The sequence below is a fragment of the Muscardinus avellanarius genome (assembly GCF_963383645.1).
Source record: "Muscardinus avellanarius genome assembly, chromosome: 10".
Lineage (NCBI taxonomy): Eukaryota > Metazoa > Chordata > Mammalia > Rodentia > Gliridae > Muscardinus > Muscardinus avellanarius.
Genome location: NC_137796.1, coordinates 89,635,261 through 89,776,661, shown reverse-complemented (window position 1 = coordinate 89,776,661; position 141,401 = coordinate 89,635,261). Strand labels below are relative to the sequence as shown.

The window sequence follows — 141,401 nt, the reverse complement described above, 5'->3', positions numbered from 1 at the left end:
TAGGGCGCACCCACGCGGGCCGCCCAGCAAAATTGCAGTCTGGCGCGGGCCAAGATGGCGACTGTGACATCACCAGGCAGCGACTATGCGCCATCACAAAATGGCAGCTGGCGGGAAAATAAATGGCAGCTGATAGGGGAGAGCATTTGGAGGGATACCAGACTGCTTATAAAAGTTCCTAACTATTCCTGGGCCACCACAACCCATTTCCCAACTCGTATCAAGGCAGACAGGCGGAGCATGGAGATGTAGGCATCTGCTAGTATAAAGGTTCGACTCCCCATAATTGGTTTGCGGGCGGAAACGAAGAACAGGAAATGGGCGTCCCCGATTTCCCTGCTCAATCGTTCGGAAACGGAGGTTAAGAGATAGGGAAGAACGTCTTCATCCCTTCTCAAAACCGGAGGATGACCTGGTCATCCGCAGGGTGGTCCCAGTGGACCGGGGGACAATGGGTCACCAAGCGCTTGGATTTTTGGGTCCCAGTGGACCGGAAGACCCAAGTCCGGAACCCGCTAACCAAGGGAAGGAGGCAGTTTACCGGAGTGAAGTGTTGCCAGCCAGCGCTGGCTGCGACAGAAGCGCTGAGAAGCTGCTGAGAGCGTGGTGGAGCTGGGGCGCGTGGATGCCGGTGGCTGGTGTGGACGGCACTGGCGGCTGGCGGGATCAGTGGGGGCGCGCAGGCGGCGTGGCTTGCCGGGCCCGCGGCGTGGAGACAAAATGGCTTCCAGGCACGCGCCAGACGCTGAGGCTGGGCCCCGAGGAGCACCGCCAGTGAGCCTGGCTCGGGGCGGGTGGGGCAAACAGGCCAGAGGTCCCGGCGGTGACCGGAGAACCAAGCTGGAACGGTGCTTTAGGAGGTCCAAGCGGCAGGCAGAGGTCCTGGCCCGCGCAGGCGGTTGGCAGGCAGAGCAAGTGCCAAGCTGCCTGGCTCGGGCCGGAAAGATGGCCGCCGACTCCTAGGATTGGTTAGGAGTGGAAAGTGGGAGGGATTAAAGATTGTGAGGCCTCCAGTGAGGCCATGAGGTGGGAGGGGTTAAGGATGGCGAGGCCTCCAGTGAGGCCATGAGGTGGGAGGGGTTAAGTATGGCGAGGCCAAGATGGCGGCCCCCCAGTGATTCCACGTGTCCAAGATGGCGGGCCAAAGCTGGCGACCCCCCCCCCAGTAATTCCATGTGGCTGCTTACCGGAATGGCCAGGCCCAGGCAGCAGGGGTGGGCAGGCACAGGGTGAAGGGCGCCAGGGCGCGAGTCCGAGTGGAGGAACCAGCTGGAGCGCGGGCTGGACTTGGCGGGCTGGGGGCTGTTTAGCAGAGTGGCGGCCACCTAGATGGAGGAGGCAGGCGGCCCCGGCAGGCGGGTCTAAGCAACGCCAGGCGCGGAGAAGACATAGGCGCGCGGTGTGGCACAGTCCGCGGGCGGCGCGGTCCCATTCCAGCGGCGGGCAGCGTGGGCAGGCGGGAACGGCGGTTTTAGGAGGTCCAAGCGGCAGGCAGGAGCAGAGCAGGTGCCAGCATCACCCAAGGAGCCTGGCTCCGGGCGAGTGGAACTGGCAGCCTGGCGGCCGGCGGAGCCTGCACGCCCCGGCAGTGGTGGCTGCGGCCGCAGTGGCAGTGGAAGATTGCCATCGGCACTCCAGAAGAGAGCACGTGGGCAGGAAAAGATGGCCACTGGCTCTCAGCAGAGCACAGGGCTGGAATGATGGCCGCAGACTCTCAGCAGAGTGCGGGGCCGAAAAGATGGCCGCGAGCTCTCAGCAGAGCTCGGGGCTGGAAAGATGGCCACCGGCTCTCAGCGGAGCTCGGGGCTGGAAAGATGGCCGCGGACTCTCAGCAGAGCCCGGGGCGGGAAGAAGGCCGCCAGCTCTCCCGGAGAGCGCGGGGCTGGGGAAGAAGGCTTACGGTCCGGGCAGGCACGGGGCGGCAGCGGCGGCAGTGGTGGGAGCAATGCCTGCAAGCGGAGCGCTGGTGTGGGACCTCACAGTCGAGCTGCTGGCGGGTCGGAGAGTCCGGGGCTCAAAAAGAGAGTAAAAATAAAAAGAGAAAACAAAAAAAAAAAAAAGGAAAAAAATGGGGAGGGACCCAAGAGTTCTCCCGGTTCGGCACCAAATGATAAGTAAAATAAAAAATTAAATGCGAGTAAAATAAAAATAATGTGCATACGGCGGAGTGTGAAAAACACGAGAGAGGTCCGGTACACATGGCATGTAAAGTTTTAATGGCACAGCTCTCCCGGGGATCAGGGCGAGGCACCGTGGGGCCCGCGCGCCTGTCCGAAGCTTGAGGACGCGGGCTCTCCTTTTCAAGGTATGCATCTCGCGAGATGAGGGTTTACTCGTGGGAATGCCCAATTCTCGCGGGGGTTTCAGCCCCTCCCTTGCCCTGCAGAGGTCATGTGACACAAAGTCACAGGAGTGCAGGACCCAACTTAACAAAAAGACTCTCAAAAAAAAAAAAAAAAAAGCTAAAAAATGAGTCCAGAAGCCAGGCATGGTGGCACACAACTATAATCCCAGTGCTTGGAGGCTGAGACAGGAGGATCATAGGTTTGAGGATAACCTCACCAAGTAGTGAGACTCTCATCAACCCAGTGAGACCCTTTTTTCAAATAAATAGGGCTAGGGGTGCAACTCAGAAGTAGAATGCTCCTAGGTTCAATTCTCGTACAAATAAAGAAATAAGAAATGAGTCCAGAGCTCAGGGTGAGGTCAAGGCCGGAGAAGTGGATTTTGAAGTCAGTGGTATAGATACAGTCTGATGTCAGGAGGCTGACTGAGAACACAGGTGAGTAAAGGACCTAAGGGAACCCACCAATCAGATGCTGAGCAGAGCAGGAGCCATCCAGGGAGACAGGAGGAGCATCCGCCAGGCACAAGAGTCTAGCGTGTAAGTGATGTCCTGTGAGCCCAGCATGGAAGAAGAGGCAGCCATCTGTGTCAAGGGCCAGGCGAGGCTGAACAAGAAGAGACCTAACTCCTGAATTTGGCAACGCGACATCGCTGGTGCCACTCATTAGAGCAGTTTCTATAAAGGAAAGAGAGAAGACAGGAACTAATTGAGAGGTTTGAAGAGACAATGAGAGGTGTGTTGTGTTCGTCAGCTTTTCGTCACCGGGACTAAAATATCTGACACAAACAACTTAAAAGAGGAAAGGTTTATTTTGGCTCCTGGATGCAGAGGATTCTGTCGGTGGTTGGCCAGCTCCATTGCTCTGGCCTGAGGGGAGGCAGAACATCTTGGTGGAAGGGCGTGGTGGAGGAGAGTCTTCTGCTCCAGACCGCAGGAAGCAGGGAGAGAGATGGGGAAAGGGGAAGAGGTAGGAGAAGATAAACCCTTCCAGCCACACCCCAGGGACCTGCTTCCTCCAGCTGAGTCCTGCCGCCCAGTCCTTTGCTCCCAGTAACCAATGGGTTAGCCCACGGATGAGGTCAGAGTCCTGATGATCCAATCACTGCCTAAAAGCCCCACCTCTGAGGGATATTCCAGATCAAAACCATGATAAGAGGTGAGGAATGTAAACAGACCACGGAGAACTCTGGAGAAAGGAGGCTGCGAAGGAAAAAGAAAGGCGAGGCAGAGCCAGGCATGGTGGTGCGTGTGCCCATAACCCCAGGACTGAGGAAGCTGAGACAGGAGGATCACAGGTTCCAGGCTCGAGGCCAGCCTCGGCAATATAGCAAGACCCTGTTTCAAAAAATAAAAAGGAAGCCGGGCATGGTGGCACATGCTTGTAATCCCAGCATTTGGGAGGCTGAGACCTGGAGGATCGCAGTTCGCGGACAACCTCAGCTACTTAGTGAGGCCCTCTGCAACTCAGCGAGACCCGGTTTCAAAATAAAGAATAAAAAATAGGGCAGGGGGTGTAGCTCCGAGGTAGAATGCCCCTGGGTTCCATCCCCAGACCCGCAAAAAAAAAAAAATAAATAAATAAATAAATAAATAAATAAAATAAAAATGAAAAACAAAAAGGAGCCGATGTGGTGGCGCACGATTATAATCTCAGCTTTTGGGAGGCTGAGATCGGAGGGTCACGGTTCGCAGACAGACTCAGCTACTGAGTGAGGCCTCCGCAACTCAGTGAGACCCTGTTTCAAAATAAACACAAAATGGAGCCGGGCATGGTGGCACACGCTTGTAATCCCAGCATTTGGGAGGCTGAGACAGGAGGATCTGGGTTCTCAGCCAGCTTCATTTACTTAGTGAGGCCCTCTGCAATTTAGTGAGACTCTTTCCAAATAAAGAATAAAAAATCAGGCTGGGGATGTAGCTCAAAGGTAGAATGCCTATGGGTTCCATCCCCAGTACTTTAAAAAAACAAAAAACAAAACAAAACAAACAACAACAACAAAAAGAATACAAAATAGGGCAGGGGGTATAGATCAGAGGTCAAATGTCCCTGGGTTCAATCCCTAGTGCCAGCAAAATAAATACATAAATGACTGAATAAGTAAAGAAGTAAGTGGGCTGGAGGTGTGTAGCTTGGGAGTAGACTGTCCCTAGGTTCAATCTCTAGTGCAGAAAGTGAGATAGAGACAGATACACAGACAGAGAAAGAAGAAAGAGAAGAGAGTTGAGGGGAATGCAGAGGCACGGGAGCCCTTCCCTGCTTGAGCAGTGTGTGTTTATGTCCTGGACGGTGGCCCAGGATGTCCATGGTACAGGCGAGAAGGGCGCAGGCGTGAGTTCCGCTCTTGAGGACATGCCGGCGGGACCTAAGGCCCAAGGGGAGGAGTTCTTGGTGGGGACAGAGCGTCCAGATGCCCACAGTGTGTTGATTCACTGCTGGGAAGGGGAGTGCTTCCCTGCTCAATTTGCTTCTATTTTTCTCAAAGAGGTGAGAAGAAGTGGGCAGGGTGTAGGAGGCTGAGAAGGGAGGAGGTATGAATAGTTGTTTTGAAGGGCACCTCACACAAGATAGAGACACAGCCACAGGAGGTAGGCCTCCCTTGATGTTGGGGCCCTGAGTTTAAAATGAGACCAGTAGGCTCTGTGGGGTGTCCCTCCTCCCGGCACAGAGCAGCTGGTCCAGGCGGGTGGAGGGGCAGGTGGATTAAGGGATGGGGCGTTTTCAGCTGAGCATCGCTGGAGAGGGGAAGATGAGGGAGTAAGGAAGTTTTTGATTTTTTGTTATTTTGGTACCAGAGGCATTCTACCTTGGAGTTATACCCCCAGCCCTATTTTTATTTTATTGATCTATTTACTTATTTATTTGTGGTGCTGGGGATGGAACCCAGAGGCTTTCTACGTCCGGGCTATACTCCCAGACCTATTTTCTATTTTATTTGGAAACAGGGTCTCACTAAGTTGCTGAGATCCTCACTAAGTAACTGAGGCTGGCTGCGAACTTGAGCAATCCTCCTGTCTCAGCCTCCCAAGTGCTGGGATTACAAGCGTGTGCCACCACGCCCAGCCTTATTTTTATTTTTTAATTTAAACCAGGTCTCACTAAATCCTGAGGCTGTCCTTGAACTGCAACCCTCCTATCTCAGACTCACAAGTACTGGGACTGTGTGTGTGTGTGTGTGTGTGTGTGTGTGTGTAGTACTGGGGATGAAGCTCAGGGGCCTTCTGTTTCTGGGCTATACTCCCAGCCTTATTTTATTTTTTATTTGAAAACAGGGTCTCTCTAAGTTGCTGAGAGCCTCACTAAGTTGCGGAGGCTGGCTTAGAACCTGTGATCCTCTGTCTCAGCCTCCTGCGTACTGGGATTACAAACACGTGCCACCACGGCTGGCTTGTAAAAGAGCTTTTGAGTAAGTGAATTACATCACAGACCATAGAATCAGAGCTGGGTAAGACGGAGAAGGGATGGGACTTTGATACTGAAAAGGCAGTCGGGGTCCGGGGTCAGTGGGGCGTGGTGATACACACCTGTAATCCTAGTACTTGGGAGGCTGAGACCTGAGGATCCCAGGTTTGCAGCCAACCTCAGCTACTTATTGAGGCCCTCTGCAACTTAGTGAGATACTGTTTCAAAACAAAAAATAAAATAGGGCTGGGGGTGTGACTCAGAGATAGAATGCCTCTGGGCTCAATCCCCAGTAAAACACACACACACACACACACACACACACACACACACACACACGTACACACACACACACGTGGTGTGCTTGTTAGCAATGGCAAGCAAGGTTGAGGGGTGGTCATGGTCAAGAATGGCCAATACAGAGGCAGGAGTGGTGGCACATATCTGTAATCCCAGTACTTGGGAGGCTGAGATAGGCGGATTGCGGGTTTGAGGCCAGCCCCAGCAATTTACTGAGACTCTCAGCTACCTAGTGAGATTCTGTTTGAAAACAAAAGATAAGAAAGGATGGACTGTAGCCTGGAGGTAGAATACTCCTTCCTGGGTTCAAACCCTAGCACCCCTCTCCCCTGAAAAAAAAAAAATCCCCGAAAAAAAAAAGACACGCAGTCTTACCTGCCTCTGTCACGTGTCCCCAGAGGCCCTTGGCCATACCCAGCACTAACACAGCAGCACTTAATATGTGTCAGGTACGAGGTGAAGATCTTTAAATTAATTAGCTCTCCTGAGAGAAGATCTGAGGGAGTTGAGAAGGAGGGGCTGACTCACCAGCTAGTCCACAAATACTGAGCCAGCCCTTAACAGTGCTGTGCGCCAAAGGCAGTCACTGGGGCCTGGGGTGTAGCTCAGTGGCAAAGCGCTTGCCTGGTAAGTGCACCGCCCTGGGCTCGATCCCCAGCCCAAAAAGACAAAAAAAAAAAAAAAAAAAAAAGACCCTCTTAGCCAGGTGTGGTGGCACACGCTTGTAACCCCCACGCTTGGGAGGCTGAGACAGGAGGATCGCACAGGTTCAAAGCCAGCCTCAGCTACTTAGTGAGGCTCTCAGCAACTTAGTGAGACCCTGTTTCCAAATAAAATAGAAAATGGATCTGGGAGTATAGCCTGGAGGTAGAAAGCCTCTGGGTTCCACCCCCAGTACCACCAAAAAAAAAAAAAAAGACCCCCTTAAAAAAAGTAAGCTAAATACAGTCGCTGGTCAGGCGTGGTGGCACATGCTTGTTATCCCAGCATCTGGGAGGTGTGATCCCGGACAGCCTCAGCTACTTAGGGAGGTCCTTTGCAACTCCATGAGACACTGTTTCAAAATAAAGAATAAAAAATAGGACTGGATGTATAGCTCAGAGGTAGAATGTCCCTGAGTTCCATCCCCAGTACCACAATAAATAAATAAATAAATAAATAAATAAATAAATAAATAATAAATGCAAGCCAGGCGTGGTGGTGCACACTTGTAATCCCAGCAAACTGGAGGATCGCGGTTCGGGGACAGCCTCAGCTACTTAGTGAGGCCCTCCGCAACTCAGGAAGACCCAGTTTCCAAATAAAGAATAGAAAATAGGGCTGGGGGTGTAGTTAGGAGGTTGAATGCCCCTGGGTTCCATCCCCCATACCGCAAAAATAAATAAATAAAATAATAAATAAGTAAATAAATATAGTCGCTAGCTCCATGCACTCAGACCTGAGTATTGCCACTAGCCACACAAATTCAATTCCATTGAAAAGAAACAAAGCTCAGGTCAGCCCATAATGCGGAAAGAGGAGTAAGACCCTAAAACAATTCATCATTGGCCAGGTGTGGTGGTGTGTACCGACAATCCCTGTACTTTGGAGGCTGAGACAGGAGGACTCCAGGTTCAAGGACAGCCTCAGAATTTAGATTCTCAGGAACTGAGGGTGATCCTGTTACAAAATAAGAAATAAACTAAAAATAGGGCTGGGGATGTGGCTCAGAGGTAGAATGCCTCTGTAGAATGCTTCTGGGTTCAAACCCCAGACACACACACACACACACACACACACAACTTCACATTTTCATATTGCACCATGACCAGTATAGAAATTGCTGGTCCATTTCCCAGATAGGGACAAAGATGGATGGAGAGGTTTCGTGCTCTTCTCTAGCTGCACAGCATAAGCCCAAACTTTTCTCTCCACCCTCTTCTGCCTCCGGGCTACACTCCCAGACCTATTTTTACACTTTTTTTTTTTTTTTTTTTAAACAGGGTCTCTTAAGCCAGCGCGGCTGGCTTCGAACCTGCGCGATCCTCCTGTCCCCACCTCCCAAGCGCGGGGATTACAAGCGTGCGCCACCACGCCTGGCTATTCTTTATTTTGAAACAAGGTCTCACTAAGTTGCAGAGGATCTCAGTAAGTAGCTGAGGCTGTCCTTGAACCGCGATCCTCCCGTTTCAGCCTCCCAAGTACTGGGATTACAAGCATGCACCGCCACGCCCAGCCGGCACCTACATCTCTACTGACCCAAAGGGCAGCTTCCACTGAAGCCTCCAGACTGACTGCGCCTGGATCCTTCTCCCAAATGAGGGCCTTGCTAGTTATGAGGGCAGGTGGGAAGAAGGCACTCCTTCCTCAACGCTCCCGAAAAACCCTAACCAAAACCCCAGCGAGGTGCTCCAGGTACTTCTGCCCAGGTTAGGGTCCTCCTAGCCTGGCACCCCTTTCATCACAGCCCCCACCCACTGGGGGAAAAAAAGGACAGATGCGCAGGCGCAGGCCGCAAGCCTGCCGTACTGACTGGTGCGCCGGGATGCTGAGAGGCCAGCAGGTGGCGCCAGAGAGAGCCTCCCAAGTGGGAGCCTGAGCCGGCTGTAGGGCAGCAGGATGTGGTCGTGGGGGTGAGATTGCAGAACTGCCCGGCCCAGCTGCGTGCTGGGGAACCCACAGTGAGATGGAGCTGGAGCCACCCCAGAGTGCAGGGGCGGCGGGCACGCCTTCCCTCCAAGAGCATCAGCTGCGCGTCCTGGGCCCGAGGAAAGCTGACTCCCTAAGGGATGACCCGCTCCTAGGGTTTGGGGATCACATTCCTCTCAGTGTGATTTCAGGTTCAGCTTCTTCTTGCCTCAGTTTTCCCCCACATTATAGAGATTAGTCTCTACTAACTATCTTGAGGTTTCAGGGGTACCTTCCTTTCACTGTCAGGCTCCCTGTGACCCACACTTGAGACAAAGGAAAGGACATTTTAAAATTGTTTTCGCGTGCACGTGTGTGTGTGTGTGTGTGTGTGTGTGTGTGTGTGTACACGCACATATGTTATACTGGGGATGTTCTACCTTTGAGCTATTTTAAATTTTATTTTGAAACAGGGTCTTGCCAAATTGCCAAGGGCCTCACCAAGTGCTGAGTTTATAGGCATGAACCACCATACACCTACGAAAGGATTTGAATACCCAGGAGTGTCAATTTTATTGGCCACTGAGGGTGCAGGACAGAGTTAAACTATGACATGGTTGCCTTTAAGAGCTGGAGGGGAAGGAGAGGCCTCAAGGAAAGCTGGAGGGGCCAGGCCCACTGGACACCTTTTTGGCTGGGGGCTGACCCTCAGAGTCCAGTCCCAGGAGGCCAAAGGCTGTGTTGAAGAGGTTGATGGGAGAGTTTCCATTGGTGATCAGAGTTGACTTCAGGCCCAGAGACTGGAGCAATTTCACCTAGAGACGGAGGAGAAGGAAGGCAGGAAGACAGGGTCAGATGCTGGTCACGTTCTCATCTTCTCAACTAGCTCTCTAGGGAGCCAGACTTCAGGCTGACCCTCTTTAAACCAGCTGATTCCAAGTGGCACCTCCCCCTTCACTGTACCACCCTGCTTGATTTCCTTCCAAGCACTAGCCACAGACTCATTCCCCTTGTGCTTACCGTCTCCTCCAGGAGCTCCCTGCCAAGTCTAGCATAGAGCCTGATGTTGACACAGGTGACGCTGCGCTCCAGACACAGGGACAGCTCACCGCCCCCTCCCCCAAATCTTACTACAGGTGTTTCTCCTCTTCCCAGGGGACTTCTACCTCTGAGCAACACCCTCAGCCCTATTCTATTTATTTATTTATTTATTTATTTATTTATTTAGTGTGTGTGTGTGTGTGTGTGTGTGTGTGTGTGTGTGTGTGTGTGGCACCAGGGATGGAACCCAGGAGCATTCTACCTCTGAGCAACACCCCCAGCCCTATTTTTTTTTATTCTATTTTCGATACAGGGTCTCACTCAGTTGCGAAGGGCCTCACTTGGTAGCTGAGGCTGTCCCTGAACTGAGATCCTCCAGTCTCAGCCTCTCAAATGCTGGGATTGCAAGTGTGTGCCACCATGCCCAGCTAGCCCTATTCTGTTTCGAAACAGGGTCTCTTTAAGTTGCTAAAGCCCTAGCTGAGTTCCTGAGGTTGGCGTCAAACCTGTGATTCTCCTGTCTCCTTCCCAAATACTGGGATTATAGGTGTGTGCCACCGCTCCTGGCTCCCTTGGCTGCTCTTGAGGTAAACATGAGCCTCCCTTCCTGCCTCCCCCTCCCCTCACCTGCATCTCCGGCCCAGCCACAGCCAGGTCCCTGATGGTGCCGGGGCCCAGAGCCTCTATCATCTGCTTGAACTTCTTGGCCTCCACCTCAGCCAGCTGCTGGGCTTTGCTCACTTCCAGCTCCAGCTGGGCCCGGGCGTAGACCAGCTCTAGCTCTCGTACTTTCTGTACCCTCTGGAGCTCAGCCTCCTAGAAGGGGAGAAACCCGGCTGGCTTTAGATCAGGTGGCTCCTGGAAACTGTCCAGCAAGTCAGCCTCGCCAGCAAGCCTGAGGAAACTGAGGCAGGAGGTGTGGAGTCGCAAGTGTCCCGTCAGTAGGGTATGAATCCCACCAAGGCCACCATTTAGCTAGTGACACCCAGGAGCTCCTTAGGCAGAATCCCAGCCGCTCATCTGTAGGACAGAGATGAGACCTTTCTCCTTGGGATTTCAAACACAAAGTGAGAGCAGCAGCTGGCACAACGGTGTGCGGTGCTTGAGCACCCATCTGTTAAGTGGGAATAAAATCCTCACCTTCAAGGGGTAGAGTAAATGTACTGCTACAGGGCAAAGACACAAAGAGCCGGAACGGGGCTGTGTGTTAGGGCACCCAGTATCCCACATGGCTTCCGGGACTGCAGTGAATGGGCCTCTTGCAGGCCCCAGGGCCATACTCTTCCCTGGCCGCACCCCAACTCACCATCTCAATGGCCAAAGCCTGGGCCTTCAGCTTGGCCTGCAGCACGGAGCCTTCACCCTCAATCCGTGCTGCCTCTGCACGGGACTCGGCCTCCGCTTTGGCGGTCCCCGTTCTCTCCACAGCCATGCTGGGGGGAGGCAGAGTGGGTTAAGATCCAGGAGAAAGCCCTGCCCCGCCGAGCCAGGCAGCACCCCTGCTCTCTCTCTCCTGTACACGCCCCCTCCCTGCTGCCCCCAGCTGCCATCCCAAGACCCTCAGCCCTCGCCGGTCTCCACCCACCTCATAGCCTCCAGTTCCAAGAGTTCCTTGCGAGCTTTTTCAGCTTCTGACTGGTCCAAGATCTTCTGCCTCTCAAGCCGGCCGCGGGCTTCTTGTTCCAGTCTCTGAGCCTCATGCCTGGATGTGAGCAAGGGCAGTGCGAAGCTGGTGTGGGGCTGGACAGGGCACCACGGGCAGAGACCCAAGCTCCAGGGGGTAAGGACAGACACTGGCCCCTGCCACTAGGCTCAGAACAGCGCGACTCCGCAAGTCACCGCAGTGTGGTTCTAGACATGGGGCCTCGGCATGCTCCTCGGCATGCTCAGCGCCCCTGTTTTCACACCGTGTACTCCCCAGCGGGAAGAACCAAGCAAGCAAGGATGATTTCAGGGAGCAGCAAGCACATTAGAGGAAAAAGGAAAATGAGTGGCTGGGCCGGGCGTGGTGGTGCACGCTTGCAATCCCAGTATTTGGGAGGTGGAGACCACCGTGGGATCGCGGTGCGTGGACAGCTTCAGTTACTCGGCGAGGCCCATCACAATTCAGTGAGACCATGTTTCAAAAAATTAAAAAGTCTAAAAAAAAAAATAGACTGGGCAAAGCTGGGCGTGGTGGCGCAGGCTTGTAATCCCAGCATTCCGGAGGCTGAGACCGTAGGATCACGGTTCGCGGACAGCCTCAGCTACTTAGCGAGGCCCTCTGCAACTCAATGAGACCCGGTTTCAAAATAAAGAATAAAAATAGGGCAGGGGTGTAGCTTGGAGGTCGAATGCCCCTGGGTTCCATCCCCAGACCCGCAAAAACAAAAACAAAAAATAGACTGGGCAAAAATGGGCCTTACTGCCATTGTAGAAGAAAGAACAGGGCTCTCCAAGGAGACGCTTCAAGGAGCAAAGAAGGGGACGCAAGCCTGGCTGTGCACACCTGTGATCCCAGTTCTTAGGGGGCTGAGACAGGAGGAGCACAGGTTTGTGGCCAGCCTCAGCAACTTCGTGAGGTCCTTAGCAACCTAGTGAGATCCTGTTTCCAAAAAAAAAAAGGGCTGGGGGATAGATTGGAGGTAGAATGTCACTGGGTTCAATCCCTAGTACAAAGAAAAGAAGGAAGGGAGGGAGAGAGGAAGAGAAGGAGAGAAAGAAGGGGATGGGAGAGAAAGAAAGAAAGAGAAGAAGAAAGAGGAAGAGCCGGGTGTGGTGGCGCACGCTTGTAATCCCAACACTTGGGAGGCTGAGACAGGAGGATCACACAGGTTCGAAGCCAGAACAGCTACTCAGTGAGGCTCTCAGCAACTTAGTGAGACCCTGTTTCCAAATAAAGTGTAAAATAGGTCTGGGAGTGTAACCTGGAGGTAGAAAGCCCATGGGTTCCATCCACAGTAATGAGAGAGGGGGAGGGAGGAAGGGGAAGGGGGAGGGGGGGAGGGAGAGAGAGAGAGGGGGGGGGGGAGAGGGAGAGAGAGAGAGAGAATATGAAAGGCAGGCAGGGGATACCAGCAGTACTGGGGCAGGGGTTGCACTTTTAGGCAGAGTAGCCAGCGGAGACCGCATGAAAGGAGATGTCTGAGGGCAGGAGCATCGGTTCGCCTAGGCCTGGTCCCCAAGGCAGGAGTGTGTCTGCCCCATCAGGAAAGCGGCAGGCAGGGGTGTGGGAAGCCCATGGACACCAGCCTGCTGACTCCCTTGCCCTTGGGGGTGGGATCTTGAGAAGAGCACTTGGCCCCATTCATGCCTTCCAGACTGTGGCAGCCATGGGGACAGGACAGGTCAGGCGATCACCTGGTTGGTTACAGGGGGTGGTAGCAGTTGGGGGCAAGGGTTGCTGGGATTCTGGATGTCTTCACAGCGAAGGCAGCAGGCCCTGCTGAGCCAGACTTGAACGTGCTCTAGGGGAAGTGCTTTGGGGGCAGTGGAATGGCCAGTGCAAAAGGCCACAGGTGGGAACTGGCTGTACACATGGGGCTGGAGTCTAGAAGGGAAACAGGCTAGAAGGTGGAGTTTGGGGAGGCCAGGCTGGACCCCAGAGCTCTTGGGAGGCCACCAAAAGGAGTTAATTTGTAGTGCTAGAGATCAAACCTAGGCCTGGTGCATGCCAGGCAGGTGTCTACCCCTGAGCTCCACTCCCAGCCGCAGGAGTCTGGGTTTTATTGCCAGCAAGGTGGGAAGCTGCAAGTGGGTCACACTGTCTGGAGGGTAGAGAATAGATCTTCGTGGGCAAGCATGGCAGCTGGTAGACCATTAGCAGATGCCGTGTTGTTCGGGTCCTGGCAGAAGCAGGGATGGAGACCCTGAGAGATGTCTGGGTAGCCAGGCCCCAGGCCACTCACTTGGCCGCTGCTTCCTGGGAGTTGGTGGTGATCTCTATGGCCAGCTGCACGCTGCGCTGCAGGGCATCCCGAGTCCTCTGGTCCACGGGCTCCACTGACTGTACGTCCACGCTGCTGATTACCAGCCCGTTTTGGGGGAACATGGCCCGGTCCCGGGGCCTTGGCAGGCCCACACCATCAGGGCCCTTGCCATCAGAGATCTCAAAGCCAAAGACAGCGGTGCGGATGATGCGAGCTGAGTTCTTATGGAAATCATCGAAAGAGACAGAGGCCACGGCTCCCCGCACCCGAGACGCGATGGCCTTACAGGCATCGCCCACGAAGTCGGGCACTGAGAAGAGCTTGGCCATCTCTTGAGGGTCCTTCCAGTCACTCAGCTCAAAGTGCCTGTGAACAAAGAGGCCCAGAATAGGGATGCTTCTCCCCGACCCCAGGAAAGAACAACACTCGCTTTGAGTAGGATTTCAATACCCATCCTCCGCGGCTGAGCAGGGTCTCTTACGATAAGAGGAATGCTCGCCCAGTAGGTCCCCAAAACCTAACCTACATTCCCATTCAGTCTTCTCAGACACACTAGGAGGTGGAGATGCGCATTCACTGCATTTTACACACGAGGGACTAGAGGTCCGAGGAGGTTAACAGACAGGCCCCAGTTTGCACAACACATGGAACTCTGAACCCAGGTAATCTGGCTGTAGGATCTATGCTCTTAACGATGGTGCTATGGCACCCTGGAATAATTCTGGCACCCCATCTGCCTTCCTAATGGTACTGGCCACTCTCAACCAAGAGGTGAGGACACGTGCGTGGGAGCTGGTGAGCCTTACTTCTGCACGCAAGTTTCCTCACCTGGTTTGAGCCCTCACCATATATGGGGCACTGTTCTAATTCTCCTTCCATCCTCTCCACAGCCCTGTGAAGGAGGTGGTGCTATCGTCCCCATTTCACAGAGAGGGGAACTGAAGGAAGCACCTCGCCCTTGCACAGCTAACAGCAGGGCTGGGACATGGACCTGTGGGGACCTACCGGTCAGCTCCAGAGCGCCTGCTCTGGCCTCCCGCTCCTGCCGCAGGCTCCGCTGGTGGTGGCCCACTGACCTTCTGAGGAGCTTGCAGTTACAGGTTTGGTAGATGCAGGCCAGGAGACTGGCTGGGGTAGTGTCCAGCACCGGGTCCTGGAAGTCCTGGTCCTACATGAGCTTGCACCCTTCCTGGATTCACTAACCTCCTGGCTTCCCTCTTCACCAGCCACCAAGTGGGCCCTGTGACCTCACTAGGAGGCATCCCTCTTCCTGGACTCCCTGGGGCTGCTCTGCGAGAGCCCTCACCCAGGGCTCTCCAGTGGCATGGATGGGCGAGAGCCCTCACCCAGGACTCTCCGGGCCTCACCAGTTGTAGGCAAGCTGCAGCTGGAGCCGGGCATGATCCGAAGTCTCGATGGTAATGACGTCCGTAAAGAAGTCAGGCCCCAGCAGCAGGCACAGTGCACGGCGCGCGTGGGGACACTTGGGCCGCCCAGCCGAGAGGGACAACACGGTGAACTGCTCCTCAGGACCCAGGGACACCAGCTCTGGCCCAAACACCACGCTGCAGAGAGTGCGGGAGGTCAGGCCTGTGGAGGGCCTTTCCGCCCTCCGCGCTGCTGGCCCGCCGCGGCTCACCGGGCCCTCTTTTCTTTGTAGTCGTACACCTGCACCGCCGCGTTGTGAGGCACGCGGTAGCTGACCACGCGGGTCTTGTCCCGGGGCGCGGAGGGACAAAGGGTCTTGGCCATGCCTATCTCGCCCCTGTCTGCCACGGGATCGTGCCCCTTGTTCAGCAGGTTCTCCACCCCTGGAGGCAGCTCCTTCTCCCACAGGACTTCATCCTGGGTCAGCATGTAGGTGCTTCCAATCACCGCACGCACCTTGAGAGACAGGACCAGGACGGGGAGGCGTTAACGGTGAGGGGAAGAGGGACAGGCACCCGGCAGTCCTGAGCCGCCATCTAGAGGGCGGAACAACATGAGGCCAAGCCTGGCCTCCATCTGGATCTCCACCTTGGGCGAGCCACACCTCTGTCACCTTGGGTGAGCCGCCTCACCCCTGTACATTTATACCGGGATCAGATCTGTCCTCTGTAAAATGGACAACACAGTAGCCACCTCATGGGGTTGAGGGATATGAGCTCCTTCACTCGTCTAGTTCAAAGAACAGCTCCTGGCAGATAGTGCTTCATAGTCTGTCTCTATCTCTGTCTCTCTCTGTCTCTGTCTCTGTCTCTGTCTCTGTCTCTCTGTGGTTCTGTGGTACTGGGGATGGAACCCGGGGGCATTCTACCTTCAAGCAACACCCTCAGCCCTATTTTTTATTCTTTATTTTGAAACAGGGTCTCACTGAGTTGCAAAGGGCCTCACTAAGTAGCTGAGGCTGTCCACGAACTATGATCCTCCTGTCTCAGCCTCCTGAATGCTGGGATTACAAGCGTGCCCCACCACGCCCGGCTTTATTTTTACTTTTTTGAAACAAGGTCTTGCTGGGTTGAGAGCCTTACAACTTGCTGAGGCTCTCTTCTCAAACCCGCGCTCCTCCTGTCTCAGCCTCCCAAGTACTGGGATTACAGGCTGTGCCGTCACGCCTGGCTTGCTTGATATAATTTCTAGACTCATCCTTCCTGGAGCAACTTGGAAGGCATCACAGGAACAGATGCGATCCTAGGAAGTACCTATATACTAACATCTCCTTGCATTCTAAAATGTATTAGTAGGTTGGATTCTTAGAGAAAGAGTTTGGAGATGCGGTCCTCAAACCAAGGCCAAGGTTTTAGGTGCAAAAGTCCACTGGGACGTGGGATGTGCAGGAGGATCCTATGTGTCTAGCTCACACTCCAGTGAGACATTTATGCTGGGATCAGATCCGCAGTGGGGCAGAACCCCATCCTCAAACCTGGACATCCTCTCAGTTGGAATTTCTACAGTCTAAATTAGATATTTAAGACAAAGGGATGGCAAATATCCATGGAATCCTTGATTCTGCCAGGCAGCCCCCTGAGAGGCTCGGGAAGCTGACGTCACCTCGCATCACCTATTTGCCTAGAGAAGACGGTAGCCACCACCCTCGTCACATAGCAGTGATCCCGCCCGTCCCTCCGCTGTTACCCTTCCGGTCTTGATGTCTTGCACGTAGATGCCCTCGTTCTCATCCAGAGGGATGGCGTGACGCTCTTCCACCACCTCCACCTTGGCGGACGGCACGTACTCCATAGGCCCTCGGATGAGCCAGCGGTCCCCAGGCTGGTGAGAGACCTTCTCCTCCTCCTCTCCCTCCTCCAGGGGCTGCAGGGCCCTCAGCAGCAGCCCCTGCTGCTCCGACAGCACATACACATCTTGGATGCCACGTTCCAGCCTCTCCCCTGGCTGGAGGAAAAAAGACTTCTCTCCCTAGTGGAGACATGGGGTAGAGAGGGGGTTAGGAGCAGCCGCCACCCAGGGTCACGGGTGGCTCCAAGGGCTTGTATTGAGGACAAGAGTCCCAAAGCACGACCCCCCAACCCCACATTACAACACCGGGAAGTGTTATCTGGACTGTGAGGCTCTATACAAATAGCTACAGAATCTCATCTGGTCAAACGCATGCTGGAAAGATTCTGTACACTGTCAGCACCTGGATCTTCACAAGCTAAATTGTTAAGACTTAACTTACTCACAGCTGGGCACTATAGCACACACCTGTAGTCACAATATTTATGGGAGGCTGAGACAGGAGGGTCACAGGTTCAAGACCAGCCTGGGCAGCTTAGTGAGACCCTGTCTCAAAATAAAAATAAAGAGCTGGAGTCCAGCTCAGGGGTAGAGCGCCCTGGGTGCGATCCCCAGTGTCTGGCTCTGGGAAGGGGAGACGCTCACCTTGATGACCCGCTTTTGTCCCAGTTGGTTCTTGCCATCTGGTCCCACCGGGTCAAGGACCACGCAGTAGTGTCGGGGACCCAGCGTGGTGATGGGCACAACCCCCAGCACCTCCTCGTGGACGTCTGGCACGTGGGCTGCTGCGTCTCGCACTGTCACCAGCCATTCCTCCCCAGTGTGGCGGACCACTCCTCGAAGGTCCTGGAAGTTCTGCAGAGCCCGGAGGTGCAGGGCGGTCTGCAGGAGAAAAGCTGGGTGTGTGAAGGAGCCCCCTCCAACTTCCCCACACTTCCTCGGGGGTCTCACACCACTGGCCACTGGACGCACCCAGATCTGAGCAACAATGTCTACTGTCTACCAGCCCAGGACGACTTTTAAACCTTTCCGATACCCCCGAATACCAGGATACTCCCCAGTTGATCTGACCTCAGAATTTTTTTTTTTCTTTTTTGCAGTACTGGGGATGGAACCCAGGAGCCTTCTACCTCTGAGCTACACTCCCAGCCCCATTTCTCCCCCCTTTGGAAACAGGGTCTTCTGAGTTGCTGAGAGCCTAAGTTGCCAAGGCTGACTCTGAACCTGCGATCCTCCTGTCTCAGCCTCGCAAGCACTGGGATTACAGACATGAGCCATCACACCTAGCTTACTGTTCATTGCTTATCGTGACTCTTACACCATGCTCTGCCACTCAGCATTCCCAAGCCCAGGGTCCCCTAACCCATGCCCAGAGTACAAACCTTCTCTGTAAGAATCACAGCATCCACCAAATCCAGCACTTCCTCAAACACTGCTGGGAGATAGGCTCCCACCGAGCGGACCAGCCATTCTTCTCCTGAGCCAAGAGTGAGAGGTAAGGGTCAAAGGTCACCCAGTACCCCCCAACTACTTTACAGGCAAAGAGAAGCAGCTGCCCCCAATCTTGAGGCCTGACAGAAGTACTTAGTCCTCGGATTCATTCCTTTGTTGTGTGTATGTGGTAAACCATATTAATTAATTAATTTATTTTGCGTGGTACTGTGGATTGAACCTACAGCATTCTACCTCTGAGCCAAGCCCTATTTTATATTTTATATTTTTATTTTTTGTGCTATTGGGGATTGAATCCAGAGGCATTCTACCTCTGAGCTACACCCCCAGCTTGATTTTATTTTATTTCTTGTTTGGAAACAGGTCTCACTAAGTTGCAGAGGGCCTAAGTAGCTGAGGCTGGCTGCAAATCTGCGATCCTTCTGTCTCAGCCTCTGAAGTACTGGAATTACAAATATGCGTCACCACATCTGGCTTATTTTATTTTATTTTACTTATTTATTTTTTGCGGTGCTGGGGATGGAATCCAGGGGCATTTTACCTCCAAGTTACACCCCGGTCCTATTTTCTAGTCTTTTTATTTTTTGAAACAGGGTCTCACTGAGTTGCGAAGGGCCTTGCTAAGTAGCTAAAGCTGTCCATGAACTGTGATCCTTCCATCTCTGCCTCCCGAATACTGGGATTACAAGTGTGCATCACCACGCCCAGCTTATTTTTATTTTTTATGGTTTTTTTTTTTTTTTTTTTTTTTTAGTGGTACTGGGGATGGAACCCAGGGGCCTTCTACATCCGGGCGACACTCCCAGACCTATTTTATATTTTATTTGGAAACAGGGTCTCTTAAGCCAGCAAGGCTGGCTTCGAACCTGTGCGATCCTCCTGTCTCCACCTCCCAAGCACGGGGATTACAAGAGTGTGCAACCACACCCAGCTATTTTTTACTTAGAAACAGGGTCTGGCTAGTTGCTGAGAGCCTCACTAAATTGCTGAGGCTGGTCTTAAATCTGCAATCCTCCTGGCTCAGCCTTCCCAAGTACTGGGATTAAGAGCATATGCCACCACATGCGGCTCTATTTATTTAATTAATTTATTTCTTCTTTTTTTGTGTGTGGTACTGGGGTTCCTGGGAGCCCTTCTACCTCTGGGCTACACTCCCAGACCTATTTTTTTTATATTTTTATTTGGAAACAGGGTCTCTTAAGCCAGCGCGGCTGGCTTCGAACCTGCGCAATCCTCCTGTCTCCGCCTCCCAAGCGCGGGGATTACAATCGTGCGCCACCACGCCCGGCTATTTATTCATTTTTGTGGTACTGGGATTAAATCCAGGGCCATTCTATCCCCAAGCTCCACCCTCAGCCTTATTTATTTGTTTTGGGGGTACTAGGGATTTAACCCATAGGCATTCTACCTATGAGTTCCATCCCTAGCCTTATTTTATTTTTTATTTGGAAACAGGATCTCATTAGGTAACTGAGGCTGGCCTCAAACTGCAATCCTCCTGTCTCAGACTCCCAAGTACTGGAATTACAGGCATGAACCACTATGTCCAGACTATTTTATTTTTATTTCTAAGTTGTGGAAGTCCTCCTTACCAAATTGCTGAGGCCGGCCACAAACCTGCAATCCTCCGGTCTCAGACTTGCAAGAGCTATGATTATAGGCATGGGCCACCATGCCTGGTTATAATTTTATTTTGAAACAGTCTCACCGTTGTCTAGGATCTTGCTAAATTGCTGAGACTAGCCTTGAATATGTTCTTCCTGTCTCAGCCTCCCAAGTCCTGGGATCGCGCTACCCCACTCCCAGACATTCACTCCTTTCTTTGAGGCCAGAGGAAAACGTACTTCTACCTCAGGAGAATTTTAAAAGCCCTTCTAAGCTGGGCATGGTGGCACACACCTGTGATTCCAGTATTTTGGAGGCTGAGACAAGAGGATCACAGGTTGTAGGTCAGCTGCAGCAATTTGATGAGACCCTCAGCAACCTAGCAAGACCCTGTTTCAAAATAAAAACAAAATAGGCCGAGCGCGGTGGCGCACGCTTGTCATCCCAGCATCCGGGAGGCTGAGACAGGAGGATCGCGGTTCACGGACAGCCTCAGCTACTTAGTGAGGCCCTCCGCAACTCAGTGAGTTTCAAAAATAAAGAATAAAAACTAGGGCTGGGGGTGTAGCTCGGAGGTAGAATGCCCCTGGGTTAATTCCTAGTACCACACACACAAAAAAAAGTAAAAGTAAAACAAAGCTGAGGGTATAGCTCAAAGGTAAAACTTTCTGAGTTCAATCTCCATTAACACACACACACACACACACACACACACACACACACACTTCTAGACTAACTAAGTTGCTGCTAAGTCAGTACCCTGCTATGTCGTCTTTCCGAAGAACAAGTTTTTTCTTTCCTCTAAAATGGGCAGCAGAAGAGCTTCTATTAGACTCGTGCCTGCCCTTTGGTTTACTGGAGCAACGAGAGTGCCCAGGTGTAAGGTGCATCCTCGCCCTGTCTCCACGCACCCCCAGCAAAAACCTTGACTTCAGTGCGTCAGCCCTGCCATGTGGGAGATGGGCACAACACCTAAGGTCGCCAGAGTCTGAAGTGACCATTTGTGAACGTTTGGGCCCACACCTGCAATGCACCTGGCTACATTTGCCCACTGTATTTGAACCTCCCTTTGTGGGTCTAGGACAGATAAGACATGGCTACTGCCCACAGCTCACAGTGAGAGTCCAGATCGCTGTGCCTGTGATGGAAGACCAGGGCAGGGCAGGGCTGGCCCGGAGGCGGCAGGGAGGGAAGCCAGGCAGCCCTCAGAAACTAGAGGAAATACTAGAACGCGCTGCCCTGGCTACAAGGGGCCTCCCTTCTCCCGTCCCGCCATGCTCCTGGGGCCGCACCTGTCACCCGCTCCGTGCCGTCACGGTCCCGGCACTCCTTGCGGGCCCTCAGCCGCAGGGCCTGGTTCGGCCTGATGACAGTGGCCTGGATGATCTCCACCACCTCCACCTCCTTCCGGGGGATGTATGTGCCTGGGGAGGGAAGAGGAATCAGGGCTGATGGTCAGAAGATGCCAGGGCCACCATGGGAAGACAGGACAGCCCCGGCCGAGCTGATGGAGAGAGAGGTCACTCACCGGGCCCCTCAAACAGCCACTCGTCTCCTGCCACGACCTTATCCCCATTCATGTCCTCAAAGTCTAGCAGCGCCTTAAGATGCAGGGCAGTGTTGGGCAGAACCACCTGCAGCGGGGTGATGTCCTGGTGGGGGAAGAAGGGGTCACCGGGCATTCAGTGCTGTGACCCCAGAGGGCAAGCCTGATACCCTGGAATCAGGTTGTTTTTTTCTTTTTCTTTTTTTTTTTTCTGTTTGTGTGTGTGTGTGTGTTGTTTTTGTTTTTGTTTTTGGTACTAGCAATTGAAACCAGGGTATTCTACCTCTGACCTCGACCCCCAGTCCCTTTTTATTTTATTTTATTGATTGATTGATTTAGTTATTTTTATGGCACTGGGGATGGAACTCAGGGGCATTCTACCTCTGACCTACATCCTCAGCCCCATTTTTTTATTCTTTATTTTGAAACAGGGCCTCACTGAGTTGCAAAGGGCCTCACTAAGTAGCTGAGGCTGTCCCTGAACTGTGATCCTCCAGGTCTCAGCCTCCCAAGTACTGGAATTGCAGGTGAGCCATGCCCAGCCTTAGAGGGCTTTTAAATTCTGGTACCCCTGCCAGGCATGGTGGTACCTGGGAAGCTGAAGCAGGAAGAGTGCCGGTTCAGGCAGCCTCAGCAAGTAGTAAGACTCAGCTGTGGGCAATGCAACTGTGGAAACAGGTTAACCTTTGCCTTGGACAGGTCTAAGGGTCATGGACTGATGGACTCACTGAGAGCAGCCTGTGCCTCTAAGGTGAATGTTCTGCGTCTCCTGTGGCCGTTTCCGCCTGTCAAACATTGTCTCGAGGACTCTCTGCACATCCTCAGCAGTTTTATTGCTGTTATCTCAGACTCTGCCATTGTTCTGGCAGCCCAGTTAGACTTAGCCCTTGCTGCACGTTTACTAGTTAAACTTTACCTCCGAGCTCTGCCTGCAATGGCATCCAGTGCCTCAGCGTCTCCCCTCCAGAATGCATAAGCGCTGCGGGCCTTCACCTAAGAGCGAGGCCCCGCCGGCCCCTCTCACTCTGCTCTGTGTCTGCCTCATGTTTCTCCCTCAGGTATGCAGCAGGATGGGAACTAACAATTAGCCTAGCCAGACCCTGTTTCAACATAAAAGTTAAAAAATAGAGATGGGGATGTAGCTGGGATGCCCCAGAGTTCCACCCCTAGTACCCCCCCACACACACACAAACACAAATTCTGGAGCCCCTAGTCAGGTGTGGTGGCTTCTGCCTGTAGTCATCGTACTTGGGAGCTTAAGTCAAGATTATCACAAGCTTGAGGCTAGCCTCAGCAACTTAGACCCTGTTTCAAAACAAAACAATTTTTTTTTGCAGTACTGGGGATGGAACCCAGGGGCATTCTACCTCTGAGCCATACCCCCAGCCCTATATTTTTATTATTCTTTATTTTGAAACAGGGTCTTTTTCACTAGGTTGATTAGAATCTCACTACTTGTTGAGGCTGCTTTCAAAACTGCAATCGGCTGGGTGTGGTGGCATACACGCTTGTAATCCCAGCATTTAAAGCCGGGCGTGGTGGTCCATACTTATAATCCCAGTATTTGGGAGGCTGAGACTGGAGGATCGCAGTTCACAGACCTCAGCTGCTGAACGAGGCCTTTCACAATTCAGTGAGACCCTGTTTCAAAAATAAAAAGACTAAGCCGGGTGTGGTGGTACACACTTGTAATCCCAGCATTTGGGAGGCTAAAATAGGAGGATTGTGGTTTATGGACAGCCTCAGCTACAACTTGGTGAGGCCCTTTGCAACTCAGTGAGACACTGTTTCAAAATAAAGAATAAAAAATAGGCCTGGAGGTATAGCTCGGAGGTAAAATACCCCTGGGTTCCATCCTTAGTACCACAAATAAATAAATATAAAAAATTAAAAAAATAAAAGGGCTGCAGGTTTAGGTTGGAGGTAGAACGCCCCTGGGTTCAACTGCCAATAACAGCAAAAAAAAAAAAAAAGCAAAAACAAACTTTTTTCTTTTCTTTCTTTCTTTCTTTCTTTTTTTTTTTTTTTTTTTTTTTGGTGGTACTGGGGCTCCTGGAAGCCCTTCTACCTCCGGGCTACACTCCCAGACCTATTTTTACATTTTTCTTTGGAAACAGGGTCTCCTAAACCAGCGCGTGCGCGGCTGGCTTCGAACCTGCGCGATCCTCCTGTCTCTGCCTCCCAAGCTCAGGGATTACAAGCGTGCGCCACCACGCCCGGCAACAAACTTTCATTTTGACAGTTTCAGACTAACAGGATTCCTAAATGCTCTTGCTCAGATTTCTTCGCGTTTTCATCATTTTTTGTCTACACTCGCTGCTCCCCAGCTGTTGGACACCAATGTCTCAAAAGCTTCCTGGGTCATGATTACATACTCGGTAGCAACAGAAGCAGGCAGGGGGCTCTGGTTGGGAGGACTCCAGTTTACAAGGTGCATCAGCCAGGGGCAGAGGCAGGTGGGTTAGGACAGGCAGGGGCGCACACTGCCCCAGCCCCAGCTGCAGGCTGGACATGCCGCGGTGCTCTGTGGGGCAGCCCCAGGCGGCGGGCCTGGACCTTGCCTGCCCACTGCTGCGTCACTGCCCACCGTGGCACCGTTGGAGTGGATGATGCACTTAGCGTGGCACGGCCACCGTGCCGTCATTGCGGCAGGAGCGTCTGGCAGGCTCTGGGGCCTGGTAGATAATGCCGCGAGGTGGGCCGGCAGGCTTCAGAGGCGGGTGAGTTTGTCTGGGGCGTGTGTGGTGGAAGGGGGTCATTGGGAAAGAAGGTGGAGGGGCACTGAGTCAGTTCTGCCTCTGGTGGCAGACAGCAAATGTCCCTCCCCAGCCCTGGCTGGTTTTCCCCTCAGAAAGCAAGGCAGAGTCCTAGGCAGAGTCCTAGGACAAGGTAGCAAGGCAGACACAGCGGGGTGCAGGGGAGAACAGGCAGATACCTTTTCTAGCACCTCCCCTGGGTACAGGGGGAAGGGGTCCTGGGCTAGCCGGATCTCTTGGTCAGCATGGCGAAGCCGTACTTGACCTGTGACATCGAACAGCACTGCGTCCTGGGCATCCCGGGATACGGGGTTGGCCACTATGCAGTAGTGGCGTGGGGGGACAGTCACCATGCGCAGGGGGGCAAACAGTATTCTGTGGGAAGGTGAGAAGGGGTGTGAGGACCCGGTCCCCACTGCCGGGGGAGGCAGCTGATGCAGGAGCGACCTCCCTGCCACCCAGGTGAGGGCCGCTCTTGCCTGGGAACAGGGAGGAAAAGGACGATACGCCAGCCAGACCAGCCCGCCCTCCTGATGCCCAGGGCCACACTGACCTCTCATTATCCTGCCGGATGTAGGTCTTGGGCCCAACCTCCACGCGGGATACATTGCTGTTCTGGTCCAGGACGTGGATGTAGTGGTATGGGGGAATGCGGATGATGGACTCTTCGGTTGCCATGGTAACTCCTAAGCCCAGGGCTCACCTGAGTTCTGAACTGAGAGTGACAGGTGGGCAAGAGGACACACAATGAGCACGGGGGAGTTGGGGTGAGGCAGGCCCCAGTCTGCAGATGGGCTGTGGGTGGCATACAGGCCTTCCTTGTCCAGTTCTGATTATTCTTCCTTCCCTGTCCTCACCCCCACCTCTCCCTTTCTCCTTACCCAGGACAACAGAGTCTATCTAAGAACTGCCTGGGCAGTAAACCAGAGGCATCCAGGGATCAGTGCAATTCCTTTCTCTCACTCCCAGTAGCACCAAAAGGGAATTTAGGTCAAAAGGGACAGCACCAAGCAGGGAGGGCAGGTCAGAGTGCTATGCAGGCAGGGGTGGCCGGCCGGGGGCCGGGAAGCCTGGCTCCGCAGCAGCTCTCTGGCTCCTCCAGAGGCAGTCGGCTTTTATTCCAGGGGATCCCATGAGGGCCCCTGCTGTGGTCAACTGTCAGCCCCACAGCTGAAGAATATTTGCAGGGTCTTTGTCTGGTGCCCTCCGCTTTCCTTTCCACTTTAAGCAGCCCGGGGGGTGAATAGGTAAGATGTGGTCCACCGTGGAAGGGATCCTTGACACTCCCATAGAAACAGCCGGGTTCGTAGCCTAGCACAGTAAATCTCATCTTTTCTTCCCCAGCCCTCACTGGTCTATTGTCATCCTTAGCACCCTGCTCTTGTCGGCTGGGTAGGGGTACAGGCAGGGTGGGGTGATAAAGAGGAAAGGGGGTAAATGATTTTTTATATTCCACCCCCCCAGCTATCTGCCTCCACATCTGGGTGGTTTCAACCAGTGCTTAGCCTGTTCTGGAATGTCACACGCAACCCTGGTGCCCAGCTCTATATCTAGCAGCCCTTGGTTAGATGTGTCTCCAAGTCAGACTGAGGGAATCAAGTCACTAGGCAACTCAAAGCCTTCTCCTCACTGGGCGTGGTGGCACACACCTGCTGTCCCTGTCAGTGGGGAGCTGAGACAAGAGGATTGCAAGTTCAAGGCCAGCCTCAGCAATTTAGTGAGATTCTTAGCAACTTAGTAAGACTTTGTTTCAAAATTAATAAATAAACTGGGCTTGGTGGTGCACTCTTGTAATCCCAGTACTTGGGAAGCTGAGACAAGAATCTCTGGTTTGAGGCCAGCCTCAGCAACTTAGCGAGGCTCTCAGCAACTCAGCAGGACGTCAAGACTTCAATTGAGACCTAGGTAGGCACGGTGAGTCATTCTGGATCACACAGCAAGGTAGGGGTCCCACCAGGACCGGAACCTTAAGGGAATGCCTGGTTCTTTCTCAAGAGGCAGCATGGCACAGTGGCTAAGAACACGGATCCAGGCCGCCTGGGCTGGCAGGCGCTGTTTCTGTGACTTCCTCCTTATTTTACCTTCTTTTGAAAGGTTAGTTTTGATGTTTTCCTGGTAGCTTTCTTTCCACATCAGAGGGATGTTATGGGCGCCTCCTCCTTTTATCTTGCAACTAAGTATGGGATTTGACCTTGATACTTTCTGTAGCTTTTTTTTTTTTTTTTTTCCCCTCCTGTGGTACTAGGGATTGAACTCAGGGGTATTTTACCTCTGAGCTACCCCCAGCCTGTTTTGTTTTTTTATTTGGAAACAGGGTTTTGCTAAATTGCTAAGAGCCTAAATTGCTGAGGCTTACTTTGAATCTGCAGTCCTCCTGTTACAGCCTCCCAAGTACTGGGATTATAAGCATGTGCTACCATGCCTTTATTTTGAAACATGGTCTCACTAAGTGGTGGAGGGCCTAAGTACCTGGCCAGAAACCTGCGATCCTCCGATCTCAGCCTCCCAACTGCTGGGATTACAAGCGTGTGTCACCATGTCTAGTTCATTTTAACTTGAGGTTAGATCTTAACTTGAAACAGGGTAGGTAGCTTTCCGGCTTGGGAGTTCCTTGTCCTTTGGTTGGAGAACAGAGGCTGCCTTCCTAACCGCCTGGCTCTGCTGTCCTCCCCCCTCTCATCTGGGGCCTCTCTTTCCTTTCTCTGTTTGCTCCGTAATATGAAATGAAGCCCTGTTGGGGGGGCTACTTTCAGGAGTCCACAGGTTGGTGCTGCCTGGATGGGTGAACCCTTATTCAATGAGTGGCCTTAGATGAGGCCCTTGAGCTGGACACAGTAGTGCATGCTTGTAATCCCAGCAATTTGGGAGGCTGAGGCAGGAGGAGGATTGCAAATTTGAGGTCAGACTGAGCAATTTAGTGAGACTTTGTTTTAAAATAAAAAATAAAAAGGAGCTGGGCATGGAGACACACAACTGTAATCCCAGTACTTGGGAGGCTAAAACAGGAGGATCACAGGTTTGAGAACAGCCTCAATGAGACTCTCAACTTAAGCCACGGTTTCAAAAATAATAATAAAAAGGAGCTGGGTGTGATGGTGCATACCTGTAATTCCAGTATTTGAGAGTCTGAAATAGGATCACAGGTTTAAGACTAGTTTCAGCAATTTAGTAAAGCCCTCAGCAACTTGGTGAGACCCTGTTTCAAAATTTAAAAAATTAAAATAGGCCAGGCATGGTGGCACATGCTTGTAATCTCAGTACTTGGAAGGCTGAGACAGGAGGATCCTGGGTTCATGGCAAGCCTTAGCTACTTAGTGAGGCCCTATGCAACGTAGTGAGGCCCTGTTTCAAAATAAAGAATAAAATGCCGGTGGTGGCGCACGCTTGTAATCCCCGCGCTTGGGAGGCAGAGACAGGAGGATCATGCAGGTTCGAAGCCAGCCGCGCGCGCTGGCTTAGGAGACCCTGTTTCCAAATAAAAATGTAAAAATAGGTCTGGGAGTGTAGCCCAGAAGTAGAAGGGCTTCCAGGAACCCCAGTACCACCAAATAAATAAATAAATAAATAAGGAATAAAAAATAGGGATGGGGGCGTAGCTTGGAGGTAGAATGCCCCTGGGTTCACTCCCTAGTACCATAAAAAATAAAATAAAATAGAGCTGGTGGTGTAAGTAGAATGCTCCTGGGTTCAATCCTCAGTACACCAAAAAGCAAAAAATAAGCCAGGCGTGGTGATGCACACCTGTAACACCAGTACTTGAGAGGCTGAGACAGGATGATTGCAGATTCCAGGGCAGCATGAGTGAGGAACGAGACTCATCAGCCTAGAGAGATCCTGTTTCAGAATAAAAATAATAGAATAAAAATAAACAGAATAAAAATAATAGGGCTGGGGGTATAGCTAGGAGGTAGAATGCCTCTGGGTTCAATCTCTAGGAACACACACACACACAGTAATTATAAAAAGGGCTGGAGATATACCTCAGAGATAGAATGTTCTGAGTTAGATCCCCCATACCACAGTAAATAATAAATAAATAAGACTCAGGGTGTAGCTCAGAGGTAGAGCACCTCTGGGTTCAATCCTCAGTACAACAACAGAAAGAGACAGAGACAGAGACAGAGACAGAGACAGAGACAGAGAGAGAGAGAGAGAGAGAGAGAGAGAGAGAACGCCTCTCCCTCTGTCCTGAGGTCAGAGTTTGCACACAGAGTGCCTGGCCCGGAGCACACGCAGAGAGGGACAGTGCCCAAGGCCTAACCTTCCTGCCCAGTGGGGGTCCTGCCCGGCCCCACGGGTCAGGAAGGTGGCAAATCTCGCGCAGGCCAGCTGTGGGCGGGGGCACAGCTAAATGGGGTTTCGACAGCAGGTGAAGCTTCCCCCAGCACCTCCTTTGCCAGGTTCTCTGCAGGGTGGAAGCCTGCCCAGGAAACCAGGTGGGGCAAGTGGAAGGGGTGCAGGCAGAGGCCCCGCGGGGAAGAGCTGAACTCTAGAAGGCTGGCAGGGCCGGGAGCAGCCTCCATAGGCTCCTTGTTGGACAGCCCCTCCTCCCCCACGGCTGCGGCCTCTCCACCATCTGCCACCCCAGCTGGGCCCAGTCAGGGGCTCCGAGAGCCTCGCCCAGCTCAGTGACTCAGCGAGTTGTGTCCTGGAGCCTGCGCCTGCCTCAGTCTTCAGCACCCGGACCCTCCCTGACCTGCTGACGCCTCCCACCCCTGGGGTTTTGCCTTCCACCTGAACTGCTTGCAAATTCTCTCTGAACAGGTCTCCCCTTCTATTCCATCTTGCTCTCCGGCTGAGATGACATGTACAGTGAGAGCTTTTTGCTTCACATAGGTCAGGGCCATCATAAGGCAACGGTCAAGGACCACGCTCGCCTCTGGAGGGTGCTGCTGCTCAGCCCTCGGGTCTGGCCCCAGCTCCCCAGATCCCACCCATCTCCCTTCAGCCCTTGCCTCTGACATCTGCCCCCCAGTCAGCTCTTGGGGTACTGCCCAGCCTGGCTGGATCACAAGTGCCTCAGATGTCATGAGCCCGTTTTCACTCAGCCTCATAGACTGCTCCCCCTGCCCCGTCCCCACACTCAATGGGCTGTGGATAGCGGAGATGGATGGGCAGAGAACCCAGTCTGACAGCAGCAAAGCCGGTTCACCCTCTAGCTCAAAATGGGGCTCCTGACTGGGATGTAGTTCAGTGGTAGAGGACTAGCCTTGTATGCACCAAGCCCTGGTTGGGGCCTGTCTTGGGAGGCTGAGATAGGAGGATCTCAGGTTCAAGGCTAGGGCACAGTTAAACGCTGTTTTAAAATAAAAATAAGCCGGGCGTGGTGGCACACGCTTGTAATCCCCACGCTTGGGAGGCTGAGACAGGAGGATTGCACGGGTTCGAAGCCAGCCTCAGCTATTTGGTGAGGCTCTCAGCAACTTAGTGAGACCCTGTTTCCAAATAAAATATAAAAAAAGGTCTGGGAGTATAGCCGGGAGGTAGAAAGCCTCTGGGTTCCACCTCCAGTACCACCACCAAAAATAATAATAATAATAATAAAATAATAATAATATTAATAAATAAATAAAATAAAATAAAAATAAAATAGAGGTAGGGGTATCCAGAAGTAGAATGCCCCCATGTTCAATCCTCAGTTTCACAAAAAAAAGCAACAACAAGAAAACAAAGCCAAGCATGGTGGCACACACCTGTAATTCCACTACTTGGAAGTCTGAGACAGGAGGTTTGCAGGTTCTAGGACAGCCTCAGCAATATAGCAAGACTCCCAGCAACCTAGTGAGACCCTGTTTCAAATAAAAAAATAAGTCAGGTGTGGTGGTGTACACTTATAATCCCAGTTTTTGGGAGACTGAGACAGGAGGATCGAACAGGTTTGAAGCTAGCCTCGGCTACTTAGTGAGGCTCTCAGCAAATCAGTGAAACCCTGCTTCAAAATAAAATATAAAATAGGTCAGGAGCGTAGCCCAGAGGTAGAGGCCCCTGGGTTCCATCTCCAGGACCACAAAAGAAGAAGAAGGAGGCGGAGGAGGAGGCGGAGGAGGAGGAGGAGAAGGAGGAGGAGGAGGAGGAGGAGGAGGAGGAGGAGGAGGAGGAGGAGGAGGAGAAAATAAAATAAGGCTGGGAGTATAGCCTGGAGCTGAACTCTAGAAGGCAGTACAAGGCCAGAAGGCCCCTGGGTTCTATTCCCAATGCCATTAATTAATTAGCTAATTAATTAATGGGCTGAGGGTGTACCTCAGAGACAGAATGCCCCTGGGTTCAATCCCCAATACCACAGGAAAAAGAAAGAAAGAAAGAAAGAAAGAAAGAGCCCTAGTTTAGTACCACAAAGACAAAACTAAGAAGGGATCCTGATCCCAGTCTTTTAACTCAAAAGTAAAACTTAGCCGGGCGTTCATGCTTGTAATCCCAGCATTGGGGAGGCTGAGACGGGAGGATCACAGTTTGAGGACAGCCTCAGCTACTACTTAGTGAGGTCCTTTACAACTCAGTGAGACCCTGTTTCAAAATAAAGAATAAAAAATAGGGCTGGGGTTGCAGCTCGGAGGTAGAATGCCCCTGGGTCAATCCCAGTACCACACACACACACACACAAAAGTAAAATACTTACACTTCAGCCAAAGTTAATGGATGAATGAATCCCGAATCATTACTTATCAGGACTTCAGGGTCACCTGTTAAGTGGCTGACAGTGACTCTGAAATGGCCAGTGGCAAAATGCTCCAGCACTGAGCAGCAGGTGCGCCACCAGGAAGCCACTTAGGGATGTGGGATCTCAGCCCGGCCCAGAGCTACTGAATCAATCAGCATCTTCACCAGCTTCCCTGGGCCTGGACACATGGCAAAGCATGGAACAGCAGGTCCACGGCAGCTACGCTTCACCCAAGCTGCACATGAGGGGCACCTGGAGGTTTGTGAAAGCCACTCATCTCTGGGCAGTCTAATTTAATCTGTCTGGGGTGGAGTCCACGCACTGCTATTTTTAAAAGCTCTCAAACTGGCTCTAATGTATCTTCAGGATCGAGAAACAGTGAGCAAAGGAACTGCCAGCACGATCTTGGCCCGCAGATGAGCCCTGCGCGCTCCAAGGTGAAGTGGCAATAAAAGTGACCACTTCCTGCCGGGTGTGGTGGAGCACACTTGGAATCCCCACACCTGGGAAGCGGAGCCAGGAGGATCCCAGGTTCCTAGCCAGTCCCAGCGGAGTGAGGCCCTCGGCCACTAGCAACCTGGTGACACGCTCAGCAGCTGAGCCAGTCCCTGCTTCAAAATCAAAAATAAAATAGGGCTGGGGAGCTGGGCGTGGTGGCACACGCTTGTAATCCCAGCATTCGGGAGGCTGAGACAGGAGGATCGCGGTTCGCAGACAGCCTCAGCTACTGAGTGAGGCCCTCTGCAACTCAGTGAGACCTGGTTTCAAAATAAAGAATAAAAAATAGGGCTGGGGGTATAGCTCGGAGGTCAAATGCCCCTGGGTTCCATCCCCAAAACCCGCAAAAAAAAAAAAAAAAAAAAAAAAAAAAGGGCTGGGGAGCATAGCTCAGAGGTAGAATGCCCCTGGGCTCAATCTCCAATACTCCAAAATAAAGTAAAAATTTTCTGAAGTTGCAGGTATTAATTAGAGGAGGGAGGGTGTCTCTAATACCAGGAGTTCAACAAACTCAGCTAGGAGGAAGAATAAAGAGGAGCTCAAGTCACAGACTCTCCTTAAAGGCAGGGCATTTCATTTATTCCAAGCAGTCCCCATGGTCCCCCCAACCCTGAAACCAGGGGCATTCTATGCCTGAGCCATACCCCCAGGCCTTTTTTTTATCATTTATTTATTTTTTATGGTACTAGAGGTTGAACCAGGGGCCTTCTAGCTCCAGGCTACATCCACACCTCTGTTTTATTTTATTTTTTAAACTTGGAAACAGGGTCTCACTAAGTCGCCAAAGCTGGCTTTGAGCATGTGACCCTCCAGGCTTAGCCTCCCAAGTACTGGGATTACACACATGTGCCACCACGCCTGGCTTATTTTTTATATTTTTCACACAGGTTCTCACTAGTTTGCTGAAAGTCTGAGTTGTTGAGGCTGACCTTGAACATGTGATTCTCCTGTCTCAGCTTCCCAAATATTGGGACTACAGGTACAGGCCACTGCTCCTGGCTAGGGGACTATCTTGAGAATCTGTTGTACATAAATCACTTTTTTTGGGGGTGGTACTGGGAGTGGAACCCAGAGGCTTTCTACTTCCAGGCTGTACTCTCAGACCTATTTTATATTTGGAAACAGGGTCTCACTAAGCTGCTGAGAGCCTCACTAAGTAGCTGAGGCTGGCTCTGAACCTGTGCGATCCTCCTGTCTCAGACTCCCAAGTGCGGGGATTACAAGTGTGTGCCACCACGCCCGGCTCACTTTTTTTTTTTTTTTAAGTGGCAAAATTTTAGGAACTTTCTTCGAAAGAAAACCTTACCTGAGCTGCAGCCCAACTGGGCCACTCTGTGGGAAGCGGAGCGGTTTAGTAGTCCCGAGGGAAACAACAGCTTTGCCAGCCCAGAAATGTTTCTCTTATCTCCTGGATACTGCCAATGAATGCCAGTCATTGACAGTGAGGACTGTCTGGACTAGAAGTGCCTCAGGAGCAGGACCCAGAACCCCTCATCTACATCAATATTTCCTAAACTGGCCCAATCATAGGACTGGCTGGGATTTTTTTTTTTTTTTTTTTAAGAGAAGGGGGTCTCAGGAGCCTGGGTGTACTATCACACACTTGTAATCCCACACACTTGGGAAGCTGAGACAGGAAGATCGCAGGTTTGTGGCTAGGCTCTGCTACTTAGTGAGGCCCTCCACAACTTAGCAAGACCCTGTTTCAAAATAAAAAATAAAAGCCGGGCGTGGTGGCACACACTTGTAATCCCCGTGCTTGGGAGGCTGAGACAGGAGGACCACACAGGTTCGAAGCCAGCCTCAGCTACTTAGTGAGGCTCTTAGCAACTTAGTGAGACCCTGTTTCCAAATAAAGTATAAAGTAAGTCTGAGAGTATAACCCACAGGTAGAAAGCCCCTGGGTTCCACTCCCGGTAACACACACACACACACACACACACACACACACACACACACAAATAAAAATAAACAAATAAATAAATAAAAATAAAGTAGAGCTGGGTGTGGTGGCACACACTTGTAATCCCAGCACTTGTGGGGGGCTGAGCCAGGAGGATAGCTGGTTTGAGGTCAGCCTCAGCTACTTAGTGAGGCCTCCTTTTGTTGCTAGGCTGGCCTTGAACTCCTGAGTCCCAGTGACCCTCCTGCCTCTCAAGCAGTTAGGACTACAGGTCCATACCATTAGGATGGGTGTCTGGCTGAGATGCTTAATCCTGTCCATTCTGTTTCCCAGTATGAATCTGAGGCAGAAGAAATAGAATACATAGAAAGGGAAACTAAAATATGCCTTTAACTCCAAAACCTGGTGCTGAAAATTTCCTCATACCTTTATTCCCCAAACCAGTTCTTTTAGACCCGTCTCTCCCAAATTCCTGGGAAATCTGTAATTTTTTTTTTTCAGTACTGGGGATGGAACCCAGGGGCATTCTACCTCCAAGACCTGTTTCTTATTCTTTATTTCAAAACAGGGTCTCACTGAGTTGCAAAGGCCTCACTAAGTAGCTGAGGCTGTCTGCGTACTGTGATCCTCCTGTCTCAGCCTCCCAAAGGCTGGGATAACAAGTGTGCGCCACCACCTCCAGCTTGGAAATCTGTAAATTTTAAAGCTAACAAAATCTGTAAATTTTCAAGTTAACAAAGACAAAACAAGTCCTATAAATAACCTGTCTACTGTTAACAAGACAAATATCTTGAGAAGCCTAAAATGTAGGGAATTTTCCTGTTTATCTACTGACCAAATAATGGAGACCACAATCAGCCTAAGAATGGATCAGACCACCACAATCTGGTTTGTAATCACCAACAGATGTCATCCTCACACACCTTCCCTGCACTGTTTCATTTATTTATGGTAAATAAATGGGGACTTAACCCAGGGGTGTTCTACCTCTGAGCTACATCCCCAGTCCTATTTTATTTTGTAACAGGGTCTCATTAAGTTGCAGAGTATCTTGCTAAACTGCTGAGGCTGCCGAAGAAACTTCAATCCTCCTGTCTCAGCCTCCCAGGTACTGGGGTTACAGGCAGGTACCACCAGGTCCAGCTCACTGTTTCCTCTAAAAGAAGAGCCATAAACCAGGAGCATGCCTGTAAATCCCAGTACTTGGGAGGCTGAGACGGAAGGATCACAGGTTCAAGGCTAGCCTCAGCAACGTATCTAGGCCCTCAGCAGTTTAGTAAGTCTTTGTTACAAAATTTTAAGAAGGGGGAAGGCTGGAAATAGAGCGTCCGCCATGGATCCCCCAAATGCCTCTCTCAATCTGGAGATGGCCTGCGTTCTCCCTTGGATGTGTACTTCTTGCTTTCCTAAACAAATCTCTGTCTCTGACTGCCTGACGCTGAAACTCTTCTCTGTCGGGTAAGCTGAGGACTCCGCTGTCCCAAGCTGTGCTCCCTTTCCTCCCCAGCTGGGAGCCCATTCAGACTCTGCATGGAATCGTTTCTTCTGCTGACAACCCCCCTGGGTCAAAGTTTCCAGGTGAGACTCTGGAACTTGTATTCAAGAAAAATGCCCTCCGATTCTGTTCACTTTCTGTAAACTTAATCTGTATAAGGCACTGTGTTCATCCTTTTGTTTGTGGTTACATTCCCAGCCCTTTCTTTAACTTTTTATTTTGAAACAAGCTCTAAACTGCTGAGGGCTTAAGTTCCTAAGGCTGGCCTTAAACCTGTGATCCTCTGGTCTCAGCCTTCCAAATCCTGGGATTACAGGTGTGCGACATCACATCTGGCTGCATTAATTGACTTTAATCAACTCTTTTTCCCCTCCTAAGAACTTAGAAGTTAAAGAACTTGTTTGGAATCGTGTAGTTCTCAAAGGTTGTGAGGCCGGGCAGAAGACCTGGGAACAGAAAGAATTAAAGCAGCCATCTGCTGGGCGTGGTGGCACACGCTTATAATCCTAGCATTTGGGAGGCTGAGACTGGAGGATCACAGTTCGAGGACAGTCTCAGCTACTTAGTGAGGCCCTATGCAACTTGGTGAGAGCCTGTTTCAAAGTAAAGAATAAAAAAATAGGGCAGGGGGTGTAGCTTGGAGGTAGAATGCCCCTGGGTTCCATCCCCAGTACTGCCAAAAAAAAAAAAAAAAAAAAAGAAAGAAAGAAAGAAAGAAAGAAAAGAAAAGAAAAGCAGCCATCTGCATCCCCCTGTGAGGCTGGGGAGCTGAACAGGTGAGAGACTGATGGGTATCAGGGTCTCAGGGCCTGACCAACCCACTGAGAATCATTTAAGTTAAGGATTGAAACTGCAAAAGTCATTGGTCCCCAAAACCCAATTCTGACCAATCCTAAAAGAACAGATAGAAAACTTCAAGAAGGCTCAAAAGCCCATTCATTCACCAAGGGCTTCAAGGACTCTTTCCAGGACCCACCCCCTTTGTCCTCTATCTTTCCCTAACTTAAAATAAATCTTTCATATTTCTACGCCCTTCGCCAGTCCTTGGACTTCATTCATTGAGATCTGCTGGACAAGAACCCTAATAAGAGGAAATCTCTATCTCAGTTGGAGCCAGAATTCCACCCTGGGTATCATGAGCAGAGGTAGTGTGGCTTCTCCAGCAGAAGCATCAGTAAGATTCGAGTCCTACAAGGAGGGCTGGAGCTCCTGGGCGGGGCTGGGTGCTGCCCAGGAAACAGTGCTGGTGGCAGTACAAAGGTGAGCCTTTCCTGCCCTCAGAGCCAGGGCCCAGCCTCTGCTCTTCCAGAACCTGGGGCAAGGGTTGGGGCAGCACCCAACCAGGAGGCCTGCGTGCCCAGTTACCTTGGAGCCCTCAGGCGGTTTCTGGGCTGTCCACGAGGGCTACATACAGATTGCTGTCCTGTCCCAACAGCCCCATCCCGGGGCAGGCCAGGCAGAGACAGATGGAGTTTCCAGGGAGAGGTACCAAGTGTCCCGTGAGACTTGTGCCTCAACTACCATATCCCGCCCCACGTGCTCCGCTCCAGAGTAACGGCTCCCAGATCCCTGCAGTCACAGGCTGGGGGGTCCAACTGAGTTTCCTAACTTTCACTTCCTCCTCTCTAAAAGAAAAAAGAACCTTGCTCACAAACTCCACCGTGCGGAAGTCAAGCCTACTGAAGATCACTCTGCTAATGACCTCTCATTGACTGGCCAAGGCCTACCACCAGCACAGCCCTGCAAAGGGTATAAGAAAACCTCAACATGTGAGGCCAAGTCACATTCTAGGAGCTCAGGGGACAGGCCAGTGAGGGCAGGTGAGTACAGCCAAGGGCCAACCTAGCTCCAAGAAGGAGTCTGAATGGACCCCCTAAGCACCCACATCTTTCTTCCCTTTTCTGTGGCACTGGGGAATGACCTTAAGCTCTTGCACAGCTAGGCAAGTGCTCTATCACTGAAGTACATCTCCACCACCCTCCCACCTTTTTTATTTTTATTTTTTTTGAGATGGGGGTCTCACTATGTTGCCCAGGCTGGCACAGAACTCCTGGGCTCAGGCAATCCTGTCTCAGCCACTCAGTAGCCGGGACTATAGGCATGTGTCACTGTGCCTGGCAAGTCTCCTGTCTTACTTGTGTGAGACCCTCAACTCCAAGAGTTGAGGAGATTTAGGGGCTGGAGGTTTGGGCCAGTTGATCTACCTTGGCTTCAAAACCCAGAAAACTCACAAGAGAAACCTCCCAAAGCAAAGCCTCGGCCCTCCTTTCTTCCCCTGATTCGGAAAGGTCTTACCTGCTCCAGCAGATGCAAGGCCCTAGACAGCAGGACAGGGCCAGAGCAAGCTTTGGGCTGGGGGTCAGGGGAATAGAGAGGCTCACTACTGGTCTGAGGGCCAGAGTGAGGTACTCACATCTAGAAGAGTGGCTAGCTTCAGCACTCCTTGGAAACTCCCTTACCCAGCCCCGAGGATCACTTCCTGGCAGGGCAGGCAGGGGCGGGGCTTGGGTATTTAAAGGGCCCCTGCAGCTGCTAGCATGCAGCTCATTCAGAGCAGGGCTGGAATGAGACTAGGATCAGAGGGTCCAAGGTTGGGGGGCAGGCGCTTGGCAGAGTCCGCCTCTGCCCCATCTGGCTTTCATTTTCCAATTTGGGTGAATCAATTCTGCCTATAAGCTCAAGTGTGGCCAACTGTTCAGGATCTAGCTGTAGCCTCCCTCATAAGAGAAAATAACTCTGCATCCTTTTATTTTAGACTCAGAAAATTCTGCTTGGGTCTCCAAATAGACATTTAACAGAAAATACACATACACCTTCTTTTCTGCAAGATGCTGTGTTAGCAGTTTGGGGTTTATCTCTTCTTCCCAAGTTTCTCAAAGTTCTGGGTTAGGAGAGGAGGGCCCAGACTTCAGCAGGGGGTCTGCAGCCTGGAGGCAGTAGCGCTGAGTTAGTATTTCCGCTGTCGGGGGAAGAGACTACTCCCAGAGGAGCGGAGTGGGGGGCTGGCTGGGCCGGGATCCTCAGAGTCCAAGCTGAAGAGGTCCCTCCCGGTCCGCAGGATCTGTTCTTCCAACTTCTTGTGTCGCTTCATGTCTGAGAGGACCTTGTCCAGGCGGGCCTCCCGTTTCTGGCTCCGGGCTGAGCTTCCTGGAGGAGGAAGGTAGAAAATGTGGAAGGGATTGAGGCAGTGGGCACCACTGCTGCTTAGACCTTCCCCGCCGCTGCGGGAGCATACTTAACACCTACGTTTCCAGGTCTCAACATGGAGGTTCTGTGGTTTGGGATTGGACCACAGGCAGGAGGGACAGTGAAGGTCTTGAATTATGACGAGGCACCAGTAATGTGAAATCCAGAGAAGATCGTAGCAAGCGGGGGGAGAAAGAAAATGAAAAGGCTCCAGGGAAGGAAGAGAGACACAGAGAGAGAGAAGAGTGTGGGTGGGGGGCCTTAGATTCTCCCTCAAATACTCCCCCTCCCCAAGATGAAATCCTTTGGAGGGTTTTGAAAAGTGACATGACGATGTGAGGTGTGGCGTGATTATGGGAGACGGTGGTTTCGCTGAAGATGCTGAACACAAAGAGCATCAGGACTTGGACTGTGGTGGAACAGAGAAAACAGGGCTTGCTGCAGGCTTGAATGCTCAGGTAAGAAAAAGAGAACTCAAGAATGACTCCAAGAGTAAATTCTCGAAAGCTGTGGGGTGGGAAACTGGGTCAGATTGGATAATGGCCTGAACTAGAAATTTCTGGGGAGAAGAAAGTAGCGGTAAACACGCTAGAATGATCTGTGATGGTCTCTTAAAGTAGGGCATTCACCTAGGCTGGAAAGATGGTGCCACTGTGCTCATTCCAGCAGCTAGATGTTGTATGGACACTTGAGGCAGCCTGCAGAGACCTTTTTTTTTTTTTTTCTTTTTGCGAGTCTGGGGATGATGGAACCCAGGGGCATTCGACCTCTGATCTATAGCCCCTGTCCTATTTTTTTTTTTTGGGGGGGGTGGGTCTGGGGATGGAACCCAGGAGCATTCAACCTCTGAGCTACATCCCCTGCCCTATTTTTTTTTTTATTCCTTAGTTTCGAAACTGAGTCTCACTGAGTTGCAGAGGACCTCACTAAGTAGTTGAGGCTGTCCGCGAACCGCGATCCTCCGGTCTCAGCCTCCCGAATGCTGGGATTACAAGCATACGCCCGGCCTCGGAAAGGCCTCTTTTAATGGAGCCACTTTTGGGGCAGGTCCTTCACTGCCCCCCAAGTTCTCCCTTTTGTACCTGGGGTGCGTCTCCGGTCAATCAGAGAGTCCTTTGGTGTCAGCGGCTCATCATCAAAGTCAAATTCCGTGGGCATATGCGGCCTGGGACAGAAAGTGAAGGTTGAGGGCGGCCCTCCCAAACACCCACACAAGTTTCTCCCCAGCCTGCAGGTTCTTCCTTTCCTGCTCTGGCCCCTCCCATCACTTTATCTGTTCTGGGGTCCCACCTTTAATCCTCCCTATTTCCTCCTGGTGTCAGAAAAGAAGCCCCAGGGACAAAAATGTAAGGTTGTTCCCTCACTTTTCCTCTTCTTCTTCTTTGGCCTCTGGCTCCTCATCTGATCTCTCCTCTTCACTCTGGGCCTCGGGCGTAGGCGGCCGGCGGGGCAGGATCTCGGCTTGAAGCTCCAGGGTACCTTGGGCAGCCAGCAGCTCGTACAGCCGCTGGATTTCGGAGGGCGGGGGCATCCAAGGCTGCCCATCCGCGGGCAGCTCCACCTCCTCATCGCTGCAGGGCACGCACCAGTCCTCGGGCTCTCCCTGGACGTGCTCTTCCTCTCCAGCGCTGGGGGCTTCTTTTGCCTCCTCGGTCCCAGACCCCTCACGCTCAGCCTCCTCCTGACCTCCTTCCCCCTCTTCCTCGGCCTTTTTGGCCGAGACGGAGGGGCCTCCAGCATCCTCCACGGCCAGAGCCTGGAGGCCGGAAGTCACTTCCCCTTCTTCAGACAGAGGCGCCGCCGTGGTGGCCGCAATGTCTCCGTGACCCCGGGCAAGGGACATAGGCCTCTAGGGGAAGGGGCCCAATAATATAGGAAATGCGGGAGTACGGGGTCCTCCCGCCCCAAGGGACTGGGATCCCCGGGGGTCTAGGAAATGTCTCTTCAACCAATCGGCCTCCAGTTGTTCTCTGAAGCCAGCATGCCCGACCCCAGGAGAGGGTGCTGAGTCCCCTGCAAAGAAGGACCCCACCCCACGGATCGAGATTCGGCACTGTACTGTTCCCGGGGATCTGCGGGAACCACCTTCCGGGCCGGAGAGGGCGGGCCCACTCTTTCGCCTTCACACCATCCCTCTCCACACCTGGGCCCGGCTCCCTCTCCCCACCCCCGACCTCAGTCCTGGGCCGCGTCAACTCAGCCGCCGTACGCACCTGGAGCTAAGACCCGCCTCCCGGGCTGCGCAGGGTCACAGTACGCAGGCGCACAGAAATGGCGCGGGAGGCTCCGCTCTAGTCAAAGCTTCTTGGAAGAGGAAAGCAAGGGAAGGCTTGCACATGCGCAGTAGGACCCCTGGCACAGCGGCTTCGGCCCACAGTAAAGATGGCCACCGCGACGGCGCATGCGCACACCACCCGCCAGGTTCTGCCGGGAGGCAGTGCCTTGGCCGGGCGGACGAACGCAGGGACCAACCGAGACTGGAGGCGAGTCTCATGCAGTCTCCGTTTATTGGTGTTTCAAACTCATGCAGCATTCAGCATACAAAAAGGGAGAATCAGTTTGATATGTCTTTTTTTTTTTTAAAAGGAATTTTAGTTTTTCCCTCCAGACTTTTTTTAGAAAACAAAAAACCCGCCAACTCCGAACCGCATCTTAGCTGGCTCCCTGCCCCCTAAGCGGCTGTCGCGTGCAACCAACCTCCCTCGTCCTCTTGGAAAATAATTATAGAGCTCCCCTGCCCCTCCTTCGCTCCCCGCAGCTGAGAGCTTTGGTTCTGTTTTTTTTTTTTTTTTTTTTTTTTTTTTAATTCTTTCGTTAATATGTATGTGAGTGGCCACAGCTCTGAACACTTCAAGCAAGAAGCTGACAGACTGAGGTTAAAAAGCCCAGGTGGATGAATCAACCCAGGCTGACTGTTCAGCCGCAGCGCCCCTCCCTTCTCCCCTGTGTTCAGAGTCAGGACTTCCACCCTTCCAGAAGTCCTCAGGCAAGACCTGACTTGCAGCTCTGCGACCCAAAAGACGCCCTGGCTGGGTCCGGACCTGGGTGGTCCCAGCAAAGAACAGTTGGAGCCCTGGCCAGGTAGCCCCTTCCCGACACCGACACCACTCCCTTTCCCCCATTCTGATCTAAGTGCTGGAGTTTTTGCAGAACAAATGGTGGCAGGAGGGTGGAGGAGAGGATGCTAAGGGAAGATGAGGAGGCAGAAAAAGGGAGGGGTGGGGATGTGGGAAAGGGAAGGAAGATGATAAAGGAGAGAAGGAGAAAAGGAAAGGGTTAGATGCCAAGACAATGAAAGTTGGGAAGGGGAGGGCAGGAGTGAAATTCAGAGAATTCATGAGGCTGGAGAAAGTGCAGGGAGGCTGGGAGAGATGCAGGGAAGCTGAGAGCGCAGAGTTTGGAAGGTGTTCAGGGAGGTTTCCAGAAATGCAGGGTTAGGGAGACCAAGAGGCTGGAAGGGATGTCTGCAGGCAAAAGTGCAAGGAGGCTGGAAACAGTGCAGGGAGAAGGGAGGCCTACGGTTGGCAGAGGAGCCTGGCAGGATGCAGGAGCAGGAAAGAAGCTGTAAACAAGGCCGCTCAGGCTCCCTTGGTCCCTAGGGATGGGGGCCAGGGCCATCAATTGGGCTCCCCCCAGGAGAGGGATGGGCCCAAGGCAGCTCCCAACAGGAAGGAAAGTCTTGGAATGCAGGGCAGAGCCCCTCATTTATACACTGTGGGAGAGGAGAGGAAAAGACAGACAGAGACGGGTGGGGAGACGAGGAGACAAGGAGAGACAAAGGAGAAGTAGGGAGGACAGACAGGAGAGAGCAGGGGCAGGGGTTAGTAAAGCTGCCCTTGCCAGCCCTTCCACGCCTCCCCTGCATGTCCCTGACCCCCACTCACCGCCTAGGTTGATGACGCAGGAGGCGATGATGATGAGGACCCCCCCCACCAGTGCCACGATGCTTAAGAGCTTGGCCACACGGCCCAGACGCTGGGCCCCATCCACATCTCCCTGCTGCAGGCTGTTCCGGGACTGGGGTTAGGGTGAGGGGTGAGGTACCAGGTCAGAAGAAGCCAGCCCAACACGGATGAGGTGAGTGTCATCCATAGGAGAGAGAGGCCAGCCCCATGAGGTTAAGGGAGGAAGGGGGAAGAGGGCAGAGGTTAGTGAGGCTGTATTAAACATATCTCCATATCCCCCCCCACCTGAAGGGCCAGGGCAGTGGTGGCTCTGAGTTAAGGTTAAAGCCCCAGGCAGAGGCAAGCAAAGGCCCTGGTACTGGGGAAGTGGGACCCATGCAGAGAGGGGAGGCGAGGTTACTTTTGGGGCTGTGTCCCAGCCATGGCAGTAGGGACCTAGGAGCCACAGCAAGCTTGAGCCAGGGTCCCCTGGGGCTCACCATGACGGCATAAGCGAAGGCCACGATGTTGACAGGCCACATGGGGCAGAAGCAGGACAGGATGGCAAGGATGATGTAGTCCCGAGGTTTCTGGGTGCCTTCACCCCCCTCTACCCCAGACCCTGCCAACTGGGAGCTGGGGTGGCGGCTCAGGCTGCCTCGAGGAGATCCTGGATGTCCACTGTGGTGGGCCCTTCCTATTCGGTCCTCCTCTACAAGCTGCTGCAGCACACGGGGGGGAGCCCCATTGGCTGGGGGGCTTTTTGTGGAGGGTGGCAAGTGAGGCTGGGGGTCTGGACCCTCTTTCCCATCACCAGCCTGCAGAGGAACCACTGCCCCGTTCTCTTGCTTTTCTCCCACATTCTCTGTCAGGACCTCAAGGGTGGGGTCCTTCTGGATAGAGGATTGTGGCTGAAGGGTTGGTTTGGGGGTGGGCTGGGTGGCTGGCTGAGGGTCTGGCGGAGGGTCTGACTGGGGGTCTAGTTGGGGAGCAGGCTCAGAGGCTGGCTCGGGAGGCGCTGCGGACTCCTGCTTGGACCCCTGGACTGCAGCAGCCTCTTTGTTCGCTTCTGGCTTGGATGCTGGCTCTTGGCAGGCTTCTTCAGGGATAGAGTTGGCCTTTGATTCCCCTCCTGGGCTTATGCTAAGGTTTGTGGCCTGGACTGTTTCTGGGGCTCCAGCTGGGGTCTCTGTGGTTTCTGGCCCAGCCTTGGGTCCTGAGTCCACAGGGGCCACAGTGGTATCTGGTCCTGGCCGTGGGGCCTCTGGCTGCTGCTGGACCTCTGCTAGGACCTTGGGAGGGCCAGTTTCAGCTTCAGAATGGCCAGGCCCTTTCCCCTGGATCTCTGGATTCTCCTCAACCCCTTTCATCTCAGGGCTGCTGGCTGCCATCTTGAGATGGGAGAGGGGAGAGGGGCCCTGTGGGGAGGAGGGAACAGCAGAGACAGTAGCAAATCCTGGAAGAGGAGGAGACAGGTTTGGTGTGAGGAGAGAAGAGGGGCACTCAACACTGCAGGCCAGTGTTGTGTGCTCAGGGCCAGCCTTGTGCTTTCTCTGGGGAGAGGAAGAAAAGTTGGGGTTTCCTTTGCTTTGGGGTGGGACATCCCTGAGGAAGAAGTGTTCTAATCAAAGCTTTCTGCTTGGAGAGCCCTGGGACGACAAACCCTTTTTATCAGTAAGACCCTCCCCAAAGATTCTTGGGCCCACGGAGCAAGATCCAGACTCTCAGGTCTAAGTAGATGCCCCAACACCCCCAAACCAACAAGCGGGACAGACCCCAGGTACTCTGACAAGCAGCCTGGGCAAGGGACCCTACACACTTTCCACTCCCGCTGCCGCCTCCTCTCCTCCCTGGGGGCCCCTGCGATGCGGGTTTTCTTGCTGCGCGTTTGGGGCACAGACGCCCCCGTCCCTTGCTAGGGGACCCGGGCACCTTCAGAGCTCCTTCTCAGCCCCTCTCAAGGATTCCCTCGCCCTCGGAGAGCCGGGACCATCTCCTCCGGAGGCTGCCGCGCCCCGGCACCACCCTCCAGCTCGCCAGGTGCCCGCATTCCCATGCAACCCGCCTGCTGCCGGTCCGCTCCTACCTGCGGCCTCAGTCCGTCCCCATCTTACCTCGACGCCAGCCTCCGAACTGCTCGGTCGCCGGCGCCGCCGCCCGTTGCAGCAGCCGCAGCCCGGGAGGGAGCAAATCAGAGCGAAGGAGGGAGGCGGCGGGTCTCCCTCCTCTCCCGGCGTTCGCACGTCCCCTCTCCTCCGGTCCCCTCCCTTCGCTCCGCCGCCGGCGCCGCCCCCGCCCCTCGCACGCCTCTGGCCCCTCCCGGGCAGCCCAAGGGAGCCTCGCGTGCCAGGCCCCGCGTTACCCAGGCAACCGGCCGGGGCCCACTCGTACCCCCTCCCTGCCCTTTCCCACGCGCGGCTCCCGGCGGGGCGCCCCTTCCTAAGTCTTCGGCCCCTCCCGCCAACGGTCACTGGGTTCTGGCAGAGGGACGGGGTCTGCGAGGAAAGACCGGACCCGTGAGGCACGCAGGACTGGTTGGAGGCACCCCTACAGCAGAGGGAAGGCGAAGGAGGTGGGGCAAAATTTGGGGAGGCTGCAGAGAAGCAAGGGTAGGAAGCCTGCAGAACAGGAAGTCTCCCTACCAGGGAAGCAGCCGCGATCCGGGTACTGGAGGCTCAGGAGAGGGTCCCTGGGAACCAGCAAGGCCGGGAAAGCTAATTTTGACAGGGGCAGAGGCTGCAGGGACAACCTGGAGCAACGGGAGGGGCGGGGGCCACTATAAACATAGGCAGCCCTGCGACCCCGTGTCCTTCTGAACCCTTGTGCTCCCAGCCCTAAGACTTGCACCTTGTCGGTGTTTTTTTTGTTGTTGTTTTTGGTACTGGGGATGGAACCCAGGGGCCTTCTGCCTCCGGGCTACACTCCCAGACCTATCTTACATTTTATTTGGAAACAGGGTCTCTTAAGCCAGCTGAGGCTGGCTTTGAACCTGCACGATCCTGTCTCAGCCTCCCAACCGAGGGATTACAAGCGTGCTCCACCATGCCTGGCGCACCTTATCGTTTTTAAGTGTAGGTATCTAGCGGGCGTCTGAGCTGCAGGCAGTGTATGGCTCAGGAAAGCAACGTTCCTGCCCAACATCTGTCTGAACGCCTAACCTGGGCCTTTCCAAACCTCTAGCGACTATTCTGGGTCTGTCCCAATTGTGTATTTCCCTTAGAGACCAGAGAGTCCTGAACTTGGCCCCACCCTAAACCTGTGCAGTAGCCGCTAGGGCTGTCCCTGGAGAGGGAGCCATAGCTCCAGAGCCAACAGGGGCAATGACTGGACAGACACCCAGCCCAAGAAGAAACCCCTTGGGGATAGGGGCAGGGGGCTTGGTGAGAGAAATTCATTGAAACCAGAGCCAGGTTTTTACTTAAAATTTATTGTAATAGGATCCGCGCAAAAGGAGAGTGGAGGGTGGGAACATGCAGGGGACACAGGAACACGATGACATGGCCAGGGCCACAGCTTCTGTCATGGGGAAAAGGAATGAAAAGAAAAGACCAGGGCTGGAGCTGGGGTGGAAGAGGGAGGGGGGACACTGGCTGCATTCCCCCTGCCCCCAGGAAGCACCTCTAGTCCCTGGTTCCCCTCATTTACCCTGGGCCCCTAAGATCCCATCTCTTGTTTCGCCTCTGGCCCTAGTGGCTCCTTCTTTTGCTCCCCTTGATCCACCCCCCCCCCTGACAGATACTCAAGTAGGATGTTTAGGGCGTAAGCCCAACAACCCTACCTAATAAAGGTACAACCTCTGCCTGCTTCTGCCCCTTCTCTCAGGTCTCCTTCCTCTCCTCCCTCCCCCTGGGAAAAGAAAAAAGAAAAAAAAAGCACCAACTCCCCAGGGAGGGGAAGCAGACAGGAGGAGGAGAGGACTGGAAGGAAGCGAATAAGGACCATGGAGGGAAAAGGCTCACAAATCCCTGGGAGGGAGGGGCAGGGGGTTACAGAGAGGAGAGGAAATAAGGGCAGTGGCTGCTCCTGTCCTCTGCCACCCCTGCCCACTGTCCAGGGGACTTCAACACAACCAAGGGAACAGGTGTGTGTAGGGTCAGCTCTGATAAGGAGAAGAGAGGAGCAGGAGAAACAAATCGTTAAAACCTAGTGAATTCCCCTAAGAACGTGTTTCTTCCTCCTTTTCTTCTGGAGGCTCCTTGGTGGGGGAGTAGAGGAGTTGGTGGGAAGAGAGGGGGAGAGGAGAGGTACCGAGGGGCTTTCCTCCACTCTCCCTTCTCCACCCACCAACTTGGAGCTCACCAGGGCTGGGAGGGAAGTGGCTGAGAGCTCACTGGTACCCCCTCCGCCCCAGAGAGGGAGCCCACAGCTGCGGGAGGGGCTGCCACTGCCGCTGCTGCTGCCGCTGCTGCTGCTGCCGCCGCCGCTGCCGCCATTGGACAAACCTCACCAGTACCTGCACAGTGAGAAACACCACGATCACAGCGCAACCTGACTGACAAGAGCCATGCCCTTAACCCAGACTCCTCCCCTGGGACACAGCCGTGGCTCACTTCCTGTCCATCCCCGGAGGCTTTGGCCTGCCTCCTTACCCAGACAGAGCAGTTCTCTTGAAGGGCCCTCCCTGGTCCCGAATCTACCTAACCTTAGTGACAGGTGGACATCCTTGGCCTTCCTGAAACCCCCTACTGGGCCCTTTGAGCCCTTGCCCCACACACCCCATCCTACCCCCCCCAGCCATGCCCCACGCCTTGCCTGGTGGGTGCAGGGGTCCCCCTCAGCAGGTGGGCTGTGGCTGGGGGGCATCTCCTGGGACAGGGGGGATGGCCCCCCCCAGATGGGTCTGCATGTGGCCGGCCAGCTGGGCAGGGGTCTTGCAGTGCACGCTGCACAGCTTGCACAGGATGCGGTCAGCCCGCGGGGCCTGGAGCCCGTGGTCCTTCACCGCGTGGATGCGCAGGTATGCTGCAGTGGTGAAGCCTAAGGGGGGTGGATTGGGATGGGGGTGGGGAGTCAGCCAGACGGAGACCCCAGAGACAGGGCTGTTCTCCTAGGCTGGGGACACCCTCCTCAGATGGCCCTGTCCTCCTCCCACCACATCCTGGGTAGCCTGGGGCCAACTACTCTGCTGGGCTGCTGGGCACAGCCCCCTGACCCTGGGGCCCAGTGTGAGTGGGGCCGCTTCTCAGCCTTGGGCTACAGAGTTCATTCTCGGTGGCTGTGAGCACTTCTCAGGGATGTCAGGACACTGACTCCTAACTGCTGGAAGGATTGGCTCTCAGTAGAGACGGCTGTGTCCCCCTCCCTCCAGTGCCCCACAATCTTAGCCCAGTCACTCAGCAGATAATGTGTTTAAAAGCAGCTTTCTCTGCTACTGGGCCAGGAGTGTGCTGTTACGCCCCTGCCAATGTACTCCACTTGCCCCAGGAGCTGGAGACAAGAACTTGTGGCTGCACAGGTGAAACCTTGCCTTCTGACCCTTGGACACCGGCTCTCGACTTCTTTCCCAAAGCAGCCGAGTCCCACTCCCATTATCGCGTGCACACCCAGGAGGTTGAATCTTCCTGGTAGAGTGTCTCCCCCAGCTGTGGCTTCTGAGAATTTAGTGATGTTCAGTTGTCCCCAATGCCGCTTTGCTTGCTTCCTATAAGGCTCTAGACGCCACGAGCTCTTGGCTACAGCACCTTTGACCCACATCTGTGGAAGGACCACCAGCTTTGTGCCCTCCCTTTGTCCCTGGCCCTCTTGGCATCCCTCAGCATGTACCTTTGTTGCAGAGCTCACAGACATGGTGAGGGCCCTGGCTGTGCACCTTCATGTGGTCCGAAATATAAGCCGAGCTCAGCATCTTGCCACACACATGACATGGCACCTTCTCCTCGTGTCGTACTGTGTGCGCCCGGAGTCGGTCCTTCGTAGCAAAAGCTGCCTCACATTTCTGGGGAGGGGGAGGGGCGTGGGGGGTGTCACAGGAAAGTTAAAGCTTCCAGGGGTGGGGAGAAGGGAGCAAGAGGTTAAAGGGATCAGAGCCTTGGGGGTCTTTGATCTGTAGGAAACGGGAGTGAGATGATGAGGCCTTGAAGGAAGAATGAGAAAATGGAGTGAAAAGGCAAAAAGAAGAGAGAGAAAAAGGGGGTCTGAGAGGCTGAACTCAGACAACTACAATGAGGATCAAATCATGAGAACCGAGACAGGAGGCGGCGGCCTTCCTACCTCACATTTGAAGGGCCGCTCTGTTGAGTGCACTTGTCTGACGTGACTGTTGAGGTGGTCCGGCCTGGGGTAGATGAGTTGGGGGTTAGGGTTGAGGCCTTGGGGTGAGGAGGTGCGCCCCAAATCTGCCTAGCTGCCTAGAGCAGGGCTTCTCAAAAGTCCCTGCGTTCCCTCCCAAAGACTCATGGTCCTCCTTAGGCAGGAAATCCCTCCCCTCCAACCGGGCTTCCTCTTCTTCCTCCTCCCCCTACAGAAGCTTTCCTCCAACCCAAAGACCCACCTCTTTTGCAGAGTACCACCCCCTGCGCCCTGGTAACCGGGAGAGGCTTTCCTCCCTCCTCCCAGGGAGTGGCTCCCCCTCCCCAGCCTCCGGAGCCGCCTCCCTCCCCGCCAGCAGCCGAGGCCAGCGGGCCGCCTCAGTTAGTGTCCCGCCCTCCCCACCGGCCCAGTGGGCGCCGAGGCCCCTGCACACCGGGAGAAGCTCTTGCCACAGTGGGAGCAGTTGTAGGGCTTGTGCACAGCGCCGTCATGTGAGCGCACGTGGTAGCTCATGCGGTCCTTGCGCTTGAAGCGCTGCTGGCACACCGGGCACTGGTAGGGCTTCTCGTCCGAGTGCGACAGCTTGTGTCGGTTCAAGTGGTAGACGTCGCGGAAGGCCTTGCCGCACATCTCGCAGGCGTGGTTCTTCCGGATGCGCTTTCCCGAGGCGGTCGTGGTCACTACGCCACCGGCGGTCACTGCGGCCGAGCCGCCGCCGGCGCCCGCTTCTCCCCCTCCCCCGCCGGCGCCGCTCAGCTGGGGCACGCTCAGCAGGCTCAGGGGCACCATGGTGGGCATCTTCATGGCACCCGAGGGGACCCGGCCGGCCTTGGCTCCCGTGTGGATGGCTTCGTGCCTCCGGAGATTGTAGCCGTTCTTGAACTCCTTGGCGCACAGGGCGCAGATGTAGGGCCCCTTGCTCTTTGTCTTCTTCTCCAAAGCAGACGCGACCGGGGCCACGGCGACCGTCGAGGTTGGGGCGACGACGGCGGTGGCGGCGGCGGCGATGGTGGCGGCGGCGGCGGGGGGCGCGGCCTCGGCGGCGGGCGCCGACACGGGCGGGGGCGGCGGCGGGGGCGCCGGGGGCTGCTTCAGGGCCGCTGTGTCCACAGTGGAGGCGGCGGCCGGGGCCGGGGGCGCGGTGACCACGGCGGCGGCGGCGGCGGCGGCCGCGGCGGCGGCGGCGGCGGACTCCTGGGCGGCGGCGAGCACCGGGAGCAAGTCCACCTGGAGGGGCTCGGCCGCCGGGGCCTGGGGCGTGGGCGGGGGCGCCGGCGCGGCCTGCGGGGGAGAGGCGTGAGGGCCGCGGTCTGCGCCCGCCGCCGCCGCCCGCCGCCCGCCGCCCTACTCACCTGGAACGGACTCTGGGCGCAGCCCTGGGAGGCAAAGAAGCGGGACTGGAGCTCAGCCCCGACCTGCAGGGGGTTCTGGGCGTGACCCTGAGGTGGCGGGAAGGAGTTCATGAGGCCGCCCACCCCCCGGGAGTCCAGGCCCAGCACGGGGAAGGGGGGGGCCAGCAGCGTGCACGGGAACACGGGGAACATGGCTTCGGCCACGGCGGCCCGGGGCTCAGTGGGGGCCGGGGGCGCGGGCCGCGCGGGGCCCGGGCTCGGGGCGCCGCCCCCGGCCGGCCGCGCAGGGCCGCGCCGAACGCATGGCCCGCGGGCCGCCCCGCCGCCCGCGCACCCCGGCCGGCCGCGGGAGGGAGGGAGGGAGGGAGCGCGGCGGCGGCGGAGGGAAGGAGGGCGCCTGGCGGGCCGCGGAGCGCGGCGGCGGCGGCGGCGGCGACGCCCCCTGGGTGGGGGCGGGAGGCCCCGCGGGGCCGGGGCCGGGGCCGGGGGCGGGGGCCCGGGCGCGGCGGCGGCGGTTGGAGCCCGGCGGGGCGGGGTGGGGGGAGCGAGGGAGCAGCCACGGCCCCCGCCGCGCGCGCGCCCAGCCGGCGCCTCGGGGAGGGCGGGGGAGGGCGCGAGGGAGGGAGGGGGACAGCTGCGCGCGCACCGGGCGCGCGGAGGGGGGGTGGGACGGGAGGGAGGGCGGGGGAGGGGTGTGGGGAGGGGTGGGGGCGGGGGAGGGGGTTGTTACCTGGAAGATGAAGCTGCTCCAGTTGCTGGGATCCATGGCGGAGGGAGGAGGGAGGTGGCTCGCGCTCACCCCGGGGCGGGAGGAGGAGGAGGAGGCGGCGGCGGTGGGGGAGGGGGCCCGGGAGGAGCGCGCGGGGCGGGCGGGCGGGGGGAGGAGGGGGAGCGGAGCTCCCTGCGCGTGGGGAGGGCGGGCGGGGGGCGCGAGGACACACAAGAGGCTGGAGCGGGCGCGAGCGCGAGCACGCGCGGGGCGGCGGGAGGGGGAGGCGCGGGAGGGACTCTGGCGGGAGGAGGGATGGGAGAGCCACCCGGCAGCCCCAGTCGCCCCGAGCGCGAGACCCCCGAGACGGCTGCTGATTGGCTGACGCTGGCGCAGGTGGTGGGCGCGCGGGAGACGGGGCGGCTTCTCTTCTTTCCCCCCCGCCAACGATTCCACCCCCACCTCCCGCCGCCAGCGGCCGTTATTTCGCGCGCACGCGCACACAACCCCGCCGTCGTAGCCGAGCGGGAGGACAGGGGAGCGCGCGCCGGGGACACGGGCGGGGCGGAGCCAGGCCGAGCGCGCGCCCGCCTAACGGTTGGCGGCTCCGCGCTTTCGTTTTCAGCTTTTTGCTTCCTTTCGGCCACCGTCCCCTCTCGTCCCTAATCCAGCGGTTTATTTACAAGCTTACGTAGGGCCTTTGGCTTTCCAAAGATGGCGCCTGAGGAAGTTTGCAGGCGCCGCTTGCGGCACAACCCAAGGGCGATTATACCGCCTGTCCCTCCCCCATCACCCCAAAAATCAGGCTGAAGCACGGGAGTAGAAACTGTATTTACATAACACGCGGTGATACAAGGGTTTAAAAAAAGGGCGGCGCGGGAAGACAGCAGTCAGGAGGGTCCGCAGCGCTGGCCGGCCGCCAGGCCCAGGATGTTCGCCTGCAACGGGAAGGGAGAGCACGTTAGAGCCACGCAGGGCCGGTCGGGGGGAGCAGGGGCGGGGCGACCTTTACCTTCAGGAACGACTCTATCTGTTTCCCGGAGATGCCCTCCACGCGTTCCAGGTCCTCTACCTGGCAGGACAACAGCGATGGGAGGAGAGGTCTGGGGGCCCAAGGCTCCCTTCGCCCGGGCCCCCATCCCCTGGGTGGTTACCTGGCTGAAGGGGCCGTGGAGCTCCCTCCAGCCCACGATGAGCTGGGCCCTCTTCTGGCCAATGCGCTGCAGGCTGCGCAGATCCCGAGCTGAGCCTTTGTTCAGAAGATCCAGTATTTTTTGGCGCCCAAGGGCCAGTAGCTCCGGGCTGATCTGTAGCTCCCAGCAGTCCTCTTCCTTCTCCTCGGGCTCCGAGGCATCCAAGGACTCCAGCTATGAGGCAAGGGGAAGTGAGTGACAGAAACGGCAGCAAAGCGCTTTGGACTCCTCTGCCAAGACTAGGAGCCCAGCAGCAGCCACCTCCCCACCCTCTCCAGCCTCTTCTCCCATCAAGTGTCTGACCAGAAATCCTTCCCTACGGTCATCTTCTGGGCTGGTTCTTATTTTATCAGACTTCTAAGAGAGTGATGATACACCTTTCCCACAATCCAATGAATTAACAAATTTTGTAAGGCACAAAAATTCTTGAACCACTCGCCAAAGAAAATCTCTTCTTCATTCCCAGGAAAGTACATGAGAATAGGCAATAAATAAAACACCCCATCAAAGTACTCAGTTTTATGGCAGTTCGATGGGGTTGCATTTTGGGCATAGAAGCCATGTTTGAGATTCTTGAGTGCGTAAGTCATGTTTACCTAAATGTGCTCTTAAGTCTGCAGAGGGCAGGGGGTAGGTTACACACTGCATCTAGTCAGTACCTACTAAGGATGAGAGCCATCAGGAAGAAAGCCAACAGGTGGTAGATACCCACTGTACCAAGGACATCCACATCGTTGCAATCCACTTTGAATGCCCTAAGAAGTGCCATCACCACACAGAGGGGAAGCAAGCTGGAAGACTTGTGAAAAACAGTGTCCGGAAGGTTGTATAATTCCAAGGCCAGTGCTCTGTCCCTTGAGCTAACTACCCTTTACCTCTCCTAGGCCTGGGGAATAAATACCCTAAGCCATCATCCTCTCACCTTTCTCTTCTGGCTTCTCTTCTTCAGGATGTGGATCTCTGCGTTTGGGGATGCTGCCTGCTCCTGAACTGAAAGCAGGAATCGAGTCAGGGCAGAATTCACTTTCACCCCTCCCTGCTACCCAGTTATTTCTCCCATTTCTCTTTCTTTTGCGTCACTGGAGGTCGAACCCAGGGGCGTTCTACCTCTGAGCTACACTCCCAGCCCTATTATTCTTTATTTTGAAACAGGGTCTCACTAAGTTTCGGAGTCTGGCCATGAACCTGGATCCTCCTGTCTCAGCCTCCCAAGTACTGGGATTACAAGTGTGTACCACCACGCCAGGCTTTATTTCTCCCACTTCTGATTTCCCAGTTCCCCTCCACCCTGAGTTAGCCTTTTGTTGTGTCTCCAAATGACCTTTCTTAACACTGTTATCAGGATCTTGTTTGGATCCTGGCCAAATTTGGCCACCTGCTTGCAATAGAAATAAAAAAGGGATGGAAAAGAGAAAGTGAATTTTATGTAGTTTGCTCAAACTGGGGAGAAGCAGCTTTTTTTTCAGATTCCTTCAAAGCAGTTTGATTCCTGTGTATTTGTGGAGCATGATAAGCAGGAAAGCCTAGCCTCTTGCCCTGGAATGTTATAGTTCAGTCTGGTAATACCAATATCTGAGAGTAGTCTTGGTTTTCCATTCATATTATTATTGTTTTGTTTTTTGGTGTACTGGGGATTGAACTCAGGGGCATTCCACCTCCAAGCTACATCTTCAGCCCTGTTTTTCATTATTTTGAAACAGGGTCTTGCTAAGTTGTGAAGGGCCTCATTAAATAACTGCAGCTAGCTGTGTACCTGCAATCCTCCTGTCTCAGCCTTGCATGGCTTGCATTACTACTGAAGATACATTTGTCTATTCCACTGTGCTAAACACCTAAGGGCAAAGCACCCAGTTCTGCTTCGGATTGTCCTCTGCCCTCCCTGGGATCAGCACATGTTGGCAGGACACTTGAGTGACATAGGACAGCTACTCCTAACATTCCCTCCCTTATAGGATCTCGATTATCTGGGCCCTTTAGGTTTATGAAGCCAAACTTACTTAGTTGCAGGGGCATCACCACAGCCTTTTTCAGAGGCTTTGCTGTAACTGTACGACGGGGAAGGGGTCGGAGCATTGTGAGAGAGCAGTTCTCCTTCTCCTCCTTTGAGGCCTCCTGGGCCAGCACCTTGGCTTCCAGTTCTTTCTGCTTCATTTTAAGCCTCTGTTGGAAAGTATCAAGAAGAGATGACCTGAACCCACTCTCAACCTCAGAGCAGTGGCTTAGTAAGATAGAGTTCTAAGGACCAAGAGGACAGGGCTAAGTAGGAACCCTAGCTCACTTCCTCCAACACTTACCTCAATCTCCAAGTCCTTCTCCTCCACTGTCTTAATGAGCACCATCCGTTCTCGCCTTGGGGTACTGAGCAGAGGTGTCCCCTGGCTCCCCTGAGAATCCAGCAGCCGGTCCAGGTTTAGGAGGCGCTCCAGCATGGCTGGGTCCATGCTGCTTAGCTTCTGTAGGGAGCTGACCAGACAAGTTATTTCCCACTTTTCTCCTCTCGTCACTTTACCCAGCAGCAAGAGTCAGTCCCCTCATGATTCCTAAACTTGGTGTATCCTATTCCAGAACGCTGATGTTGATTTACTGGTCAAATCTGAACAAGTCATCTGGCCTCTTTGGGTATAACGTTTTCATCAGGTTAAGTAACCTCTCAGGGATGCAGGAGATAGAATACACACTTAATGAATATCTGAATGCCAGGTATTAGGAATCTGTGATGCTGCCCTGCCCTAGAGGTATTCATTATCTAATACAGAAAATAAGAGACCACAATAGGGTGACACGCAGGGCTAAGGGACTGCCCACTTGGAAGAGCAGTTGGAGAAAGCTTCCCGAGGAAGTCATCTTTAGCAGGGCTATGAAAAACACTAAAGACCTCAAATGAGCCAGGTGTGGTGGTACATGTCTGTAATCCCCATACTTGTAGGTTTGAGGCCAACTTTATCAATGTAGCAAGGCTCTCAGAAACCTAGTAAGACCCTTTTTCAAAACAAAAAGAGGAGCCGGGCGTGGTGGTACATGCTTGTAATCCCTGTGCTTGGGAGGCTGAGACATAAAGATCGCACGGGTTTGAAGCCAGCCTCTACTACTTAATGAGGCTTTCAGCAACTTAGTGAGACCCTGTTTCCAAATAAAATATATAATGGGAGTATAGTCCGGAAGTAGAAAGCCTCTGGGTTCCATCAGTAACACACACACACACACACACACACACACACACACACACACACACACAAAAAAAAAAAAAAAAAAAAAAGAGGGCTGGGGATTTAGCTCAGAGGTAGAATGCCCTTGGGTTCAATCCCCAGAAAAACAAACACAAATTCACACATAACTTCAAATGCTGAGCCTTTATCCCTTGGGATAAAGAAACAGCGTATTCAAGCAGAGTTCTGGCTACCTAAGCACAACAATGTCTTATCATTCATTTCTTCTGCCTGGAATCTTCCCCTTCACCTCTCTGATCTGTTATCTTTCAGTCAGTGTGATGCCACCTTTCCCATGGTGGTCAGCTTGCTTATACAGTGAACTAGCTTCACAAGGAGAAGGAATATGTCCTGTTCTTTATGTGCAAGTACCTTGGGAGACCAGGATCTAAAATGTGGAGGGAAATACCAAAAGATCTTTCATAGAACAAGTTGCGGCTTCCTTATTCTCTGTACTACCTACCTAGCATCATATGCTAATGATCCTGTTTCACTTTCCTCTTCTGAAAAATGAGCCCCCAAGGTCAGGGTCCAAGTCTGATGTGCCCCATCTCTAAGCATCCCCTTACCCAGAATGCCTATTCGGCAGAGAACTTCCTTATTCACACATAATACAGACGTGTAACTTTCTCTAAGTTTGCTTACTCAGGAGAGGAGACAGCTGACAGATGGCTTGGGAGAAACAAGATTGAGAGATGGGGCTATATAGGTGAGCAAGGCCTTTTATTTATGGCACCTTCTTCAACAATAGCCCCTGGGGGTAGTGTGCAGTGATCCTTGGTATGTATTGTGTGTGTGTGTGTGTGTGTGTGTGTGTGTGCGCGCGCGCATGCTACTGGGGATTGAACCCAGGGGCAGGCATTCTACCTTTGAGCTCCAGCTCCAGCCCCACTTTACTTTTCCTTGGAGTCAAGAGACTAGACAGAATCTAAGACCGCTGAACAGAGGTGACCTCAGGATGTATAAGCTAGCATGAGGTGGGAGGATCAGTACTGGGGAGGTAGGGAGGTTTGGTTGGGATTAGGGTAGAAGCAGAGTAACATTACAATAACAACTGGTTCCTGGAAGAGTCCTGAAGAGAATGGCCATAATACAGACTGAGAAGTCTCAGTGAGGCCTCCCTCTTCATCTTTTCCTTTGCTTTGCATGATTCATCCTCTGAAAGATCTGATCCAGATTATTATTTTTTGTTGTTGTTGCAGTACTGGAGTTTGAACCCAGAGGCATTCTTCCTTTGAGCTACACTTCTAGCCCAACTTAACTTCTTATTTGGAAACAGGGTCTTTCTAGGTGGACCAGAGTCTCATACTTGCTGAGACTGTACTCAAACCTGCGATCCTCCTGTCTCAGCCTCCAAAGGACTAGGATTACAGGCCTGAGCCATCACAGGCGGCTCTGATCCATATATTTCTTGAACCAGAAGCAAAAGTGCTCATCCTTGAAACAGATGCCCCAAAATGTGAAGTTTTGCTGCTGGTATAAAAGGAATGTAAAATGGAAAGGAACAGGTCAGGAGTCCAAGAAAGAGTGTGTGTATAGTCCCTAAGGCAGCAGCATTGATAGACTGGTCTTAGCACTTTGATGAATTAAATGGTATAGGGTTTTTTTGTGTTTTTTTGGTGGTACTGGGGTTCCTGGAAGCCCTTCTTCCTCCGGGCTACACTCCCAGACCTATTTTATATTTTTGAAACAGGGTCTCTTACGCCAGCACGGCTGGCTTCGAACCTGCGCGATCCTCCTGTCTCCGCCTCCCAAGCGCGGGGATTACAAGCGTGCGCCACCACGCCCGGCTGGTCTAGGGTTTTAAGTGAGTTCACTGGGAGGGACAAGTTCACAGCTGTTTATGCTTTAGGATCTGACAGGCTAAACACATTGCTGCTCTACAGCTAACCCAGACCCTGCAAAGAAAGAGTTATGCCCAAGGCCCTACTGCACACCTGAGTTTCTGGGAGGCAGGGGCTGGAGCTGCTGCAGGCTCAGGGCTCCCAATCTCTTCTTCATCAGGACCATGGACTCTCTTCACCTCTGATGGGCCTAGCAGTTCTTTCTGAGACAGCTTAACAGGTGCCAAAACTAGAAGATTGGGTGGTATGTAAAGGGGGATGGGAGGATGGCTTTAGCAAATTTTCCATTTGTCCAGACCTGTCCTTTCCACTCCTACCTCCCCTTGTCCTCACCATGCAGCTGCAGGCTCTCATTGGTGAAAGGCCGGTTGATGACCTCCTTGGATCTGGCAGCAAAGTTGAGTGCAGAGACTGTGTCTAGGTAGAAGCGTCTCTCAGGGGCAATGTTGGCAATGAGGATGCTATGGGCCGAGCCTCCCAGAGAGTCCTGATAGATGGGGATTAGAGTAGATGGGTAAGAATCCCAGCCTTCCCATTCCGTGACTGCTCCCCCTGCCCAACAGGCCTAAGAACCTTCTTTTCCAGGCCCTGCTGTCCTTGGCACGAGTGGGCCTAACCTGCAATAGGCGAGTAAGTTTGCTGTCTCGGTAGGGCACACGAGGGAGGCCCTGGTTCAGCGCATCTACCACCTTGCCCAGTACAAAGAGGGAGGAGTTGATGGCTCCACTCTCTTTGAGCCGAAGGCCCTGGTTGCCTGTGCGCCGATTGTCCTCTGAGCCAGCCAAGTCAATCAGGTAGAGTTTTCCCTCCCGCTGTCGAAATGGGGCCAAACGCTCCCGCTGATCCACCTGGGGGAAGAGCAAGGGCTTGACTCAGGCTCCAGGGTTTTCCCAGGTTTTCTTCACTTTTGTCAACAGGCCTAACCTTGACTAGGAGCACTGCATGACTGCGGGAAGAGCGCTGGTTAAGCCGGGTGGCTCCTACAGTCCGATTTCCACTGGCTGGCAGGAAGTGCCGCTCAAAATCCGCAAAGCTAGCGATGGGTTTCTGTGTGAGGCCTGGAATCAGGATGTTTCCCCGACAGTCTTCTCGGATCACCAGGTCTCCCGATGCAGGGTCCAAGAGATCTAAAACCTGTTTGAGGAGTGACAGGTAGGGCCAATTCTCCATACATAAGCTGCTACTTCCTGGAAATCAATCTCCCTTTCTTTGCTGAATTCTCAGAGTTGTGCCATCTGCTATCCCAACTTGTCTTTCCAGGTCTTGCCTTAACTCCTAGCTAGAGCAGAGCTTTATGTTTTATTTTTATTTATTTATTTATTATTTTTGGTGATACTGGGGATGGAACCCAGGGGCCTTCTACCTCTGGGCTACACTCCTGGACCTATTTTATATTTTATTTGGAAACAGGGTCTCTTAAACCAGCTGAGGTTGGCTTTGAACCTCCTGTCTCAGCCTCCCAAGCGCGGAGATTACAAGCATGTGCCACCACGCCCCGCTAGAGCTTTATGTTTTAGAACCCTTTCTTTGGCCCTTTGTTTCTTCCCACTACAACCAGAAAAAGGGCCTCACCTTTTCCTGATAGATCTCTAAGTATGACATGGTGACAGAGAGGGCCCATGGCCGGCCCTCAGCACCCTCTTCCCTTGTGAGCTGTAGAAGGTCCATGAGAGCTCGGGGAATCACTCCGGGTTGCTCTGGGCTACCCAGCATTGTATGTGTCTTCCCTGGGGAAAGAGTAGAGAAAGCTGTGAGATTCTTCTCTCTTCCCCTTCCTCTTTCTGGCCCAGAATGTTTCCCTTCTGGCTCCCTGACCTGCCCCTGTAGGACCATAGGCAAGCACACTGGCATTCTGTCCTTCCAGCAAGTGGCGTAGGATGGGCTGCACTGAGCCTGCATAGATGTCCTGCTGAGAGCTCCGCTCCCCATAGAAGGCATCGAACCTGCAGGCAGGAAGAAAAGGGAAGGAAGGCATCAGAAGGGGATTTTGTTAACACCCAGATGATATTAGCTTTCAGTTTAAAAGAAAGTTTCTACCTTTTCTTGCTCAAGGACCTTAAAAGCATCTATGGAACACCTACTCAGTTCCAGTCTCTGTACTGGTATTAGAAAAACTGAAATGAATCTGATATTGCTGCTCTTGGAAGTTTTACAATCTAGCAGGATAGACAAATACCCATACTTTGCTGTGAGTCAGGAAAAAAAAAAAATCAGAACATGCTAGCAATAATTGATTCTGCTGGAATGAGAAAGATTTTGCTAGAAAGAATGAAATTCTAAGTGTAGAATAATAGCGCATAGACAAGACATGGTGTAAAAGGACAGGCTTCGCCAGGCGTGGTGGCGCACACTTGTAATCCCAGAATTTGGGAGACTGAGACCTGGAGGATCGCGGTTCGCGGACAGCCTCAGTTACTTAGTGAGGCCCTCTGCAACTCAATGAGACCCGGTTTCAAAATAAAGAATAAAAAATAGGGCAGGGGGTATAGCTAGGAGGTCCAATGCCCCTGGGTTCCATCCCCAGACCCACAAAAAAAAAAAAAAAAAAAAGGACAGGCTTCCCACTCTTCTTTACATGGCAACATATACAGAGTAGTATTTATACACCATTATGGGGTAGATACAAGGATGCTACTTATGACTTAACTAGACTCAGCACACCTGTAGCTCACTCACTACACTCTGACAGAGGTTGTGGCTTAGGCTACAGCAGAGAATTTACTATGCGTCAACAGGATAAGGCTGGGAAGAAACTGAAGCCAAATTACTGAACCCACCAAATAGGAGCCAGGAAAGTCTGTAAAGCGCCAGCTAGTGAACATTTTAGTTTTCAATGGCCATGTAGTTCCTTTCACAAACACTAACTCTGCAACTATAGTCCAAAACAGCCATGGACAATATATAAACAATAAAACTTTAAAAAGACTCCTTGTCAAGCCAGATGTAGTGGTATATGCTTGTAATTCCAGTACTTGGGAGACTGAGGATTGCAGGTTTGCAGCCAGCCTCAACTACTTAGTGAGTACTCTGTAACTTAGTGAGATCCTATTTCAAAATAAAGAATAAGCCAGGTGTGGTAGCATACACTTGTGATCCCTGTACTTGGGAGGCTGAGACAGGAGGATCATAGGCTTGAAGCCAGCCCCAGCAATTTAGAGAGACCCTCAGCAATTTAGTGAGACCCTGTTTTCAAATAAGAAATAAAAAATTGGGCCAGGTATGGTGGCACATGCTTGTAATCCCAGTAATTGGGAGGCTTAGACTGAAGGATCGCAGGTTCAAGGCCAGCCTCGGCTACTTAGTGAGGCCCTCTGCAATTTAGTGAGACCCTGTTTTAAAATAAAGAATGAAAAAAATAGGTCTGGGGGGTGTAGCTTGGACGTAGAATGCCCCTAGGTTCCAACTCCAGTACCACAAAAATAAATAAATAAATAAATAAAAATTTAAAAATTGGGTTGGGGGTATAACTTGGAGATAGAATGTCTCTGGATTCAATCACTAGTACCAACGAATTTATTATTTTTTTGGTGGTACTAGGGGTGGAACCCAGAGGCTTTCTACCTCCGGGCTAAACTCCCAGACCTTTTTTTTTTTAATATATATATTTTATTTGGAAACAGGGTCTCACTAAGTTGCTGGAAGCCTAAGTAGCTGAGGCTGGCTTCAAACCCATGCGATCCTCCTGTCTCAGCCTCCCAAGCGCGGGGATTACAAGCATGCGCCACCACGCCCGGCTTAGTACCAACAAATTTAAAATTAAAATAAAAAATAGGGCTGGGAGTGTAGCTTGGAGGTAAAATGCCCCTGGGTTCAATCCCCAGTACCACATGTGCGCGCGCGCGCATGCGCGTGTGCGCACACACACACACATACACACACACAGAAAATGAGCTGGGTGTGGTGGCACATGCTTATAATCCCAGCATTTGGGAGGCTGAGACAGGAGGATTGCAGTTCGAGGACAACCTCAGCTACTTAGTGAGGCCCTTTGCAACTTACTGAGACCCTGTTTCAAAAGAAAGAATAAAAAATTGGACTGGGGGTGTAGCTCAGAGGTAGAATGCCCCTGGGTTCCATCCCTGGTACCACATCAAAAAAAAAAAAAAAAAAAATAGGCCAAGCCAAGGAGTTTGAACTTTAGGTCCACAGTGTCATTTTTTTTTTTTTTTTCCGGTTCCAGGGATAGAACCCAGGGGCATTCTACCTCTAAGCTACACCCCAGCCCTAGTTTCTCCCTTTATCTTAAAATAGGATCTCACTAAGTTGCAGAGGGTCTTGCTATGTAGCTGACGCTGGACGTGAACTTGCGATCTTCCTGTCTCAGCCTCCCAAATGCTGGGATTACAAGCATGTACTACCATGCCTAGCTCAACAGTGGCATTCTGTTTTTGGTGGTACTAGGGATGGAACCCAAGGGCATTGTGTCTCTGAGCTACATCTTAGCCCTATTTTTAGTCTTTTTATTTTTGAAACAGGGTCTCACTCACTGAGTTGCAGAGGGTCTTGCTAAGTAGCTGAGGCTGGCTGCAAACCTGCAACCCTCCAGTCTCACCCTCCCAAAGTACTGGAATTACAGGCGTGTGCCACCACACCCGGCTTCTTGCTCCCCTTTACTTCTCCTTCTTCCCTTTGTGCTAATTTCTCCACAAGACTGTGAATGATTGTATATGTCTGATTTAGCCTTTAACTTGCCCCTCGGAGGACCTGTAACTGTGGGAACTCATGAACATTTCCTGAATGAGCAAATGAAGGCTCAGAGAACAAAGCTGTGCTAAAGAGGAAGCAGGATCTGAGGAGGCAGGTCTAGGAAAGGACCTGGACAAGTGATAAAGTGGGCAGGCCTAAGAGAGGGGAGGGGAAGACTGAATCTTACTGGTATTTGAGAGTCTCCTGGTAGTTTCTCCAGTTGGCAACTTCAAGAGAGCAGCTGTCTATGCCTCGTACACAGGGAGTTTCACTTGTTCCAGCTGTTCCATCCACAAATGGCCGCAGTCGCACAGCCACCCTTACTCGAGCAGGAGGTGGGCGCCGGCTTGCCCCCACCTTGCTTAGCCGACAGCGACCAGCTCCTGAAGGAAAGAAGACAAGTTTTAGGTATAAAACATGGTGGTAGCACAGGGAAGCAGGGACCAACTTTGCTGGGAAGCCCAGGGACCACAGTTTACTTAGGGGAAAGCTCTTTCTATATCCCAGATTATGCTGTGGGTATCACCCAAAAGCTCAACCCAGTTCCTTCCCCGCTCTACCAGTACGGTCCAGTGGGGTACAGAAGCCTCTCAAACTAATCTGTACACAATAACCTGAAAGATCTTGTTAAAATTCTGATTCAAGCTGGATGTGGTGGCATATGCCTGTAATCCCAGTACTTGGGAGGCTGAGAAAGGAGGATTGCAGGTTTGAGGACAGCCTTAGCAACCTGGTGAGACTCTCAGCAACCTAAAGAGACCTTGTTTTCAATAAAAAAGAGAGAGAGAGAAAGTGAGAGTGAGAGAGATGGAGATAGAGATAGAGAAGTATAGTTCAGAGGTAGAATGTCCCTGGGTGTGATCTCCAGTACAAGAAAAACATAAAAAGAAAATTTCTGATTCAACTTCAGTTCCTGGCCTATTTTGAAACAGGGCCTCACTAAGTAGCTGGGGTGGCCATGAACCTGCGATACTCTTGTCTCAGCTTCCCAATTACTAGGATTACAAGTTTATGCCATCACGCTCGGCTATAAAATTTTGCATTTTTAACCAGCTCCCAGATCTAGCTACTGGAGGTCAGTTTGAATTGCCAAGGTATAGTGGACCAGTGCTTCATAGGGTTGTTCTAAGGATTAAAAGACATGATATGATGCCAGCATTGGGTGGCACAGGCCTGTAATTCCAGTACTTGGGAGGTTGAGACAGGAGGATCACAGGTTCAAGACGAGCCTCAGCAACTTAGTGAGATACTGTGTTCAGTTCCCAACACCGTGTGTGTGTGTGTGTGTGTGTGTGTGTGTGTGTGTGTGTGTGTGTTGTGGAGGGGGGCAGTTTGTAGTCCCAGATTCAAGGTCAGTCTCAGCGATTTAGCAAGACCTTTTCAAAATAAAAAGAGTTGAGGGTGTGACCTTTTCAAAATAAAAAGAGTTGAGGGTGTGGCTCAGAGATAGAAAGCCCCTGGGTTCAATCCCCAACACCTCAAAAAACAAGCAAAAACAACTTGTGTGCTGAGCATAATGGTGCACACTTGTAATCCTAGTACAGGAGGCAGGGAGGTTGAGACAGGAGTACAACTTTGAGGCCAGTTTGAGCAACTTAGTGAGACCCTATCTCAAAATAAAAAATAAAATAGTGGCTGAGAGTATATTTTAGGGGTGCCCCTAGGTTCAATCCCCAGTACCACAAAACACAAAGCAGTATCCTCATAAAATTGATTCAAAGTAATAATGTACATACAATGTTTAGCACAGTGTTGGCAGCAAGACTCAGTAAGTGTTAGCTGTCATTATGATTATTATACCCATTCTCTTGATACTCACACCTCAACCCCTGCAACTTGCTTGTGCCCTCACTATCAGCAAGGTCACCAATGACATCTCCTACTAGATCCAGTTGGCACACTCAGCCCAATCCCATCTGATTTACCAGCAGTATTCAACACTCTTGGAAGACACACAAGTCCCTTGGTAACCATGCCATTCACTCTCCTCCTCCTCAGTTTCTTTTCTTTTCTTTCTTTCTTTCCCTCCTTCCTTTCTTTTTCTTTCTTTTGCAATACTGGGGATTGAACCCAGGGGCATTCTACCTCTGAGCTATACCCCAGCCCTATTTTTTATTCTTTATTTTGAAACAGGGTCTCATTAATTTGCAGAGGGCCTCACTAAGTGCTGAGGCCATCTGCGAATCACGATCCTCCTGTCTCAGCCTCCCAAATACTGGGACTATAAGCGTTTCCCACCATGCCTGTTTTTTTGTTTTTGTTTTTTGTGTTCTATGGTACTAGGGATAGAACCCAGGGGCATTCAACCTCCGAGCTACACCCCCTACCCTATTTTTTATTCTTTATTTTGAAACCAGGTCTCACTGAGTTGCAAAGGGCCTCACTAAGTAGTTGAGGCTGTCCGCGAACCGCGATCCTCTGGTCTCAGCCTCCCGAATGCTGGGATTATAGGCGTGTGCCACCACGCCTGGCTTCCTCAGTTTCTATCAGTCTTCTGTTTTTTATTTTTTGGTACTGGGGATTGAACCCAGGGACATTCTACCTTTGAGCTACACCTCCAGCCCCTGTTATTACTTTCAAACAGGGTCTTACTAAGTTACTGAGTGTCTCACTAAGTTGTTGAGGCTGGGTTTTAACCTGCAATTCTCCTATCTCAGCCTCTGGAATACTGGGATTATAGGTGTGCACCACCATGCCTGGTCTTCCAGTATTTTTTTTTTTTTTTTTTTTTTGCAGTACTGGGGATGAAACCCAGGGGCATTGTATCTCCAAGCTACATCCCCAGTCCTATTTTTTATTCTTTATTTTGAAACAGGCTCTTAAATGTTCTCTCCAAGCCAGGCGTGGTCAGGCACGCTTGTAATCCCAGCATTCGGGAGGCTGAGACCAGAGGACTGTGGTTCACAGACAGCCTCAGCTACTTAGTGAGGTCCTTGCAACTCAGTGAGACCCTATTTCAAAATAAAGAATAAAAAATAGGACAGGGGGTGTAGCTCAGAGGTCAAATGCCCCTGGGTCCCATCCCCAAACCTGGGGGGAAAAAAATGTTCTCTCCATCTCCTCCTAACCTCTCTCTAGGTTTCTTAGCTTTCTCGATATTGACATTTGAAGTTGGGCAATTTCTTGGTTTAGGGCTGTCCTGTGCATTGTAGGGTATATAACCCATACCCAGTAGGCTACCAGAGCATTTCCCACCTCTGCCTAGAAGATGTAACAAACAAAAGTGTTTCAAGACATTTCCAAATGTTTCGTAAGGGAACAAAAGCACCCCATAGTCGAGACCATTTAGAATCATTTTATGGGCATGGCCATTTGTGCTTTTGGCTTGAATTTTCATCTCCTGTTCAGCATTTCCATACCAAAGCTACAGATCCACACTCCAAGGTGTTATCCTGGTATCTTCTCTTAGATAAGTACCTCAAGCCGACCCTGTCCTAAACTGAACCCTTACCCATTTCTCTGTAACTTTCTCCTCCTCTGCTCTCTAAAAGACATGTACACCCAGCCCTATTTTATTTTTTATTTTGAAACAGGGTCACTAAGTTGCAAAGGGCTTTGCAAAGTTGCTGAGGCTGGCCATGAACCTGTGATCCTCCTGTTCTAGCCTCCCAAGTACTGAGATGACAGGCTTGTACCACCATTCCCAGCAATTGTGTGTGTGTGTGTGTGTGTGTGTGTGTGTGTGTGTGTTACCAGGGATTTAGCCTAGGGACATTCTCCCCAACCTTATTTTTGTTTTAACTTGAAACAAAGGTCTTACTAAATTGTGGATAGCCTAAGTAGCTGAGGCTGGCTTCGAATTTGTAATGCTCTTGTCTCAGTCTCCCAAGTATTGGGATTATTAACATATGCCACCAGGCCCAGCTAAATATCTCTTACTGAGCTCATAATTCCCCATCCCACTATAGTACCTTTGCACAAGGTCTCACAATCTCAACAGCCTCCTGACTGGTCCTGTTGTGGCCAGTCTTACTCCTTTCCAATCATTCTTTCTCCTTCTTTTTTTTTTTATGGCATTGAGAATGGAACCTAGGGATCTTCTAACTCTAAACTATACTTCCTAGCCCTTTTGAATTTTGTTTTGAAACAGGATCTTGCTTGGTTGCTGAGTACCTTGCTAAATTGCTGAGGCTTGGTTTTGATCCTACATTTCTCCTTCTTGTTTTGCAAGTTCTTAACCATATAATTTACTTCAATTCCTACGAAACATCAAGTTCCCGCACATCTTTGGGCCTTAGTACATATTATTTTCTTTCCTTGGAATATCTTCTTTACTGTTACCCCTTTTCCAGCTCCCAAGTGATAAAGGTATGCAATCAAATCTTCATTCTCTTTTAAAAACTTTCTCTTGTGACTCTTACTACCCCCACTCAGACTTTGTCAGGTGTACCTATTGCTCTCTTTAGCTCCTCCACCCAAGCACCAAGCACCCATCACACTCCACTGTAATTGTGTCTTTGTCTTCTCCACCTCACTGTGAACTCTGTAAGAACAGGTTTAGCCTTTCTGTTCCCAATGCCAGGACAAAGAAGGCCCTCAGGGAGCACTTGATTAACAAATGAAGATTTAAGGAATGGCCCAATATGGTGGTGCAAAGCTGTAATCCCAATATTTGGGAGGCTGAAAGAAGGTTCAAGGCCACCCGTAGCAACTTAGTGAAACCCTCAGCAATTTGGCAAAAACCTCTTTCAAACAAAATAGGGCTAGAGGGTGTAGCTTGGAGGTAGAATGTCCCTGGGTTGAACCACAACACAAAAATAAATAAATAAATAAATAAATAATAAATAAATAAAATTTGATGCATGAACAAACAATGATCATTGGCTTGTTCTTTATTTTATTTTTTTGTGGTGCTGGGAATTGTTTTAATTTTTTGGTACTGGGATCTGAACCTAGAGGCATTCTACCTCCAAGATACATCCCCACCCCTTCTTGTTTTTCTGTTTGTTTATATTGTGGTACTGGGGATTGAACCTACAGGCATTGTACCTCTGAGCTACTCTCCCAGCCCAATTTTTTATTCTTTATTTTGAAACTGGGTCACTAACTTCCAGAAGGCCTCACTAAGTAGCTAAGGCTGGCCATGAACCCGGATCCTCCTGTCTCAGCCTCCCAAGTACTAGGATTACAAGATGTGCCACTACGCTGAGCTGCCTTGTTCATTTTTTACCATTAAAGTGGCTCACTGCAATGGAGCACAGTGGCGAATGCCTGCAATCCCAGTACTTGGAAGGCTGAGATAGGAGGATCACAGGTTCACTGCCAGCCTCAGCAATGTAGTAAGGCTCTCAGCAACTTAGTAAGACCCACATCAAACTAAAAAACAAAATGGGACTGGGTATAGTTCAGAGTTAGAATGCCCTGGATTCAATCCCAAATACCACCAACAACACCAAAAAGAGAGAGAGGAGAAAAAAAAGGGATCATTACTAGCTTAGCTGGGTACCGATCCAAGTAATCCCAATACTCGGGAGGTTGAGTATGAGGATCGCAGGGTTGAGGCCAGCCTCACCAACTTGGTGAGACATTGAATAAGTAACTTGGCAAACCAAGTTGGTGGATTTGAATTAGAGATCCTTCTATCTTGGTTCCCCAATTGCTAGGTTTATAAGCATGCATCACTATAGACAACTATTATAATTTTCTGTACTTTTTTTTAGGGAAATCTGAAATTAGCTCGTGATAGTCTGGGAGGGCTTCATTAAACTGGGTGTGGTGATATATGGAAGAATTTATCTCTAGGCTTTTATTTAACTCCAATAGTTTATATATCTGCCTTTATAACAGTACTACACTGTTTCAATTATTGTAGCTTTATATGGCTTGAAATCAGAAAATATACACCTTCTAGCTTTGTTCTTTTTCGAGATTGTTTTGGGTATCTAGAGTCCATATTCCATATTAGGATAGATTTTTTCTGAAAATAAATAAATAAATGTATGATAGCTTCACCTAAAAAAAAAATATTCTCTGGTAAGAAAGCAAAAAGAAATATTGAAATATTATCTTTAAGTCATCAAAAGCTTGGTATCAGACAAATGAAACTGTTATGTGAGATTATCATTGTTAATTTTGGATAAATTGCTCTAATACTAGATGTCAACCACTAAGCCAAGCATGGGAAGGAGGGATTGGGAGGGAACGGGGTGGGGATCAGGTAGGGGCTAACTGGGCGATGTGTGCATGTATGTCTACAAAAGTTTTTTTTTTTTTTTTTATCCCATTACGATGTATGAACACAGTGCACCAATTAAAAAAAAAAAAAAAACTGGGTGTGGTGGTGCATACCAGTAATCCCAGTACTTGGGAGGCCAAGACGGGGATTGCAGGTTCACAGCCAGCCTCAGCAATTTAGCAAAACCCAATTTCAAAACAAAAAACAGATGGTGCTGTATGTAGCTCAGAGATACAACGCCTGTAGGTTCAATCCCCAGTACCACAATATAAACAAACAGAAAAACAAATAAGAAGGGATTGAGATGTATCTTGGAGGTAGAATGCCTCCAGGTTCAGTCCCCAATACCAAAAAAATAAAACAACAACAACAGTAATTAATGGTTAAGGGCAGAGGTTCTAGAATGAAACTGCCTGAGAATGTGAATTCAGACCCCACATTTACTAGTTAACTTTGAACAACTTTTTTTTTCCCTTTGTGGTACAGGATTAAAATCAGGGCTCTCTACCTCTTAGCTATACCCCCAAACCCCAACCCTTTTTTAATTCTTTGTTTTGAAACAGGGTCTCACTAGGTTGCTGTGGGCCTCCATACATTGCTGAAGCTGGCCTTGAACCTATGATCCTACTGTCTCAAATCTACCAAGGGTAAGCTATTCCCCCCACCACCACCGGGGGTGAAATCAGGGGCATTGTACCTCCGAGCTACACCACAAGCCCTATTTTTTAGCCTTTATTGTGAAACAGGGTCTTATTGAATTGCAAAGGGCCTCACTAAGTAGCTGAGACTGTCCCGGAACAGTGATCCTCCTGTTTCAGCCTCCCAAATGCTAGGATTACAAGTGTGCACCATCATGCCCGGCTTGCCAAAGATTTAACCAAACATTTATGTTTCAGTTTCCTCATGTCAAAAACAAGGACAAAAGCCGGGTGTGGTGGCGCACGCTTGTAATCCCAGCATTCGGGAGGCTGAGACCTGGAGGATCGCGGTTCGGGAAAGCCTCAGCTACTTAGTGAGGCCCTCTGCAACTCAGTGAGACCTGGTTTCAAAATAAAGAATAAAAAATAGGGCAGTGGGTGTAGCTCAGAGGTAGAATGCCCCCGGGTTCCATTCCCAGACCCGCAAAAAAAAAAAAAAAAAAAAGGACAAGCCGGGTGTGGTAATCCCTGTACTTGGGAAGCTGAGACAGGAGGATCATGCAGGTTCAAAGCCAGCCTCAGCTACTTAGTGAGGCTTTTAACAACTTAATGAGACCCTGTTTCCAAATAAAATATAAAATAGGTCTGGGAGTGTAGCTCGAAGGTAGAAGGCCCTTGGGTTTCAACCCCAGTACCACAAAAACAAAAAAACCAGGTCAAACAGTACCACCTAGTATTATTGTATGGGCATTAAATGGCTCATTACCATAAAATGTATGTGCCTCGCACTCAATAAAAGGGCCCAATATGTGTTAGGCATTCTCCTACATGTCCCCCCTCCACGGGCCTGACAAACAGTAAGTAGCTCAAATAATTTGCTATTTAGTGCCCTTCATTATCACTGATCACAGTTCAGTCTACAGGAAGAGAGGAGAGGCACATATAAGCAAATAGTCGTATACAAGATTCTAAGTGTCCTGACAGCCTTTCCAGCCCTAAAACGGCGTTCACGTCCACGACTAGAGGGGAAGGAACAGTCCGCTAGTTTCCTTTCTGTGATCTCAGCGCGTCTTGTGCTGTCAACGTACACAGTCACCTGGGTGGCCTGCATCTCCGGGGATCTCTCCGCGCCCAAACCCACGTCCTGCACAGGAGCCTCCCCCGAACACGCAACCAGCGCCTTTCTTTTCGTCCTTACGGTCGAGCGGTAGCCATTTTTCTCTTGATTACTCAAGTAACTTGCAGAGGTGAGGTCGCTGCGCCCACTTCACAGACGAAGACACTGAAGCTTCAGGGAAGTGTGCCGGGCTCACGGCAGGCGGAGAGGCGGCGGGGTCTCAGCCCGGCTCCGCGACCCGAGCCCACAGCAGGAGGCAGAGAGCGCGGAGGCCGGACGCGCCTCACCCCACACCTCTACCTTCTCCCTCCCCGCCCCGGCGCCATCGGGACTCTGGGAGGACCTGCCGCACCCCGGCGCATTACCCAGACATGACCCCGCAGTCTGCCGAGCCGGCGTACCTGAGGTGGCCGCCGCCATGTCGCTTCGCCTCAGCCGGGCCGGGCCCGCCGCATCCATCCCACGCCCTCCTTCAGGCCCGCCGGGCCATTCGAATTACCCGGCGCCCCGCCCCCGCCTGCGACCCACCAATCACAGCTGCTCCCCGCCGGAAGTCCCTGCTCGCGGCTGCCGACGGCCCCGCCTTCTGGGGTTGGCCCGCGGGTCCGGCGGCGCGCAGAAGGCTCGCGGGGCGGAGGGCGCGTGCGCGCGCACGCCGGCCGCGCGGCCGTTGACGTCGCCGTGCGCTCCGGTGCAAACCGGGCGCCTGGCGGCCGCTGTGCGTGCGCGGCCGCCGAGCTCCTCCTGGCCCCGGGCTCCCCGCACCTCGCGTTAGTCGGGGCTTAGGCGTAGGTCTGCGTTAGTGCGCACTTTTTGGCTCATTTTTCTCCCCTCAAGTACGAATCGAGGCGCCCGACCGATTCGTCCTGAAGTATCTGTGGGATGGATTCAGTGTTCTCTGTTTCCGGTGGCAGAGATGTGATGAGATGGCTAGGAAGATGCTTCCTAGAAGTGGGATTGTTGTAAATGGCTGGCCATCTTCAGTTTCTTGCCTCAGAAGTTGTTGCGCGGGGTCGTTTTGTGGGTCGCAGGTCTTCAGTTCCAGTCCACCTTGCTGCAACTTCTGGTCTGTTCTATGGATCTGGACCACACTGGCTGATCACGTTGCGCTCACTTCTTGACGAGCCCAAGGCCAATATGTGTTCCTTTGTGTAGCGTGTCCAAGCCTAGGAGACCGGCTTAGCACCTCAGCAGGTCATAGTGATTGCTAAAGGCCTGCTAGATCAGTTGCTTATGCTCTGCTATTAAGGGTTCAACAGTCTAAGTTCTCCATCCCTTCCAGAAGTCTACTTTGTGTGTGTGTAAGTGTAACTAGGGAGTAAATCCAAGGGCATTCTACTGCCAAGCTACACCCCAGCTTTGTTTGTCTTTTTATTTATTGTGGTACTGAAGATTGAACCCAGAGACATTCTATTTCTGAACCCTATTTTATATTTTAATTTTGAAACAGGGTCTCACTAAATTGTGCAGGGCCTCATGAGTTTGCTGAGGCCAGCCTCTAACCTACAATCCACCTGTTTCAGCCTCCACCACCCAAGTTTAGACATGTTTCTCCAGTCAGTGGACAAAATTAAAGTTTTGGGTTTTTTTTTTTGTTTTGTTTTTTTGGGTTTTTTTTGCATTATTGGGGATTGAGCCCAGGGGCATTCTACTTCCAAGCTATACACCCAGCCCTATTTTTATTTATTTATTTATTTACTTTTGGTGGTACTGGGGGTGGAACCCAGGGGCTTTCTACCTCCGGGCTATACTTCCAGACCTATTTTATATTTTATTTGGAAACTGGGTCTCATTGTGTTGCTGAGAGCCTCACTAAGTAGCTGAGGCTGGCTTCGAACCTGTGTGATCCTCCTGTCTCAGCCTCCCAAGTGCTGAGATTACAAGTGTGCGCCACCACGCCCAGATCTATTTTTTATTCTTTACTTTTTTTTTTTTTTTTGGTGGTACTGGGGTTTATGGAAGCCCTTCTACCTCTGGGCTACACTCCCAGACCTATTTTATACTTTTTATTTTTGGAAACAGGGTCTCTTAAGCCAGCGCATTGGAACCTGCGTGATCCTCCTGTCTCTGCTTCCCAAGTGCGGGGATTACAAGTGTGTGCCACCAAACCCGGCTTATTCTTTACTTTGAAATAGGGTCTTTCTAAGTTGCAGAGGGCCTCACTAAGTAGCAGAGGCTGGCCAGGAACCTGCTATCTTGTCTCAGCTTCCCAAGTATTTGGATAACAAGCATGCACCACCACACCAGCTTAGTGTAAATATCTTACATGGAAAATGACTTTATTCTCAACTTACTGAGACCCTGTTTCAAATAAAAGAATAGAAAAGGACTGAGGGTATAGCACAGAGGTAGAATGTACCTGGTTCCATACCCAGTACCCAAAAATAAAAGTAAAAGATAAAAGCTGGGCATGGTGGCATACATTTGTAATCCCAATACTTGGGAGGCTGAGACAGTAGGATCACAGATTCAAGGCCAGCCTTAGTTACTTAGTGAGGAGCTCTGCAACTTAGTGGGACCATGTTTCAAAATAAATGAATAAGCCAGGCTTGGTGGTGCAGGCTTATAATTCCAGCACTGGGGAGGCTGAGACAGCAGGATCGTACAGGTTTGAAACCAGCCTCAGCTACTTAGGCTCTCAGCGACTTAGTGAGACCCTGTTTATAATAGGTGACTTAGTGAGACTTTATAATAAAGTATAAAATAGGTCTGGGAGTATAGCCTCAAGGTAGAAAAGCCCCTGGGTTCCACCCTCAGTACCTCAATAAATAAATAAATAAATAATGAGTGAATGAATAAAAAATAAGGTTTGGTGGTGTAGCTCAGAGGTAAAATGTCCCTGGGTTAAATTCCCAGTACCACAAAAGAGGGGGGAAAAAACTTTAAATACAGCTATTTGTTTTTGTAAAAATCTAATGTAGACTAAACCAAAGCCAGGATTGCCTTACTTTGTCATCTTCTGCTGTGGTACCTCTCAGATGCCAGTGTCTACTAGACACCATTAGTTTCAGAGCTACCCTAGGGCTGACCAGACACCTGACCAATCAACAGTCTCCCAAGTTCAGCCACAAAAAGAGAGTGCTGATTTCTTCACAACATGAATGAACCATTAAAGCATGCAAAATGAAGCTAGAGACAAGGTCACATCACTTTATTCCATCTATGTATAATGCCCAGAAAGACAAACCCATATTAGATGAGTTAATATCAGAAATTAAGGGAGCAGGAGAATAGAAAGTGACTAGTGGATACTGAGGTTTTTTTTTTTTTTTTTTTGTGGCACTGAAGATTGAATCCAGGGGAATATAAGCTCTGAGCTACATCCCCAGCCGATTTTATGCTTTATTTTGAGGGTCACACTAACCTACAAACGGCCTCATTAAGTCGCTGAGGCTGGCTACGAACCCAGATCCTCCTGTCTCAGCCTTCCAAGTACTGGAATTACAAGCGTCTGCCACCATGCCTGGTGATACTGGGTTTCTTTTTGAAGAGATGAAAGTATTCTGGATTAGAGAGTGGTAATGGTTGCTTAGCCTTGTGAATATACTAAAAGCCATGAATTCTCACTTAAGAGGGGGATACATTTCATGTTACATATATTTCAATAAGGATAATTATATCTGCATAATATTTGTCCCATAGGATTATTTGAAAAATAAAAGAATTGTTATAAAATAGGCTAATTAAGAGTTTATTTCTACTGTTTTCTTATAAAATTACATATATGAAAAATGTTTTTTGCAATATTGAAGATTGAACTCAGCTCTATTCTACCTCTAATTTACACCTACAGTCCTCTTTTTATTCTTTATTTTTGAAACAGGGTCCAGGTTGGGGACGGCCTCACTAAGTAGCAGAGGCTGGCTGCAAAACAACAATTCTCCTGTCTCAGCCTCCCAAGGACTGGGATTACAAAAGTGTGGTAATGGGGCAGGCTCATGTATGAAACATATTTTTGTCTAATTGGGAAGACATGAGTCTGACATTTCCTGTAGCTTGTATAAATCTGTTGGGAACAATAAGTAATTCCCCATCACTAACCATAAACACTGTTAGTATTCTGGGACTGGGAACTGGAGTCCTAAAATTGATTTCCACAGTAACTATATCCTTGCTGAATCTGTCCAGACACCCAATTGCTTCCCCTGAATTCTAACCAGCCCCTTATATTCATGGCAATTCACAATGAAAGTTTCTCCACTTTGGAATTTCCTTTTTGGAGCCTGGTGTTGACAGTTCACACTGTTGAGGGGTGGTGTGCTCAAGGGAAGAACCCCAGTTCAACTAATCCAGGACAGCATGAGGAGAGGTGGAAGGAACTGGGCTGGGGTAATAAGGCAGACCTTAGGCACAGACTTAGGGTGCACTTCAGGAGTTAGGTGGGTTCTGAGAAAGAACAAAGGATGACAGTCCAGGCCCACCACATACAGAGACTGGGTTCAGGTCAACAGAGTGAGGTGACATTCTTCTAGCAGAACAGCACTTCCTCAAGGGGAAATCCAGGACAGAGGAGAGCTGGAGAGCGGGACATCTGGGGTTTGGGCACTAAGCCACAACTTGGCCTTGCCCTAGCCTTAGAGCAGTTTGGGTAAACAACCTCCAGGTATCCTTGAAAAGAGTTGATATGAGCCAGAATCTTATCTCTCCTCCCCACTAATAACTCAATAAAAACAAGCCCAGGATTCTAAACTTCTTCATTATCCCACTTTTCCCAGGTCAGTGCCCAACAGATAGCCATGATAGAGATTTGCACTGTAGACACCTGAAGGCACTCACATACACAGTAGTTTTAAGCATGTTGTTTTATTAAGCTTTTGGATGGGGGTTAGTGATAAGAGAGTTCTCATGACCCACCACAGGGCCCTGGAAAGGGATACGGGCTCAGCAGCTACTGCAGTCAGTAGGGTAGACATCCCAGTGCAGGCCAATGGCATTGATGACAGAACCAGCTCGGCCACTGATGAATCGGAGGACGGTGTTGGGGTGCAAGGGGACGGCGTTGAAACTAGTGCCTGTGTCTTTTCCAAAAGGCAAGTAGCGGCCCTTGTCTGTCACAAGGACCAGCTTCCTCAGGTAGTTCTTGTATTTGCCAGATACTTGGATCACTGATTCTCCAGGGTGCAGAAAGATCTCCTCCAGGTCTCCACTTTTGCCACCCACATAGTCGCTCCACACCTTGCCATAGCGCACCTGGAGCCTGGGGTAGGGGTGAAGACAGAAGGGAGGGTGACACTGAATAGGCTTACCAGAATTAGACCTTCAAGCCCGGCGTGGTGGCACACACTTGTAATCCCAGCATTTGGGAGGCTGAAACTTAGTAAGGCCTGCTGCAACTCAGTGAGACCCTGTTTCAAAATAAAGAATAAAAAATTGGGCAGGGGTTGTAGCTTGGAGGTCAAATGCCTCTGGGTTCCATCCCCAGACCCGCAAAAAAAAAAAAGAAAAAGAAAAAAGAAAAAAAGAATTAGACCTTCAAATCGGTCAAGTCCCCTGCTAGCATCACAAAACCCTAGTTCACATGGAATGTCAACTACTCATTATGCTGACAAACAGGCTCATAGAAGGAGAAGTTGCCAGAGTCACCCAGAGAGCAAGTGTCAGACTTGGAGTCCAGGATCCTACTGTGCCCAGCCCCCACTTAAAGGAAGCAAAGGGAGTCTCAACATTTGCGACTCCCCTGTGGGGCAGGGAGGGAGTTCTCAGCGCTATCTGAGGATGCAGAGCCTGGAACATTTTAGCCCTGAATATGACAGAATTTTCCAACTATGTGAAAGGAATGGAACTATCTCAGGAGAGACACCAAGTAGAGATAGAGGATGCCTGACAGGAATATTGCAAGGGTGTGTGTGTGTGTGTTACTGGAGATTGAAACCAGAGTCATTCTACTTCCAGTCTACATCCTCAGCCCTATTTTTTAATTCTTTAGTTTGAAACAGGGTCTCACTAAGGTGCAGAAGGCCTCACTAAGTAGCTTAGGATGGCCACAAAACTGTGAAACTCCTGTCTCAGCCTCCAAAGTACTGGGATTACAAGGGTACAATACCACACTTACCTCTCAAGAGAGGTTTAAACCTCCAATGGGTGCTGACCTAGCCAACTTCCAGGCCCCTTAGAGTTGGTGGTACTATGACTTGCTAACACAGGAGTTGTAACAGCACTGATCTAGAATCCAGATCCTCTAACAACTTTTCCCCATATCATGTTTTACCTGTGACTGTTGATTGAAATAGATGGGGTCCAAAGACGGGGTCTTCAATTTAGTAAGACCCCAGAGGATCCCAAACCAGAAAACTTTAATGAATCTTACCCTGTGATGTAGTAACTGTTGACTCGGATACGGAAGGCAGTGATAGGGCCTTCTAGCTGGTTGCCAGAATGGGAGAATCGCTTCCCTCCATCACCTCCATACTCTCCATTATAGGAGGAGGACCTGGCCTGAACTGGAGGAAGGAGGAGTTGGAGGGGGAAATCTCCTGGGGGCTCATTGTCCTCCCACCTCCCCTGTTCCTCCCAAGATTCCATTCCCATCGCCCAAGCCAGCCTAAGGAAAGCCTTGGTCAACAACAATGCAGGGGCTGCCTCACCCTGACCCCACTGCCTGGCCCATGGCATCTCACTTACTGGCACTGGCAGAGGCGGAGGCACAAAGAAGAGCCAGCAGAGCAATGGTCAGCATCCTGGAGCTGGAGTGGAAAGAAAGGAGAAATCCTCGAAGGTTTATCCTCTTCCCTCTGACTTCCTTCACCTAGGCATCCCTGGCCACTAGTTCAGACTTGCTGACCAGGGTGGAGCCTGGAGAAAACTGTCCATCTGGGGTGCTGTTCTCTCCAGATACTATCTTCTGAGTCCCCATCCATTTGGCTCTCCCTGGTCTGGCTGTAGCCAATCCTTCTGTTCCCTCCCACACAAAAATGGAGCCCACCTGTCTGGACTAAGCCAGGTCCAGCCCCAATCCATCCTGGCACAAAGCAGTTTTCTAAGGAGGAAGTGGAGGACATGGCCAAAGCATAGAGATGGTTGAGTTTACTAAACCAGGAACCTGAGCAAAGCCTAACAGCAATCGACCTGTGGTAGAGTAGCCTGGTTGAAGGGCATCTGGGGTGTGGTTAAATCCCAGCTTCACCCTGGTCTGAAATCAGAAGCAAAGGAGCATTCTAGAGGTGCCTCGTCCATGTCACCTGGGGATGGCAGGTGGCAGTAGAGGAGCCTGAACTGACACCTGTGTCCAAGCGGTTCTGGTGGCACTGGGATAGACCGAGAAGTGGCAGGAGGAGTTGGAACAAGCTAAGGCATTAGCTCCCAGGTACCCGGCCTACTCATCACAATCCTTTCTCTACTTACACAAACCTGGCCATTTCCATTTCTCTCTGCGTCCCAGGTATCCCCAGTCCTTCAAGAACTGTCTTTGCACTTAAGATTAGCTCAGCTCTGAGTACCCCCACTTATCTGATGCTCAAGGCTCCCCTACCCCTTAACCCAGGCATCCTTTCTCCAGCTCAGTTCTAATTCAGGTCGAGGCATTCCTGTGTCCCCTCACCTGGCAGTTTCAGATGCAAAGTAACATCGCAGAAGCTTCCAGTTCTTTTATACCAGGTTCAAAGCCCTCCCCTTGTTTTTTATCGTGTGAATCTCACCTCCTGAGCAAACATGCCCAACTTTTTGGGATCAGGTATCAGGCAGGGTCTGGAATATCTTATTCTGCCCTTTCCCAAGGGTTAGAGATGGGAAGGTGGGGTCCACTCTGGGCCAAATGCCAAATCTCAGGAAGGGCAGAATGAATTTGAGAAAAGTCACCTATCAAAGAGCTAGCAACTTTGGGTAGGTGTTGCTTCCAGTCACCTCTGGGGTGTAATTGAAGTACTTCATGCAAAGTTCTCTCTCCCCTAAATGGTCTGTAGGTGCTCTGTCCTGAAATCTGCTATTTGTCAAGATAAACAGTGCTCTCTCTAGGCATTTGAAATGTTGATTTTTCCCAGAACACTAACCTTTGCCTACTATTTGCCTATTTTCTCTCCCTTCCCTGATAGTTTATTACATGAAAATCCAAACACAATAAAGTTTGAATACTTTTATCGTGAGTCAGGTAAGGAGACTTATATGCCTATAGTCCTAGCATTTGGGAGGTTGAGACAGGATTGCAGGTATAATACCAGCTCCTGGAAACTTAGCAAGACCCTGCTTCAAAATAAAAAATAAAAATTGCTGGAGATTATCTTAGAGTCAGATTCCCCACTGGGTTCAATTCCCAGTACCACATACACACAAGCACAAACATTCTTTACTGAGTCAGGTGTGGTGGTACATGCCTGTAATCCCAGTACTTGGGAGCTGAGATAGGATATCACAAATGGACTGGGGGTGTATGTAGCACAGAGGTGGAATCCCCCTCCTGGATACAATTCCCAGGACAAAAAAAAAATTTTTGTAGTGAATACTCATATGACCACCATATAGATTCTGCCATGATTAATATTTGCTGTACTTGCCCATTCACCTATCTATAAATCCTCATCCTGCTTGAACTTTCTCAAAACTTTTCTCTCTGAAGATGACTTGAACATATACATCCCTCTCCTAGAAACTGCTAGTCCAATGGGCAAATGGGAAGCTGAGAAACTAAGGGTACAAAGGTATTTCTGGACTTAGGACTCTCATAGATTTCTTCTCTCCCTAGGTCCTTTTGACCTAAAATCTGTAGACCTGACCCCTGAGTCTTAGTGCCTGGCCCCATTGACACCTTTGAGTCAGCAGGACATTCTAAGTGGGGAGGATAGAGCCCAGGGAGAGGCTGGGATAAGAAATAGTTTTTTCTTTCTTGGTACTGGGGATTGAACCTAGGAGTACTCTACCACTGAGCTACATCCCTAGCTCTTTTTATTTTTTGTTGTTTTTGACACAGGGCCTCACTAAGTTGCCCACACTGGCCTTGACCTTGCAATTGTCCTGCTCCAGCCTCCCATGTAGCTGGGATCACACACATGCACCACTAGGCCAGGCTAGTGTCAGATCTTAAAATCAATAGGCAGGCTGTTAGAGCACCCCACCCCTTCCCTTACATGCTCACCATCTGGGCCTGGGGATGTATCACAAATAGCAAGGAGAGTCTACCCTGAGGAAGCAGAAATAGGGTGGGGTACCTTGTCGGGGCCCACTCGGCTGGACCGAGATGGCACCCAGGCTTGTTGCCAGCGTGGACTCAACATGGCACCTAGGCATGTTGCGAGGCTCACGAGGCTGGCAGTGCCCTGAGCCTGCGCAGTGAGCCCTATCAGGCGTCCTACGGATGATTAGTGACGCAGCGCCTCGTGCTACCACCAGCCCGCCTATGAGAGGGTTAGAAATGCCCTAGCTGTAGGAAGTTTGGGGTTGGTGGAGTGATGAGGGAGGGGTTATGAGACTGATATATTTGCCTGCTGTGCTGCGCATTGAGAAAAAACGCCGGGGAACGCAGGGGCACGCCGGGGAAGCATTAAAGGGAAGCATTAAAGAGGAAGCATCGTCAACAGACTCGGTGTTTGTGTCTTCTTTCTTGGGGCTCTGCGGGCCGGAGCCCTAGGGACGCGACAAGTGGTGCCAAGACCTGGGAACGCCGTGGAAAAGGTTCGCAGGTAAGCGACGTAGGACGCGATAAGTGGCGCCGAGATGCCGGGAAAAACAACGTAGCAAAAATTCGCAGGTAAGCGACAAAATAAGATATGGCTTGCGGATAAGCGAGGGACGGCGCTGTGAAGGTTCGCAGGAATTTGCGACGATAGGTTCGCAGGAATTTGCGACGATAGGTTCGTAGGAATTTGCGATGATAGGTTCGCAGGAATTTGTGACGAAGTAAAACTTATCATGGGGTCTAAGGGAAAGGAAAATAAAAGACTGAGAAAAGGAAAGGAAAGGAAAGGAAAATAAAAGACTGAGAAAAGGAAAGGAAAGGAAAAGAAAGCAAAGCAAAGCAAGGGAAAGGAAAGGAAAGGAAAATAAAAAGGAAAAAGAAAGACAAGGAAAGGGAACGTGAACAAGATAAAAGAAAAGAGAAACAAAAAAGGGAAGAAAAAGATTTTAAGTTCAGTAGTCAGGATGATAGGTTAAAAAGGAAACAAGAAAATGAAAGAACATTCTCTAGGAGTGGTTCTATATCTGTAAAAATCATGACATGATTCTAGACAGGATAGTAAAAAAAAAGTACTACCAAAGATAGTAAAAAGCATTCAGGCTCTGATTCTAGTGGAAGGAGTAGTTCTGAATAAAGCTGGAATATTAATGGTAAATCAAAGAGTAGACCTGTTACAAGAACAGGTTGACATTCTGGGGCAAATGGCCATGGTACCATGTATTCATAAATTATCGATTATGTATAACGTATGTGCAGTATCAAGATTTTTCCCATGCAGGCAATTTGTCTCATCAATTAAGCAAGATGCTTCTAGGAACTTGGAGCCGTGAATTTGAATGCACCATGACTGAGCTTCGAGCATCTATTGTTGCAATTAATTCTACCCACGTGGAAGTCACCACAGTACAACAATGGATGGACTTGATACATGGAACATTAGGTTTCTTAAAAGATTGGGGTGGCAAGGCATTCTGGGCATTCTTGCTGGTGGTAGCATGCTGTTTTCTGGTTGGATATATCAGGCGAACTCGACAACGCACACTGCAACAACAGCGCATATTGGTGCAAGCTATGGTAGCCCTTGATGTTGGCTCATCTCCTCAGGTTTGGCTCAGTATGCTGGATCGGTAGTCAAAGACGGGTAAGATTGTTCCGGAGATCATATCAGCCTAAGACAAGGAAACAATCATGCTATTGTTCTCCCAAAGACGGGTGAGAATGATCCTTGAGGTTCAACAACCTAAGACAGGCACGATCCCGAGCCTTATTTTTAATAAAACAAAAAGGGAGATATGTTGGGGCCCACTCGGCTGGACTGAGATGGCACTCAGGCTTGTTGCCAGCGTGGACTCAACATGGTGCCTAGGCATGTTGCCAAGTCACGAGGCTCACGAGGCTAGCGGTACCCTGAGCCTGCGCAGTGAGCCCTATCAGGCGTCCTACGGATGATTAGTGACGCAGCGCCTCGTGCTACCACCAGCCCGCCTATGAGAGGGTTAGAAATGCGCATGCCCTAGCTGTAGGAAGCTTGGGGTTGGTGGAGTGATGAGGGAGGGGTTATGAGACTGATATATTTGCCTGCTGTGCTGTGCATTGAGAAAAAACGCTGGGGAACGCAGGGGCATGCCGGGGAAGCATCGTCAACAGACTCGGCGTTTGTGTCTTCTTTCTTGGGGCTCTGCGGGCCGGAGCCCTAGGGACGCGACAGTACCTGAGTGGGAGATTTGGAGAATAGAATCAGACAACAGCCAAGAGGTGCTGACTTTTCAAGTCTCCTTCCTTCCCTCCTTTCTCCAAGTTCAAGATAAGCAAATTCCGGTGACATAATTTTGCATCTCATTTCAATTGTCCTCTAGTATCCCTCACTTTCTCAACGTTCTTGCTTTCCCAATTCTCTTTCCCCACATCATCTGCCCTGAGGCTTTTTCCTTTTCTTTCTCTTCTTTTTCTTTGCTTTTTCAGTGCTGGGAGTGAAACCCATGCTAGGCAAGTGCTATACCACTGGCATCCAGCCCCCTCCTTTTTTTTTCTTCTTTACTTTTAAGGTAAGTTCTCACTACATTGCTCAGGCTAGCCTAGGATTTGTGGTCTTCCCACGTCAGCCTCCTGAGAGGCTGGGATTACAGGTGTGCACTACCACACCTGGCTAGATTTTTTCTTTATATTCCTTTCCATGTCTTTAATTTTTCTATCTTTTCTCTTCCTTGTCCCTGTATCAACCCCAAGTACTCCCTCTAGCTCTCTCCTTTCTCTCACTACCCTCCATCTCTTCTTACTAAGAGAACATCACAGTCTGACCCAACCTAGTAAAGTCCAAATGGCACCCCAAAGAGGTCTGAGGGGACATCCAGGAAGTTGCCCTCTTGTTTGCAGACATGACACATCTGGGACCCTAAGGACAGAGATGCCCTGTACTTATTAGAGCTTCACTCTGTTGTTCCTGCCTACCTATGCGAAGTCCAGACTCCTCCATGACCTGGAGACTAGTCCTTGGGTCTTCATGTTATGCTTTTGGTGTTGCCGTGGGTACTTTATTAGCCCAGTTATAGAAATAAAGAATAAGAGCAACCTAAATGCACTGCTAAAGTCATGTTCCACCACACCCAGCTTCCAAAATATATTATAAATGATGAAAGCTCTGTATCCTATTTTTGAAAAAACAAAAAAAACCTTTTTTTCTACCTCCTGATTTACATATTGAGCCTCCATGCACAATTTAACTGAAACAGAGTGTCATTTCACCATAAACATGTTTGAGCTCTGCTTTTCTATTCACTCTTCACGGCTCCAATAAGTAAACTGAAGTCCAGAGAGCAGAAGTGACTTTACCAAGTTGCAAAGGGAGTTCCTCCATTCCCCTAACCCTGGTTCCTGTATCCTACAGAGCCTGTAGCTGAGCATCTTCTACTGCTCATGCTGCTCCAGGTATGGAAAGAGCTGTCTACCTCTGCACACATGGTAGCCTCATGTCTGTTCAGAGGATCCCACTACCACCTAGAACCCACCTGAACACCTGGTCTCACAAAGACCTCACCTCTCTTCTTCAGTTCCTCCACTTCACATAGAATGAATCCCTCATTTGCTTGGCTTTCTGTTGTGCACCCTACATTGCTCTATTGTGGTTCTAATTACCATGTGCTATAATTTATCTGTTTACATGAAAGCCTCCTCTACTAAATTGAGGCAGGGGGCCAAGTCTGAGTCAGCTCTGAATTCCCAACCTGTAGCATCACACCTGGCATGGAGTAGGCCTGCCATAAATAACTGATGAATGAGTAAGCCAGGCAGCGCCTTTGGTCTAGAGTACACTGGGACTTCTAGGAAATGTTCTTCCTTGGTCTTTCCCCATGACTGTCTCTCTCCTTACAGAGTTTGTATTTGAGTTGTCTTTATTTTATTCATTATTATTACTACAATGATGATGTATTGTGTGTGTGTGTGCGCGCATGCGTGCATGAATGTGTGTGGTATTGAGAATTGAACCCAAAGACATTTTACCTCCAAGCTATATTCCCAGCCCTATTTTTTTTTATTTTAAAACAGGGTCTCACTAGGTTGATGAAAGTATCACTATTTGCTAAGGGTGTACTTGAACCTGAGATTCTCCTGTCACAGCCTTCTAAGTACTGGGATTACAAATGTATACAACTGGCCTGGGTTTCATGTTTTATTTTTTGGTGGTACTGGAGTTCCTGGAAACCCTTCTACCTCTGAGCTACACTCCCAGACCTATTTTATATTATTTTTATTTGGTAACAGGGTCTCTTAAGCCAGTGAGACTGACTTCAAACCCGTGCACTCCTCCTGTCTCTGCCTCCCAAACGTGGGGATTACAAGCATGTGACACCACACCCAGCTATTTATTTTATTTTGTGGTACTGGCGGTGAAACCCAGGGGCCTTCTACCCCCGAGCTACACTCCCAGACCTAATTTTTATATTTTATGTGGAAACTGGGTCTCACTAAGTTTTTCAACTGGCTTCAAACTTGTGCGATCCTCCTGTCTCAGCCTTCCAAGTGCAGAGATTGCAATCATGTGCCACCATGCCCTGCTCATGTTTTATTTTTGAACAAGGCCTCACTAGGTTGCTGAGAGTCTTCCTGAGTCTGTCCTTGAACCTTCAATCCTCCTGTCTCATCCACCAAAGTACCTGGTTCACAGGCATTCCTGTGACACCATGCTTAGCTTAAGTTTTATTTTTTTAAATTTTTATTTATTTATTTTTGTGTGTGTGTGTGTGTGGTACTGGGGTGGAACCCAGTGGCTTTCTACCTCCGGGCTATACTCCCAGACCTTTTTTTTTTTTTTTTTTTTTTTTGGAAACAGGGTCTCACTAAGTTGCTGAGAGCCTCACTTAGTAATTGAGCCTGGCTTCGAACCCGTGCGATCCTCCTGTCTCAGCCTCCCAAGCACGGGGATTACAAGCATGTACCACCACGCCTGGCTTTTAGTTTCTTATTTATAATTTATTCTCTTATATTCAGAAGAAATGAAGTCAGAATAACTTCTAGCATCCGAGCAAAATCCTTTTTTTTTTTTTTTTTTTTTTTTTTTTTGCGGTACTGGGTATGGAACTCGGGTGCATTCTACCTCCAAGCTACACCCCCAGCCCTATAATATATTCTTTATTTTGGAACCGGATCTCACTGAGTTTCAAAGGGCCTTAGTAAGGAGCTGAGGCTATCCTTGAACCGCAATTCTCTGGTCTCAGCCTCCCAAATGCTAGGATTACAAGCCTGAGCCACCATGCTTGGGTTAGCAAAATGCTATTAAAAAAAAAAATTAAAGAGGGCTGGGGGTGTAGCTAAGAGGTAGACAGACTACCTCTGGGCTCAAACCCAGTACCACAATAAGTAAATAAAAAAACTAAAGTCAGAGTACTGTATCAAAGTCCTCAATCCAATACATTTTAGCTGTGTGAAATTAAAGAAGTCACTTCATTCTCTGGAGCCTATATTTCTTTTTTTTTTCTTTTCTTTTTTTGTGGGTGTGGGGATGGAACCCAGGGGGCATTTGACCTCCGGGCTACACTCCCTGCCCTATTTTTTATTCTTTATTTTGAAACTGGGTCTCACTGAGTTGCAGAAGGCCTCACTAAGTAGCTAAGGCTGTCCGCGAATCGCAATCCTCCGGTCTCAGCCTCCTGAACGCTGGGATTACAAGTGTGCGCCACCACGCCCGGCTCTCTGGATCCTATATTTCTGCAAGTAAAATGAAAAAAAAAAAAAAAAAAAAAAAGCGAATTCTAAATCGGGTATGGTGATACACAAGCCTATAGTCACAGTAGTATAGGATGAAACAGGAAGATCACAGATGCAACTGGGATCCTTGGTAAATTAGTAAGGTCCTCAGAAGGCTAGTAAGACCTTGTTTCAAAATAAAAAATAAACCATGGCTGGGAACATTAAGTAAAGGTAGAATGCCTCTGGGTAAAATCCCCAGTAATACACACACACACACACACACACACACACACACACACACACACACACACTACGGCTAGCAAATTAGAGTCCTAGAGACTCACAATCATATCCAGGAGCAGTAGTGTGGGAGATTTTTTTTTTTTTTGATGGTACTGGGGTTCCTGGAAGCCCTTCTACCTCCGAGCTATATTCCCAGACCTATTTTATATCTTTTTTTGGAAATAGGGACTCTTAAGCCAGTGAGGCTGGCTTCAAACCAGCGCAATCCTCATGTCTCCGCCTCCTAAGTGTGGAGATTACAAGCGTGTACCACCACACCCATCAGTATGGGAGATTTTTGAGTAAGTAGAAAGGTCAGTGGTGGGTACAAAGTGGGACACATCTTCCTTAACTACAGGGGAGAGCATGAGGGCAGACAGGGCTGCAGGAACCGAAGGACACACTAACCTGGAAAAAGGGAGGTGGTTGTATTGGTCTAAGGCAGATGACTTGTACGGAAGGTGGGGCAGAATGATAAGGTTGACAGGTACCAGAATGGAAGATTGAAGCCAGATATTATAAAGTCAATATCATAGAGGAGGGAAATGAAGTGGGTAGTCAGAGATGGATTCCAGGAAAAGGGAATGGAGATAAGATGGGCCACAGGTGGAAAAAAGGGATACAGACAAAGCCTGAACAGTAATGGGGTTCGAGGTGGGCCCCTGAAGTGGAGGTGCAGATCCTTACGTGGTCTTCCAGAGATGACAAGCAGTGCTGGATTTATGGTGGGAGGAAATGAGGCCTTGAGTGCCAACTTTATGAGATGTTCCCATGAACCGTCTACTGGGGATTGAGCCCAAGGGCATTCCACCACTGAGATATATCCCCAGCCCTTTTTATTTTTTTATCTTGAAACAGAGTCTCGCTAAGTTACTGAAGCTGGGCTCAAACCCGCAATCTTCCTGTTTCAGCCTCCCAAGTGTGGAGATGATAGTTGCACACCCCTGTGCCTGGCAAACTGCCTAATATTTTACATGGGAATTAGTGGAAAATAGAAGGCCTGACCCAAATGAATAGAGTACCAAAGTCTCTCAGCCATCAATCAGGGAGGCTCAGATTGAATCCCAGGGCTGCCTGGCCGCAAAGCCCTCACTCTTTCTGCTCCAGATTCCCCCAAACAGGTGGTGCTTGAGACATTTCTAACATGTTCTCATCATTTTTCTCGGCTCTCACGTTTAGAACCTTGGCAGCCAAGTGCGTGAGAGATCTGGCAGGTCTCGAGTGGTGACAATTCTCCAGAGCTCAGCCCTGTCTATTCCCTGCTGACAGGAAGACGGTCCTGGGTGAGGCTGGTGCCCTGAGATGCTTAGTCTGTACTGCAGAGAGGGCCCCCCTGCAAGGGTGCAGAGAAGAACAACAGGAAGCACCTGCGCTCTCTCGTTGAAGCTCTGAATGTTGTGTGTGGCTGACATGCTTCATACATGATGCCCTCGGTGGACGGTGGACTTTGGAGATGGTCAGCCCGGGGTTCAGTTTCTGCTCCAGCACTTGCTACTTGTGTGACTTCAGGTGTCATTCACCTCCTTTCTCAGTCTGCCCAGGATTGGAGGGTTCAGCACTAAAACCAGGACAGTCCCAGCAAATGGGAGAGATGGTTACTGGGACAGACCACGTAAGCCCTCTAAGCCTGGGCCTCCAAGTTTAATTTATGGCCGTCTACTGCTTGCTTACATTTCATTTGGGCCCACCTCTTCTGCTTCTCATCACCTGGCTTTTCAGAGGACATACGGACTGGAGCACCACTGAATTCTGTCTGGACGGGAAAAAGCTCAGGGTTGACCTTTGTCTGCTGCAGCTAAACTTTTGAGGTCCAAAGCAACTCTTCACCAGCCATGAACCCGAGGCTTCTTACCTCTTTTCACCAGGTGAACATGGCCGGCCCAAGCACTTCACCTTGGGTAAGCAGAGTTGGGGTGAGGCTTGTGTGTGCACGGGAGGAGGCAGCTTGAAAGATAAGACCGATAAGACCCAGGACTCAGTGACTCCGCACAAGAACAGGTGTTTAGGCTCCAGCCAGGAAGGTGGCGTGTGATAAGCAGAGCCAGGCAGTCTCCTGGAAGCAGTGTCCCCAGCCCCCACGCCTGCTGTGCATTTTCTTCCTGACCAGGCTGGTGACCTCCACCTGCTGCCCAGTAGCCATGTGTGTGGTTTTTCTTGTCAACAGCGTGGAAGAGGACGCGTGGAGGCTGTCACTGCTGTTGAAGGGTGAGTTCTGGGTAGAAAGTAAAGAGAAGTGAATAAACTTAGCTGTTGTAAATTTGGCCGCCCACAGTTCCTCATAAAGTTAAACATAGCGTTACCATATGACCCAGCAGTTCCACTCCTAGATATATGCCCAAGATAAATTGAAAACATATGTCCACACAAAAAACTTGGCCACGAATTTTCCTGACAGCATTACTTATGATAGCCCAAAGTGGGAGCAAGTCACATGTCCATTAAATGATGACTGGATAAGCAACATGTAGTATATTTATTATACAGTAGAATATTATTCACCTATAAAGAGGAATAAAAAATGGGGAAGGAGCCTGGTGCTATGGCACAGGCCTACAATCTCAGTACTTGGGATGTTGAGACAGGAGGATCGCAGATTTGTGGTCAGCTCAGCAACCTGGTGAGGCCCTCTGCAACCTAGTGAGAACCTGTTCCCAAACAAAAAAAGGGCTTGGAATATAGCTCCAATGTAGAATGCCCCTGGGTTTAATCTCCAGTGACACACACACACACAAAGGTAGGGGAGGAAGAAATGAGGTACTAATATACGATAGAGCATGAATGAATCTTAAATAGGCTATGCACATGAAAAAGGCTAGTCATGTTGGGTATGATGGGGCATTCTTGTAATCCCGATACTTAGGAGGCTGAGTTAGGAGGATTGCAAAGTCAGCCATGGCAATTTAGTGAGGCTCTCAGCAACCAAGTGAGACCCTGTTTCCAAATAAGAAATAGAATTAGGCTGAGGGCATAGCTTGGAGGTAGAATGCCCCCCGAAGAAAATTCAAACTATGCTTCTTTATGATTATCTAGGTTATGTAGTGCAGAGGCAGACAGTGAAATCAAAGATTGCCCGAATAGACATCCCAGCTAATTGTACTCTAAATGACATGCAAAAATTGTTAGGAGATATTAATTGGATTTGACCCACTCTAAGAATTCTAAATTATACTCCACAATTTTTGCTACTTTAGAAGGAGACTCTTCCTTAGAGAGCCTGTGAGGGCTTACCACACAAACAAGAGTTAAATTGGTAGAACAAAGAATCTCCGAGGTGTTTGTTCAACGATATCAACCTGAGAAATAGGATTATTGATTATCGGTACTTCGAATATGTCTACAGAAATTATAGTTCAGGAGGATAAGCCATTAAAATGGGTGTATACCCATCATAAGGGGTCAAAAATAATTATCCCTTACATTGACCATTTGTCTATAATAATTGTCTTAGGTAGGAAAAGAATTATTTCTCTCTGAGTATACCAGATTTATTACTATACCATTAAATATGAAAACTTTCCATAATCTTCTTAACCTTTATACTTCACTACAAATTGCTTTAGTTGATTTTGTTGATGATATTACTTTTCATTATCTCCAGGGGAAATTATGGAATTTCCTCACTAGATGTGACTGGATTATTAATTCTATTATTGTTTCACAACCTATTCCTAAAAGCTCCTACTTATGCTGGGCATGGTGGCGCACGCTTGTAATCCCTGTGCTTGGGAGGCAGAGACAGGAGGATCGCGCAGGTTCCAAGCCAGCCGTGGGCACTGGCTTAGGAGACCCTGTTTCCAAATAAAAAAATGTAAAAATAGGTCTGGGAGTGTAGCCCGGAGGTAGAAGGGCTTCCAGGAACCCCAGTACCACCAAAAAAAAAAAAAAAAAAAAAAAGCTCCTACTTATTATATTGATGCTACTAAACAACAAAAGGCTGCTATTTATAGTCCAAATTTAAAATTACAAATCCCAACCCCTTACCAATCTACCCAGAAAAACAAATTGTTTGCTTTAATTGCCCTGTTAGAAAGATGTTCTTTTTTTTTATTTTTTTTATTTTTTTATTTTTTATTTTTATTTTTTATTTTTATTTATTTTATTTTTTTTTAGATTTTTTTTATTTTATTGGTGCACTGTATTCATACATCATAGTGGGATACAAACTTTTGTAGACATACATGCACACATCGCCCAGTCAGCCCCCACCCGATCCCCACCCCATTCTCTCCCCATCCCTCCTTCCCATGCTTGGCTTAGTGGTTGACATCTAGTATTATAGCAATATATCCAAAATTAAAAATGATAATCTCACATAACAGTTTCATTTGTCTGATACCAAGCTTTTGATGATTTAAAGATAGCATTTCAATATTTCTTTTTGCTTTCTTTCTTACTAGAGCATATTTTTTTCTGTTTTTTTAGGTGAAACTATCATATATTTATATATTTATTTTTCAGAAAAAAATCTATCCTAATATGGAATATAAATTCTAGATACCCAAAACGATCTTGAAAAAGAACAAAGCTAGCAGATATATATTTTCTGATTTGAAACCATATAAAGCTACAATAATTGAAACAGTGTAGTACTGTTCTAAAGGCAGATATATAGACCATTGGAGTTAAATACAAGCCTAGAGCTAAATTCTTCCCTATATTGTCAAGTTATTTTTGACAAGGTTTCCACGAACATTTGGTGGTGGAAATAATAATCTTTTAACTAAATATTGTTGAAAAATAATAATTACATGGAAAAGAATAAAATTGGACCTTTACCTAATCCCATATACAAGTATTAACTCAAAATAGATAAAAGACCTAGATATAAATCTTAAGACTATATAAACTTTTAGGAGAAAATCTGGGTCATAAAACCTCACAACATTGAAATTGGCAGTGATTTCTTGGATATGATTTCAATGGCACAGGCAACAGAAGAATATACAAACTCCCTAAAAAATAAAAGAAAATATTGTATATCCAAAGACAATGTAAACAGAGTTAAAAGTTACTAATAGAATTGGATAAAATATTTCCAAATGCTATATCTGAAGGTATATTAATATTCCAACTAGAAATTCTAAAAATTAACAACAATAAAGGCAAACAATACAACTTAGAGATAGGTAAAAGACTAACATAAATAATGAATCTCCACAGATAACCAATCTTAGTTGTCTGTTGGATGGAAAGTCTTGTTTCTCTGGTTCTGGTGAGTGTTACCTATTTCTTCTTTGTAGTTAATCTCTTTGAGTATTTTCTCTAGCGCTGGTTTTGAAGACATAAATTCCTTCAGTTTCTGTTTGTCATGGAAGCTTCTTATTTCTCCATCTAATTTGATAGAAAGTTTTGCTGGATAGGAAATTTTTGGCTGGAAGTTGTTTTCTTTCAGAGTTTGGAATATGTTACTCCAAGCCCTTCTGGCTCTCATGACTTGGTTTGGGAAGTCTGGAGTGATTCTAATTGGTTTGCCTCTGAATGTCACTTGGCCCTTTGTTTTTGTTGCCTTTAAGATTCTCTGCTTGGCTTCCACATTGGTCATTTTGACAATTATATGGCGTGGGGATCCTCTTCTCGGATCCTGTCTAAAGGGAGTTCTATAAGTTTCCTGGATCTGTGTATCAACCTCTTGCTGTATATTTGGAAAATTTTCTGCTATTACTTCCTTGAAGAGATTGTTGATCCCTTTGGTATCACTTTCTTTTCCCTCCTCTATTCCAATTATTCTTAGGTTAGCTCTCTTAAGATGGGCCCATATTTCTTCAATGTCAGATTCCTGCTGTTGGATATTTTTTTCTAGATTAGAAACTATGCATTCATTTTTGGATTGCTCATCTTCTAAGAGCGAGATTCTGTTCCCCATGTGGTCTAATCGGTTTTTTGTGCTTTGAATTGAGGCCTTTACTTCATTAATTGCATCCTTTATCTCTTTTTGGCTCTCTCTGAGTTCTTTTCGAAGCACCTCTATTATTTCTACAGTTATTTTCCTGATTTGATCTTCTAGAAATCTCTGATTTTCTGTTTTATCAGGTTCTGATGTTGTGGGGTTGTGCACATTCATTACTCCAGTGTTATTCCCCTTTCCCATGATTTCGGAGGTTTGTGCCTTCTCTGGGTTCTTCCCTTGGGTCACTATGGCTTCACTTAAGGTGCTCTGGATCTCGAGTCTGTATTATCTCAGACCCCACTACTCCTTTACTGGGTTGTATCACAGAGTCTCCGACCCAGGGAGTCGATAGAGGCTGCTTTAAACTATGGGGGGTGCCAGGTTGCACGTTCTCCTATGGTGTGATATCTCTGCCACCACCACTCCCTCACTGGGTCAAGTCCCAGGAGGCCCAGTACTGCGATTTCTCCTCTGTGGCCCGCAATTTGACTCACTGTTCTTGAGTACGCAGATGTAGCTGTACTGGACTCGGTGAATTCACTGCTGCTGCCGCCGCCGGTGGCAATATGGCGCCTCTGCCATGCCCTCGGCCATGAGGCTGGCGTATTTTTTCTTCTCTGGTTTTGATTTCCACTCTGAATCCCTGCAGCGTGTGCTGAGCTCAGCCACTGGGAGCTTTAAATGCTGTCTGCGCCGAAAGATCCCGCCTGGCTGTTCCTCAGCGGCTCTCCTGGCTTGCTGTAGCCGTCCGTTGAGTTCGCCGCTGCCGCCGGCAGTATGGCGCTGCTGCTGCGTCCTCGGGCGCGTGTGTCTCCTCTGTGGCCCTGAGCTCTGTTCTCAGTCCGCTTTCTCTCTGGAGCCTGGTGGTTTTTTTTGTTTTTCTGGTGATGGTGTTTTCTGGCTATGAAAGGCGCTCTTTTTGTGGTAATGGAGATTGGTTGTTAGCGGGACTCTTAAGCCCCGCTTTTCTCGGTCGCCATCTTCCCGGAAGTTCTAGAAAGATGTTCTTGTACTTTAAATGTAGTATCTGATTCAACTTATGTAGTTAATTTGTTTCCTGGTATAGAGACCGTCCTGATTGCCCTGCACCTATCACACAACCTTTTCTCAGGCCAAGCAAGTTACAGGGAATTGCCCAGCGTGTCGGCCATTTCATTTAACCAAACAATCTGCGGTGTTAACCCTAGGGTCTAAAACCTAATGATATCTGATAGGTAGACTTTACTCATAATTATTTACCCCTTTACTTTTTAACTCTGGTAATTATAGATACTTATTCTTTTTTCATATGTGCAGTACCTACTAAAAGTAAAACTTCTAAGGCAGCAAAATTAGCATCAATAAATACTTTTACAGTTATGAGAGTGTCTCTCCAAATAAAAACAGACAATGGACCTGCTTCTACTTCCAAAGCATTAAATAATTCCTTATTAATTAAAATATTTCTCATGTTACTGAGATCCCGTACAACCCCCAAGGTCAAACTTTGGCTAAATGTGCTAATGCTACTATTAAGCTTCTTCTTTCTAAACAAAAGAGGGGAAGTATGGACCCTAGAGAAGCCTTATATACAACTCTTTATACTTTAAATTATCTAAATTTAAAAAATTCCTCTGATAGCATCAGAGCAAAAAAAATTTCCATACAAAAAAGATGACATTACAACATCAAGCTATTTGGGTTAAAGATTATACTAATGAATGGAAGCCAGGAAAACTACATTTCCTAGGCAGAGGTGATGCTCTTGTTTCTGTAGATAATGGCGAGCAATTCTGGATGCCTGAACAAAAACTCCGATGGTGAAAGAAATATGAAAAGCATATGGTTCCAGCTTCACTGGACACAGATATCAGAAAAGAAACCTACCTGATGTGGGCACAAAGAATCTAAGTAGGAAGGCGGAGACAATAATGAAAGAAGCTGGAGGACCGGTAACACCAGACAAGATGTTCTTAGCAATGATTGTCATGTTGTCCTGTATCTCAGGGGTGAGTGGTGACAACTACACATATTGGACTAAGAATTTGTTGACTGGACAGATAATTCACCACTAGTGTTCACCAACCATTCAGAAATGATGCCACCTCCCTGGAAGAAGACACCACCAAGCCACCCTGATGAAGATTGATAAACTTCATATTGGGATATAAGACTTTACTTATTTGTTTGGGGGAATTGACATGTGTCTTCCGATACTTCCCCAATAGTGGGGGTACAATGATAAGAATGGGACTTATTTACATATTGAATTTTTTGCTGCATTTTCTTTCTTGTTGGATGCTACCGATTAGGACTACCATACAAAACAGTCTCTTGGAGGAAGAAAAATTATGCTCCATTACAATGGAGTACATGCAGGGCAAAACTGGCCAGGTTGCTACTCATAAAAATTTCACTTTTGAAGATTGGGATCTATACGGGTATTTTACTGATTGTGATGAAGAACGTAATGATGTTTATTGTAATAATAATGCTGTACATTGGATATTACTAGACCCAAGCACTGGGGAAATGTTTCCTTTTGGCGACAGGTAGATAGTGTAATCTCCTGGCACAATGGGGATTTGGCTCCACCTAGACCTCATATTGTGGCTGCTGGTTTTTAGGGCCAGAATAGTAGCATGTATGGAAACTCATAGCTGCTTTGCACTCACTGAAATTGGCTGGAGCACATGCTTCTGTGGTAGCTCCACAAAAGTACTCTATACATTACACTACAAAATTCTGGATACAGGTGTGTGTAAAACCCCCATATCTACTAGCCATAGGCTCTTTGATAGGTCAACAAAATAATGTGACATGCTATGATTTTAGATTATATACCTGCATTAATGCATCTGTCAGCTTTAATAGGGCTAAAGAAAGACTTATGATTCTCAGAGATCACATATTTGGATACCTGTCACCTTAAACTACCCCTGGGAGGAATCGTCTTTTGTTCATGCTTTTCATCAATATATCCTCCGTAGGGAAAAACGTTTTATAGAATGGATCGTTCTAGGAATAATAGGACTTATAACTGTTGCCTCCGTGGGAGCTGTTGCAGGAATGACATTGCATGATTCTATCCAAAATGAGGAATTTATAACTAACTGACATAATCTCATGCTTTATGGGAACAATAAACTAGAATAGATCAACAATTGTTAGATGAGGTAAATGAGTTTAGAGAAGCTCTTCAATGGATAGGGAATCAATTAGTAGAAAAACAGTACCAATTATCTCTGAGATGTCATTGGAACATTAATCAATTTTGTGTTACTAATTTAGAATACAATCAGACAAAATATAAGAGGGACTCCTTTCGTCAGCATTTGGCGAGCATTTCTGGTAATAATTCCTTGGATATTACTGCACTGAAAAGAGATATCAAAGAAACACTTGCTCATGTACTCTCTTCAAAATATGATGATAAAATTTCCAATGCTTTAAGCTGGGCGTGATGGCGCACGCTTGTAATCCCCGCGCTTGGGAGGCAGAGACAGGAGGATCATGCAGGTTCGAAGCCAGCCGCACTGGCTTAAGAGACCCTGTTTTCAAATAAAAATATAAAAAATAGGTCTGGGAGTGTAAAAGGGCTTCCAAGAACCCCACTACCACCACCACACACAAAAAAAATTCAATGCTTTAAATATTATGACCAATAACCATTGTCAAATTTAGTGAAACACCAGCTGGAATATTACAATTAAGACTTTTTGGACTGTTTTATGCTTTTACTTTCAGGATTCGGGTGAATTCTGAGAGCCTTATCTGGCTCAAGGTCCTCTACCCTTGCTCTCACTGTGGCCACGTCCAACTTAACAAAAGAGGGGGAAATGACGGAGGACATGGATGAAGCCTGAGGAACAAAAGGTTCCAAAAGAGTTAAAGGAGATTCTACGAGGCCGGGGCGTGGTGGCACACTCTTGTAATCCCCGCACTTGGGAGGCGGAGACAGGAGGATCATGCAGGTTTGAAGCCAGCCGCACACGCTGGCTTAGGAAACCCTGTTTCCAAATTTAAAAAAGTATATATAAAAAATAGGTCTGGGAGTGTAGCCTGGAGGTAGAAGGGCTTTCAGGAACCCCAGTACCACAAAAAAAAAAAAAAAAAAAGGAGGTTCTACAAAAGGTCGAATCCTCTAAAAAACTCTGTAACTCCTGTCCTCTCCAGAATTTGCCCTCTAAGACCCACCAGTGAGAGCAGGGGGCTGATCTTAATCAGGAGTCCTATGTCTAACGAGGTCCTTTTGTCTTGCTTATGACATATCCTCTACCTAATACCTCCCATTGTATTTTGGTATTTACTCTTTCCCATGAGGATATGATAATTAACCTAACTGGTGAAGAGTATAAAAAAACCCTTAGTTTTAGAGAATAAATTTTGTGAGTTGCACAAGAGGTAATTGTCCGAGTCATTATTTCAGGTCTCTCCATCCTAAGTCCCAGAGAGGAATCTCCACACTAGGGGCATTCTACCTCTGAGCTACACCTCCAGTCCTATTTTATTGTGTGTGTGTGTGTGTGTGTGTGTATTTGCAGTACTAGGAATGGAACCCAGGGGCATTCTACCTCTGAGCCAAACCCCTAGCCCTATTTTTTATACTTTATTTTGAAATAGGGTCTCACTGAGTTGCAGAGGGCCTAAGTAGCTGAGGCTGTCCTCGAACTGCAACCCTCTTGTCTCAGCCTCCAAATGCTGGGATTACAAGTGTGCGCCACCACGCCCAGCTCTATTTTATTGTTTTATTTTGAAACAGGGTCTCGCTTGGATGCCAAGTCTCACTACTTCTTACTACTTGCTGAGGCTGGTCTCCAATCTGTGATCCTTCTGTCTCAACCTCCCAAGTACTGGGTTTACAGGCATGTACCACCACACTGAGCTTCTTTGTCTTAATTTTCTGTAATTTTGATACTGGGGATGGAACTTGGGCATTTTACCTCCAAACTACACCCCCAGCCCTATTTTTTATTTCTTATTTTGAAACAGGGTCTCACTGAGTTGCAAAAGGCCTAAGTAGCTGAGGCTGTCTAAAAACCCAGATCCTCCAGTCTCAGCCTTCCAAACGCTGGGATTACAAGAGTGTGCCACCACACCCAGCTAGTTTTCTGTAACATTAGTTTAAATTTTTATTGTGGCAAAATATACAAAGCAAGCCGGGCGTGGTGGTGCATGCTTGTAATCCCAGCATTTGGGAGGCTGAGACAGGAGGATTGCGGTTCGCGGACAGCTTCAGCTACTTAGTGAGGCCCTTTGCAACTCAGTGAGACCCTATTTCAAAATAAATAAAAAAATTGTGCAGGGGGCATAGCTTGGAGGTCAAATGCCTCTGGGTTCCATCCCCCCAGACCCGAGCCAAAAAAAAAAAAAATATATATATATATATATATATATATATATATATATATATATAGCATAAATTTTATCATTACATTTTAAAATTTTTTGGTATAGTGTTTGGAGATCAAATTAGGTATAGTGTTTGGAGATCAAATTAGGGCCTTGCACATGGTAGGTAAGCAATGTACCACTGACTGCATGGCCTGCCCCATTTTAACTATAATAATTTATTTTTGTACTGGAAATTGAACCCAGGGGTATTCTACCTCTTGAACTACATCCTCAGCCCTATTTTATTTTGAAACAGGCTCTCACTAAGTGGTCGAAAATCTAAGTCACTGAGGCTGAGACTTGAACTGTAATCTAAACTGTCATCTTGAACTGTAATCTGTCTTAGCCTCTCAAATATTGGAACTGCAGACATTTGCCACGGCTCCTGGCTCATTTTCACCATGTTTAAGTGTACATAGTTTAGTGGCATTAAGTCCATTTACAGGGCTGTAAAACTTATCTTCATATACTTCTACAAATGTTTCATTTTCCCAAAATGAAAGTCTGTATTCATTAAATAATAACTTTCATTCCTCTCTCCTGCCCAGTTTGTTTATCCATCTACCAGTGGACATTTGGGTTGCTTCCATGTTTTAGGCTAATGTGAACAAAACTGCTGTGAATATGTCTTTTTGGACTGGGGATCGAACTCAGGACAGTGCACTTGCTGCCAGGCAAGCGCTTTGCCACTGAGCTACATCCCAGCCCTACTGTGAATATGAGTGTACAAATCACTGTTCCAGTCTTTGCTTTCATCTCTTTTGGGAATATATATAGAAGTAAAATTGCTGGATCATATATGATTCTATGTTTCATTTGTGTTTTTGTGGTGCTAGGGATTGAATCTAGGGTGTTCTACCTCTGAGCTATACCCCAGCCCTTTTTATTCTGAGACAGAATAAAAAGGTTGCTGAGGTTAGCCTCAAACCTGTGATCTTCATGTCTCAGCCTCCCAAGTACTGGGATTATAGGCATGTGCCACCACGCTCAGTTTATGTTTCAAATTTGAGGCAGCAGTTAAAACAAGGTTGTAGCCAGGAGTGGTTGTGCATGCTTGTAATCCCAGCATTCAGGAAGCTGAGACCGGAGGATCACGGTTAAAGGACAGCCTCAGCTACTTAGTGAGGCCCTCCACAACTCAGTGAGACCCGGTTTCAAAATAAAGAATAAAAAATAGGGCAGGGGGTGTAGCTCGGAGGTCAAATGCCCCTGAGTTCCATCCCCCAATCCCCCACCCAAATAAAACTAGGTTGTTTTGTTGTTGTTGTTGTTATTTGTGGTTATGGAATGGAACCCAGGGGCCTTCTACCTCCAGGCTACACCCCCAGACCTATTTTATATTTTATTTGGAAACAGGGTCTCACTAAGTCGTTGATGATAGGGTCCGAAAATCGCCCCCTTACCCAAATAACGAAGAACACACCAAGGATGTAACATACAAGCAGGATTTATTGTGCTGCAGCTCTTTACTGGTAAGCCAGTGGTCGAAACTCCACCCCAAGCCTAGCAACGGTCAGGGAAGCTGTTGACTACCAGGGTGTGCCCTGGCCAAACCTCAGCCCCTTAGGCAGAAAGGTGGGTGTGGTCAAAGTTCAACCAGAGCTCACTCCAGGGTCTGAATTTATATCCCCAGGAGGGAGTGGTTACACGTCAGAGCCCACCAAAAGTCAAAGCCCGCCAAAAGTCAGAGCCTGCTAACATTAGAATTCAACCAATCAAATAAAAAGGTAAACAAGTACAACCAATAATTTCAAAACACGCATCCGCACACTTGAATCACAGCAAATAGTCTCAAAGGTATGCCTGTCTACATTATCTCTCGCCAAGGACTGCTTATCTCCCTTGACTGCCTCTGGCTAGGCCTGTAAAAAGGCAGATGTTTTCTGGTGGATAAGGCAGTTACAGGCTTAGAACTTTAGAAAAAAAATACTTTTACACTCTAAAACATTTTAAAACATTTCAAAAGCACTTTGAACCTTAAAAGCAATTTTTAACATTCTTTAAACATCAAACAAGTCTAAAACAAAAGACTATCACCAGACCTATGCCAGACCTATGCGTAAGCAGTTTTACAGAAACCAGAACTTAAGCAGGCAGTTATTAAAAACAGGAATTTACAGATTAACTATATTCTAAATCCTAAATCCAAATGTCTTAATTCTCTAAAGCCACTCTTAACATTACCTAAAACATTACCGACCTCATTCTAACTTAATTCTACATCTTAACTCTATATCCTAATATCTTAATCCTATAAGGGGAGAGGGCTTTTCTAACTGAATTCTATTAATGGGGGGTTTCTTTTACAACGTTCCTACAGTTGAGAGCCTCACTAACTGCTGAGGAGTGTGCCCACCATGTCTGGGCTTGTTTCTCTAAACAACGAAAAACAAGAATCAAAATAGCCAATTTAGCAGGGCGTGGTGGCACACACTTGTAATCCCAGCATTTGGGAGGCTGAGACCGGGGGATCGCAGTTCGCCAACAGCCTCAGCTACTTAATGAGGCCCTCTGCAACGCAGTGAGCCCTGTTTCAATATAAAAAATAAAAAATTGGGCAAGGGGAGTAGCTCAGGTCAAATGCCTCTGGGTTCAATCCCCAAACCCGTAAAAAAAAAAAAAAAAAAAAAAAAAAGCCAGTTTGATAACTTAGTAATAGAAATATCATATTGGTTTTAACATTTATTCTTCTAGAGGTTATCTTTTTTCTTCTTGATCAAGGAAAAATTAAAAGAGAACACAGAAGCCATGCATGGTGACACATGCATAATTCCATACTTGGGAAACTGAGTAGTAAGACTCATCAACCTAGTGAGACCCAGGTTCAAAATAGAGCCGGGCGTGGTGGCGCACCCTTGTAATCCCAGCATTCAGGAGGCTGAGACCAGAGGATCGTAGTTCGTAGACAGCCTCAGCTACTTAGTGAGGCCCTCTGCAACTCAGTGAGACCTGGTTTCAAAATAAAGAATAAAAAATAGGGCAGGGGCTATAGCTCAGAGGCCGAATGCCCCTGGGTTCCATTTCCAGATCCGCAAAAAAAAAAAAAAAAAAAGTAAAATAGAACTGAGGCTGTAGCTTGTGGATAAAATACCCCTGGGTTCAATTCAATTACCAGTAACACACACACACACACACACACACACACACACACACACACTCACTCACACACAAACACAAAGTGGCACACACTTGTAATCCCTGTACTTGGGAGGCTGAGGCTGAGACACGAGGATCACAGGTTGGAAACCGGCCTCTCACCAACCTAGGGAGATCCTGTTTTGAATTTAAAAAAAAAAAGGGTTAGGGGTATAGCTCAGAGGTAGAATACCTCTGGGATCAATCTTCAGTAACACACACACACACACACACACACACGGAAAAAAGGAGTGGTAGCTCAGAGGTAGAATGAAGCTGAGTTCAATCCCTAGTTCAAAGAAAGAGATGGTACAGGTTTGTAATCCCAGTACTTGGGAGGCCGAGATGGAGGATCACAGGTTTATGTCCAGCCTTCTTAGTGAGGCCCTCCCCAGACATTGTTTCAAAAATAAAGAATAAAAAATAGGGATGGGGCCGGGTGTGGTGGTGCACGCTTGTAATCCCAGCATTCGGGAGGCTGAAACTGGAGAATCGCAGTTTGCGGTCAGCCTCAGCTACTTAGTGAGACCCTGTTTCAAAATAAAGAATAAAAATATGGCAGGGGGTGTGGCTCAGAGGTCAAATGCACCTGGGTTCCACCCCCAGGCCCGCAAAATAAATAAATAAATAAATAAATAAATAAATAAATAAATAAATAAATAAATAAAATAGGGATGGGGGTGTAGCACCGAGGTAGAATACCCCTGGGTTGGTCGGGCGTGGTGGCGCACGCTTGTAATCCTCGCACTTGGGAGGCAGAGACAGGAGGATCACGCAGGTTCGAAGCTGGCTAGCTGCACGCGCTGGCTTAGGAGACTGTTTCCAAATAAAAATGTAAAAATAGGTCTGGGAATGTAGCCCAGAGGTAGAAGGGCTTCCAGGAACCCCAGTACCACCAAAAAAAAAAAAAAAGGATGCCCCTGGGTTCTATCCTCAGTATTGGCAAAAACAAAAACAAAAAACAAAAAAACCCTAGACTAAACAAACAAAAAAACACAGAGAAAACACATAATTTTCAGATTTTATTTATTTATTCCTTTGGAATTTAAATATTGAAGCACTCTTTGCAGTAAAATATATATAAGGCTTACCATCTAAACCATTTTCAAGTATGCAGGTAAGTAGTATTAAAGTTCATGTTTTATTTTAAGGTTTATAATCTTGTCTAACTCTAATCCCATTTGCCAGTGTCCTAAGGCTCAGAGTCTTAGGATTTTCCATTTCCACCCACTCCCCCCACGCTGTACCCTGTCCTTCTGGTCTCTTCTCAAAACCACCAGCACAGAGCCATCGGAGTCAGGCTGCCCTTGTGACCATTTGTTGTAAGGCACATGCAACTTATTTTTGCTTCACATTACATAGCTCTTACTTTGTGAAACAAAATATTAATATCCACTGAGTTGTGCTGTAACCCAGGTATGGTGGTACATGTCTATAATCCTAGTACTTGGGAGGTTGAGACATGAGGATCACAGGCTGGTGGCCAGCCTCAGCAACCTCGCGAGACCCTCTGGAACTTAGTGAGATCATGTACCCCAGAGGTAGACTACCCCTGGGTTCAACCTTAAGTATAAAATAATAAAATAAGCCGGGCGTCGTGGCGCATGCTTGTAATCCCAGCATTCCGGAGGCTGAGACCTGGAGGATTGCAGTTCGCGGACAGCCTCAGCTACTTAGTGAGGCCCTCCGCAACTCAGTGAGACCCGGTTTCAAAATAAAGAATAAAAAATAGGGCAGGGGGTGTAGCTCGGAGGTCAAAAGCCCCTGGGTTCCATCCCCAGACCCGCAAAAAAAAAAAAAAAAAATAAATAAATAAATAAATAAATAAAATAATAAAATAAAATAGTGCTGGGGGTGTAGCTCAAGGTTGGACATCCCTGGGTTGAACCCCTAGTATACCTCCCCATACGAATAAAAATAAAATGTTGTGTTGTATGCAATGAACTTTCCAGACCAGATGTTTTTACCTCTGTTCCCTCTCAGGCCCCAGACATCAACCCCACCACACACACATGCATTGTGACTTTGGGTATGTCACCCCCCTTTTTTGGCCTTACCTTTATCATGTGTTAATGAATGAGTCAAACAGACAATTTCTGGAAGGTTCCTGGATTCCAGATTCAAATTCTGTTCAGCACTTCTATACCAGAGCTCTCTCCTAAACTGCAAATCCACATTCCAAGCTGCTATCCTGGTATCTCCTCTGAGGTACTTCAAGTTGCACTTGTCCTAAACTGAATCCTTACCCATTTCTCTGCAACTTTCTCTTCTGCTCTCTAATATACTTGTACACCCCAGCCCTATTTTATTTTTTATTTTGAAACAGGGTCTCTAAGTTTCAAAGGGCCTGGCAAAGTTGCTGAGGCTGGCTGTAAACCTGTGATCCGCCTGTTTCAGCCTCCCGAGTATTAGGATTACAGACTTACACCACCATGCCCAGCAGTTCTCTTTTGGACTATCTGTCAACTAGACATAGTTGCACATGGTTATAATCCCAGTACCCAGCTACTTAGTGAGACCCTTTTTCAAAATAAAGAATAAAAAATAGGGCTGGGGATGTAGCTCAGAGGTAGAATACCCCTGGGTTCAATCCTTAGTACCGCTAAACAAACAAACAAACAAAATTAATTAATTTAAAAGAAATATCTGTTTATTGAACTTCTGTTTCTTCATCCCACTGCAGTCCCTTTTCACAAGGGCTCATCATCTCATTAGTCTCCTGACTGGTCCTGTTACTGTCAGTCTCACTCCTAATTAATCATTCTCTCTTCTACTTCCTTCCTTTGATATTTTTGGTTTTTTTTGTTTGATTTGGATGCTACTGGGGATGGAACCCAGGGGTATTCTGCTTCCAGGCTACACCCCTAAGCCCTTCTTTTTTTAAGGTACTGGAAATTGAATCTAATGGCATTCTACCTCCCAACCCTATTGGTTTAATTCTTTATTTTGAAACAGGGCCTCATTAAGTGACTGATGCTGGCCGCAAACATGTGATCCTCCTGTCTCAGCCTCCCAAGTACTGGGATTACAAGTATCAGTCACCACACCTGGGTCACCTGGGCCCTTTTTAAAATTGTTTTGAAAGCTGGGCGTGGTGGCGCATGCTTGTAATCCCAGCGCTTGGGAGGCTGAGACAGGAGGATCGCACAGGTTCAAAGCCAGCCTCAGCAACTTAGTGAGATCCTGTTTCCAAATAAAATATAAAATAGGTCTGGGAGTATAGCCCGGAGGTAGAAAAGCCCCTGGGTTCCACCCCAAGTACCACCAAAATAAATAAATAAATAAAAAAAATTGTTTTGAAATGGTCATGGTAGGCTGTTGAGTGTCTTGCTAAGTTGCTGAGGCTGGTCTTGAACCTGCAATTCTCCTGTATCAGCCTATCAAGTACTGGGATTACAGGCTTGTGCCACTGTACCTATATCTACTACCTTTATTGCTTTGTAAGTTCTCATCCATACTTGATATTAAGCAACTGATTAACAAATTGAGATTTGAGGAATGGCCCAGCATGGTGGTTCACATCTGTAGTCCTGGTACTTGAGAGGCTGAGGCAGGAGGATTGCAGGTTCAAGACCATCCTCAGCAAATTAGTGAGGCCCTCAGCAATTTGACAAGACAGTTTCAAAATAAAAAATAAGGCTGGGGAGTAGAACGTGGAGGTAGAATACCCCTGGGTTCAACACCAATACCACCCAAAAAAAGCCATGAGCCATCAATAGTCATTGCCTTGTCCATTTTCATCATTAAAGTGGCTCACTACTCCTGGGTGTGGTGGCACATGCCTATAATCCCAGTACTTGGGAAGCTGACACAGGAGGATTGCAGGTTCCAGGTTAACCTCAACGATTTAGCAAGGCCATCAGCAACTTAGTAAGACCCTGTTTCAAACTAAAATATAAAATAGGGCTGGGGGTAGAGTTAGTATGGTTAGTATCCTAGTATTAACATCTACACACAAAAGGATCATGGCTAGCTGGGTACAGTGACCCAATAATCCCAGTAATTGGGTACTGTAATCTCAGAACCTGGGAAGCTGAATACCAGGATCACAGGTTTGAGGCCAGCCTCATCAACTTAGTGAGACCCTCAATAACTAAGCAAGACCTGGCAAGACCTGAATTGGTGACCCTGAATTTGAGAGCCTTCTATATTGGCCCCCAAATACTAGGATTACAGGTGTGTGCCACCACACCCAGCTAATAAAATGTGTGTGTGTGTGTGTGTATGGTACTGGGGATGGAACTCAGGGGCATTCCTCATCCTCTGAGCTACACCCCCAGTCCTATTATTTATTTATTTATTTTTTAATTATTTATTTATTTGTACTGGGGATGGACCCAGGAGCATTCGACCTCCGAGCTACACCCCTAGCCCTATTTTTTATTCTTTATTTTTAATTTTTTTTGTTTGTGTTGGGTACTGGGGGGAGTGTGGAACCCAGGAGCTTTCGTTCTCCAGGCTATACCCTCAGCCCTATTTTTATACTTTATTTGGAAACAGGGTCTCACTAAATTGCTGAGAGCCTCACTAAGTAGCTGAGGCTGGCTTCGAACCTGTACGATCCTCCTGTCTAAGTCTCCCAAACACTGGGATTACAAGCATGTGCCACCATGCCTGGCTTTTTATTCATTTTATTTTATATTTGGTGGTACTGGGAGTGGAACCCAGGGGCTTTTCTACTTCCAGGCTATACTCCCAGACCTATTTTATACTTTATTTGGAAACAGGGCCTCATTAAGTTGCTGAGGCTGACCTCAAACCTGTGTGATCCTCCTGTCTCAGCCTCCCAAGAGCTGGGATTACAAGTATGTGCCACCACATCCGACTCCTTTTTATTCTTTATTTTGAAACAGGGTCTCACTAAGTTGCAGAGGGCCTCATGAAGCAGCTAAGACTGTGCGTGAACCTGGATGCTCCTGTCTCAGTCTCCCAAATGTTGGGATTACAAGCGTATGTCACCATGCCGGACTTATTTTTATTTTTTGTATTGGGGATAGAACCAAGGGGCATTCTACCCAAGCTATACCCCCAACCCTATTTTTTATTCTTTATTTGGAAACAGGGTTTCACTAAGTTGCAGAGGGCCTCACTAAGTAGCTGAGGCTGTCCACAACCCCTGATCATCCTGTCTCAGCCTCCCAAATGCTGGGGTTACAAGATTGCGCCACTACTCCTATCTTTTTATTTTGATGGTATTGGGGGGTGGAACCCAGGGGCTTTCTACCTCCAAGCTATACTCCCAGACCTATTTTATATTTTATTTGGAAACAGGGTCTCACTAAGTTGCTGAGAGCCTCACTAAGTAGCTGAGGCTGGCTTTGAACCTGTGTGATCCTCCTGTCTCAGCCTCCCAAGCACGTGCCACCACATCCCGCTGCTTCTATTCTTTTATTTTGAAACAGGGTGTCACTAAGATGCAGAGAACCTCACTAAGTTACAGAGGCTGGCTCTGAACCTGCAACCCTACTGTCTCAGGCTTCCATTTACTAGGATTACAAGCAGTGAACTGCAACGCCCTACTCACTAGTTAACTTTGAGCAAGTTTTTTTTTTTTTTTTTTTTTGGTGTATGGTACAGGGATTGAACCCAGGAACAAGCTACCTCTCAGCTATAACCACAGCCTTTGTTTAAATTCAAATTTTTGTTTATTTATTTATTTATTTATTTATTTATTGCGGGACTAGGATGGAATCCAGGGGCATTTGACCTCCAAGCTACATTCCCTGCCCTATATTTTATTCCTTAATTTAAACAGGGTCTCACTAGTTGCAGAGGGCCTCACTATGTAGCTGAGGCTGTCCAAGAAACTGCAATTCTCAGTCTCAGCCTCCTCACTGCTTGAAGCCAGGGGGTATTCTACCTCTGAGCTATACCCCTAGCCCTATTTTATTTGGAAACAGGGGCTAGGCTAACTTGCTAACAACCTCATTAAGAGGCTGTCTTTGAACCCGTAATCTTCCCATCTCAGCTTCCCACGTACTGGGATTGTGAGTGTGGGTTTCTACACACAGCTATTTTTTATTTTGAAACAATCTAGGCCTAGGGTCTCTCTAGGTCGCTGAGGGTCTTGCTAACATTGCTGAAGCTGCAATCCTCCTGGTCTCACCCTCCCAAGAGCAAGCTATTTAACCAAACATTGCTACTTCAGTTTCATGTCAAAAACAAGGACAGAGATGGAAATTGCTAGATTGAAGCCAGATTCAGCAATTAAGGAAGGGTCTCAGCAATTTTGTGAAAACCTTTTTTCAAATAAAAAAATAAAATATGTCTAGGGTTGTAACACGGAGGTAGAAGGTCCCTGGGTTCCATTCCCAGTAACACACACACACACACGGACAAAGATTGTAACCACCTAGTATTATTAAATGGTTCATCACCATCAAATGTTTGTGTCTGGCATGCAGCAAGGGCTTAACATATGTGAGGCATTCTCCTAAATGTCCCCCCTCCACGGACCTGACAAACAGTAAGTAGCTCAAATAATTTGCTATTTAGTGCCCTTCATTATCACTGATCACAGTTCAGTCTACAGGAAGAGAGGAGAGGCACATATAAGCAAATAGTCGTATACAAGATTCTAAGTGTCCTGACAGCCTTTCCAGCCCTAAAACGGCGTTCACGTCCACGACTAGAGGGGAAGGAACAGTCCGCTAGTTTCCTTTCTGTGATCTCAGCGCGTCTTGTGCTGTCAACGTACACAGTCACCTGGGTGGCCTGCATCTCCGGGGATCTCTCCGCGCCCAAACCCACGTCCTGCACAGGAGCCTCCCCCGAACACGCAACCAGCGCCTTTCTTTTCGTCCTTACGGTCGAGCGGTAGCCATTTTTCTCTTGATTACTCAAGTAACTTGCAGAGGTGAGGTCGCTGCGCCCACTTCACAGACGAAGACACTGAAGCTTCAGGGAAGTGTGCCGGGCTCACGGCAGGCGGAGAGGCGGCGGGGTCTCAGCCCGGCTCCGCGACCCGAGCCCACAGCAGGAGGCAGAGAGCGCGGAGGCCGGACGCGCCTCACCCCACACCTCTACCTTCTCCCTCCCCGCCCCGGCGCCATCGGGACTCTGGGAGGACCTGCCGCACCCCGGCGCATTACCCAGACATGACCCCGCAGTCTGCGGAGCCGGCGTACCTGAGGTGGCCGCCGCCATGTCGCGTCGCCTCAGCCGGGCCGGGCCCGCCGCATCCATCCCACGCCCTCCTTCAGGCCCGCCGGGCCATTCGAATTACCCGGCGCCCCGCCCCCGCCTGCGACCCACCAATCACGGCTGCTCCCCGCCGGAAGTCCCTGCTCGCGGCTGCCGACGGCCCCGCCTTCTGGGGTTGGCCCGCGGGTCCGGCGGCGCGCAGAAGGCTCGCGGGGCGGAGGGCGCGTGCGCGCGCACGCCGGCCGCGCGGCCGTTGACGTCGCCGTGCGCTCGGGTGCAAACCGGGCGCCTGGCGGCCGCTGTGCGTGCGCGGCCGCCGAGCTCCTCCTGGCCCCGGGCTCCCCGCACCTCGCGTTTGTCGGGGCTTAGGCGTAGGTCTGCGTTAGTGCGCACTTTTGGCTCATTCTTCTCCCACAGAAATATACAATTACGCCCAATTAAGCCCAGTGTGGTGGCCCACACACTTATAATCTCAGTATTTAGGAGACTGAGACAGAAGGATTTGGGCTCTCAGCCAGCTTCAGCTACTTAGGTACTCTGCAATTTAATGAAACTGCTTTTTTTCCTTTTTTTTTTTTTTCTGTAATTGGGGTGGAACCCAGGGCTTTTCTACCTCCAGGTTATAATTCCAGACCGATTTTTTAAGCTTTATTTGGAAACATAAAATATCACTAAATAGCTGAGCGCTTCACTAAGTAGCTGAAGCTGGCTTCGAACCTGTGCTATCCTCCTGCCTCAGCCTCCCAAGCGCTGGGATTACAAGCGTGCGCCACCACGCCCGGTAGACTCTGTTTAAAAATAAAGAATAAGCCAAAGCCGGGCGTGGTGGCACACACTTGTAAATCCCAGCATTTGGGAGGCTGAGACCGGAGGATCGCCTCAGCTACTTAGCAAGGCCCTCTGCAACTCAGTGAGACCCGGTTTCAAAATAAAGAATAAAAAGACGGGCGTGGTGGCGCACGCTTGTAATCCCAGCATTCGGGAGGCTGAGACCAGAGGATCGCGGTTCGGGGACAGCCTCAGCTACTTAGTGAGGCCCTCCACAACTCAGTGAGACCCGGTTTCAAAATAAAGAATAAAAAATAGGGCAGGGGGTGTAGCTCGGAGGTCAAATGCCCCTGGGTTCCACCCCCCAGACCCACAAAAAAATAAAAAAAATAAAAAAATAAAGAATAAAAGGGCAGGGGCTGTAGCTCAGAGGTCGAATGCCCCTGGGTTCCATTCCCAGACCCACAAAAAAAGAAGGCAGGCATGAGGCTCTCAGCAACCTAGTGAGACCAAATAAAGTATAAAATAGGGAGTATAGCCTGGAGGTAGAAAAGCCCCTGGGTTCCACCCCCAGTACCACACACACACACACAAAAATTGGGTTGGGGGTATAGTTCAGAGGTAGAATGCCCCTGGGGTTCAGTTCCTACCTAGCACCCCCCCACTACACACACACACACACACACATCTATCTATATGTATGTATAATTAAAATTTTTCAATTAAAAATAATTTTATAAAAACTTTATTCTTAGCCAAGCGTGGTGGGACATGCCTGTAATCCCAGTACTTGGGAGACTGAGACAGGAGGATGGCAGGTTTCCAGCCAGCCTCAGCTACTTAGGCCCTCTGCAATTTAGACCCTGTTTCAAAATTAAAAAAAAAAAAAATTGGCCTGGAGGTGTAGCTTAGAGGTAGAATGCCCCTGAGTTCAAACCCCAATACCACAAAATAACAAATAACTCAGCAGGTTTAAGGGCTTTTTGTCTTTTTTTTTTTTTTGTGGTCCTGGGGGTGGAACCCAGGGGCTTTTCTACCTCCAGGCTACACTCCCAGACCTATTTTATATTTTTTATTTGGAAACAGGGTCTCACTAAGTTGCTGAGAGACTCACTAAGTAGCTGAGGCTGGCTTCGAACCTGTGTGATCCTCCTGTCTCAGCCTCCCAATCGTGTGCGCCACCCCACCCGGCCTTTTTTTTTCCTTTTGTATTCCCCATCTCAGTATGATACCCTTCTCTTCCCAGTTACCCAAGCTACAAACATAGTTTTGTTTGTTGTTGTTTGTGTGTGTGTGTGTGTGTGTGTGTGGTACTGGGGGTAGAACCCAGGGGCTTTCTGCCTTCGGGCTACACTCCCAGTCCTATTTTATATTTTATTTGGAAACGGTCTCACTAAGTTGCTGAGAGCCTCACTGAGTAGCTGAGGCTGGCTGCAAACCTGCGCGATCCTCCTGTCTCAGCCTCCCTAGTGCAAGGATTACACGTGTGCGCCACCACGCCCGGCTTTGATAGTTTTTTATATACTTCCTTCACTCACCCTCATGCATTCAGTATTTGCTCTTTTCTGCTTCTAGTCTCTCAAATTCTTCCTGGTTTTACTGCCTTTGTTCAAACATACATCATTTCTAATCTAGACGTAGTTTCTTAACTGCTTTTTTTTATCTCATCCTGCTTACCTGCAGTTTATTTTCCCCCTTACAACAGAAAAATAATGCATTCTTATAAATATTATCAGTCTTCTGGGGAAAGTTTTGATTCAATGGCTCCCTGTAGCCCTTAAAATCGGGTCTGAGTTGTTTAGCATGACACTCATGACCGCCCTGCCTTTCCATGGAGCTTTCTGAACCATGATTTTTCTTCTCCTTCTTTTTTTCTTAGTGCTGAGAATTGAACCCAGAGTCTTGTGTATGGTAAACACACCCTCTACCACTGAGCTATACCCTCAGCTGTGTAGTTTTCATATCTTCCTATGTCTGCGTAAGTTGGGCCATTGTACTACTCACCTACACACACACACACACACACACACACACACACACACACACACACACACACACAGCTTTCTGCACTAAGTCTGTCCTAACACCGCCAGAGAAAGTTAGTTGCTCTTCTTTGTGCTCCTTCAGCATCCTATGAAGAACACCTTTGTTACAGCATCAGTAAAATCATTTGATAGAGAAGAACCAAAATTTTAGTAATTTTATATTTCTAACACCTAGCAAGAAATGTTTGATTAATGTGTGATTAAATTTTTTTTTATGGTACTGAGGAACCTAGGGGCTTTTCTACCTCCAGGCTATATTCCCAGACCTATTTTATATTTTATTTGGAAACAGGGTCTCACTAAGTTGCTGAGAGCCTCACTGAGTAGCTGAGGCTGGCTTTGAGCCTGCACCATCCTCCTGCCTCAGCCTCCCAAGCAGGGCGGGGGAGGGGGGATTACAAGCATGTGTCACCACGCCCAGCTCAGTCCTATTTTTTTAACTTTTTATTTTTATTTTATTTTATTTTTGTTGTACGAGGGAATGGAACCCAGGGGATTCTACCTCTGGGCTACACTCCTACACCTATTTTATAAATTATTTGGAGACAGGATCTCACTAAATTGCTGAGAGCCTCACTAAACTGCTAAGGCTAGCTTCGAACCTTCGATCCTCCTGTCTCAGCCTCCCAGGTATTAGGATTACAAGCATGCGCCACCAAACCAGGCTTCTTAAAATTTTTGAAATGGGATCTTGCAAGGTTGATGAGAGTTTCACAACTTGCTGAGGCTGTTTGCAAACTTGCAATCCTCCTGGTTTAGCCTCCCAAGTATTAGGATTACAGGCATGTGCCACCATGCCTGGCTTGTTTTGGCAATTTAAAATCTTTTTTTTTTTTTTTTTTTTTTTAGATAGGCATGGTGGTACATGCCATCTAGTACTTATGAGGCTGAAATCGGAGGATCACAGGTTCAAAGCCATCCTCAGCAACTTAGTTAGACTCTGTTTCAAAATAAAAAATAAGACAAATTGGACATAGTGGCACATGTTTATAATTTCAGTACTTTGGAAGCTGACAATGGAGGATCACAGGTTTATGGCCAGCCTCAGCAACTTACTAAGGCCCTCTGCAATTTATTGAGATGCTACTTCAAAATAAAAGAATAAAATAGGGCCAGGCGTGGTGGCACAGGCTTGTAATCCCCGTGCTTGGGAGGCGGAGACAGGAGGATCGCGCAGGGTGGAAGCCAGCCTCGCTGGTTTAAGAGACCCTGTTTCAAGCCAGGCGTGGCACGCTTGTAATCCCAGCATTCGGGAGGCTGAGACAGGAGGATCGCGGTTTAGGGACAGCCTCAGCTACTTAGTGAGGCCCTCCGCAACTCAGTGAGACCCGGTTTCAAAATAAAAGAATAGCTCTCAGACTTAGCGCCATCTTCGTAGAAACCTCTGCGCCATGAGAGCCAAGTGGAGGAAGAAGCGAATGCGCAGACTGAAGCGCAAAAGAAGAAAGATGAGGCAGAGGTCCAAGTAAACTAGCGCGTGCACCATGAAGGCCAAAAAGGCAGAAACAAGGAATGCCAGAGGCCGGCGACCCCGCTACATGTTGGACTGCTGCTCCTGACCAGTGTTTCTGGGACATCGACACAAGCACCTGAGAGACGCCTTGCTCATAACAAGCTGCCCCCTTTGGTCCTTTGCGCTGGGCCTTTGGCATTCTGGACTAGTTCTCTGTTGTGGCCGAGTGTAACACGTGTACAATAAATCATCTCTTCTGCTTAGCTGAAGAAAAAAAAATAAAAATAAAAGAATAAAAAATAGGCAGGGGGTGTAGCTCGGAGGTTGAATGCCCCTGGGTTCCATCCCCAGACCCACAAAAAAAATAAAAATAAAAATAAAAATAAAAAAAGAGACCCTGTTTCCAAATAAAAATATAAAAAATAGGTGTCTTGGAGTGTAGCCCAGAAGTAGAAGAGTTTCTGGGAACCCCAGTACCACCAAAGGAATAATAAAAAAAAAAAAAGAATAAAATAGGACCGGAAGTGTAGTTTAGAGGTAGAATGCCCTTGGGTTATATCCCTAGTACCACAAAAATAAATAAATAATAAATAAGATAGGCCTGGGGTATAACACAGAGGTAAAATACCCCAACAGTTCATCCCTACTACCACAAAAGAAAAAATCTTTTTTAAATAAAGGAAACTTTTCCTTAAATGCAGTTTTTGTTTTGTTTTGTTTCTCGCAAAAATGTAATGTACACTAGACCAAAATCAGGATCACCTCGCTTTGTCATCTTCTGCTGTGGCACCTCTCAGATGCCAGTGCCTAGTGGACACCACTAGCTTCAAGGTTATCTAAGAGCTGACTAGGTATCTAACCTGTCAACAGTCTATCAAGTTCAGCCACAAACAAATTTGTAGTGCTGATATCTTTGCAATATGAATGAACCTAAAGCAACGCTAAGTGAATGAAGCTGGAGACAAGGCCACATTATGGCTTTATTCCACCTGTGTGTCATGCCCTGCAAGACAAACCCACATTTAGTAGACGAGTGAATATCAGAAACTAAGGAGCAAGAGAATAGAGAGTGACTAGTGGATATTGGGTTTCTTTTTGAAGAGATGAAACAATTCTGGAATTAGAGGTAATGGTTGTATAACCCTGTGAATATTCTAAATTCCACTTAAGTGGGGTGAATTTTAACAAGGCATGGAGGCATATGCGTGTAATCCCAGTACTTGGGAGGCTGAGACAGGAGGATTGAAAGTTCCCAAGCAGCCTCAACTACTTAGAGAGGCCCTCTGAAAATTAGACCCTGTTTCAAAGAATAAAAAATAAGGATAGGGGTGTAGCTTGGAGGTAGAATGCACCTGGGTTCCATCTCCAGTACTGGAAAAAAAAAAAAAAAAAGGGCTAGGAGTGTTTCTTGGAGGTATATTAAACCCAGAGGTATGCCATTGGGTTCAATCCCCAGTATCACAAAAAAGGATGAATTTTATGTTATATGATTTATATTTCAATAAAAACAATTATAATAGCATAATATTCTGTCCCATAGAATTGATTTATAAGGGAAATAAAGGTATTGTTATAAAAAGAAGCTGAGGCCGGGCGTGGTGGCGCACACTTGTAATCCCCGCCCTTGGGAGGCAGAGACAGGAGGATCGCGCAGGTTCGAAGCCAGCCGCGCGCGCTGGCTTAGGAGACCCTGTTTCCAAAATGAAAATGTAAAAAATAGGTCTGGGAGTGTAGCCCGGAGGTAGAAGGGCTTCCAGGAACCCCAGTACCACCAAAAAAAAAAAAAAAGAAAAAGAAAAAAAAAAAAGAAAAAGAAAAAGAAGCTGATCATGAGTTTATTTTGTTACTATTTCTTTACAAAATTACATTTGAGAAACTTAGATTTGTCTAAGAAGATATGGGTCTGACATTTCCTGTAGCTTGCACTAATCTGTTGGGAACAATAGGTAACTACCCACCACTACCCATAAAAAACTGTTAGTATTTTAGAAATGGGAACTAGAGTCCTAAAAAATATTTCCAAAGCAACTTTATTTCCTTGCTGAATCTGTCAGACACCCCATTTCTTCCCCTGAATTCTAACCAGCTCCTTATATTCATGGCAATTCACAATGGAAGTTTCTCCACTTTGGAATTTCCTTTTGGGAGCATGGTGTTTGTACCAGTATTGGGAATGGCCTAGGAGAATCTGAGAAAGCTATGATTATTAATATATTTTAAAAATTGGGTGAGGGGCAAATCTGTGCAAGGACTTGGTTTCTGCCTGAAAGCAGGCAACTATTCCAATGTAAATTGACCTAGCTAAAAGCAATTAACAAGTCAATAGTGAGGAGGTAGAAGGAAATAGGCAGATAGGGAAGAGGCCTCATAGAAAAAGTTAATTTCCTGAGTTTCCTGAGGGGCAATGAATATCTGAAATTCCAAAGGCTCAGAGATAAGAAGGACCAGAGCTTCACAAAACCATCTGGTTACTAGTCACCAAACCCAGGCGACATCCCTGGAGCAAGTCTGTCATTTCTGCTGAAAGGAGATTCTTCAAGGACTTGCAAATATCCTATGCAAATTCTTTTTTTTTAAATTATTTTTATTTTTTTTTTTTGGTGGTACTGGGGTTCCTGGAAGCCCTTCTACCTCCGGGCTACACTCCCAGACCTATTTTTACATTTTTATTTGGAAACAGGGTCTCCTAAGCCAGCACGCGCGGCTGGCTTCGAACCTGCGCGATCCTCCTGTCTCTGCCTCCCAAGCGCGGGGATTACAAGCGTGCACCACCACGCCCGGCCCTATGCAAATTCTGAAAGCTGCTTCCCAGAAATCCTGGAATCCCAAACTCACCCTGACCAAAAGAGGACATGCAGACATCTAGGCAAAGACCTTAGCCAGCCACCAAATTGGGGTTTTTCCCTCTCAGGGACCCCGTTAGACCTTAGAGAAGGCAGAGTGCAATTGAGGGCATGTGGCCGAGGATGCTCTCAGGTAGTGACCTGAAGGCCTTTGCTGTACATCAAGGCTGACCAGGGCTCCTAGGGGTGACCTGCTCCTCTTTCCTGGCAGATCGCGTGGACTCTGGAAGAAGGCCGCCTGTAATTGAAGGCATTTGACTTGGGCTACTTCCACGTAATGTCCTGAAGGCAGCGGCTGGACACTAGAGACCTGACAGCCCGAGAGTTGTTCTGCCACTTTTCCTATTCCTTTCTGGCTGATTGCGTGGACTCTGGAAGCTTGCAACTGAAGGCAATTCGGCTTGGGCTACTCTCAAGTATTGGCCTGAAGGCAGCTGCTGGACCCCAAGAGTTCTGACAGCCCCTTTGGAGTGTTTAGCCATCTTTCCTTATTCCCTGCTGCTTCCAATATACTCCCCTTCCTGCAGTCTGCGGGTGTCATTCTTCGCTCCCATAGACAAGAACCCAAGAAACTCCATTTCATCTTTGATGAAACACCAGGTTTCTTCTCAACAAACCCCCGCTTCATCTTGGGGGCTCAGAAGAAACCCCTGTTTCAATAGGAGAGGAGAACTAGGCCTTTCTCTATCTAAAGAAAGATCTTAGGAGAGGAGAACTAGGCCTTTCTCCATCTAAAGACAGATCTACATGATAAGCCAGCTAAGATGGTAGGAGGGGTCGACCTTTATGAAAGGAGATGCCTTGCCACACCTTGTTGGGAGAGGTACCTTACAGGATAAGGGGAGGTACCTTACAGGGACATTCACTACGTCAGAATTACGTAAACAAGATGGAGGTCATGGGTATAAAAGTCCGGTCCACATGTGATCCCTTTGGTGTATTTATTTCAAGTCCCCCCCCCCATGCCATTTTGGCATGGGGATGTATTTCTATTTTCTGTATTTCTATCTTTTAATAAACTTCTTTAAATCTTCAGCAACTGTCCAAGCTATGCATATTTATTCTTAGCTTAGGACACGAACCGGTGGTAATTTTCTGGTTTTGGTCATTTGGGGTTTTGTTGTGGTTTGAGGAAAATTGTGTCTGGGACCCGAACAGGGGTCCCTGGGAACAGTTTCCCGATAACCATATTCTCCCAATCCATAACAGTGTTGACAGTTCACACTGTTGAGGGGTGGTGTGCTCAAGGGAAGAACCCCAGTTCAACTAATCCAGGACAGCATGAGGAGAGGTGGAAGGAACTGGGCTGGGGTAATAAGGCAGACCTTAGGCACAGACTTAGGGTGCACTTCAGGAGTTAGGTGGGTTCTGAGAAAGAACAAAGGATGACAGTCCAGGCCCACCACATACAGAGACTGGGTTCAGGTCAACAGAGTGAGGTGACATTCTTCTAGCAGAACAGCACTTCCTCAAGGGGAAATCCAGGACAGAGGAGAGCTGGAGAGCGGGACATCTGGGGTTTGGGCACTAAGCCACAACTTGGCCTTGCCCTAGCCTTAGAGCAGTTTGGGTAAACAACCTCCAGGTATCCTTGAGAAGGGTTGATGTGAGCCAGACTCTTATCTCCCTTCCCCACTGATAACTCATAAAGAAAAGCCCAGGATTCTTTTTATTTTTTTAATTTTTTAAAAAAATTTTTTGGTGGTACTGGGGTTTCTGGAAACCCTTCAACCTCCGGGCTACATTCCCAGACCTATTTTTTATATTTTTATTTGGAAACAGGGTCTCTTAAGCCAGCAAGGCTGGCTTCAAACCTGTGCAATCCTCCTGTCTGCACCTCTCAGGCACGGGTATTACAAGCGTGTGCCACCACACCCACCATGCAGAAAAGCCCAGGATTCTAAACTTCCTCATTCTCCCACTTTTCCCAGATCAGTGCCCAACAGATAGCCATGAATGAGATTTGCACTGTAGACACCTGAAGACACTCACATACACAGCATTTTTAAACATGTCCTTTTATTAAGCTTTTGGATGGGGGTTACTGATAAGGGAGTTCTCATGGCCCACCACACTGCCCCCGCCAAGGAAGAGATTAAGGATCATTTTTTCCTGCAGTTAGGGTAGACATCCCAGTGCAGGCCAATGGCATCGATGACAGAACCAGCTCGGCCACTGATGAATCGGAGGACGGTGTTGGGGTGCAAGGGGACGGCGTTGAAACTAGTGCCTGTGTCTTTCCCAAAAGACAGGTAGCGGCCCTTGTCTGTCACAAGGACCAGCTTCCTCAGGTAGTTCTTGTATTTGCCAGATACTTGGATCACTGATTCTCCAGGGTGCAGAAAGATCTCCTCCAGGTCTCCCTTTTTGCCACCCACATAGTCGCTCCACACCTTGCCATAGCGCACCTGGAGCCTGGGGTAGGGGTGAAGGCAGAAGGGAGGGTGACACTGAATACGCTTATCAAAATTAGACTTTCAAATCGGTCAAGTCCCCTGCTAGCATCACAAGCCCTAGAAGATCACACAGAATGTCAACTACTCATTATGCTGACAAATAGGCTCATAGAAGGAGAAGAAGTCGCCAGAGTCACCCCAGAGCAAGTGTCAGACTTGGAGTCCAGGATCCTACTGTGCCCAGCCCCCACTTAAAGGGAGTCTCAACATTTGCAAGTGCCCTGTGGGGCAGGGAGGGAGTTCTCAGCGCTTAGGATGCAGAGCCTGGAACATTTTAGCCCTGAATATGACAGAATTTTCCAACTGTGTGTGTGTGTGTGTGTGTGTGTGTGTGTGTGTGTGTGTGTGAGAGAGAGAGAGAGAGAGAGAGAGAGAGAGAGAGAGAGAGAGAGAGAGAAGAGAGAGAGAGAGGTGTTTGCGCATGAGGGCGTAGGAGCGCACACAAGATAGCTGAGGCTGGCCACGAACCTATGATCTTTCTTTCTTAGCCTGCCAAGTACTGAGATTACAAGCATGTGCCACCACGCCCAGCTTAACTATATGAAAGGAATTGGACTATCTCAGGATAGACATCAAGCAGAGATGGAGGATGCCTGACAGATATATTGCAAGAGAGGTTTAAACCTCCAATGGGTGCTGACCTAGCCAACTTCCAGGCCCCTTAGAGTTGGTGGTACTATGACTTGCTAACACAGGAGTTGTAACAGCACTGATCTAGAATCCAGATCCTCTAACAACTTTTCCCCATATCATGTTTTACCTGTGACTGTTGATTGAAATAGATGGGGTCCAAAGACGGGGTCTTCAATTTAGTAAGACCCCAGAGGATCCCAAACCACAGAACTTTAATGAATCTTACCCTGTGATGTAGTAACTGTTGACTCGGATACGGAAGGCAGTGATAGGGCCTTCTAGCTGGTTGCCAGAATGGGAGAATCGCTTCCCTCCATTGCCTCCATACTCTCCATTATAGGAGGAGGAGGACTTGGCCTGAACTGGAGGAAGAAGGAGTTGGAGGGGGAAATCTCCTGGGGGCTCATTGTCCTCCCACCTCCCCTGTTCCTCCCAAGATTCCATTCCCACTGCCCAAGCCAGCCTAAGGAAAGCCTTGGTCAACAACAATGCAGGGGCTGCCTCACCCTGACCCCACTGCCTGGCCCATGGCATCTCACTTACTGGCACTGGCAGAGGCGGAGGCACAAAGAAGAGCCAGCAGAGCAATGGTCAGCATCCTGGAGCTGGAGTGGAAAGAAAGGAGAAATCCTCGAAGGTTTATCCTCTTCCCTCTGACTTCCTTCACCTAGGCATCCCTGGCCACTAGTTCAGACTTGCTGACCAGGGTGGAGCCTGGAGAAAACTGTCCATCTGGGGTGCTGTTCTCTCCAGATACTATCTTCTGAGTCCCCATCCATTTGGCTCTCCCTGGTCTGGCTGTAGCCAATCCTTCTGTTCCCTCCCACACAAAAATGGAGCCCACCTGTCTGGACTAAGCCAGGTCCAGCCCCAATCCATCCTGGCACAAAGCAGTTTTCTAAGGAGGAAGTGGAGGACATGGCCAAAGCATAGAGATGGTTGAGTTTACTAAACCAGGAACCTGAGCAAAGCCTAACAGCAATCGACCTGTGGTAGAGTAGCCTGGTTGAAGGGCATCTGGGGTGTGGTTAAATCCCAGCTTCACCCTGGTCTGAAATCAGAAGCAAAGGAGCATTCTAGAGGTGCCTCGTCCATGTCACCTGGGGATGGCAGGTGGCAGTAGAGGAGCCTGAACTGACACCTGTGTCCAAGCGGTTCTGGTGGCACTGGGATAGACCGAGAAGTGGCAGGAGGAGTTGGAACAAGCTAAGGCATTAGCTCCCAGGTACCCGGCCTACTCATCACAATCCTTTCTCTACTTACACAAACCTGGCCATTTCCATTTCTCTCTGCGTCCCAGGTATCCCCAGTCCTTCAAGAACTGTCTTTGCACTTAAGATTAGCTCAGCTCTGAGTACCCTCACTTATCTGATGCTCAAGTCTCCCCTACCCCTTAACCCAGGCATCCTTTCTCCAGCTCAGTTCTAATTCAGGTCGAGGCATTCCTGTGTCCCCTCACCTGGCAGTTTCAGATGCAAAGTAACATCGTAGAAGCTTCCAGTTCTTTTATACCAGGTTCAAAGCCCTCCCCTTGTTCTTTATCAAGTGAACCCACCTCCCGAACAAACATAATTAACCTCTTGGGATCAGGTATCAGGCAGGGTCTGGACTATCTTATTCTGGCCCTTCCCCCAAGGGTTAGAGATGGGAAGGTGGGGTCCACTCTGGGCCTATGCCAAATCTCAGGAAGGGCAGAATAAACTTGAGAAAAGTCCCCTACCAAAGAGTGTGCAACTTTGAGTAGGTAAAGCCGAGGGTGCCCATGGGATGTAATGAAAGGACTTTATACAAGGTTTTCTCTCCCCTAAATGGTCTGTCCTGAAATCTGCCATCTGTCAGGATATACTGCCCTCTCCAAACATTTGAAATGTAGATTTTACCCGGAACACTAACTTTTGCCTACTATTTGCCTATTTTCTCTCCTTTCCCTGATATGTTATTTAAAAAAATCCAACACAATAATGTTTAAACACTTTTATTGTAAGCCAGACCTGGTGGCACATACCTGTAATCCCAGTACTTCAGAAACTAAAATGGTTGATAATTTAGCAAGACCCTGTTTCAAAATAAAAAATAAGCTGGGTATGGTGGCACAGGTTTGTAATCCCAGTACTTGGGAGGCTAAGACAGGAGGATCACAGGTTTGCAGCCAGGCTCAGCTACTTAATGAGGCCCTCTGCAACTTAGTGAGACTCTGTTTCAAAATAAAAAATAAAATATGTCTGGGATGTAGCTTGGAGGTAGATAGATGTCCCTGGGTTCAATCTCCAGTACTGCAAAATAATAATAATAATAATAATAATAATAATAATAATAATAAATATAGAAATAATATAAAAATAAAAAGGGAGAGGCTGCAATAAGAAGTATCTGCTCTCTTTTCTCTCTCTCCCACTATCTCTCTCTCTCTCTCTCTCTCTCTCTCTCTCTCTCTCTCTCTCTCCCGTTTTTTTTTCCTGAGGTACTGGGGATTAAACCCAAGGACACTCTATCAGTGAGCTCATCCCCAGCTATATATTTGTTTATTTATTTATTTACTTATTTTTGGTGATATGGGGATTTAATCCAGGGGCATTCTACTTCTAAGCTATACCCCCAGTCCTATTTTGATTTATTATTTATTTATTTATTTATTTTGGTGGTACTGGGTTTGGAACCCAGAGGCTTTCTAGCTCCAGACTATACTCCCAGACCTATTTTATATTTTTATTTGGAAAAAGGGTCTCACTAAGTTGCTGAGAGCCACACTAAGTAGCTGAGGCTGGCTTTGTTTTTATTTTCTTTTACCAAATATAATTTATTCAGGAAAAATGTAAACTAAATAACTTAATTCTAACAGGTAGAAAGAGTCCAGAGGAGGCCGGGCATGGTGGCGCACGCTTGTAATCCCCACATTTGGGAGGTTGAGACAGGAGGATCGCACGGGTTCCAAGCCAGCCTCAGCTACTTGGTGAGGCTTTCAGCAACTTTGCGAGACCCTGTTTCCAAATAAAATATAAAAAGGGTCTGGGAGTATAGCCCGGAGGTAGAAAGCCTCTGGGTTCCACCCCTAGTACCACCAAAAAAAAAAAAAAAAAAAAGTCCAGAGGAATGCCAGGCATGGTGGCACACGCTTGTAATCCCCGCGCTTGGGAGGCTGAGACAGGAGGATCACACAGGTTCGAAGCCAGCCTCAGCTACTTAGTGAGGCTCTCAGCAACTTAGTGAGACCCTGTTTCAAAATAAAATATAAAAAGGGTCTGTGAGTATAGCCCGGAGGTAGAAAGCCTCTGGTTTCCACCCCCAGTACCACCAAAAGAAAGAAAGAAAGAAAGAAAGAGTCCAGAGGAGCCGGGTACAGTGCAAAGATGCAACAGGAGGATGGCAGGTTCAAGGCCGATGTGTAATTACTTGGTGAGACCATATTTCAAAATACAAAGTCAAGCTGGGCTTGGTGGCTCAGGCCTCTAATCCTGTACTTGGGAATCTGGGACAGGAGCATTGTGGTTTTAGGCCAGTCTCAGCAACTCAGTGAGACCCTGGGTTCAATCCCCAGTTCCACACATGTGGGGAGCCATTAAGGTTTCCCCTAAAAGAATACTTCTGGCTGTCCTTTGCCCAGAGTCAATAAGGTTTGGGGTCATGGAAAGTCAAAGTCAAAGGTCTGAGAGAAGCTCTGGTGGTGACGGCACGAGGGGTTGACTGACCCGACCGTTATGCGCACAGGTGGTGACGGCATGAGGCTGAGGTTGGCTTTTTTTTTTTTTTTTTTGGTGGTACTGGGGTTCCTGGAAGCCCTTCTACCTCCGGGCTACACTCCCAGACCCATTTTTACATTTTTACTTGGAAACAGGGTCTCCTAAGCCAGTGCGTGCGGCTGGCTTCAAACCTGCGCAATCCTCCTGTCTCTGCCTCCCAAGCGCAGGGATTACAAGCGTGTGCCACCACGCCCGGCTTGAGGCTGGCTTTGAACCCGTGCAATCCTCCTGTTTCAGCCTCCCAAGCACGGGAATTACAAGCGTGCGCTACCACGCCTGGCTTTTTATTTTGTAGTTTGAAACAGGGTCCCATGAACTGGGAATGGTGGTACATGCTTGTAATTTCAGTTTTTGGGAGGCTGAGACAGGAAAATCACAGATTCAAAGCCAGCCTTGGCAACTTAGAGAGGCTCTCTGCAACCTAGTGAGATCTTGTTTCCAAATGAGAAATAAAATCGGACTGGGAGTGTAGTTTGGTGGTTGAATACCTTTGGGTTTAACCCCCAGTACCAAAAGAGAAGGAGGAAGAAGAGGAGGAGGACAGCGGGGGGGGGGGGGGCTCAGTACATTGCTGAGGCTGGCTGGTAACCTGTGATCCTTCTGCCTCAGCCTCCCAAGTACTGGGATTACAAGCAGGCAACACCATGCCCAGCTATTTTTGCTATTTTTGACACCGGCCTCACTCAGTTGCCCACACTAGCCCTGACCTTGCAATCCCCCTGCTTTAGCCTCCCAAGTAGCTGGGATTACACCAGGCTAGTGTCAGGACTTAAAACCAGCAGGCAGGCTCTCAGAGCACTCCACCCTTCCCTTACATGCTCACCATCTGGGCCTGGGAGTATCCAGGATAGCAAAGGGTGTCCACCCTGAGGAGCCAATAATAGGGCGGGACTCCTGGGTGGGAGATTCTAGGAACACCAGACAACAGCCAAGAGGTGCTGACTTTTCAAGTCTCCTCCCTTCTCTCCTTTCTCCAAGTTTAAGATAAGCAAATCCTGGTGACATAACTTTTATCTCATTTCAATTGTCCCCTTGTATCCCTCGCTTTCTCAATGTTCTCAGTGTTCTTGCTTTCCCAGTTCTCTTTCCCCACATCTTCTGCTCTGAGGCTTTTTCCTTTTCATTTCCTCTTCTCTTTTCCTTTTCTTTTTCAGTACTGGTAGTGGAACCCATGCTAGGCAAGTGCTATACCACTGACATTCAGCTCCCTCCTCCTTAAAAGAAAAAATTTTTATAGTTTTTTTGCGGGTCTGGGGATGGAACCCAGGGGCATTCGACCTCCAAGCTACACCCCTGCCCTATTTTTTATTCTTTACTTTGAAACAGGGTCTCACTAAGTTGCAGAGGCCTCACTAAGTAGCTGATGCTATCCCGCAAACTGCAATCCTCCGGTCTCTGCCTCCCAAATGCTGGGATTACAAGTGTGTGCCACCATGCCCAGCTCTTCCTCCTTTTTTTTTTTTTTATTTTGAGATAAGATCCCACTAAATTGCTCAGGCTGGCCTAGGATTTGTGATCCTCCCACCTCAGTCTCCTGAGGTGCTAGGATTACAGGTGTGTACTACCATACCTGGCTAGATTTTTAAAAAATTTCTTCTTTCCGTGCCTTTTCTCTTGTCTCTGCATCAATCTCAAGTGTTCCCTCTAGCTCTCTCCTTTTTCTTACTACCCTCATCGCCTCCTCTTCCTCTTCTCCTCCTCCTCCTCCTCCTCCTTCTTCTTCTTTGTCTTTCTTCTTCTTCTTTGTAATAAAAGGATTGAACTCACAGGCATTTTACCTCTGAGATACACCCTCAGCTTTTTAAAATTTTATTATTTGTAAACAGGGTCTCACTAAGTTGCTGAGGCTGGCTTTGAAACAGCAATTTTTTTTTTTTTTTTTTTGGTGGTACTGGGGTTTCTGGAAGCCCTTCTACCTACAGGCTACACTCCCAGACCTATTTTATATTTTTATTTGGAAACAGGGTCTCTTAAGCCACCGCGGCTGGCCTACCAATGCAAAGTCTAGTCTCCTCCATGACCTGGAGACCAGTCCTTGGGTCCTTGTGTTATGGTTTTGGTGTTGCCATGGGTTCTTTTTCCAGCCCAGTATAGAAATAAAGAGTGAGAAAAACCTGAATGCACTGCTAAAGTCAGATTTATTAGAGTGACAGGAAAGGGCCTCATGCATGAAGAAGAGTGAGATGGAGTGCTTGACAGAGACACTCTTGTCTCCTGGACCCCAGAGTCTTATACATGGATTTCAGCTTCCTTATTGTAGGAATGGTATATGAGGATGAGCCAACCTTTCATAATAAGATGGATGTGAGAACAAGCTGGCCATAGGATATGTCTTTATCAGCCACTTGAATGAATGGTCACAGGGTCTTTTTCTGAGTCCTGACTGCCCACGACCAGAACATTCCCCCCTCTTTTATAAACTTGCATACATGCATAGGCATAGGAATGGAGAGGTCATATGTTCAGTCTGGCTACTTCAGGCTGGAAGGGGATGATGTGGAGCCCAGCCTTACTTGTGTATGCAAGTAATGTGTTACACTGGGGAATGTCCCAGATCCCTGCAACCATCTTAGGGACTCTTACAGGTGTTTATTCATGGTTCCACCTGGAGCTTAATGGCTTCACTCCTGTTGGAAACAAACTTGACCACATAATGTAGTAGACATGGGTTGAACACAAGCATGAGTAGAATGGCCCCTAAGGGTCCCAAAAGAGGTAGGAACCAAGTCATGGAAGGTAAAACAGACCTGACAGCTTCCCATATTGAGAAACTGTCGACTTTCTTGAAATTATTTATTGATGCTTGCTCATATATTTTGTTAATGTTGGTCTCAACTTTTCTTGATGTGTTAATGTAGATGCAGCAGATTTTGTTTAAGGTTTCACCTGAGCCTGGGCTCCTGTGGGGGTGGTGCCACACATACGGCAGCCAGACTTTCTCCATGGTGTTTTTCCTTCTGTATTTCCCATTCCAAATCCCTGTTATAAACTGAATTGGCAGCCCACATTAGTTGATCCAAAGTGGATTTTTCAGGATCTGACACCAAGTTTTGGAGCTTCTACCTTACATTGGTGCAGATTGTAAAAAAAAAAAAAAACCCTTATTTCTAAGGATGGCCTCCCCTTCTATCAATATTGAGGCCAAATTACTGAATTTAACCATGGCTTCCTTGGGTCTTTCCAGGAAGGTCATTGGGGGTTCATTTGGGCCTTGCTGTATGGCTGCCAGCTGCCCATAATTGAGGGGTTTCAACTTGAGATTTTTCTCAGTTTTTCTTTTATACAATATAAGTAATGACTTCTCTTCCACTTGTGTTTTACATCCTCTGGGTCCCATTTAGGATCCTGAGTGGGAACTGCATCACTCCTAAAGGGAATTTGAAGGGAGGTTCTTGTTTTAGGACTTTAAGCAGCATAATAATTGGTGCCCAATTTCTGAGCTCCCTGATAAATTCACTCCCTTTCCAAGAATGTTAGGGTTTGGTCTAGAAGCAGTGTTACATCCTTCCAAGTGAGGTCATATTAGTAAGTAAGTAGCTCAAAGACCTGTACATATTGGTCAGGGTTGGTCATATAGCTACCAAGGTCTTTTCTGACTCCTTAAGCTTGACCAGTGAAAATGGTTTCTAGGTAATTTGGGGTCCAAAGTTTCCTCTTCCTACTGCCACAAAGAGAAACACTTCCCCTTATCCCTCTGATACTGGCCCTGTTTTTTCCTAGCCTTGGATATCTCCGGGGTCTCTGGGTCATGAGGGGTATTATCATGATACTGAGGAGGGCATAATTAAGCATGGTCCCATAGGTACTAAGAGGGGCTCTGGAGGTGCCAGGGCTCCTACAATGCTGTCATCCTGTCTCTTTGGGGCCAGTTGGTCTTTGGACTCTGTCTTGGCTGTTGTTACCAAAACTGCTTTGACTACAACTTTTTACAAAGTCTAGATGGTCCCAGAGATTAAAAAAAAAAAAGCAGAATATATCCCACCTCCCCCTACTTGCCCTCTTTCCTACAGAATAGGTCTAGTTGCAGGATAGTGTTATGGTTTAGGCTTCTCTGCAGTGGCCAGTTCCCTTCATTCCCTAGCAGGTATTGTGGCCATGCTTGAATACAGAAGAAACTGAGAGTTTTTTCCTTTAAGGTCTGGGGATTTGAACTTATTCCAGTGATGGATGGCAGGAGAATTTGAGCTTCTACCTGGGACTGCTGGGATCTCATCTATGAGAGAGAGGGTGTACTTGTTGGCAGGGTGGGAAGGAATGTGCTTCAGAGGTTGCCCTCCTCCCTTGCACCCTGTGATAGAAATATGGTTGGGGGCAAGTCCGGTCAGGCCTCAACCATGGGCTTTATGATAGTGACGTCATGATCAGTGACTGAGAGTCAGAAGGAAGAGGGTGAAGGCTGTGGAAAGCCAGGCTTCTACCTCATCAGTTGCTGCCTATCTGCTTTCCTTTTAACCTATATGCCATCCAGGACCTACCTGCACCCTACAATCTAAATGAAGTTGCCTTACACCTCACCCCATCCGCAGTCCTACCCTGGGATACAGATCCATGCCATAGCACACCAGGTAGCTGAGTTCCCGTGAAATTGGTCCATGAAAGTGGTTGGCCAGCTGTGCAGCCTGCCCACAAAGTCTGCTGGGCCTCTAGCCTCAGTGATGGAGGTTTGCCTTGGGCCACACCTCAGGACTTGGGCATGGGACTGTGAGCAGCACCAGCACCTCTGCCACTAGTGCGTGGCTAATACTCCTTCCTTGTGCATGGGACCTATAGCTGACACACACAGTCACATGGGAATTCGAGCCCTGCAGTACACAGTCCCACAAGTAAAGCAAGGAATTTTCTCTGCAGTTGGCCTACAAAGGCAGCCACCCAAGGGGGTCAAATTGTGTGCAGGGTCTGGGAAGCAGAGTCCTGGCTGCAGTCAGAAAGTTATCTCTAACTGCTAAATCAACATATAAACAGATGCTTCAGCCTAAGCTCAGAAAACATAGAGAACTAGTCAGAACTGAGCTGCCTGGTTCACCCGAACTCCAAAATTTTAAGAGAGCTCCCATTGGCCAGTTTCTGGCTACGTGGATGGATTTTGGCCTCCACTCCATATGGTGTGGCAGGAAGGAGAACAAAGGGGAGTTGCCCACCATTCCACATTTAATATGCACCAGAAGGGAAGTGTCTGCTGCTGATTGTGGAAGGGGCCAGTGGCCCCTCCCATGGGTGTTCTCACACTTAAGGCCTCTGAGGCTGCTGGTCAAAGTTACAAAAGACTGGGTGGATAGATGTTAAAGTTTAAATGTTTCTTGTAAAAGCCTGTATGATAGCCGGGCGTGGTGGCGCACGCTTGTAATCCCCCATGCTTGGAGGCTGCGACAGGAGGATCGCACAGGTTCGAAGCCAGCCTCAGCTACTTAGTGAGGCTCTCAGAAACTTAGTGAGACCCTGTTTCCAAATAAAATATAAAATAGGGAGGTAGGAAGCCTCTGGGTTCCATCCCAGTGCCACACACACACACATACAAAAAGAAGCCTGTATGATAATTCTATTTTCTAATGTGATTTGTTCTCATACATGCTAAAAGCTAATTCTAAGATTCTAGGAAGAAGAAGATAAAACAAATCTTTTAATGCAAGCATTTAAGCATATTTACAGCAAAATATAGCTTTTATTACAGGAAATATGGCCATTTTCATTGTGTGTGTGTGTGTGTGTGTGTGTGTGTGTGCGCGCACATATATACATTTTTCTTTTGGTGGTGGTACTGGGGATGAAACCCAGGAACCTTCTACCTCTGGCCTATACTCCCAGACCTATTTTATACTTTATTTGGAAACAGGGTCTCACTAAGTTGCTGAGAGCCTCACTAAGTAGCTGAGGCTGGCTTTGAACATGTGCGACCCTCCTGTCTCAGCCTTCCAAGCACGGGGATTACAAGCGTGCACCACCATGCCCAGTTTTTTGTTTGTTTATTTTATTTTATTTTATTTTTTGCAGCAGTAGGAAGTGTTTTAGATTATATAAAAGCTTGTCAAGCCAGGCGTTGTGGCACGCTTGTAATCCCAGCATTTGGGAGGCTGAGACCAGAGGATCGCGGTTCACGGACAGCCTCAGATACTTAGTGAGGCCTTCCACAACTCAGTGAGACCCTGTTTCAAAATAAAAAATAAAAAATAGGACTGGGGGTATAGCTCAGAGGTCAAATGCCCCTGGGTTCCATCTCCAGACCCGCAAAAAAAAAAAAAAAAAAAAAAAAAATAGACTTTTAAAAAATAGGGCTTAGGCATGTAGTTTAAGGTATAACGCCCTTGGATTCCATCCCCAGTACCCGCAAAAAAAAAAAAAAAAAAAAAAAAAGGAACTAAATTCTTACCTGTCACCCTGCATAGGAGTCAATTCAAGATGAATCAGACAAAGTTAGACCAGAAACTTTGAAGGCACTAGAGGAGGGCAACACTTTAGGCACAGGTAGAAACTTCTCAACAAGACTCCTAAAGTTCAAGAAATTAAAACAAGAATTAATAAATGGGATTTCACTAAATTAAAAAATGTCTGCTCATCAAAGGTTGTTACTCATCAAAAGCTTAAAAATAAAGCCTATAAAATGGGAGATCTTTGCCAATTATCCCTCTGATAGAGGGCTAACATCTAGAATATATAAAGAATTGTAGACTTTATATTAAAAAAAAACAAGTAAGCCAACCAATAAATGGGCAAGTTTTTTTTTTTTTTCTTTTTTTTTTTTTTTGGTGGTACTGGGGTTCTTGGAAGCCCTTCTACTTCCGGGCTACACTCCCAGACCTATTTTTACATTTTTTTAAATTTGGAAACAGGGTCTCCTAAGCCAGCGCACGTGGCTGGCTTCGAACCTGCGCGATCCTCCTGTCTCTGCCTCCCAGAGCAGGGATTACAAGAGTGCGCCACCACGCCTGGCTGGGCAAATTTTTTTTAATGGTACTGGGGATGGAATCTAGGGGCATTCTACCTCTGAGCTATACCCCCAGCCCAATTTTTTATTCTTTATTTTGAAACAGGGTCTCACTGAGTTGCGGAGGGCCTCACTAAATAGCTAGAACTGTCCACGAACCATGATCCTCCTGTCTCAGCCTCTCAAAAGCTGGGATTACAAGCGTGCGCCACCATGCCTGGTGAGAAATGGGCAATTCAAGCTACGAGTGGTGGTGCACACTTGTAATCCCAGTACTTGGGAGGCTGAGACAGGAGGATCATAGGTTTGTGGTTAGCCTCAGCTACTTAGTGAAGCCCTCTGAAACTCAGTGAGATCCTGTTTCAAAATAAAGAATAAAGCCGGGCATGGTAGCGCACCCTTGTAAATCCCTGCACTTGAAAGGTGGAGACAGGAGGATCGCGCAGGTTTGAAGCCAGCCTCGCTGGTTTAAGTGACCCTGTTTCCAAATTTTAAAAAATATAAAATAGGTCTGGGAGTGTAGCCCGGAGGTAGAAGGGTTTTCAAGAACCCCAGTACCACCAAAAAATAAAATAAAAAAAATAAAAAAATAAAAAATCAGGCTGGCTGGGCGTGGTGGCCCATGCTTGTAATCCCAGCATTCGGGAAGCTGAGACTGGAGGATCACAGTTTGCAGACAGCCTCAGCTACTTAGTTAGGCCCTTTGCAACTTAGCGAGACCCTGTTTCACTAAGGTAAGTGAGTACGACCCTGTTTCACTAATGAGAACCTGTTTCAAATTAAAAAGAATAAAAAATAGGGCAGGGGGTGTAGCTTGGAGGTCAAATGCCCCTGGATTTCATCTCCAGACATGGAAAAAAAAATTGGGCTAGGAGTGTATCCCAGAGTTAGAATGCCCCTGGGTTCAACCCCCAGTTCTGCAAAAAATAAAATAAAATAAAATAAAATAAAATAAAAAAGAAATAAATAAAGAAAAAAGAAATGGGCAATTCAATTGAATAGACATTTCACAAAAGAGATACAAATGGCCAATAAATACATGAAAACATTTTCAGCATCATTAGCCATCAGGGAGATGCAAACGAAACTACACTGAGATTCCATCCAATCCCAATCAGAATGCCAATCATCAAGAAGCCAAAAAATAATAAATGTTGGCAAAGATGTGGGGAAATTGAGATTCTTCTATACTCTTGGTGGAATCGCAAACTAGCTCAGCCTCTATGGAGATCAGTGTGAAGATTCCTCAGAAAACTGGGAATGGGACTTCCGGGAAGATGGCGACCGAGAAAAGCGGGGCTTAAGAGTCCCGCTAACAACCAATCTCCATTACCACAAAAAGAGCGCCTTTCATAGCCAGAAAACACCATCACCAGAAAAACAAAAAAACCACCAGGCTCCAGAGAGAAAGCGGACTGAGAACAGAGCTCAGGGCCACAGAGGAGACACACACGCCCGAGGACGCGGCAGCAGCACCATACTGCCGGCGGCAGCGGCGAACTCAGCGGACGGCTACAGCAAGCCGAGGTGAGCCGATGCGGAACAGCCAGGCGGGATCTTTCGGCGCAGACAGCATTTAAAGCTCCCAGTGGCTGAGCTCAGCACACGCTGCAGGGATTCAGAGTGGAAATCAAAACCAGAGAAGAAAAAATACGCCAGCCTCATGGCCGAGGGCGTGGCAGAGGCGCCATATTGCCACCGGCGGCGGCAGCAGCAGTAAATTCACCGAGTCCAGTACAGCTACATCTACGTACTCAAGAACAGTGAGTCAAATTGCGGGCCACAGAGGAGAAATCCCAGTATTGTGCCTCCTGGGACTTGACCCAGTGAGGGAGTGGTGGTGGCAGAGATATCACACCATAGGAGAGCGTGCAACCTGGCACCCCCCATAGTTTAAAGCAGCCTCTATCGACTCCCTGGGTCGGAGACTCTGTGATACAACCCAGTAAAGGAGTAGTAGGGTCTGAGATAATACAGACTCGAGATCCAGAGCACCTTAACTGAAGCCATAGTGACCCAAGGGAAGAACCCAGAGAAGGCACAAACCTCCGAAATCATGGGAAAGAGGAATAACACTGAAGTAATGAATGTGCACAACCCCACAGCATCAGAACCTGATAAAACAGAAAATCAGAGATTTCTAGAAGATCAAATCAGGAAAATAACTGTAGAAATAATAGAGGTGCTTCGAAAAGAACTCAGAGAGAGCCAAAAAGAGATAAAGGATGCAATTAATGAAGTAAAGGCCTCAATTCAAAGCACAAACAACCGATTAGACCACATGGAGAACAGAATCTCGCTCTTAGAAGATGAGCAATCCAAAAATGAATGCATAGTTTCTAATCTAGAAAAAGATATCCAACAGCAGGAATCTGACATTGAAGAAATATGGGCCCATCTTAAGAGAGCTAACCTAAGAATAATTGGAATAGAGGAGGGAAAAGAAAGTGATACCAAAGGGATCAACAATCTCTTCAAGGAAGTAATAGCAGAAAATTTTCCAAATATAGAGCAAGAGGTTGATACACAGATCCAGGAAACTTATAGAACTCCCTTTAGACAGGATCCGAGAAGAGGATCCCCACGCCATATAATTGTCAAAATGACCAATGTGGAAGCCAAGCAGAGAATCTTAAAGGCAACAAAAACAAAGGGCCAAGTGACATTCAGAGGCAAACCAATTAGAATCACTCCAGACTTCCCAAACCAAGTCATGAGAGCCAGAAGGGCTTGGAGTAACATATTCCAAACTCTGAAAGAAAACAACTTCCAGCCAAAAATTTCCTATCCAGCAAAACTTTCTATCAAATTAGATGGAGAAATAAGAAGCTTCCATGACAAACAGAAACTGAAGGAATTTATGTCTTCAAAACCAGCGCTAGAGAAAATACTCAAAGAGATTAACTACAAAGAAGAAATAGGTAACACTCACCAGAACCAGAGAAACAAGAGTTTCCATCCAACAGACAACTAAGATTGGTTATCTGTGGAGATTCATTATTTATGTTAGTCTTTTACCTATCTCTAAATTGTATTGTTTGCTTTTATTGTTGTTAATTTTTAGGATTTCTAGTTGGAATACTAATATACCTTCAGATATAGCATTTGGAAATATTTTATCCAATTCTATTAGTAACTTTTAACTCTGTTTACATTGTCTTTGGATATACAATATTTTCTTTTATTTTTTAGGGAGTTTGTATATTCTTCTGTTGCCTGTGCCATTGAAATCATATCCAAGAAATCACTGCCAATTTCAATGTTGTGAGGTTTTATGACCCAGATTTTCTCCTAAAAGTTTATAGTCTTAAGATTTATATTTAGGTCTTTTATCTAGTTTGAGTTAATACTTGTATGTGGGATTAGGTAAGGGTCCAATTTTATTCTTTTCCATGTAATTATTATTTTTCAACAATATTTAGTTAAAAGATTATTATTTCCACCACCAAATGTTCGTGGAAACCTTGTCAAAAATAACTTGACAATATAGGGAAGAAGTTAGCTCTAGGCTTGTATTTAACTCCAATGGTCTATATATCTGCCTTTAGAACAGTACTACACTGTTTCAATTATTGTAGCTTTATATGGTTTGAAATCAGAAAATATACATCTTCTAGCTTTGTTTTTGCTTCGAGATTGTTTTGGGTATCTAGAGTCCATATTCCATATCAGGATAGATTTTTTTCTGAAAAATAAATATATGATGGTTTCACCTAAAAAAAAGAAAAAAATATTCTCTGGTAAGAAAGAAAGCAAAAAGAAATATTGAAATGTTATCTTTAAGTCATCAAAAGCTTGGTATCAGACAAATGAAACTGTTATGTGAGATTATCATTTTTAATTTTGGATAAATTGCTATAATACTAGATGTCAACCACTAAGCCAAGCATGGGAGGGAGGGATGGGGAGAGAATGGGGTGGGGATCGGGTGGGGGCTGACTGGGCGATGTGTGCATGTATGACTACAAAAGTTTGTATCCCACTATGATGTATGAATACAGTGCACCAATAAAATAAAAATTAAAAAAAAAAAAGAAAGAAAACTGGGAATGGGTCTTCCATGTGACCCAGCTATGCCACTCCTAGATATCTTTCCAAAGGGATTAAAACCAGAGAAGTATAATAATATATATGCATATTCATATTCATATCAGCACAATTTATCATAACCAAATTATGGAACCAACCTAAGTGTCCATCAACAGATGAATGAATTACAAAATTATGGGATATTCACACAATGGAATTCTACTCGGCAATAAAGAACAAAATTATGTCATTTTCAAGAAAATGGAAAGACCTGGGGAACATTATGTTCAGCGAGATTACCCAGTCCCAGAAACTGAAGGGTCATATGTGCTCTCTGATATGCAGAAGAGAGGGAGTACTAAGGATGACAGAGGGACTCCAGACGATGGAGGGAAAATCTCAGTGAAGCCAGGGAGGTGGTCTAGGGAAGGGGAGGGGGAAGAGTGAGGTTCATTAAAGGACTTACTACCGTCGGCTATGTGTACATATGTGAAAATACCAATGTCAGTCTCAGAACTCTGTATGGGGAAGGGGAGGAGATGGGAAGACAGTGGATTGGGGGACAGGCACCAAGTTCCGTGTGCATGTCTATCACTGTCAACATGATTTACACTATGATGTGAAATTATAACGTACCAATAAAAGCATATTAAAAAATCTTATCAGGCCAAGCATAGTGGTACACTCTTGTAATCCCAGTACTTTGGAGACTGAGACAGGAGGATCACAGGTTCAAGGACAGCTTCAGCTAACAGTGAGACGCTCATCAACCTAGTGAGAACCTGTTTCAAAATTAAAATAAAATAGGACTAGGAGTGTAGCTTGGAGGTAGAATGGTCCTGGGTTCAATCTTCAGTACCACCAAAAAAAAAAAAAAGAGAGAGAGAGAGAGAAATAAAAGAAAGAAAAAACAGACTGGAGATATAATTTAGTTCATAGGGCTTATCAGGGTTCCTAGCTGCAAAAACAAACTAAAATATGAGTTGGGGATGTAGGTCAGTAGGAGAGCGCTTGTCTGGTGTGCTTTAGGCCCTGAGTTTGATCCCCAGCACCAGAAAGTAAAAAGGCTATATATAGATATAGATATAGATATAGATATAGATATATTTTTCTTTTTGGTTGTGCTGTGGGTGGAATCCAGGGGCTTTCTACCTCCAGGCTATATTCCCAGACCTATTTTATATTTTATTTGGAAACAAGGTCTCACTAAATTGCTAAGAGCCTCACTAAGTAGCTGAGGCTGGCTTTGAACCTGCGTGATCTTCCTGTCTCAGCCTAACAAGTGCAGGGATTACAAGTGTGCGCCACCACACCTGGCAAAAATATATTTCTAAATGATGGAAGATCTGTATCCTGTTTTGGGGGGGGGGGAAACCAACTCTCTCCTCATTTATATACTGGGCCTCTATGCAGAGTTTCACTGGAACAAAGAGTCCCTTTTTACCACAAACAAGTTTGAAACCAAGAGTGGTGGCACACACATGTAATCCCAGTACTCGGAAGGCTGAGACAGGAGGATCACAGGTTCCTGGCCAGTCTCAGAAACTTAGTAAGGCCCTCCACAACTTAGCAAGATCCTATGTCAAAATTAAATAAAATAGGGCTGGGAATATAACTCAAGGGTAGGGTGCCCCTGGGTTCAATCCCCAGTGCCACAAACAAATAAGCCCAGTTTAGCCAGGCATGGTGGCACATGCTTGTAATTCCAGTACTTTGGAGGCTGAGACAGGAGGATTGCAGGTTCGCAGCCAGCCTCAGCTACTTAGTGAAGCCCTCTGCAACTAAGTGAGACCGTATTTCAAAATAAAGCATAAAAATTTAAAAAAATGGCCTTGGCTATTTAGTGAGGACCTCTGCAACTCAGTGAGACCCTATTTCAAAATAAAGAATAAAAAATATGCCTGGGGGTGTAGCTTGGAGATAGAATACCCCTGGATTCAGTCCTCAGTACCACAAAAACAAACAAACAAACAAACAAACAAAAAGCCTCATTTGAGCTCTGATTTTCTTTTTGTTCTTCACTGCTTTTGTAAACTAAAGTCCAGAGAGCAGAAGTGACTTCACCAAGTCGCAAAGGGAGTTTGTCCATTCCCCTAGCCCCAGCTCCTGTGTCCTGCAGCCCAGCTCCTGCAGAGCCTGTAGCCGAGCACCTTCCACTCTGCTCATGCTGCTCCAGGTATGGAAAGGGCTATCTTCCTCTGCACATGTGGGAGCCTTGTGTCTGTTCAGAGGATCCCACCACCACTCAGAACCCTCCTGGTCTCACGAAGGCCTCGCTTCTCTTCTCCAGCTCCTCCACTTCAAATAGAATGAATCCCTCCTTTCCCTGCCTTTCTACATTGCCCTATTGTGGTTCTAATTACCATGCGCTATAATTTATCTGTTTATATGAAAGCCTCCTCTACTAAATTGAGAGCTCATTCCAAGGCAGGGCCAAGTCTGAGTCAGCTCTGAATTCCCAGCCTGTAGCATCACACCTGGCATGGAGTAGGCCTGCCATAAATGACTGGTGAATGAGTAAGCCAGGCAGCGCCTTTGGTCTAGAGTACACTGGGACTTCTAGGAAATGTTCCTCCTTGGTCTTTCCCCATGACTGTGTCTCTCCTTGCAGTATTTGTATTTGAGGTGTGTGTGTGTGTGTGTGTGTGTGTGTGTGTGTGTGTGTGTGTGTATGAGAGAGAGAGGAGAGAGAGAGAGAGAGAGAGAGAGAGAGAGAGAGAGAGAGAGAGAGAGAAGAGACTGAACTAAGGGCATTCTACCTCTAAGCTACAACTCCAAGCCCCTTTTTTTTTTGTGGTACTAAGGGTGGGGGTCAGGGGCTTTCAACCTCCGGGCTATACTCCTAGACCTATTTTATACTTTATTTGGAAACAGGGTCTTACTAAGTTGCTGAGAGCCTCACTAAGTAGCTGAGGCTGGCTTTGAACCTGTACGATCCTCCTGTCTCAGCCTCCCAAGCGCTGGGATTACAAGTGTGTGCCACCACACCTGGCAGAGCCCTTTAAAAAAAAAAAATTCAGTATTGAGGACTGAACCCAAAGGCATTCTACCTCTGAGCTATACTTCCAGCCCAATTTTGTATTCTTTATTTTGAAACAGGGTCTCCCTGAGTTACAAAGGGCCTCACTAAGTAGTAGCTGAGGCTGTTCCCGAACTGTGATCCTCCAGTCTCAGCTTCACAAATGCTGGGATTACAAGCGTGCACCACCACGCCTGGCCCCTTAGTCCTCTTTTTATTCTTTATTTTGAAACAGGATCTCATTAAGTTGCAGAAATCCTCACTAAGTAGCTGAGGCTGTCTCCAAACCTTCAATACTCCTGTCTCCAAGGTATTCTACCATGTCTGGATTGTTTGTTTGTTTTGTGGTACTGGGGATGAAATCAAGGGGCATACCACCTTCAAGCTATACCCCCTGCCCTATTTTTAGGTCTGGGAGTGTAGCTCAGAGGTAGAATGCCTCTGGGTTAAATCCCCAGTACTAAACACACACACACACACACACGCACGCACGCACGCACGCACGCACGCACGCACACTATCTAGCAAATTAGAGTCCTAGAGACTCACAATAATATCCAGGAGCAGTAGTGTGGGAGATTTTTTTTTTTTTGATGGTACTGGGGTTCCTGGAAGCCCTTCTACCTCCGAGCTATATTCCCAGACCTATTTTATATCTTTTTTTGGAAATAGGGACTCTTAAGCCAGTGAGGCTGGCTTCAAACCAGCGCAATCCTCATGTCTCCGCCTCCTAAGTGTGGAGATTACAAGCGTGTACCACCACACCCATCAGTATGGGAGATTTTTGAGTAAGTAGAAAGGTCAGTGGTGGGTACAAAGTGGGACACATCTTCCTTAACTACAGGGGAGAGCATGAGGGCAGACAGGGCTGCAGGAACCGAAGGACACACTAACCTGGAAAAAGGGAGGTGGTTGTATTGGTCTAAGGCAGATGACTTGTACGGAAGGTGGGGCAGAATGATAAGGTTGACAGGTACCAGAATGGAAGATTGAAGCCAGATATTATAAAGTCAATATCATAGAGGAGGGAAATGAAGTGGGTAGTCAGAGATGGATTCCAGGAAAAGGGAATGGAGATAAGATGGGCCACAGGTGGAAAAAAGGGATACAGACAAAGCCTGAACAGTAATGGGGTTCGAGGTGGGCCCCTGAAGTGGAGGTGCAGATCCTTACGTGGTCTTCCAGAGATGACAAGCAGTGCTGGATTTATGGTGGGAGGAAATGAGGCCTTGAGTGCCAACTTTATGAGATGTTCCCATGAACCGTCTACTGGGGATTGAGCCCAAGGGCATTCCACCACTGAGATACATCCCCAGCCCTTTTTATTTTTTATCTTGAAACAGAGTCTCGCTAAGTTACTGAAGCTGGGCTCAAACCCGCAATCTTCCTGTTTCAGCCTCCCAAGTGTGGAGATGATAGTTGCACACCCCTGTGCCTGGCAAACTGCCTAATATTTAACATGGGAATTAGTGAAAAATAGAAGGCCTGACCCAAATGAATAGAGTACCAAAGTCTCTCAGCCATCAATCAGGGAGGCTCAGATTGAATCCCAGGGCTGCCTGGCCGCAAAGCCCTCACTCTTTCTGCTCCAGATTCCCCCAAACAGGTGGTGCTTGAGACATTTCTAACATGTTCTCATCATTTTTCTCGGCTCTCACGTTTAGAACCTTGGCAGCCAAGTGCGTGAGAGATCTGGCAGGTCTCGAGTGGTGACAATTCTCCAGAGCTCAGCCCTGTCTATTCCCTGCTGACAGGAAGACGGTCCTGGGTGAGGCTGGTGCCCTGAGATGCTTAGTCTGTACTGCAGAGAGGGCCCCCCTGCAAGGGTGCAGAGAAGAACAACAGGAAGCACCTGCGCTCTCTCGTTGAAGCTCTGAATGTTGTGTGTGGCTGACATGCTTCATACATGATGCCCTCGGTGGACGGTGGACTTTGGAGATGGTCAGCCCGGGGTTCAGTTTCTGCTCCAGCACTTGCTACTTGTGTGACTTCAGGTGTCATTCACCTCCTTTCTCAGTCTGCCCAGGATTGGAGGGTTCAGCACTAAAACCAGGACAGTCCCAGCAAATGGGAGAGATGGTTACTGGGACAGACCACGTAAGCCCTCTAAGCCTGGGCCTCCAAGTTTAATTTATGGCCGTCTACTGCTTGCTTACATTTCATTTGGGCCCACCTCTTCTGCTTCTCGTCACCTGGCTTTTCAGAGGACATACGGACTGGAGCACCACTGAATTCTGTCTGGACGGGAAAAAGCTCAGGGTTGACCTTTGTCTGCTGCAGCTAAACTTTTGAGGTCCAAAGCAACTCTTCACCAGCCATGAACCCGAGGCTTCTTACCTCTTTTCACCAGGTGAACATGGCCGGCCCAAGCACTTCACCTTGGGTAAGCAGAGCTGGGGTGAGGCTTGTGTGTGCACGGGAGGAGGCAGCTTGAAAGATAAGACCGATAAGACCCAGGACTCAGTGACTCCGCACAAGAACAGGTGTTTAGGCTCCAGCCAGGAAGGTGGCGTGAGTGTGATAAGCAGAGAGCCAGGCAGTCTCCTGGAAGCAGTGTCCCCAGCCCCCACGCCTGCTGTGCATTTTCTTCCTGACCAGGCGGGTGGCCTCCACCTGCTGCCCAGTAGCCATGTGTGTGGTGTTTCTCCTCAACTGTGTGGAAGAGGACGCGTGGAGGCTGTTACTGCTGTCGAAGGGTGAGTTCTGGGTAGAATGTAAAGAGAAGTGAATAAACTTAGCTGTTGTAAATTTGGCCGCCCACAGTTCCTCATAAAGTTAAACATAGCGTTACCATATGACCCAGCAGTTCCACTCCTAGATATATGCCCAAGATAAATTGAAAACATATGTCCACACAAAAAACTTGGCCACGAATTTTCCTGACAGCATTACTTATGATAGCCCAAAGTGGGAGCAAGTCACATGTCCATTAAATGATGACTGGATAAGCAACATGTAGTATATTATACAGTAGAATATTATTCACCTATAAAGAGGAATGAAAAATGGGGAAGGAGCCTGGTGCTGTGGCACAGGCCTACAATCTCAGTACTTGGGATGTTGAGACAGGAGGAGTGCAGATTTGTGGTCAGCTCAGCAACCTGGTGAGGCCCTCTGCAACTCAGTGAGACCCTGTTTTCAAACAGAAAATAAAAAGTTCTAGGGGTATAGCTCTGAGAGAGAATGCCCCTTGGTTCCATGTCCTGTACTACACACAAAAAAAAGAAGGAAAGAAAGAAAGAAAGAAAGAAAGAAAGAAAGAAAGAAAGAAAGAAAGAAAGAGAAGAAATGAGGTACTGATGTAGGACACAACAGGAATGAATCCTAAATAGGCTATGTTAGCCGGCTATGGTGGCACACACTTGTAATCCCAGTACTTGGTAGGCTGAGAAGGAGGATCACATGTTCGTGGCTTACCTCAGCTACTCCCAGAGGCCCTCCACAACTTAGTGGGATCCTGTTTCAAAATAAAAAATAGGGCAATGGTGTTAGCTGGGAGGTAGAATGCCCCTAGGTTCAATCTTCAGTACCAAAAAATAAATTAAAAAATGCTGTTACATGAAAAAGGCCTGTCACAAAGAATTGTATATCATCATATCATATGATTCTATTTATATGAAATGTCCAGATTTTATTTTATTTATTTATTTATTTACTTATTTATTTTTTGGTGGTACTGGGGTTCCTGGAAGCCCTTCTACCTCCGGGCTACACTCCCAGACCTATTTTTACATTTTAATTTGGAAACAGGGTCTCCTAAGCCAGAGCGCGCGCGGCTGGCTTCGAACCTGCGCGATCCTCCTGTCTCTGCCTCCCAAGTGCGGGGATTACAAGCGTGTGCCACCACGCCCGGCCCAGATTTTATTTTATTTTATTTGTGGCACTGGGGGTTGAACCTAGGGGATTCTACCTCTGTATTACATCCTCAGACCTATTTTATTTTTATTTTGAAACAGAATCTTGCTAGGTTGACAAGATTCTCACTACTTGCTAAGGCTGTCCTCGAACTTGCAATACTCTTGACTTCCAAGTACTGGGATTACAGGTGTGTGAAATAGAGGGGTGATTTCTGAAGATTGGTGGTAGAAAGGAATAGGGGTGGGAAAAGGCTACAGACTAAGACCAGTAGTAGGTTGGGCTCTATTGATTGCTGGGGCTCGACGCACTGGTAATCGTAGTACGCTTGCTTGGTACGTATTGCTTGGTTACTATGCTTGCTTAGTATGTTTACTTAGTATGTATTGCTTGGTTTCTTGTCATGTGTCCCCCAACTAAATTCCATGAGTTTAGGGGCCATGTCTGATTGCTCACTGTTGAATCCTGGCACATAGAAACTCAATAATGCCTGAATTTATAGTTTTACTGGTAACTAAAATGTCCCAAATTCCATTTAGTGTTGACAGTGTATGTTTTTCTCCAGAAAAGAGTCCTTAAGGTAGGGCTCTATACCTAAATGTGGCCAAGCATTTTTACAGAGTATAGTCATAGCTGCCCTCAACTACAGCTCCATTTAGCTGTCATTATCAGGATTCCTTTTTTTTTTGGTAGTAGCACTTGGGATTGAATTTAGGGACATTCCACCTCCAAGCTACACTCTCATTCCTATTTTATTTTTTGTTTTGAAACAAGATCTTGCTAAATTGCTGAGACTGTCCTCTAACCTGCCATCCTGTTGCCTCAGCCTCTAAGTACTGGGATACAGGTGTGGACCACCATGCCCAGCTTCATCAGAGATTCTGACACCAGGGCACACATAGGAACAAGCTCATGCACACACAGAGGTGGGAGCACACTCATTCACACACACACACACACGCACAGCTTCTCTTCCTGAAAGTTCGGTGTTCAGTATAGAGCCTCACTTCCAGCATGATGTATCTGAACATGATGTAGCGTGAACTTGGCTTCGCTGACTTTTTTGAAATCCAGGCCAACCTACTCTGTGTGGTTCCTGATCATTTTTCTTGGAATCCATCTCAGAAGTGGAGTCATTCCTTAGGAGATCTGGATAAAAAGACAAGCATTGCTTATTCCTGGAAGCCCTCCCCTCATTACTCTTTCTGCCCATCACAGAGAGAGAGAACTCCATTTCTTCCTCAGTCTTTGGAGAAGTCATGGAAGGCTTCCAAAGGCATGATGTTTTATCTGAGTCTTGTCAGATGAATAAAAATGAGTCAGATAGAAGGGTATTCCAAACTCGAGGGGAAAAACTAACTGGAAGTGCTGCATATAGCCATGCACAGAGGCTCACACCTGTAATCCCAGTACTTGGGAGGCTGAGACAGGAGGACCGGAGGCTTGAGGTCAGCACACAGGCAACTTACCAAGAGTCTATTTCAAAATAAAAACTTAAAAGAGGGTGGGTGTGGCATAAAGGTAGAACACTCCTGAGTTCAGTCCTCAGTAACAAACACACATAAAAACTTTTATCACTGTGAAATATTATACCAACATAGAAAAATATGCTCTAGATAATAATAATAATAATAATAATAATAATAACAACAACAACAACAATAATAATAAAGGTGCTTTTTCACCTTCAGTGGCCTCTCATATGCAATTGGAAATTCTACTCTGAAACCCAGGAAAGAAGCCTAGGACTATATAAACTGGATTATTTTGGTTGCAAGACACAGAACCCAATGTAACTACTAAGCACAAAGGACGCAGGAATAAAAAGACAGAAACAGAGCTGGCTATCAGGAAAGGGCTGGGACCAGAGTGGGGAACACCCTCAGACTTCTCCCCTCTGCTCACCCCTAGTGTTTCTTTTGCTTCCTGGCCCCAGGGTGGGAGAGAGGGCCATTGTCAGCTCCCAACGTTTACATGTAACAGATTTAGTCCCCTAGGGAGTTGATCAGTCTCAATTCCAAATTTCCAAGGGAAAGAACTAATTGCTCCTGCAAACATGAGATGTTCAACCCGATAACTGGCGGCTATGTGGGGGGGGGGGGGTGACACTGTAGGAATTCAACAGCTTTCACTGCGACCATTCAGGAAACAGAGTTTTTCAAGTAAAGATGCTTTTCAAATAATCCAACAGGGTAGAAGCCATTGGACCCCAAGGATATAGATTAGAGCAGTGGCTGCACATTGGACTCTGTTGAAATACCTTTAAAAAGCCAGCACCCCATTCAAGAGATGCAGATTTTCTTGGTCTGGGTTTGGCTTTTTTTTTTTTTTTTTTTTTTTTTTTTTGGTACTGAGAATGGAACCCAGGGACCTTCAACTTCCAGGCTATACTCCCAGACCTATTTTATATTTTATTTGGAAACAGGGTCTCACTAAGTTGCTGAGAGCCTTACTAAGTAGCTGAGGCTGGCTTCGAACCTGCAGGACTGGGATTACAAGTGTGCACCACCATGCCCAGAATTTTTTTTTTAAAGCTCTCTAGGTGCTTCTTTGTGTGTGGTGCTAGAGATTGAACCCAGGGGCACTCTACTACTGAGTTATACCCTCAGATCTCTTTTTTTTTTTTTAAATTTGAAACAGGCTCTCATTAAGTTACCATATACTAGTCTTGAACCTGCTATCCTCCTGTCTTAGCCTCCCAAGTACCAAGATTACAGGTATGCTCCACCATACCCAGCCTCAGGCACTTCTAATACACATATGAGGCTGAGAACTTCTAGTGCCCTGCTTTCAGCTGGGTATGGGTATTCCTATAAGATGCAGATTCTGATTCCATGGATCTGGGTAGAACTTTCTGTAATGATGGAAGCATTCTGTACCAACACAGTGGCCATGGTCTGCAAATGCCTTCCTTCCCCAAGCCCCAGTAATGAGGATCAAACCTAGGGTACATATGCCTGTTGAGCACTTGAAAGATAACCAGTAGCCGGGCGTGGTGGCGCACGCTTGCAATCCCAGTATTCAGGAGTCTGAGACAAGAGGATCGCGGTTCACGGACAGCCTCAGCTACTTAGTAAGGCCCTCTTACTTAGTAAGACCCTGTTTCAAGATAAAGAATAAAAAATAGGGCAAGGGAGGTCGAATGCCCCTGGGTTCTATCCCCAGACAACACCCCCCCACACAAAAAAAGAAGATAACCAGCAAAATGTTTCAAAATATAGGGCTGGGGAGCTTGGAGGTACAATGCTCCTGGGTTCAATCCCCAGTGATGCCAAAGGAAAAAGAAGGAAAATAAAAAAGGAAAGAAAGGAAGGAAGGAAGGAAGGAAGGAAGGAAGGAAGGAAGAAAGAAAGCAAGCCGGGCGTGGTGGCGCACGCTTGTAATCCCCGCGCTTGGGAGGCTGAGACAGGAGGATCACACGGGTTCGAAGCCAGCCTCAGCTACTTAGTGAGGCTCTCAGCAACTTAGTGAGACCCTGTTTCCAAATAAAATATAAAAAAAGGCCTGGGAGTATAGCCCAGAGGTAGAAAGCCTCTGGGTTCCACTCCCAGTACCACCAAAAAACAAAAAACAAACAAAAAAAGGAGGAGAGAGAGAGAGAGAGAGAGAGAGAGAGAGAGAGAGAGAGAGAGAGAAAGAAACCATCTTGCCAGTCGAGGTGGCACAGATCTGTAATCCCAGTACTTGGGAGGCTGAGACAGGAGGACGTAGGCTCACTGCCAGCCTCAGCAACATGAGGCCCTCCACAGCTTAGTGAGACCGTTTCCAAATAAAGAGCTCCAGGTATAGTTTGGAGGCAGATGGCTCTGAGTCAGCCTTCAATACAGAAGTCAGCCCTTAAGACCAGCCCACATTCAAGTGGCATTTTTTTTTTTTTTTTTTTTTTGGTGGTACTAGGGATTGAACCTAGGGGCATTTTACCTCCGAGCCACACCGCAGCCCTATTTTATTCTTTCATTAATTCTTTCTTTCTTTCTTTTACTTTTTTTCTTTTCTTTCTTTCTTTTTTTTTTTTTTTTGTGGTGTTGGGGTGGAATCCAGGGGCATTCTACCTCCACAATATAC

At 48.3% G+C, this 141,401-nt stretch overlaps 7 protein-coding genes across 13 annotated transcripts; all 7 read right to left on the bottom strand.

Moving 5' to 3' along the window:
* Positions 1–9,304: 9,304 nt before the first annotated feature.
* Positions 9,305–24,865, bottom strand: MVP (major vault protein; the record flags this gene model as incomplete). The annotated part of the gene is made up of 14 exons (XM_080703906.1): positions 24,732–24,865; positions 24,358–24,553; positions 21,405–21,528; positions 21,169–21,300; positions 18,202–18,296; positions 17,465–17,701; positions 16,718–16,999; positions 15,243–15,487; positions 14,971–15,168; positions 13,583–13,969; positions 11,281–11,397; positions 11,002–11,128; positions 10,323–10,511; positions 9,305–9,469 (listed from the first exon to the last, which is right to left on the bottom strand). Exons 1-14 carry the CDS (start codon positions 24,854–24,856, stop codon positions 9,305–9,307), a joined length of 2,619 nt encoding a protein of 872 aa, XP_080560032.1. The 5' UTR covers positions 24,857–24,865.
* Positions 24,866–37,679: 12,814 nt separating this feature from the next.
* PAGR1 (PAXIP1 associated glutamate rich protein 1) lies at positions 37,680–39,761 on the bottom strand (the record flags this gene model as incomplete). The annotated part of the gene is made up of 3 exons (XM_080702111.1): positions 37,680–37,879; positions 39,001–39,083; positions 39,283–39,761. The coding sequence occupies 3 exons, from the start codon at positions 39,759–39,761 to the stop codon at positions 37,680–37,682; spliced, it is 762 nt and encodes a 253-aa protein (XP_080558237.1).
* Positions 39,762–40,166: 405 nt separating this feature from the next.
* Positions 40,167–43,208, bottom strand: PRRT2 (proline rich transmembrane protein 2; the record flags this gene model as incomplete). 2 transcript variants are annotated; one of them, XM_080704456.1, is made up of 3 exons in its annotated part: positions 40,167–40,219; positions 41,803–41,935; positions 42,303–43,193. In XM_080704456.1, the coding sequence occupies 3 exons, from the start codon at positions 43,191–43,193 to the stop codon at positions 40,167–40,169; spliced, it is 1,077 nt and encodes a 358-aa protein (XP_080560582.1). The 2 variants fall into 2 exon arrangements, with proteins under 2 accessions (XP_080560582.1, XP_080560583.1); XM_080704457.1 differs by lacking the exon at positions 40,167–40,219 and having other exon boundaries at positions 41,624–41,935; positions 42,303–43,208.
* Positions 43,209–46,097: 2,889 nt separating this feature from the next.
* MAZ (MYC associated zinc finger protein) lies at positions 46,098–50,169 on the bottom strand (the record flags this gene model as incomplete). Of its 6 annotated transcripts, none has more annotated exons than XM_080704303.1 (6): positions 46,098–46,255; positions 47,566–47,737; positions 48,013–48,076; positions 48,485–49,332; positions 49,404–49,490; positions 50,134–50,169. In XM_080704303.1, 6 exons carry the CDS (start codon positions 50,167–50,169, stop codon positions 46,098–46,100), a joined length of 1,365 nt encoding a protein of 454 aa, XP_080560429.1. The 6 variants fall into 6 exon arrangements, with proteins under 6 accessions (XP_080560429.1, XP_080560427.1, XP_080560431.1 ...); XM_080704302.1 differs by lacking the exon at positions 46,098–46,255 and adding an exon at positions 46,577–46,779; XM_080704304.1 differs by lacking the exon at positions 46,098–46,255 and adding an exon at positions 46,577–46,779 and having other exon boundaries at positions 49,404–49,427.
* Positions 50,170–51,002: 833 nt separating this feature from the next.
* KIF22 (kinesin family member 22) lies at positions 51,003–105,621 on the bottom strand (the record flags this gene model as incomplete). The annotated part of the gene is made up of 14 exons (XM_080704091.1): positions 51,003–51,050; positions 51,125–51,184; positions 51,267–51,479; positions 52,228–52,295; positions 53,303–53,465; positions 53,600–53,768; positions 56,449–56,584; positions 56,689–56,842; positions 56,973–57,203; positions 57,280–57,489; positions 57,928–58,082; positions 58,171–58,298; positions 61,229–61,424; positions 105,564–105,621. The coding sequence occupies 14 exons, from the start codon at positions 105,619–105,621 to the stop codon at positions 51,003–51,005; spliced, it is 1,989 nt and encodes a 662-aa protein (XP_080560217.1).
* ZG16 (zymogen granule protein 16) lies at positions 73,853–75,647 on the bottom strand (the record flags this gene model as incomplete). Its single annotated transcript, XM_080702526.1, has 3 exons — positions 73,853–74,168; positions 75,279–75,411; positions 75,593–75,647. 3 exons carry the CDS (start codon positions 75,645–75,647, stop codon positions 73,853–73,855), a joined length of 504 nt encoding a protein of 167 aa, XP_080558652.1.
* A 9,169-nt stretch (positions 105,622–114,790) lies between the features above and the next one.
* LOC308268798 (zymogen granule membrane protein 16-like) lies at positions 114,791–116,375 on the bottom strand (the record flags this gene model as incomplete). Its single annotated transcript, XM_080703905.1, has 3 exons — positions 114,791–115,103; positions 116,004–116,139; positions 116,321–116,375. 3 exons carry the CDS (start codon positions 116,373–116,375, stop codon positions 114,791–114,793), a joined length of 504 nt encoding a protein of 167 aa, XP_080560031.1.
* Between the last annotated feature and the right edge of the window lie 25,026 nt (positions 116,376–141,401).